Source organism: Rutidosis leptorrhynchoides, chromosome 9 (assembly GCF_046630445.1).
Source record: "Rutidosis leptorrhynchoides isolate AG116_Rl617_1_P2 chromosome 9, CSIRO_AGI_Rlap_v1, whole genome shotgun sequence".
In the NCBI taxonomy this organism is placed as follows: domain Eukaryota; kingdom Viridiplantae; phylum Streptophyta; class Magnoliopsida; order Asterales; family Asteraceae; genus Rutidosis; species Rutidosis leptorrhynchoides.
Genome location: NC_092341.1, coordinates 345187335 through 345331513, shown reverse-complemented (window position 1 = coordinate 345331513; position 144179 = coordinate 345187335). Strand labels below are relative to the sequence as shown.

Here is a 144179-nt window from a genome sequence, read left to right as displayed (position 1 = left end):
GTTGAAATTGTCAAGATCAGGGAGGAGCTGGAACGGGCTAAGCAAACCTCTGTCGCAGCGGAGGTTGAAAAGAAGCAGGCCTTAAAGGAGGCCCAAAAGGCTATCAAAGAAATGGTCTTGCGCGCCGAAAAAGAACAAACTGCGCTAAAGGACCTGGAGGCGGCGCATAAAGAGCTGGCGGAGGAGAGAGAGCAGGTAATGAACTCCTCACCGCCGAGAATCAAGAGTTGTCCGCTGCCAACCGAAAGGTAGCGGACGACTTTCAAGAGCTTTGCAGCCTCATCCCCTCTATTTTTTATAAGGCTCTCAAAGTGCCAGAGGTGAAGGAGCCGTTCCAGAATTTGGTTGAAGCTACGAGGAAAGTGGAGCGCTTGGACGCGTACACCACGTTGGTGGAACATGTTGAAATAGCAGAACCAATTCCGGAGGCAATCCGAAACATGGCAGATGAGGACGCCTACGACCTCCATGATGCGGCGGTCAATGCTTGCGCGGCCATTAAGGTGCCATTTATTGAACAGATTGGGTCGACGCCGGACCTTACTTTGGCTAAAGTGAAGAAGATGATCCCGTAGTTGTAGGGATTTTTGTAATTCTGTATTCATTTTTTATCCTAATGATTGTAATTAAGTCAATGAAATATCATTTCCTTATGATTCTTGTTATTTTACTGTGTTCCAGCTATAGTAAAACATGTTTATATAAATATGTACGTACCGTCGTCACGGTAACGTACCGTTTGTCAAGTTTACACTTGATAATTGTCGACATTGCACTCATCTACTTAGTGCTAGGATTAATGCGACGAATACGAAATCCGGAGGCACCCCGTTCTGACGGCTAGGCGTACCTCCAATACGCCTGGCGTCGCCAATGCCGTCCAAAGATTAGATGATGTCTTTTTTCATTGCATAAGTAACTTGTGAATGGACTTACATTATTACATTCTTACGAAACACCGAAGTGTTGCCATAAAAGTTACGCAATACATTAACAATGAAAATTGAAAGATGCATTTAACTGAAACAACTAAAAAACAAAGAAGTCTAATGCGCTACGCGCTTACATTTGTGGTGATCAATCACAAACTTAGGTAAAATGAAAAAGAACAAATTTCAACAATGGAACATGTCGAAATAATTTAAACATAAAACTTCTTTAAGTTTGTCGCGTGCCAAGTACGCGGTACAAATTTGCCATCATGCGTCTTGAGGTTATACGCCCCGTTGCCAATTACTTCTGCAATCACGTACGGGCCCTCCCAGTTGGGTCCCAATTTGCCAATGTCCTCGACCCGGCTGGCATTGTTGTTACGCCACACAAAGTCACCGGGGCGGAAAGTACGTTCCTTCACACGCTGATTGTAGTACTTGGCAATCTTTTGCTTATTAGCCGCTTCCCTGATGGCGGCAGCATCGCGCATTTCTTCCAACAAATCCAAATTTTCTTTCAAGCTAATGACGTTGGACTCATCGTTGAATTGCATTACACGCTGGGTTGGAACAGTAATTTCGGCGGGAATCACCGCCTCGGTACCATAGACAAGGCTAAATGGCGTTTCTCTGTTGCTCCCTTTTGGCGTGGTGCGGAACGCCCATAAGACTTGTGGAAGCTCATCTGCCCAACCTTTTCTGTCCGTGTCCAACCTTGCCCTTATCCCGGCAACGATATCCTTGTTTGTGACTTCCACTTGCCCATTTGCCTGGGGATGAGCAACGGAACTGAAAGTCTGTTTGACATTTAACCCGTCACACCATGAACAAAACGGATCGTGAGCAAACTGTTTGCCGTTATCGCTGACAATTTCATGTGGTATTCCGAAACGGCACACGATTTCCTCCCAAACAAAGTTCACCATCTGTTTGCCCATTATGCTCTTCAAGGGTTTGGCTTCAACCCACTTGGTGAAAAAATCGATTGCAACAACCAAGTGTTTTTCGTCCGGGAAAGGGCCTACCAAATCGATTCCCCATTTGTAAAAGGGCCAAACAGACGTCACGAGAATCAGCTCATGCGCTGGCATGCGAATTATCGGGGCGTGACGTTGATATGAAGCACAAGCCTTAATGATTTCTTTCGTGTTACGGTACATAGACGACCAAAAATACCCTAGTCGCATTATCTTTCCCACAACGGTCCTAAATCCTGCATGCATGCCACAAGTCCCTTCATGCACCTCCCTTATAATTGTTTCCGCCTCGCTTGGACCGACACACCTTAAAAGTGGTGCCGTGAAGGATTTCTTGAATAGAACTCCGTCCCTCAACAAATACATAGGTGCTTTCATACGAATCTTACGTGCCATTGACCCGTCGACTGGCAACGTCCCGGTCTTTAGATATGTAACAATGGGACTCATCCATGTCTCGACCTCCTCTACAGGGGCCGCATCCTGTGATTATTTTGCAAGGAAGTTAGTACATAAGTGTACGTTGTATTTTAAACAGATTATGCGTATAGCGTATTTTTTATCGAAGCGAGTTGATACCTGTACCACATCAGTGGATTTTTGACTAAGGACCTCCATCCAAACGTCCTTGGCGAAGTGGCTGAATACGCTTGACGCGAGCTTGCTGAGTACGTCGGCCTTTTTGTTCAAGGATCACGGCACCTGCGTTATTGAAAAATGCTCGAATTTGTTGGCCAGTTCTTCGGCCAATGCCAAATAGTTTTGCATAGCCGGATCTCTAGCTTCAAACGTCCTATTCATTTGGTTTGCTACGAGTTGAGAATCAACCGACACCTTTAGATTTTTAATTCCCATTTTTTCAGCCATTCTTAAACCAGACAGCAATGCCTCATATTCCGCTTCATTATTGGAGGCGGGGAACTCAAAACGCAACGCGTAAGTGTGTTCATCGCCGTCAGGACCAATTAGGATTAGACATGCACCTGCACCGTCAGAACTTGACGCACCGTCAGTGAATAGTTCTCACGTGATGGTGTTTGGTACTTCTTCGACAACCGGCTCTGGTGTCGCGTCGCCTATAAATTCAACCATAAAATCTGCCATGATCTGGCCTTTGACAGCGATCCGGGGGGCGTAATGGATTTCATGTTCGCCCAATTCGATTGCCCACTTGGCTAGTCTGCCCAAAACCTCCGGTTTGCTCAGTACCTGCATGAAAAACTTATTAGAATAAATTTCTGAAATGTCCCGTTCATATTGATTATAAACATTCCATATTAATTGATTTCGTTGCGAGGTTTTTACCTCTATATGAGACGTTTTTCAAAGACTGCATTCATTTTTAAAACAACCATAACCTTTATTTTATCAATAAAGGTTTTAAAAAAACATTTCGTAGATTATCAAATAATGATAATCTAAAATATACTGTTTACACACGACCATTACATAATGGTTTACAATAGAAATATATTACATCGATATATGTTTCTTGAATGCAGTTTTTACACAATATCATACAAACATGGACTCAAAATCTTGTCCTTATTTTAGTATGCAACAGCGGAAGCTCTTAATATTCACCTGAGAATAAACATGCTTTAAACGTCAACAAAAATGTTGGTGAGTTATAGGTTTAACCTATATATATCAAATCGTAACAATAGACCACAAGATTTCATATTTCAATACACATCCCATACATAGAGATAAAAATCATTCATATGATGAACACCTGGTAACCGACATTAACAAGATGCATATATAAGAATATCCCCATCATTCCGGGACACCCTTCGGATATGATATAAATTTCGAAGTACTAAAGCATCCGGTACTTTGGATGGGGTTTGTTAGGCCCAATAGATCTATCTTTAGGATTCGCGTCAATTAGGGTGTCTGTTCCCTAATTCTTAGATTACCAGACTTAATAAAAAGGGACATATTCGATTTCGATAATTCAACCATAGAATGTAGTTTCACGTACTTGTGTCTATTTTGTAAATCATTTATAAAACCTGCATGTATTCTCATCTCAAAAATATTAGATTTTAAAAGTGGGACTATAATACTTTCACAGATTTTTACTTCGTCGAAAAGTAAGACTTGGCCACTGGTCGATTCACGAACCTATAACAAATATGTACATATATATCAAAGTATATTCAAAATATATTTGCAACACTTTTAATACATTTTGATGTTTTAAGTTTATTAAGTCAGTTGTCCTCGTTAGTAACCTACAACTAGTTGTCCAACGTTAGATGTACAGAAAAAAATTGATATATATTATCTTGAATCAATCCACGACCCAGTGTATACACGTCTCAGGCTAGATCACAACTCAAAGTATATATATTTTTGGTATCAACCTCAACCCTGTATAGCTAACTCCCACATTACTGGATATAGAGTGTCTATGGTTGTTCCAAATAATATATACACATGGGTCGATATGATATGTCAAAACATTTGCATACGTGTCTATGGTATCCCAAGATTACATAATATATTAGAATACATGTATAATACAATATAAGTTAGCTAGGATATGATTAATATAGATTTGTTACCAATTTTCACGTTGCTACAACAAGAAAAATTATCCAATCTTGTTTTACCCATAACTTCTTCATTTTAAATCCGTTTTGATTGAATCAAATTACTATGGTTTCATATTGAACTCTATTTTATGAATCTAAATAGAAAAAGTATAGGTTTATAGTCAGAAATATAAGTTACAAGTCGTTTTTGGAAAGGTAGTCATTTCAGTCGAAAGAACGACGTCTAGATGACCATTTTAGAAAACATACTTTCACTTTGAGTTTAACCATGATTTTTGGATATAGTTTCATGTTCATAAGAAAAATCATTTTCTCAGAAGAACAAATTTTAAATCAAAGTTTATCATAGTTTTTAATTAACTAACCCAAAACAGCCCGTGGTGTTACTACGACGGCGTATGTCCGGTTTTACAGTGTTTTTCGTATTTCCAGGTTTTAAATCATTAAGTTAGCATATCATATAGATATAGAACATGTGTTTATTTGATTTTAAAATTAATGTTAGAAGGATTAACTTTTGTTTGCGAACAAGTTTAAAATTAACTAAACTATGTTCTAGTGATTACAAGTTTAAACCTTCGAATAAGATAGCTTTATATGTATGAATCGAATGATGTATAAACATCATTACTACCTCAAGTTTTCTGGATAAAGCTACTGGAAATGATAAAAATGGATCTAGCTTCAAAGGATCCTTGGATGGCTTGAAAGTTCTTGAAGCAGAATCATGACACGAAAACAAGTTCAAGTAAGATTTCCACTCGAAACAAGATTGTTATAGTTATAGAAATTGAATCAAAGTTTGAATATGAGTATTACCTTGTATTAGAAAGATATATTACTGTAAATAATAAAGATTTCTTGAGGTTGGATGATCACTCTACAAGATTGGAAGTAAGCTAGCAAACTTGGAAGTATTCTTGATTTTATGAAACTAGAACTTGTAGAATTTATGAAGAACACTTAGAACTTGAGATAGAACTTGAGAGAGATTAATTAGATGAAGAAAATTGAATAATGAAAGTGTTTGTAGGTATTTTTGGTCGTTGGTATATGGATTAGATATAAAGGATGTGTAATTTTGTTTACATGTAAATAAGTCATGAATGATTACTCATATTTTTGTAATTTATGAGATATTTCATGCTAGTTGCCAAATGATGGTTCCCACATGTGTTAGGTGACTCACATGGGCTGCTAAGAGCTGATCATTGGAGTGTATAGACCAATAGTACATACATCTAAAAGCTGTGTATTGTACGAGTACGAATACGGGTGCATACGAGTAGAATTGTTGATGAAACTGAACGAGGATGTAATTGTAAGAATTTTTGTTAAGTATAAGCATTTTGATAAGTGTCTTGAAGTCTTTCAAAAGTGTATGAATACATATTAAAACACTACATGTATATACATTTTAACTGAGTCGTTAAGTCATCGTTAGTCGTTACATGTAAGTGTTGTTTTGAAACCTTTAGGTTAACGATCTTGTTAAATGTTGTTAACCCAATGTTTATAATATCAAATGAGATTTTAAATTATTATATTATCATGATATTATGATGTATGAATATCTCTTAATATGATATATATACATTAAATGTCGTTACAACGATAATCGTTACATATATGTCTCGTTTCAAATCATTAAGTTAGTAGTCTTGCTTTTACATATGTAGTTCATTGTTAATATACTTAATGATATGTTTACTTATCATAATATCATGTTAACTATATATATATATATATATCCATATATATGTCATCATATAGTTTTTACAAGTTTTAACGTTCGTGAATCACCGGTCAACTTGGGTGGTCAATTGTCTATATGAAACCTATTTCAATTAATCAAGTCTTAACAAGTTTGATTGCTTAACATGTTGGAAACACTTAATCATGTAAATAACAATTTCATTTAATATATATATATAAACATGGAAAAGTTCGGGTCACTACAATTTCCTCCGATTTGCTCCGGTTTCGACCGCCGTACCGTAGCTGTTTAATAGGTGAATTTGTTAGCACCAACATTGGGTGCGCTTGAATGTATCGTCTCAATCGTCTTGCAGTGTGTACTAAAGCGAAAATAAGCTTCTCAATTGGTTTGTAGTTAACTTCGCCATGTTGTAGCACTTTGCTCACAAAATAAACTGGCATCTGCGTGCCACCACGTTCCGCGACGAGCACCGAGCTAACAGCCTCAGTTCCCGCTGCCAAGTAAATTGTAAGAGTTTCGCCTGAAAACTCTTAACATGTTTGCGTTACAAGATATAAAAATTCGTAAAAAATTATCACGGAACGGTTACTTTACCCGGTACCGGTGCCGTTAATGTCGGCAACGTCCTGATCAAGGTCTTCATTTCCTGGAAAGCGCGATCCGCTTCAGGGTTCCAATCAAAGTTCCGTCCTATGTTTTCCTTCAACACTTTGAAAAATGGAAGTGACCGCTCCGCTGCTTTCGACAGGAATCTGGACAACGCTGCCAGTTTTCCGTTCAAGCTTTGCACTTCCTTCCTTGTTCGCGGTGCTACCATTTCTTCAACAGCTTGAATTTTCTTAGGGTTTGCCCGTATGCCGCGCGTCATGATGACGTGTCCCAAAAACTTTCCCTCTTCGAATCCAAAACTACACTTGTCCGGATTCAGCTTCATGTTGATTTTTCGTAGCGAGTCGAACGTTTCTTGGATGTCTGTCAAAAGATCCGGCTCGGTGTGACTTTTGATTACTATGTCGTCGACATATGCCTCCACATTTCGACCAATTTGTTCCCTAAACGCAGCGTCAATGATGCGCTGGTACGTGGCTCCGGCATTTTTCAAACCAAAGCGCATATTTTTGTAACAAAAAATGCCTTGATCTGTGTGGAACGCGGTTTTGTCTTCATCGCGTTCCGCCATCTGGATCTGGTGGTATCCTTTGTAAGCGTCGAGGAAACATTTGAAACGAAAACCCGCCAGCGACTCTACCTTCCAATCTATCTCTGGCAACGGATAATTATCCTTGGGACAAGCCTTATTGATGTCTTTAAAATCGACACACATTCGCCACAAGCCGTTCGCCTTCTTGACTAATACTGGATTAGCGACCCATGTCTGATACTTAACCTCACGTAGTATTTCTGCCTGTACTAACTTTTATACCTCGTTTTTTAAGAAGGCGCTACGTTCCGGAGCCATACTCCGTTTCTTTTACCTCACAGGAGTTATACTTGGGTTAGCGTTTAAGCGATGTTCTGCTACGGTGCGGGGTACTCCCGTCATATCAGACTCTTGCCACGCGAATACATCGGCGTTGTTTGCCAAAAGTTCACATAACGCGCTTTTCGTCGCATCGGATAGCGTTTGCCCAATCTGAACCGTCTTTTCGAGAAAGGAATTGTTAATGACGACACTCCCCTCATGCTCAACCGGTGCCGTCCGCTGTAGCGGTTGCTCGACCTGGCCTACAATCGGTATTCGATCAGAGTAAATGGTTGCAACGCCTAACGGGGTTGGGAATTTCATCATTCCGTGTACCGTAGAAACTATAGCGCCGAATTCACACAACGCTTCCCGTCCCATGATAATGTTATACTTCGATTGGCTTCTAACGACCACGAAATTCAGGGCTACTGTTCGCCGCTTCTCGTTTTCTTCTAGCGTAACATCAATATTTACCCGGCCCAAAGGCCAAGTGGTTTCTCCCGTGAAACCCGCGACGGGATGAAGCGGTGGTTTTAACTTATCCTGCACATCCCGTGGTAATTGTAAGAAGCAGTGTTCGTATAAGACGTCAACGGCGCTTCCTGTATCCACATAAATCCGGGAGACCTTGCACCGTCCCACCGTGGCGGTTATCGTCACGAGAAAATCGGTAGGACAGACTCTCCAAAAAGCAGGAAACGTGATAGGGGCACATTGATGTGCAGCGGGGTGTATATATAATAGTTATTAATTTTAGCAGGAAATACTATTAAATACGATACATTTTTACACAAGATATTTATTTATTTAGAGAACGGATATACCTAAACCTTGCTACAACACTTATAGGCAGTGTACCTAATCGTACAGTAGTGTAGTTTTTAGTAAGTCCGGTTCGTTCCACAGGGAATCTTTTTTAAACAAAGCTCAACGCTATATTAATTTACTTTTATAAAAATACAAACATATATATAAGTAATATTATTATTATAAAGAGGGGGTTTTTACCGTTTAATGACCGGTTTGTCGATTTTAAAACTTTAGTCGCAGTTAAAACCTAATGTAAAATATTAAATAAATAAAAGACTTAATTTAAAGCGTAAAATAAATAACGATAATGAAATTGCAATAAAAGTGCGATAAAATAAAATTGCGATAATTAAAAAGTACGATAATTAAAAGTGCGATTAAATAACAATAAATAAAAGTGCGATAATTAGAAGTGCAATTAAATATAAAATAAAGGAAATTAAATATGAAATAAAAGAATTATGCTTATTTAAACTTCCGTAATCATGATGTTTGACGTGTTGATTTTAGTTTTATGCCCATGGGTTAATTGTCCTTTGTCCTGGATTATTTAATATGTCCGTCTGGTTTTTGTCCATAACAGTCCATCAGTCATAAATATAAAGTGCGAGTGTCCTCGTCAAATTATCCTTATACCCGAAGTTAAATATTCCAACTAATTGGGGATTTAAACTGTAACAAGATTTTAATACTTTGTTTAATAATTACTCCAGGATGTCGACTGAGTGTAACCCAAGGTTTTAATATTTTATTATCAATTATACCAAGTGTCCTTTGTACATAATTTCACCCCTGTTTTAATTATTCTAGTGGCTATTAATCCATTCCCGTGTCCGGTTAAATGAACGATTATTCGTACATATAAATACCCCGCCCATCGTGTCCGATCGAGTGTATATGGTAATTTATAGGGACGCCCAATTGTAAATCTTTATATTAACATTAACAAATTATCATTTAGTTAAACAAATATAAAGCCCATTAATAGCCCATAGTCTAATTTCCACAAGTGTCGTTCTTTTGTCCAAACCCCAATTATGGTACAAAGCCCAATTACCCAATTTTAGTAATTAGCCCAACATCATGATTACTTCGTTTTAAATAAGCATAATAATAACTTAGCTACGAGACATTAATGTAAAAAGGTTGAACATAACTTACAATGATTAAAAATACGGACAGAATTTCGACTTACGCCCTTACAACATTCGCTAACATACCCTTATTATTAGAATTATAATTAAAATTAAAATATAAATTATAAATATATATATATATATTTTACGTATGAGAAGAAGAAGAAAAAGATGATGAAAATGATCAGATTTCGGTTTGCTTTATAGGGAGTTTCAAAACTGGGGGCTCCGCGACTCGCGGCCATTTTGGCCTTCAAACTCCGCGAGTCGCGGAGAATGAAATTACAGCTCACACCTTTGGAGTCTTTCTCTGCCGACGGTTTTTATTTATAAATATAATATATATATAATTAATATAATTAATTATATATTATATTATATTTATATACATAGTTAACTTGTAATTTTTAGTCCGTTGCGTCGAGCGTTGAGAGTTGACTCTGGTCCCGGTTCCGGATTTTCGAACGTCCTTGCGTACAATTTTATATTTTGTACTTTGCGTTTTGAATCTTGTACTCTTGTAATTTCGAGACGTTTCTTATCAATAATTGGAACCTCTTTGATTGTCTTTTGTTCTTTTAAGCTTTTTGGTCGTTTGCGTCTTCAATTCGTCGAATCTGTCTTTTGTCTTCACCTTTTATTATTTAAACGAATATCACTTGTAAATAGAACAATTGCAACTAAAAGTATTTTCAGTTATTTGTTACAGAAATATGTGACATATGTTTAAAATAACTTGGTAAATTTTCCCACACTTGGCTTTTATTTTCCTTTTTATTGTCCTCTATTCCATTTTAAATGAATTCTAACATTTTAGTTTGTTTCTCAATTTATGTCCTTTCCGAGGTAACAATAATTTCGGTGTTAAAACCTAGTTTTATCGTTCATAAATATGTATAAACATGATTTTGAGTTCATTTAATTGAAAATTTTGAAAAATTTTACTAGAATTGGGTAGTTAGTATATAAGACTAGGGCTGTTCTTTTTTATCAGAGAGCACTAGATTCTAATACAACTACTGCTTTACTAGTATTTTTAATGGTAACCAAGTGTTTAAGATAAAAATTTTAAAATCCGAAAGAATTTAACCCCTTCCCACACTTAAGATCTTGCAATGCCCTCATTTGCAAGAAATCAGTAACAATTTAAATTATTGAGGGTGATTTGTGTGAAAATGATTAAATTTTTACCAAAGTTTCCAAATATATTGGCGTTTGTTTGCTAAATGATAAATGGTGCACATCATTTGTTCATTCCGTCTTGTTGTTATTTCACATATATTTTGCATCTTGTCGTCAAAATTAGTTGCTTTTGCTGAACTTAATGCCAGTCTTTGAAAATGCGTTGTTTTACCCTGTTGTGTACATAAGATAAACTGCAAACATATATACATATTTTTGAAGTTTGGTATATTACCCCACATTCAAAAATTATTAAAATCTAAGAATAAAAGTTAGATAATTATAAAAATGATTACAATATTAACAAAAGTATTAAACGTATCAATAATTACAAATTACAAAAAAAAAAAATAAGTATACTAGGGATGATACTGGTACCAATAGGGGTTCCAGGCATAACCATAGGTGCTATAGAATGCTTCGGCAGGGTCATACGTAGGATACGGTGGCTGCATCTCTATAGACCAGGGAGGGAAGATGGGTTTCGGTGTAGGAATATAGTTTCTACCTATATGTTGGCAATGAGCTATGATTTGGTTCTGATGAACTTGCCAATCTTCAAATGCTCTCTGTCAAGCATTTTCGTATTCCTGAGAAGCTATAAACCTTTGCATTTCTTGCATCTCATTCCCCCCTCCTACATTACCTTGCTGTTGGTTTCTCTCCACCTGTGGATGTCTACCATGGTATTGTACTGCGGCGTTATTTCGCCTCTTCAAAACTTTTGCACCATGGTATACATTTAAACCTATAGTATCGCGGGGTTCCGGTTCTTCTACTAATAATCCCCCCCGACTTATATCCACACCGAGATATTCACCAATCAAAGTAATAAAAATACCACCTCCTATTATGCTATGCGGTCTCATCCCCCGAACCATAGCTGATAAATAATAACCCACACAATATGGTATACTTACAGTGCTTTGTGGGTCTCGAATACACATATGGTAAAACAAATCTTGTTCATTTACTTTTTCCTTGTTTTTACCCCTTTGTGTAATCGAATTAGCTAAAAACCTATGTATCACTCTTAATTCGGCTCTATCTATATCCAAATAAGAGTAATTTCCCCCTTTGAAACGGTGATGGCTTGTCATTTGACTCCACACACCGTGTGTATCAAAATTTTCATCTATCTTTCTACCGTTTATTATCAACCCTCTACAATCAGCGGATGCTAACTCCTCAGGCGTATATATACGTAAAGCCTGAGCCATGTCCAGTAAAGACATGTGGCGCATCGAACCGCCTAACAAAAATCTAATAAAAGAACGATCGGTTAAACTAGCTACCCGATCATTCAACTCTATACTACACAATAATTCTTCACACCATACTTTATATACAGGTCTACGCATGGTGAATAAACGTACCCAGTCATTAAAAGAAGAATTACCATACCTCTGTACAAGTAATTCCCTAATTGGTCCGGCCAATTCTACAGCTTCTAAGGGTCCCCATTTTATGACCCTCGGTACCTCAACAACCTTAGAATGAAGCGTATGCAAACCCCTTTGATATTTTGGATAATCTATCCAAAGTCTGTCAAATTTCAGGTTCGGGTGCAACTCTTCCAAGTGCATATCGGAAAAGGTCATGACTGGATGAGGTATATCCTGCTTGTAGTAGTTATCCACCTCCTGTTGTTCCAAATTCTCAGCAGGAGCATTGCGGTCTTGGGATGAAGATTCACCCCTTTCAGTCTGCAAAACACATCAAACACAAATTTTGTGCATCCAAATATGCATTAGTGTCAGCAAAATCATCAATCAAAATAATTACAATGACATTATCAATTTATATCAAACTTAAGCTCATTTTCATATTTTTCATCAAATCTACACTTTTTCAAATAAGCATATACGAAAATGTTCGCCAAGTTCATAAGCATTCAACTCAAATAACATGTCAAAATAATCATTACTAGCAATTAAACAAGTCTCAAATGGCATTATCTTTCAAAAATCAAGTTCATGAATTTTAGACTTGAAAAAGTCCACTTTAATTCTCAAAATCATGTTTAGGCTCAAAGTTTGGATCATTTAACTACCTAAACATGTTACACTACTTAATTTAGCAACAATTCATGACAAAAATCGGCCATAACCTGTTTATATCAAAAAGCCCCAAATTTGCTCAAGAACACAAACCCTAGATTACTCAAAATTTGAAGTTTAAGGCTTCTAATCATGTTAAACAGCATCAATCTAGGTTATACAAGTATAATTCATAAACAATTTAAGCATAATTACACTTAAAAGCATCAAAATCAAATTGGGGAAAAAAATTGCTCAAGAACACCAAATTTCGGATTAAATGGTGTTTAGGTGTAGAAATTTACCGTTTTTCTTGAGTAATTCCTAGATAGCATCCTTCTCAACATGATTTTAGTAAAAAATTTGGTGATTAACGGTTAAAAATTGTGATTTTGGGGTGTATTTCGCAGGGTTTTTCGGCAGTTTTTCGCTGTGTTTTTGAGTTGTGGAGTGCACTGATCTGTTTTTTTACGTTTTATTTTTTTCTGGGTTTTGGTCCCTCCGCGACTCGCGGGGATTAAACCTCCAAACTCCGCGAGTCGCGGAGTTTGATATATTTTTTTTTTTATGTTTTTTTTTTTATAATCATTAACTTATAAAACAATTAAGTACTTAATTTTAAAATTTTGTTTCCTTTGTTATTTAGGACGAGGTCGTTTCGGATCGATGTCCTAGTCCGTCCCTCGACAAAACATTAAAATTTGTCTTTTTGTAGCGATTGTTTTAAAAGCTAAGATTTTTGGGGTTTTTTTAATGTTTTTGGCATACTTTAATTCAATAAGATTAAAAACAATGATAATAAAAGTTCTCGTCCCTCCCTCGGGTAAAGCAATTTCGGTTCAAATACCTAGTCTTCAACTTACGACGAATTTTAAAAATCATATTCTTAACTTAATGAGATAAAGTAAATTTTTGTTTTTAAATTCACACAACTTAAATATAAAATTCAAAATTAATATTAAAAATTCACACCAAACTTAAAATTTGAAATGCATAAAATTAAAAATTCATATTTTAAAAATTAAAAGTTCACACCAATATTAATTTAAAAATTCATATTATAAATTCACACCAAACTTATATTAATTTTTTCAAATATTTACAATTTTAAAAATATTGATTTTACAAAGTTTACAATATTTATAAAGGGTTCAAATATTAATTTTAAAAACATGGTAAAAATAAAATTAAAAATCTTTTTGTCTTTTTATCCTACTTTAATCAATCAAATATTATCAAAAATATGCGCCCCTCTTTTCGGTAAAGTAATTTCGGTTCCAAGACCTAATTTAACTCATGACGAATTTTTGAAATATTTTGGGTTGATTGTTTAAAGATATTTATACCTTAAGAATAAACGTTAAATTTCGCAGTGATGTAATAAATTTTTTGAATGATATCAATAATTTCGGTCGCCAAACCTAGTTTTATTCAATACCAATTTAATACTTTTTAGCGAACAAATTAGCGTTTATTATCAAAAGGTTAAAAATAAAAAAAAATAAAAACTGTACAGACATACCTGTGGAATAGATTTCTTAGTTATATGATCTATCCCATTCATAAGATAGTCGGTTTAATTGGTTTTCCATAGCTACATAGGCGTAACCTCGAGCATTCAGTGTCTTTTCTTCTAAACATATGAACGGTCCGTCTCTGCATAAAGTAACAAATTCGGTATTTGAATAGGTTTGATTATTTGAACATTTACCTCCATGTGACCATTTTCCGCATTTGTGACATCTTTCTAGGTGTCGTGCTCTTCTTTTCGCTGCGGATTTTGATTTTCCTTTACCAAATTGTAATTTATTATCTTCGCATCTGGATTCTTTTCTAACTACATCCATTCTTTCTCTGATTACTGATACTAATTCACTCGGTAGTATGTCATTATTACGTTTAGTGATCAAAGCGTGTAGCATTAGACCATGGTTTAGTTCACAGGCAGTCTTCATTTTGTAAAAACCTAAAAAAAATAAAAATTCAGAATGGGGGGAGAAGACTAGTTCTTTAGGGTCTGCTAGGGAAAGACCATTCGGGTTCCATTTTCGAGAACTACACGAAAACAGACAATCTAACTCTAACATAAATACATATTATCCTTTAAAGACTTGATTCTCCCCACACTTAGTTAGCTGTGGTGTCGAAATTGTGATTAACTTCGTTGTCGACTTCCATCGGACTATGTATGTAATGTTTAACTCTGTGACCATTAACTTTAAATTCAATCCCATTTGAATTTATCAATTCTATCGTTCCGTATGGGAAAACTCTTTTGACCATGAATGGTCCAGACCATCTTGATTTCAATTTTCCAGGAAATAGCTTGAATCGTGAATTGAAAAGAAGAACTCTGTCTCCTTCTTTAAATTCTTTTGAACTTCTGATTCTTTTATCATGCCATTTCTTCGTTCTTTCTTTATAGATTAACGAATTTTCGTATGCTTCATGTCTTAATTCTTCTAATTCGTTTAGTTGACTTAATCGTAGACGTCCAGCTTCATGTAAATCAAGATTACATGTCTTCAAAGCCCAAAATGCTTTGTGTTCAATTTCTACTGGAAGATGACATGCTTTTCCATAAACAAGTCTAAAAGGTGTGGTTCTAATTGGAGTTTTGTAGGCTGTTCTAAAAGCCCAGAGTGCATCCTCCAATTTAATGGACCATTCCTTCGGATTTGATCCTACGGTTTTCTCTAGAATACGTTTTAAGGCTCGGTTGGTATTTTCAACTTGTCCATTTGTTTGTGGATGATATGCGGTGGAGATTTTATGAGTTACTCCATATCTTTTAAGAACTTTCTCAAGTTGATTATTACAGAAATGAGTACCCCGATCACTTATTAAAGCTTTCGGTGTTCCAAACCTTGCAAAAAGACGTTTTAAAAAGTTGACCACAACTCGTGCATCGTTAGTTGGGAGAGCTTGTGCTTCCGCCCATTTAGATACATAATCAATGGCTACGAGTATATATAGATTATTATGAGATTTTGGAAATGGACCCATAAAGTCAATACCCCAAATGTCAAATACTTCACAGACTTGGATGACATTTTGTGGCATTTCATCACGTTGACTTATTTTTCCGGCCCTTTGACATGCAACACAGGATTTGCAAAGAAGGTGTGCGTCTTTGTAAATTGTTGGCCAATAGAATCCAGCTTCATAAACTTTTCTTGCTGTTAGTTGAGGCCCATAATGCCCTCCTGTTGGTCCTGTGTGACAATGGTTTAATATTTTACTAGCTTCATCTCCAAATACACATCGGCGTATTATTCCATCGGGACAACTTTTAAACAGATGTGGATCTTCCCAAAAATAGTGTTTTATATCACTGAAGAATTTCTTTCGTCTTTGGTACGATAATCCTTTTTCAAGGAATCCACATACTAAATAATTTGCATAGTCTGCAAACCATGGGATTTCTTTATAATCTATCTTCAATAGATATTCATCAGGAAAGTTGTCTTGTATGGCTGATTCATTTAGAACTTCTAATTCGGGATTTTCAAGACGAGAAAGATGATCAGCGGCGAGATTTTCTGCTCCTCTTTTATCTCGGATTTCAATATCAAACTCTTGTAAGAGTAAGATCCAACGGATTAATCTTGGTTTAGCATCTTGTTTTGAAAATAGGTATCTAAGAGCAGAATGGTCGGTATAGACCACCGTTTTTGCTAGAACGAGATATGATCGAAATTTGTCAAAAGCAAAGACAATAGCAAGGAGTTCTTTTTCAGTAGTTGTATAGTTCGTTTGTGCTCCTTGTAATGTCTTACTAGCATAATATATAGGTTGAAATCGTTTTTCAATCCTTTGTCCTAAAACGGCTCCCATTGCAAAATCACTTGCATCGCACATTAGTTCAAATGGTAGATTCCAATTTGGTGTTATCATGATCGGCGCATTAGTGAGTTTCTCTTTAAGAATATTAAAAGATTTGATACACTCATCTGAAAAGATGAATGGAGCATCCTTTTCTAGGAGTTTATTCATAGGAGTGGCAATTTTAGAAAAATCTTTTATGAAACGTCGGTAAAAACCGGCATGCCCTAGAAAACTCCTAATTCCTCTAACATTGGTGGGATGTGGAAGTTTAGCAATTACATCTACTTTAGCTCTATCCACTTCAATTCCTTCTTTTGAAATTTTATGTCCAAGAACGATGCCTTCTTTAACCATGAAATGGCATTTCTCCCAATTAAGTACTAGATTTGATTTTTCGCATCTAATTAGCATTCGTTCCAGATTAACTAGACATGATTTAAATGTATCACCGAAGACTGAAAAGTCATCCATGAATACTTCCATGCATTCTTCTATCATGTCGTGAAAAATTGCCATCATACACCTTTGAAAGGTTGCAGGGGCGTTACAAAGTCCAAATGGCATGCGTTTGTAAGCAAAAGTACCATAAGGGCACGTGAATGTAGTTTTCTCTTGATCTTCGGGTGCTATTGGAATTTGAAAATATCCGGAAAATCCATCTAGAAAACAATAGTAACTATTTCCAGCTAATCTTTCCAACATTTGATCTATGAAAGGTAAGGGAAAGTGATCTTTTCTGGTGGCGTCATTTAATTTTCTATAATCAATACACACACGCCATCCTATTACAGTCCTAGTAGGAATAAGCTCATCTTTCTCATTTGTAATGACAGTCATGCCACCCTTCTTAGGCACGCATTGAACTGGGCTTACCCATGGACTATCAGAGATTGGATAAATTAGACCTGCATCTAGCAGTTTAATAATCTCTTTCTTAACAACATCTTACATATTTGGATTTAGTCTTCGTTGGCGTTGCACATACGTTTTATGACCTTCTTCCATAAGGATTTTATGTGTGCAATACGAAGGACTTATTCCTTTAATATCATGAATCTTCCATGCAATGGCTGGTTTATGAGCTTTCAACACAGAAATGAGTTGTGATTTCTCATTTTCAGTAAGAGAAGACGATATTATTACAGGTAATTCAGATTCACCATGTAAATAAGCGTATTCCAAATGGTTTGGAAGTAGCTTTAACTCTAATTTCGGAGGTTCTTCTATCGATGATTTGTATCGATATCTGTCTTCTTCTTTTAGCATTTGAATTTCTTCTATTGTTGGTTCATATCCATTAGCTATAAGTGTAGCTAACATTTCAGCTTCATCAATTGGTTCATTACCTTCTCCTAAAGAACATTCTCCTGTTCCTTGTAATTCTGGAAATTCTTCTAATAATTCTGCATGTGCATCTATAGTTTGAATATAATAACATGTATCATCTGCAGATTGTGGTTGTTGCATTGCTCTATCAACTAAAAAGGTAACACTCTCATCCTCTATTCTTAGGGTCAATTTCTTACCGAACACGTCTATCATTGCTTTAGCCGTGTTTAAGAATGGTCTTCCTAATATGAGAGGAACTTGAGAATCTTCTTCCATGTACAGAACAACAAAATCTACTGAAAATACTAAAGTACCAACTTTAACTAGCATGTTCTCCATTATCCCTCTAGGATATTTTATTGATCTATCGGCTAGTTGTATGCTTATTCTGGTTGGTTTCAATTCTCCAAGGTCTAGTTTAGCGTATAGTGAATACGGCATTAGATTTATACTAGCACCTAAGTCTGCCAATGCTTCTATTGAACTAAGACTACCCAGAAAACATGGAATTGTGAAACTTCCTGGATCAGATAGTTTTTCTGGTATCTTATTCAACAGCACTGCTGAACAATTAGCATTCATAGTAACAGCCGAGAGTTCTTCCATTTTCTTTCTATTTGAGATTAGATCTTTCAAGAATTTAGCATATCTAGGCATTCCTGAAATCACATCAATGAAAGGAAGATTTACATTTATCTGTTTAAACATATCCAAGAATTTGGATTGCTCGGCTTCAAGTTTCTCTTTCTTCATTTTACTCGGGTAAGGAAGTGGTGGTTGGTATGGTTTAACATAAGGTTTATCCTTAACTGTGTTATCTTCATTAACCTTTTCAACTACCGGTTCTTTTTCCTTATCTTGATCAGGTTGTGGTTCTTGTAGAGTAGGAATGGCTTCATCAGAAGTTACAGGTATTTCGGGTGGTTTAAGTGTTGTACCACTTCTTGTGGTAATGGCTTTAGCTGTTTCATTCCGGGGGTTAGCATTTGTATCACTAGGTAGACTTCCCGGTTTTCTTTCACCTATTAACCTTGCTAGGTTACTCACTTCTTGTTCCAGATTTTGAATAGAAGCTTGTTGATTTCTAAATGCTTGAGCATTTTGTTCATTGGTTTGTTTTTGAGATGTGAAAAACTGCGTTTGAGTTTCAACTAGCTTCGTCATCATATCTTCTAAATTCGGCTTTTTATCATCGGTTTGTTGTGGTGGTTTGTTTTGAAAATTAGGTCTTTGCTGGTTGTAAGTATTATTGGATACTTGTTGATTGCTAGGACCTTGTTGGTTGTTGTATGGAATATTTCGGTTATAATTCTGGTTTTGATTGTAAATCGGTCTTGGCAGTTGATAATTATTCTGATAATTATTTCCAGGCCTTTGGTTTATGTATGAAATATTCTCTCTTTGTTCCATTGTTAATTCAATACTGAGACAATCTTTTGTCAAATGTGGTCCTCCACACTGCTCACAACTAATTCGTATTGAGTGAATATCTTTAGTCATCTTTTCCATTCGTCTCTCCACAGCATCTATCTTTGCGGAAATGGAATCTAAGTCATGGCTAGAATCGGCTCTAGCTGCTTTAGACGATCTAATGATATCTTTTTCTTGGTGCCACTCATGTGAGTGGGAAGCAGTGTTATCAATAATTTTGTAAGCATCAGTTTCGGTTTTCTTCATAATAGAACCACCAGCTGCTATATCTATGTCTTTTCTTGTAGTGATGTCGCATCCTTGGTAGAATATTTGTAATATTTGACAGGTGTCTAAACCATGTTGCGGACATCCTCTTAACAACTTTCCATATCTTGTCCATGCCTCATATAGAGTTTCATTTGGCTTCTGTGTAAACGTAACAATTTCTGCTTGAAGTCTTACGGCTTTAGATGCAGGAAAGAATTGTTTAAGAAATTTGTCAACTAAAACGTCCCATGTATCGATCGCCCCTTCAGGTAACGATTCCAACCAATCTTTGGCTTCTCCCTTTAAAGTCCAGGGAAATAACATGAGATATATCTGTTCATCCTCCACTTCTCGGATTTTAAATAGTGTGCAGATCATATTAAAGGTACGTAGATGTTCATTAGGATCTTCCTTCAGCACACCACTAAATTGGCATTGATTAGTCACCATGTGTAGAATTTGTCCTTTGATTTCATAATCTGGTGCATTAATGTCTGGATGAGTAATTGCGTGACCTTGGCCAGTGCGTTTAGCTCTCATTCGGTCTTCCATACTTAAAGGTTCCAGATTCTCCATAATTGAATTTATTGAATCGGAATCACTAGATGATTCTGATTTAATGGTTCGTTCCTCAACAATCTCTGTTTGAATGATTGGTGGCTCCGGAGGAAAGTTTAATGGTTCAGGATCTACGAACCGTTCCTGAATATTCTCCGGATTCTCAATTGTGAGGTCGGGTTCAAAAAATGGATTATCGGAAATTTGAACTAAAGTACTTGGTCTACTGGATGACGATTCTAAAGAAAAATCAACGGCGGTTATATTTGCTAAATGTCTTGATCTAGTTACAGGTGGTGAACGTACAAAAGGTGATGAACGTCTTGCTCGGTGCATTCACTGAATATCCTATTAGTTTTAAAAAGGAAAGAAAAATTATAATAAGTTATCCAACCAATAGACTTTTCTGATTTTGCCCACATTTTGAATAGCCAAAAGATGCAGCAGAGGGGCAGGATTCGTTTGGTCTCAATATAATTGAGGACTGTTTGGCTCCAATAACCCGGTCCACGTACAAATCCAACTATTACTACGAACCAGAAAATTTTGATGTCTATTAATTTAACCACTCAAAATAAATTTTCGTAATTTTAAGAAATTTAGATAAGAAGTAGAATAAAAATCTATGTCCTAAAAACTAGAATAGCGAGAAATAAGAAAGAAAAAGAGTTCGTCGGAAAAAGGTCGAAAAAGAAAAATGGTTGAAAAAATAAAAGGTGACGGAAAAATAAAAGAAACTTATAAAACTTAAAAATACTTGACTAACCTAACCTTATTACTACAACTAACTTAAAATTATAATCGCAAATTGAAATTACTAATTGGAATGATAATTGATACATAGTAAAAGGTGTCTAAAAATATTAAAGCTTACAGGAAAAACTATATCCCAAATGGAAATAACTTAAAAAGAAACTAAAACTTAAAAAGGCGTCGCAAAATTCTAAAGCACCTAAATCTTAGTCTAAAGAAAAAGCACTTAAGGAATTCTACAGCAAAGCCTAAAAATCTAGGAGTAAAAATGACTATGGCAAAAACTAAGTTTAAAATTAAATATGAGCGAAAAATACAAATATTACGCTACAACGATTAAAAAGGGACAAAATATAAAAATATACAAAAAGTTGTAAAAATTACAATTTTTATAAAAATATTATTTTTATATTATTTATTTAATAAAACTACTAATTTTACAATTTAATTAAACTAATTTAACTAAAATATAAATTAAATAAAACTTAAATTAAAAATAAACTTAATTATAATAATAATAATAATTAGGGTTAATAATAATAATAATTAATAATAATCCATAATAAATGCAGGATTAGGGCTTCCTGTTCGTGTGTCAGGTCCCCTCCGCGAGTTGCGGTATTTAATGCATCAAACCCCGCGAGTCGCGGGGTTCAGAAATTCAGATCTGAAACAGTTTAAAATTTACGCATTTTTTTTTATTTATTTATTTATTTTATTTTCTATTTTTAAATATGTGTATTAATAAAACTTTTATATTTAAAACTTAAATAAAAATAGAATCACTTTATAATTTTATAAATAAAAATCTTAAAACTAGATTTATATATATATATTTTTTTTATATTTATATGTTTTTAAATAAAAACAAAATACTTAAATAAAACTTATTTTTTTATAAAAACAAAGAAACTATATAAAACTTAAATATTTATCAAACTCCTAAAAATATTTATATTTTTGTTTTTCTTTTTATATTTTCGAATATTTAAAACGTTTTTTTTTTATATTAGCGTTGCGCTTCCGGCTTTTAAGAGAGTTCCCCGGCAGCGGCGCCAAAAATACTTGATGTGCAGCGGGGTGTATATATAATAGTTATTAATTTTAGCAGGAAATACTATTAAATACGATACATTTTTACACAAGATATTTATTTATTTAGAGAACGGATATACCTAAACCTTGCTACAACACTTATAGGCAGTGTACCTAATCGTACAGTAGTGTAGTTTTTAGTAAGTCCGGTTCGTTCCACAGGGAATCTTTTTTAAACAAAGCTCAACGCTATATTAATTTACTTTTATAAAAATACAAACATATATATAAGTAATATTATTATTATAAAGGGGGGGTTTTTACCGTTTAATGACCGGTTTGTCGATTTTAAAACTTTAGTCGCAGTTAAAACCTAATGTAAAATATTAAATAAATAAAAGACTTAATTTAAAGCGTAAAATAAATAACGATAATGAAATTGCAATAAAAGTGCGATAAAATAAAATTGCGATAATTAAAAAGTACGATAATTAAAAGTGCGATTAAATAACAATAAATAAAAGTGCGATAATTAGAAGTGCAATTAAATATAAAATAAAGGAAATTAAATATGAAATAAAAGAATTATGCTTATTTAAACTTCCGTAATCATGATGTTTGACGTGTTGATTTTAGTTTTATGCCCATGGGTTAATTGTCCTTTGTCCTGGATTATTTAATATGTCCGTCTAGTTTTTGTCCATAACAGTCCATCAGTCATAAATATAAAGTGCGAGTGTCCTCGTCAAATTATCCTTATACCCGAAGTTAAATATTCCAACTAATTGGGGATTTAAACTGTAACAAGATTTTAATACTTTGTTTAATAATTACACCAGGATGTCGACTGAGTGTAACCCAAGGTTTTAATATTTTGTTATCAATTATACCAAGTGTCCTTTATACATAATTTCACCCCTGTTTTAATTATTCTAGTGGCTATTAATCCATTCCCGTGTCCGGTTAAATGAACGATTATTCGTACATATAAATACCCCGCCCATCGTGTCCGATCGAGTGTATATGGTAATTTATAGGGACGCCCAATTATAAATCTTTATATTAACATTAACAAATTATCATTTAGTTAAACAAATATAAAGCCCATTAATAGCCCATAGTCTAATTTCCACAAGTGTCGTTCTTTTGTCCAAACCCCAATTATGGTACAAAGCCCAATTACCCAATTTTAGTAATTAGCCCAACATCATGATTACTTCGTTTTAAATAAGCATAATAATAACTTAGCTACGAGACATTAATGTAAAAAGGTTGAACATAACTTACAATGATTAAAAATAGCGTAGCGTTACACGGACAGAATTTCGACTTACACCCTTACAACATTCGCTAACATACCCTTATTATTAGAATTATAATTAAAATTAAAATATAAATTATAAATATATATATATATTTTACGTATGAGAAGAAGAAGAAAAAGATGATGAAAATGATCAGATTTTGGTTTGCTTTATAGGGAGTTTCAAAACTGGGGGCTCCGCGACTCGCGACCATTTTGGCCTTCAAACTCCGCGAGTCGCGGAGAATGAAATTACAGCTCACACCTTTGGAGTCTTTCTCTGCCGACGGTTTTTATTTATAAATATAATATATATATAATTAATATAATTAATTATATATTATATTATATTATATTTATATACATAGTTAACTTGTAATTTTTAGTCCGTTGCGTCGAGCGTTGAGAGTTGACTCTAGTCCCGGTTCTGGATTTTCGAACGTCCTTGCGTACAATTTTATATTTTGTACTTTGCGTTTTGAATCTTGTACTCTTGTAATTTCGAGACGTTTCTTATCAATAATTAGAACCTCTTTGATTGTCTTTTGTTCTTTTGAGCTTTTTGGTCGTTTGCGTCTTCAATTCGTCGAATCTGTCTTTTGTCTTCACCTTTTATTATTTAAACGAATATCACTTGTAAATAAAACAATTGCAACTAAAAGCTTGTCTTTCTTGAGGAATAATGCTATGAAATATATGTTCGTTTTTAGCATTATCACACATTCCCATTCCTCCAAAACTTCTGCCTTTTGGACGTGACCTGCGTGCCACATTTGTATCATGTGGATGTGTTTTTCAGGAGCTTTTTCTTTTCCTCTTTGCCAAGAAAATTTCTTTGCCCCGGGGGTTTTAACACGTGACGGCTTCAGATGGTCAAATTCCCCAAGCTTCAATCGCTCGACTATCACCTTTTTAAGTTCCCTACAGTCATCCACATCATGCCCCTTATCTTCATGAAAGATACACCACTTACTTTCATCCACAGCGAAGCGTGGCTGCATTGGTTTCGGCGGCGGAAAATCTTTGCTTAGTTCCTCCGTTGTCAGAATTTCCTTAGGCGTTTTCGACAACAATTTTATCAAACTCTCCTCTTCTGCCGACAACCTTTTTAGGGCGTACTGTTCGTAAGGACGATAGCTGTTACGGTGGTCAGACTTGTGGCTGGAACGCCCGTAGCCCCTGTTATTGCCGCTTCCACTTCCTTTGTACTTGTTACCAGCGTTGCCTTTGCTGTTTCCCTTATCATCTTTATCGTGCCGGTCCGTTGTGTTGTGGTCCCCAACGGCAGCATCTGCAAACTCCTCGGAACGTACATAATCCTTTACCATTTTCACGGCCTCAACGAACGTCTTCGGCAGCTTACGCCGCATCGACTTTACTAACGACAAATAACGGGTTTGACAGATTCCCATGATGTACGCGGAGATCTGCTGCGATTCAGGCAGATCGGGGATCTTTTGGCACTCCACCGTGAAGCGAGAAGTGAAATTCATCAGGGATTCACGCGTCCTCATCTTGATGCTGTGCGCATCCAGGTGAGTGAGTTCGGTGCGTTTAAAGTTCTGAAAACATTGCACGAACTTAGTTCTGAGGTCGGTGTAGCTGGATATGCTCAAGGCAGGCAACTTGGCGAACCATTCTCTTGCGACGGCTTGTAGCTGTCCCGAGAACATGTGGCACGCTGTCGGACTATCCCAATGCTGCGTCTTGACGGCTTGTTCGAATTGCTGCAGAAAGTCTTACGGATCCGTGGTGCCGTCATACATCCCTAGCGTGAGAGGGGTAGTAAGGACGGCGGGCAACGGATGGGTGGCTATCTCTCGAGTAAACTTCTCCGACGTCGCGAAAACTTCAAACGTTCGCTTAACATTGTCTCCCATCATAGCGTACCAATTGTTCAACATGTTATCCGCCACGCCAGGCTGCTCGACCTGAGCGCTCATGGATTCCGGTGCGGCTAGAATTAAGTTCTCGATTAAGTCCTTTCGTGCCTCCTCTCTAGTTTTGCCAGAATTCTTACCAGTCTCTGACGCTGAACGTGTAGAGCTTCGTAGATGAACTTTGGACATACCATTTGGTTTTTCGCCGCCATTAGAAATGAGCGACGGTAAAACAAATCCTCCTTTTTGCCAAAAAACGTATCGCTTCTTCGCCACCGATGGGTTTAAGCTGGCTTAAGCTGGCTTCCGGGGTTCCTGTCCCCTCGACATCAAGCTTATTGGTCTCATCATCATCGTCGAATTGCAACCTAGTACGCTTGATAGAGTCGTCTGGTGTCTCGTAACCACTATCATCAGTGGGCTTCAAAGGATCGTACGGTTCTTTGCCAGTGTTGGCGGTTGTTGACGGATTGAAATCGCCTGTCATCTTATGTAAAAGTATTGATCAAACGGTCCCACGGATGGCGCCAAATGATCAAGCCAAAATTGACCTGAGTGCAAAAGATTGTTGTGACTAACCTTCGGAAGGGGTTCCTCCGGTTAACGCGATGGGTTTGAAGGGTGTTGTGGTGGTTGACTTTTGCCGAGCCTCCAAGGTGAACTAATCAAAGTGATCAGTAATGGTAAGTGAATGCTGATTGTTTTTAATGTGTTGTAAATGATTGATTATGGCTAGTATTTATAGGAGAAAGATGGCGGTTATTCTAGGTAACTACCATCAGTCCACTAACCCACGATTACCACTCCTGGAATCCCCTAATCATGCCCACTAACTGCTTCACGTTCTACTGGTTTGTCGGACGGACAAGCGACTGAGCAGACTAAGTCAACATTCAACGGTACGCTACGGGTGGCGTAGCGTGAGAACAATCATGACCTGAAGACAGCGTTGACTTAGGTGTAATGCAACCAGGAATTGAAGCTAAACGTCCAGCTAAGAAGAATGCCATGCGTCTCACGTGACGGTGATGGCGGGACGTACGTCATTAACTGCCTAAATGAATAAGCTCATAATCAACGTTACACAGCTAATGTCACTACTTTTAATATGATTCGTCTTATTATCAATAGTATTTACCATCCGATCCATCGGCACTCATGGAAGCTGAACCGGAACCCGAATCTCTTCCATTGCCACCATTCCAGTTCTGATGAACCGGACCAGAGTTGTAGACACTCGACCGGAGCTCATCAACGGTTTCCATTTTATAAAACCGGTGTTGGTGGTCAATAAAACTGGTCAACTCACGGGTCCCAACAGCAGGACGATCGGGTACGGAGCCGGGCGGGTTGCACCGGAGACTTGAATTTGAGTTGTTTTGGAACAGGAGCGAATGTTGCTGTGATAGGGCTAAATTAGTTTCTTCGGATATCATTATTTTGTAAAATGATAGAAACCTTAACCCTAATTTTTGAATTTAAATTCAGCAATTGACGGGATCACAGAATGGTCAAATTGAACACGGAAATGTGAAATTGAGATGAGTGGGGAGTTAGTTTTTCACGGTGCTTGGCGTTTTTTACTCGTATTTTTTTTTTTAGTTTTTTTTTTATGATTAAGACATGTTTTTTTTTTGGTAGAGTAATTGTAGTGTTGGTTTTTTGTGTTAGTTATGAGTATTTTGATAATGTATTAAAATATAATTAGATTAAGTATTAAAAGAGGATAAAAATAATATTTTTAAATTAATAAAAAAAATAAAAAGCGGCTATTTCTTTTGGTGTTGGGATCAAACGCACAACAAAGAAATGCCTCAAAGAGACACATTGTTACACTATTTTGTGGCGTTTCTTTCCCTCCACATCATCAATGGGTGGTGAGTTTTGCAACCTTGAGTCCTTGACCCATGTATTACTATATATGTGTAATTATATGGTAAGTTATTCTCTGTATTTATATATCTATATTCATCCATGTTATAATTATAATAATTAATAATTAATAATTAATAATAAATAGTAATAGTACTTTTTATAACAATAATCTTTAAAACATCCTTAAAAACTAACACTTGTTGTAAATTTAGTAGTTAAATATGGATGGTAATTAGTCAAATATGGATAGTAAAATTTGTACTATATATATGTGCATAATGTAAGTTACAAAAACACACATATACATTAAATACATCACACCTCTTCAACCTCTTTCTCTCCTATATCTTCTACAACACATCTCTCTTTTATTGGTTCTTTCAATTTGAATATATTGAACCAGGCCACTAAAGGTAGTTATAAGCCTACTGAAATATAACACGTTATCAGCACGAAGTGCTCCGTATAATCAAGGTTTATCTAAGCAAGCACACGTCACTAATCAGGGTAAGAAATTATCTAACTTTTATTAACTTCACTAACATTTATATTTATGTTATTTAAGTTATATATGGTCGGTTATACCGCCTGAATTATATTTCTGTAATCTAACTTTTATTAACTTCACTAACATTTATATTTATGTTATTTAAGTTATATATGGTCGGTTATACCGCCTGAATTATATTTCTGTAATCTAACTTTTATTAACTTCACTAACATTTATATTTATGTTATTTAAGTTATATATGGTCGGTTATACCGCCTGAATTATATTTTCTGTAATCTAACTCTTATTAACTTCACTAACATTTATATTTATGTTAATAAGACCTCATGATTGTACGCAACACGTCATTTGACAACACGGTACTTTATGTACGCAACACGTCATTTGACAACACGGTACCATAGATCGAGATTAATTCCGATCAATACGAATACGATGGGGTCTTTATATGTTATCTAACATTTATGATTACTTATGCAATTAATCATTATTTATTTCGTGCATACTAATGTTTATTCTTAAAAGTAAATCTTAAAAGTTAAAATAAGAAAAAATAGTTTGTATTTTTATTAAAAGTAAATCTTAAAAGTTAAAATAAGAAAAAATAGTTTATATTTTTATTAAAAGTAAATCTTAAAAGTTAAAATAAGAAAAAGTAGTTTGTATTTTTATTAAAAGTAAATCTTAAAAGTTAAAATAAGAAAAAGTAGTTTGTATTTTTATTAAAAGTAAATCTTAAAAGTTAAAATAAGAAAAGTAGTTTGTATTTTTATTAAAAGTAAATCTTAAAAGTTAAAATAAGAAAAAGTAGTTTGTATTTTTATTAAAAGTAAATCTTAAAAGTTAAAATAAGAAAAAAAAATCTTGTCCTTTATATTACTCATACGCGTTTTGATATAGTGACTTTATTCGTTAACGTCAACTAACGACGTTACAACGGTCATATATACATAACGGTTGTTAACGTCAACTGACGACGTTACAACAACTATATTTTTCAAATATAAAATAAACATCTCCGTTTTCACATTTTCACAAATCAATCTTCATTTTTCAGATTACTACTCTCAAAAAGTTTTTGTAAAAATGATTCACACAAGGATGATTTTTCCTATTGTATTGGTCATATTAACTATCATCATTGTTGCTAATATACCACCGGGTGAACCTATATTCTATCCTGCCTTTGTGGTTTTATTATTTGTAATCATACCATTATTCTGTTGTTTGCTACTTATGAATTTAAAATGATTCTAATTTCATTTTATTATTTGTCTATGAATAGAAGTTGATTATGATTATGATTTATGTTATTCATCTTTTTGATAATAGAAAATGTCGAATTTGAAAAGGCTTAAATTTGCTCATTTAGAACAAGTGGGAACAACTACTTAACATGGGTTATGAATGTAGAAAAACATCTCGAATCAAACAGTATTTTAGAAACCCTGAATGAAAATAACAATTATTCCGAACAAGAGAAAGCAATAGTAAGTATTTTTCTTAGCAAACATATTGACGAGTCCTTAGAATCTACATATTATATGATCGAAAATTCAAGTGTATTATGGAAAATACTCAAAGATAGATACGATATTAATTATCAAAAAAAAAAATAATAATAATAACGGTGATCCATGAAAGAATAAAATTAAAGATATTAGTAGACGCTCTTATAAGAATTCCGGAGATTCTTATTAATGATCTGGTAACGTGGATCATCAGTCTAGTATTTCTTGAATACATGAACATCTTGTTTAGCTCTACAAATAAGTCCCAAAAGAAAAGAAAACGAGAGTGAATCTGTTGACAAATCTTGATTAAATTAACCCTGCGCTACCTTGAGACTTGAATGGTTTGAATTTTCTAAGATGCCTAGTTTTTTTTATGTATCACTCATAAATAAATGGTTTTAGACCATAACGCATATGTTTTATTAAGTGTTATCTTTTATGTACTTCAGATTATAACTTGTTTGCAGGTAATATAATTTGATTATCTTGCTGAAATATAACTCATTATTTGCTTATCTTATTTGAAGTTTTAGTATGAATCCTGCTGAAATACAACATCAATTAAATGGTAAAGACCTATGTATTGCAGATAGTAGTAACATACACACTATGATCAAATCTAAGAAATATTTCATTGATTTAAATCAAATGAAGGAATTATAAATACTATATCAGCTCTTGCAAACTTGATATAAGGAACGAAAAAGGCAAAATTTCATATTACCAAATGGTACGAATTTTTTGGTAAACAATGTCTTGTTTTCTCCCAAATCAAAGAGAAATTTGTTAAGTTTCTCTGATATATATCATAATGGATATGATTATCAGTCAATGATAATCGAAAATGAGAAATATCTATGTAGCACCGAAAAGCGCATATGATAAAAAGCGCATATGATGAAAAGCGCAGCGCATAGGATTAAAAGCGCATATGATAAAAAGCGCATATGATGAAAAGCGCAGCGCATATGATTAAAAGCGCATATGATAAAAAACGCATATGATGAAAAGCACAGCGCATATAATTAAAAGTGCATATAATGAAAAGTGCATATGACGAAAAGCGCAGCACATATGATTAAAAGCGCATATGGTGAAAATGATATATGATGAAAAGCACATATGGTGATTAATGAAAATCACATATGGTGATTAATGAAAAGCACATATAGTGATTAATGAAAAGCACATATAGTGATTAACGAAAAACACATATGGTGATTAATGAAAAGCACATATGGCGATTAATGAAAAGCACATTGAGAAATAATCACCAATGTTTCTTGAAAGAATTCAAGGGTATATATATGGACCAATTCATCCATCATGTGGACCATTTTTCTAATAGACGCATCTAACGCATGGTCTCATGTTTGTGTGTTATCAAGCCGTAATATGGCATTTGCAAAGTTTCTTGCACAAATTATTAAATTAAGAACACATTATTCTGATTACACCATTAAAAGGATGAGACTTGATAATGCTGGTGAGTTAACATCTCAAGCTTTTAATGATTATTATATGTCTACAAGGATTGTTGTTGAACATCCAGTTGCTCATGTGCATACACAAAATTGGTTTAGCTGAATCAATAGATAAACGCTTACAGCTAATAACTAGACAATTAGAAATGAGTACAAAACTCTCAATATTTATATGGAGACATGTAAATTTACATGATGTGACATTAATTCGCATTAAATCAAGTGCAAGTTATAAATATTCTCCATTACCAACTTAATTTTGGTGGAGACCGAATATTTTCCATCTTAGAACATTTGGTTGTGCAGTGTATTTTTAATTGAACAATCACAACAAATGGTTCCTCAAAGAAGGATTGAAATATATGTTAGATATGAAACATCTTCAATCATAAGATATATTGAACCCATGACGGGTGATGTTTTTACAGCAAGTTTTGTCGAATGTCACTTTAATGAAACATTGTTCCCTATATTAGGGGGAGAAATGAAATATAAATAAAATGATGTTTCATGGTGTGAACATCAATTAAGGAATATTGATCATCGCACAAAAGAATGCGAAAAGAAAGTTCAAATATAATGCATATGCAAGAACTTGCAAATTAATTACTTTATGCATTTAAAGATACAAAAAATAAGTGACTAAATCATATATACCAGCAGTAAATGCTTCAGCTAGAATTGAAATTACAAAAGCTGGCAATAATGTCACTTATGAGTCTTTGCTACGGCAGAAACGTGGGAGACCAATTGGTTCCAAAGATAAAAATGCTCGAAAAAGAAAATCAGCTGATAATGAGGTAAAAGAAAGTGTTCAAGAAGAACCACAAATCAATACTCCTTCTGTAGAGGATATTGATAAATGTAAATACATAAATTGCAATAAATTATGCAATATTATGAAACTGAAATGAAATGAAAAATCTTGATGAGATATTTTCATATAATGTTACAATGACATCATGAATAAAGATGATGATCTGGAACCAAAATCTGTCATTGAATATCAAAATAGACGTGATTGAACTCAACGGAAAGGAGCAATACGAGCTGAATTAGAATCGCTCAATAAAAGAAAAGTTTTTGGATCAATCGTTATCACTTTTAAAGATGTGAAACAATGGGATACAAATGAATTTTTATCCGAAAAGAAATGTGCAAATGAAGTTACAAGGCAAAAATTGACTTGTAACTCAAGATTTCCCACAAAGACCAGAAATGAATTAGGAGAAAAACTTATCCTCCTATAATGAATACAATTACTTATTAGATACTTAATCAACCTGGTAGTTATTTAAATGCATCTCATGGATGTTGTTACTACTTATCTGTATGGATCACTTAATAATGATATATATATGAATATACCTGAAGGGTTAAGGTATCATAAGTATCTAATGCAAAACCCAATGGAATATATTCCATTAAATCACAAAGATTTCTAAATGGGTTTATACAATCGGGACGTATGTGGTATAATCGATTAAATTACTACTTGATAAGAAAAGGGTATGCATATAAACTTATTTGCACGTGTGTTTTATAAAAACAATGTTCGGATATGTGATCATAGCTGTTTATATCAATTATCTTAAATAATGAAATCTATGAAGCCATTCAACTTCTAAAGAAAGATTTTAAAATAATAAAAAAAATCAAGTATTATGTTGATTTACATATTGAGCATATAACTAATGACTTACTTATACATCAAACAACTTATACCGAAAAGATTTTAAAATATTTTAATATGGACAAGACAAAAACCATTAAGTACTCATATGGTTGTTAGATCTTAATATTGATACTAATCCATTTCATCCTCTAGAAGATCATGAAGATCTTCTTGGTTCAGAAGTTCCATATTTTAGTGCAATTGGGGCTCTTATGTATCTTACAAATTATACAAGATCTGACATTTCTTTTGCAGTTAATTTGTTGACAAGGTTCAGCTCAGCCCCTACCAAAAGACATTGGAATGGGATCAAACAAATAGTTTGATACCTTCGGGGAACTACTGATTTATAATTATTTTATTCTAACAACTCGAAACAAGATTTGTTTGGTTATACAGATGCAGATTATTTATCTGATCTACATAAAGCTAAATCTCAAACTGGATATGTATTCCTAAATGGAGGCACCGCAATATCATGACGTTCTCAAAACAAACACTTGTTGCAACATCATCAAATCATGCCGAAGTGATTGCGTTACATGAAGCTACTCGGGAATGATTTTAGTTAAGATCAATGATACAAATCATTATTGATTCTTGTGGACCAGAACGCTATAAAAGCCCAACAACTATCTATGAAGATAATACAGCTTACATAGTACAAATGAAAGAAGAGTATCAAAAATGACAGAACAAAACATAAATGCTGACGAGGCGCTAAAGCTATAAACGGTCTTAACGGTCATAAGTTTGATGGAAAATAATGGTATATTGGTAAGGCTCAGAAAAAGACTGAAAGGGAATAGGAATTGAAACAACAGTTTGAGCAAACCATGAAGGAGACTTTAGACAAATCACATGGGTCAAACTTGTACATAAAAGATTTAGATGATACAGTTTCAGATGAAAACCTCAGATTCTTCTCATATACTCAAGATCTCGTAAAAGACAACCAGATTAAAATGAGATACGTTCAATCAACAACTCTGCTGATCTTTATACCAAAGCACTGTCAATCGCTGTTTTCAAAACATACGTTCACAATATTGGCATGAGGCAAGTTCAAAAGATGTGACAACTCAGCGTTGTCTACTTGAGGGGGAGTCAACTCTATGCTGCACTTTTTTTCCCTTAGCTAAAGTTTTATCCCACTGGGTTTTCTTTAGCAAGGTTTTTAACGAGGCAGTATTAATTGCTCTTTAAAAAAATTACCATCCAAGGGGGAGTGTTGTAAATTTAGTAGTTAAATATGGATGGTAATTAGTCAAATATGGATAGTAAAATTTGTACTATATATATGTGCATAATGTAAGTTACAAAAACACACATATACATTAAATACATCACACCTCTTCAACCTCTTTCTCTCCTATATCTTCTACAACACATCTCTCTTTTATTGGTTCTTTCAATTTGAATATATTGAACCAGGTCACTAAAGGTAGTTATAAGCCTACTGAAATATAACAACACTTAAATATTAATCTTATAGTAGCGGTTATTGAATTAATCGATGAAAAACCATATAACCTTGAAACACCGATGTATACTAATTAAACAAGTCAAGAAGGGAATCACTTCACGACAAGTCCCCAATTGTAACTGAAATCTTCACCAAGTTGACATCCCAACAACACTAAAGATCCAAACGCAAATAAATAAAACATTAGAAACTAAAACGACTGCACCACCGCAAGTCGTAACCAAAGTTAGGACACGAAATCACCCAACCTAAATTTGATCAACACCAATCTATCAAACACATTCCAGTCAACAGTGGAAGGCATGATGACATTGAGAACCTAGGAAAAAAAATTGTAACCACCACAAAAAGTCAGACATATTCGAAGATCCTTGAAATCATAAATCAAGTGCGGAATCTACACAATCAAGCAAGAATGTAGAGTCAGAGAGGTAAGGCAGCAGCAGAATGTGTGAACCACGGGGAATGGATCAATGTCGAGAAAGAGCTATGAAGAAGATGAAGAACAAAAGGAGCATAGACATCTGATATGATATACATGTAGTCGGCCGATCACCACATACCACATACTGCATGACACCACGACTATGAAGAAAAACGACAGACACTAACTAGTTGAAATCAAGCAACCCAACTTGCCGGTTGAAAGCCCAAAGCCTCGAGAATCTAAAACCAAGCCACCAAAACACCCTAGGCATACGACCTCAACCACAACAATTTCACCACCACGAAACGAAGTAGGGGAAGCAAGTGCAAGGAAAGTTGTGATGCTTAGAAGATCACGGCGTCTGTCACTCTTGCAATAATAACGTAAAATGAGGATCACATAAAAAGTTCTGATAAAAGGAACAACGACATCCAAACGAACAAAACACCGAGGAAACTCATAATACAAGGGTGCAACCACTGTATTCGTCGCTTGAGATTCGAAGTTTGTAGACTGAATAAATAAACATAAACAATAATCATAAAATTAAAAGTTAAAACTAAACAATGAAAGTTGTATAAAGAAGCATTATAAATATAAAAAGTTAAATACAGTAAATTTGAAATAGCTTGAGAGTTGCATTTAACAAACTTATTGTAAGATTAAAAATCCCTTTAATTTATCTACTATTATTTATTATTTATATTATATATTTTAATTTTATATATTATAATTTTGAATTTATTTATTTATATTTTTAAATTTTTATAATTTTATAATAATTAAATGAAAACTCTTTTTATAATTTTCATCTTACAATCCTAAAAAACGTGGGGTTCTAAACCTTCTGAAACACACTCGACGGAATGCGTGAACGTGATAAAAACACACACTGAGAACGGCAATGGCGTCTCTCTTCGAACCGCCATTATCAACCTCATCCTTCTTCACCAACAATTCGTCATCATCATCAACATCATCTTCACATTTCAACCAACATCGTGCTAATTTCGTTCCGACACCAAAACCTGCACACTCACTCCGTCTACACCACACACACAACACCTCTACTGTGTGTTTTGCAGCAATTAATCCACCACCGCCTCCGCCGGATCAGCCTTCGCCGGACGTAAACGTGTCACTTGAAGTCGCTAGCACCACCAGAGACCGACAGAAAATTGTTAGAGTCGCGTGGGAGAAGCTCGTCCGGTGGTCACGGTCCTGGCGGTCAAAAGTCAAAACGGACGTTCTAGAACGTACAAATAAAGTAATTTATCTCCTTATACAGTTTTTATAATTAGATAATATGTGTATGTGCTATTATTACGATTTGGCAATTTGTGAGGTTAGTTGATCAATTTATCGACAATATTAATAATAATATTATTATTATTATTATTAATTGATTGATAACCTAAAGTTGAAAGTATGAATTGATAACCTAATTATGGAACCAAATGGAACATGATACAGTTTATATAAATGTAAGTATAGTGTAATAAAGTTCCTGCTGAGTTAAGAGATTTGTATGTACAGAGTATACTCTTATGGCATTCCTCATGAGTCCTGACAGTCATTTGTAGTGCCTCAAGCTGTTCTAGCTTTAAGTTTCTTAATTGCATTCATGTGCAAGCTTTGGGTAATATTGAGATGAAGCTTGAGTTCAGCTTTTACTCATCTAGACTAGATGATATAAATATAGATTGTACTGCTGTTAGGTTGTTTTTTCGGTGAGTTGACATACCTTTGGATAGGACTCTTAGGATATAAGTACAGGCAACACTGGGAACTTATTGCTGCAAGGAGATTATCTATACTTGAATTTGAATAAGTAAGATCTTAGAAACTGAATAAATAATGTAGAATCACTACATCTACTTATTGCTCAATATAGACAGGTGTTAGCTGCACTTATTCTTTTGATGCTATTGTGGTTTTTGTATTTCCCTTAGTGGAGTTGAGTTGAATTTTCTGTAAGTGTTTGCTGCTAAGTAATGTGTCTAAAGTATTCAAAATTCTAAATGCTGTTTTTCGAATTGTAGTTGCATGAAAAGTAACTGTTAGATAAGTCCTCTGCAAGGATCAATTAAAAGATAAAATAGTAATATTTTAATCCCTCAAAATCATTAGATATATAATTACCTAATTAAGTCCGCATAAACCTCACGTATGCTCTCAGATATCCATACCCAGATCATTTTACGATCGTAGATAATCATGATCACTCATTTCAAAATAGAATAGTGTATCAAATTCTTCCTGCAACTGGTGTGAACTTCCTATGATATAATGTATTCTAAAGGAGTTGATGTGAGCAAGTTTTTATTGATTTAACCTGAAACATGAGCACGTTTACAGTTTTCGCGAGTTCCTAAATACTTGAATCATATCATGCTTGCTATAATATGATGGTAAATAACTAAATATACTACTATTACCTTTTAAATAGTGCTCTGTTAATACATGATTCACTTGTTATCTTCAATTTTATAATATTACATTTACTTTTAGTACATCCCAAGTAAATTATTGTGACGATAAGTTGACTAGTTTTTTAACATTCATATGCCATGTACTATCTGAATGAATTTTAGGTGGTGGTTCTAGGAGGTGGATCTTTTGGAACAGCTATGGCTTCCCATGTTGCAAGTAGAAAGGCACAAATGGAAGTAAATATGCTTGTACGAGATCATCAAATTTGTCAATCTATTAACGAGAAGCATTGTAATAGGTGAGATTTTTATTGGTTTCATGCTGATCTCAAGAACTCTTAATAGTTGCTTTTAACTAGCTATATCTCATACCATGTTTGACGGATTTTAGTTCAACTATACTAATGTAGTTTAAACCTTTAATTTCTATTGTTGGCAGTAAATATTTTCCCGATCATAAGCTACCTGAAAATGTCATTGCAACTACAGATGCAAAAACCGCTTTGACCGGTGCTGACTTTTGCCTTCATGCTGTTCCAGTACAGGTTTCTAATTCATCATAATCATCTTTCAGTTTAGATAAATAGACTTTTTATAAGAATTCTAAAGTTAAGTTACAAAAATATTCACCTCTCATGTTGGAAAAATGTCTATTGTATTAGTGCAACTGTATTGATCTACTTTATCTTGCAGTTCAGTTCTTCCTTTTTGGATGGTGTGGCCAAGTATGTAGAACCTGGGCTTCCTTTCATATCCCTTAGCAAAGGATTAGAACTAAACACGTTGAGGATGATGTCTCAGATAATTCCACAAACACTAAAAAACTCCAGACAGCCATTTGTTGCACTTTCCGGGCCTTCATTTGCTCTCGAGTTGATGAACAACTTGCCTACAGGTTAGATGCGAGGGTGTGCAACGAAAATTATAAACAATAACTGTTGCACGGGCCACTTTTTTTACCCATTTCAGAAGACTATTCTAATATCATATCAGTGGGATTAATAATAATGTGAAAATGGTAAGATGTGTGGCATTAATAAGGAAACTCACGAGTTCCTCAATGCTGGTATCATATCATTTTTGATTTCTTGCTATGGTATCAATGGTATTAATGATATGAAAATGGTAGACGCCCAAAAGAAATAAGGCCCTAAGGTCTTGCTTGTGTTTTAATAGCAATGGTGGTTGCGTCAAAGGACAAGAAGTTAGCAAACGCAGTCCAGCAACTCCTAGCTTCTAGAAACTTGAGAATCAGCACAACAAGGTAAATTATATTATACTCCATATTATTTGAACTTATAATGTTTATTGATGATTTTAATCTTTTTTTTCAGATCTTCTTTGAATATCTATTGAAATTTAAAAATTAACTTTATTGAAGAAGCTGTTTTTTAATTTTGCAAATCTCGGTTTTTAACTCCTGATGGAACAGTGATGTTACAGGGGTGGAGATTGCTGGTGCTTTAAAGAATGTACTTGCGATAGCAGCAGGGATTGTGGAGGGTTTGGATCTTGGTAATAATTCCATGGCAGCCCTTGTTGCTCAGGGATGTTCTGAAATACGATGGTTATCAACAAAGGTGAGTATGATCCTTCAATCTTTATACACGCATTTGTGTCTATGAAAACATATATTGCTACTTTGATGATGACTAATACTTGTGTCAAAATGGGCTAGTCGAACGGGTTGGGTGATTAGTAGTCAGTGTTGCAGAACTTGAATTACTCTGCGAGTACACGGTCAAAACCCGGTCAAACTCAGGATTTCTTGGAAAATCGGTAAAAAATCTGCCAAAACTCGAGATTGCTTGAAAAATTGGTCAAAACTTGGTCAAAGTCAAACTTAGTCAACATCCCGAGTGAGTACTCCCTAAAAAGTCCCGACCGAGTACTCTTGAGTAGTTTTTTTTGCAACTTTGTTAGTAGTTTATAGTCAGTCATGTGTGGTTATCCTGTTTTCCATCTTATCTATTTCTTTGTCAAATTTATTCGCATCAGGTAAATATGAGACAATCAATCGTGGTTCTTTTTATGTGGTGTTTGGAAAATATTGAATAGTAAGAATCATATTATTATTACATGTAATAAAACATGTTACAAAAGATAGTGTTTGGCTGTGTTTTCTCATGAGATTTAGAGATAAATGACCAACAATGACATGTTTGTAATCAAGGAGACTTGTAAATGGGTGTAAAAGTATATCAAATTAGGTTAAAAGTAAGCTGAGATTATCTAAATATTCAGATGATAAGAAACGTTATCTCTTTATCCAAACAATTAAATCTGATTATCTTTACATAGAGAGTTTAAATATGCAAATCTAAAGACCCACATAGATCTGTATTTAACCTCGAATTATGTTTTTTTTTTTTCCTTCTAGATTTATGTAATTATTACTATGGTGTCTAACTAGTATTCTACATTATGAATATAATGAAGATGGGGGCCAAGTCTACAACAATCTCCGGGTTATCAGGAACAGGGGACATAATGCTTACGTGCTTTGTTAGCCTCTCAAGAAATAGAACCGTTGGAGTTCGTTTAGGTTCTGGAGAAACACTTGACGATATACTCTGCTCCATGAACCAGGTTACTATCCAACTCATGCTTTGTAGAACCTCTTACTCTGGACCAGAGGTGGCCAGACGGGCGGGTTGGATAATGGGTCAAATAAGGTACTAGTGAAATAGCCCATTTTCTAGCATGGCTTGAAATGGGCTGGGTCAAGTTGGTTGATATGCAACACTTTTTTGTCCAATTGTGTTTTTTCCTTACAAGTGATTAATGAATTACTTATGATTGCAAACTAGTTTAATTTGCTAATTTAGACCATTTAGTAGGTTCAAACTGTTTCAAGTTGACTGTAGACGACTTTCAACATATTCCCCTTTTAGCTAAATAAAAGCTTTAGATGTCCCATTTAAGATGAAACAACCCATATTGAGGACCCATTCATCAGTAAATGGTGATTCACACTTGTGTTATTTATTATAGGTGGCTGAAGGTGTATCAACTGCCGGAGCTGTGATTGCATTGGCTCAAAAATACAATGTTAAAATGCCAGTTCTAACAGCTGTGGCACGAATAATAGACAATGAGCTGACCCCACAAAAGGCTGTGTACGAGTTAATGAATCTCCCACAGGTATCAAATTTACCTCTTCTAATGGGAGGATCCTTTCTTATTAATAGACGTGGCATTACGGGTGATTTGGGCTGGCAGGTTAGTTACGGGTTGGGTTGCCCCAAAACAATGTTTTTCCATAATATTCGGTTGTAAAATCATTATGTTAAAAACTCAGGTTGAAATTTAAATGATATAATTATGTTGTAATCTTATTTTATAATCTAAATATTTGTAAAAATGTAAGTTTGGGGAGGAAAAAAAGTGTTTGGGCCTCCCAACCAACCATATTGCTAGCACTAGCACTACTCAGAGGCATTGCTTTTTTTTTTTTTTCTTTTTTTTTTTTTTTCGTTTTTTCCTTTCTAAATCACGTGCTATTAATGTTTAGGTCGAAGAAGTGTAAATACACAAAACAAATACTTTTACTTTCACCCAAGCAGATCAAATGTCCTGTTTGCCATCTCTTTATTACTTGACCCACAAGTAACAACAAAGACGAGAAGACAATCACACAAAATTCCTTAGAGATTAGATACTGAAAAACTGCACAAAGTATGTGCCAAAAACTCATCTTTTGTTGACAGATTATACATGTACTGTTTTGGATGGTAACCATGGTACACAAGGGTTTGAAACATCTATTAATTCTCGATTTTAATCCAAACAAGTACAAAGCAGTAGAATTGAGACCTCAGAGTCTAAATATGTTAACTCATCATCATCATTATCATTATAATTATCATCATGAATATGACACATTAGTATGTCTATTTCATGTTTTAATTTAGTTCATTCCCAGAAAAAGTAAGAAAAAAGCAAATTATTCAATATAAATAATAATTAATAAAACTTTTGAAGGTTATTTGAATGGTTTGGATTATTTTGGTTGTTAGACATTTTTTAATTTACTTCATAGAATCAAGTATGGATTGTTCGGTTTGTAGAGGTTATTCGTCTGGTTTGGTTAGACATTTTTTAATTTACTTCATAGAATCAAGTATGGATTGTTCGATTTGTAAAGGTTATTCGTCTGGTTTGAATTATTTTTGTCATTAGACATTTTCTAGTTTGTGAAAATGTAGAGCAATTTGTATAAAAGTGTGATAAAATGTGAAAGAGTTTAGTTGTTATTTAAAATTTTTTGTTAAATGTCTATCCGTTCGAATAGAAATTTTAAAATGGAGTTGATCCGTACACCACCTCAAATTTGTCATACACCACTAAATAAATTATTTGGACATTTATACCCTACAACATTGAAATCCAACTTGGACCCAACGCCGTACTCTGACGTTGAGGCGACACCCCAGAGTGAGTTACCGGTCGAATGTTGCCGTTGTTGATCTGGACGTTGAAAAAATCATCGACTCCGCGTGCTCTAATAAATATTACTCCGTAGTAGAAATCATCACAACCACCCCCTTAAATCACAACCACCCCCTTAAAAATATTATTCATCTCCCGCCCTGATTTTCGCAACCACGACTTTTTTATTTTTTTAAACGGCACCGACCTTCTTTTCATTATATATCAGGAAAATATTATAATACCCCATCTTGCTGCCTTCGTCCCCAATCAAACAAACGAGCGTGACCTAATTTCAGGTATACTCCGAAACCCTCGCTGACAATCTATTGCTTTTATTAATTTTTGTATGCCGTAATAAACCTAGATAATCATGGTTTCTCAAACTGTAGAACAGAGTTTGAAAGAAATCGATTTTCGCTCCCTCGTATATAAAGTTCGTACTGAACTCAAATCCCATCTAGGGTTTAATGATGAACAGAATCTGGTTTTGGCCAAATTCATTATATCCATAGGTCGAAAGTGTGAAACTGTTGATGAATTTGATTCTAAATTGAAACAAAATGGTGCTGAGATGCCTGATTACGTTGTTCGCACTTTGTTAACCATTATCCACGCTATTCGGCCCCCTAAATCGAAATCCAAATCCATTAGATGTTCTAGTAAGGATAGTAGAGATCGTGTGAAGACATTGGAGAAAGAAATTGAATTGGAAGCCAAACAGAAGAAGATTATTAGAAACGACAACAAGTATGACGATGATAAAGGAACTCATGGTGGCAAGGGTAGAGATAGATATAGCGATAGAGGTCGAGATCGAGATGATAAATATGAAACAGGTGAGAGGAAGAGTTATAGACACAAATCCAATGAGCCTGAATTATATAAGGTGTATAAAGGAAGGGTTACTAAAGTAATGGACAAGGGCAGTTTTGTTCAGCTTATTGATATCAATGGAAATGAAGGTTTGGTCCACGTTTCACAAATGTCGACAAGGAAAATAGCAAATGCCAAAGATGTGGTTAAACGGAATCAAGAGGTTTTTGTGAAAGTGATTTCAATATCTGGTCAGAAGTTGTCTCTTTCTATGAAAGATGTTGACCAGAATACTGGGAGGGACTTGTTGCCATTGAAGAACGAAAGTGCTGATGATAATGTTGATGATGTCAGGATGATCACATCCAGGAGGACAGGACTATCGGGAATAAGTCTTACGGAAGAGGATGTTGGGGCGGGGGTTCGTTCAAGTAGACTGATGAAGAGGATGAGTTCACCGGAGAGATGGGAGGCGAAACAGTTACTTGCGTCAGGGGTTTTGAGTGTAAAAGAGTATTTAATGTTTGATGAAGAAACTAATGAAGGAATGATGTATCAAGAAGAAGAAGGTGGTGATGAGGACCTCGAGGTCGAGTTAAACGAAGACGAACCTGCGTTTCTTCAAGGACAGAGTCATTATTCGATGGATATGTCCCCGGTCAAGATATTTAAAAACCCTGAAGGTTCGTTGAGTCGTGCAGCGGCTTTACAGTCTGCACTTATCAAAGAACGAAGAGAAGTTAAGGACCAACAACAGAGAACGATGCTTGATTCGATCCCGAAAGATTTGAATCGACCCTGGGAAGACCCGATGCCTGAGTCGGGTGAGAGACATTTAGCGCAAGAGTTAAGGGGAGTTGGGTTGTCTGCATACGATATGCCCGAATGGAAAAAAGATTCTTATGGTAAAACAGTGAGTTTTGGTCAAAGGTCAAAGCTTTCTTTACAGGAACAGAGACAAAGCTTGCCTATATACAAATTGAAGAAGGAATTGGTTCAAGCTGTGAATGATAACCAGGTTTTGGTTGTTATTGGTGAGACAGGGTCCGGGAAGACAACTCAGGTCACACAGTACTTAGCTGAAGCTGGTTACACCACTCGGGGCAAGATTGGGTGCACACAACCTAGAAGGGTGGCTGCTACGTCTGTAGCTAAACGGGTTGCTGAAGAGTTTGGTTGTCGTCTGGGTGAGGAAGTTGGGTACTCGATTCGTTTCGAGGATTGTACGTGCCCGGAAACGGTTATCAAGTACATGACAGACGGTATGCTACTAAGGGAAATATTGGTTGATGAAAATCTTTCTCAGTATTCAGTGATTATGCTTGATGAAGCTCATGAGAGAACACTGCATACTGATGTACTTTTCGGGTTATTAAAAGGGTTAGTGAAAAAAAGACCCGACCTTTGGTTAATCGTCACTTCGGCTACATTAGATGCTGAAAAGTTTTCTGCTTATTTTTTTAATTGCAATATTTTTACAATACCTGGAAGAACATTTCCAGTTGAGATACTTTACACTAAACAGCCCGAAACCGATTATCTTGAAGCGGCTTTGTTAACTGTACTGCAGATACACGTGACAGAACCCGAGGGGGACATACTTTTGTTTTTGACTGGTAAAGAAGAAATCGATCATGCATGCGAGTGTTTATATGAAAGAATGAAAAAGTTAGATGAACGTCTTCCTGAATTGATTATATTACCGGCTTATAGTGCGCAACCTAGTGAAATGCAATCAAGGATATTCGAACCTGCTCCATTTGGGAAACGAAAGGTGGTTGTGGCTACTAATATTGCTGAAGCTTCTTTAACAATCGATGGGATTTTTTATGTGATTGATCCGGGTTTCGCTAAGCAAATTGTATATAACCCAAAACAAGGTCTAGATTCGCTTGTGATTACTCCAATATCGCAAGCATCAGCTAAGCAACGGGCTGGGCGTGCAGGACGAACAGGGCCGGGAAGGTGTTATAGACTGTACACTGAAAGTGCGTTTAATAATGAAATGTCGCCTACATCAATTCCAGAAATACAAAGGATAAATCTTGGATTAATAACATTGAATTTGAAAGCAATGGGGATAAATGATCTGCTGTCTTTTGATTTTATGGACCCGCCTTCTTCTCAAACCCTAATTTCTGCTCTGCAACAGCTGTACACACTGGGAGCTCTTGATGAAGAAGGTCTTTTAACAAAACTGGGTAGGAAAATGGCTGAATTTCCTCTTGACCCGCCATTGTCTAAGATGTTGCTTGCGAGTGTTGATTTGGGTTGTAGTGATGAGATATTGACCATAATTGCAATGATTACAACTGGGAATATCTTTTATAGACCTAGGGAAAAACAAGCACAAGCAGATCAAAGAAAAGCAAAGTTTTTTCAACCTGAAGGAGATCATTTAACTTTGCTTGCTGTTTACGAGGCTTGGAAAGCAAAGAACTTTTCAGGGCCATGGTGCAAAGAGAATTTCGTTCACTCAGGTTCGCTCAGGAAAGCACAAGATGTCAGAAAGCAACTTTTATCCATTATGAACAAGTATGTTCTCTTTCCTTTGTTTAGATTTTTTATTGTGTGTGTGTGTGTTTTTTTTTTTTTTTTTTTTTTTTAAATTTGATTTATGATGACGCAGGCTTGAGCTTTAATTAAAACTTTAGAAATCATCTTTTAAATAGATAAAAAAAAAAAATTATTGTAATACTATATAAATAATGTATACATTCCTCAGTAGTTACTTAAAACGTTAGTTATTTGTGAAGTTCAATTCAATAAAATATAAAATGTTGATTGCTTGCCCAATTCAACTTGTTACTTGGCACTAGCTGTTGTTATCTTATGTTATTATGTGAAATTTATTTATTAAATCTTATGTTACTATGTGAAATTTATCTGGTAATTTTGATCAAAAATGTTGTATGATGTGCTGAATCACTTATTGTTTTCTGATTAGGTACAAATTGGATGTTGCGATTGCCGGGAAGAACTTTAACAAGATACGGAAGGCAATTACAGCTGGGTTTTTCTCTCATGCTGCGCGCAAGGACCCACAAGAGGGATACCGTACGATAGTTGAGAACCAACCGGTTTACATACATCCAAGTAGTGCTCTGTTCCAGAGGCAACCGGATTGGGTTATCTACCACGAGCTAGTGATGACAACAAAAGAATACATGCGTGAGGTGACGGTTGTAGATCCAAAATGGCTTGTGGAATTGGCACCTAGGTTCTTTAAGGTGTCTGATCCAACAAATATGTCTAAGCGTAAAAGACAAGAGCGGATTGAGCCTCTATATGATAGGTATAACGAACCCAATTCGTGGCGATTGAGCAAGCGACGGGCATGATGATGATCAATTGGTCAAAACTCGGTCAAAGTCAAGATTGGTCAACATTCGAGTAGTCCCCGAGTAGCTTTTTTTGGCAACCTTGTTAGTAGTTTATAGTCAGTCATGTGTGGTTATCCTGTTTTGTTTTCCACCTTGTCTGTTTCTTTGTCAAATTTATTCGCATCGGGTAAATATGAGAACCAATCTTGGTTCTTTTTATGTGGTGTTTGGAAGAGTTTTTGAAAGTACAATAACAACAAAACCCAATAACACATGAGTGGTGTACGGGGAGGTGTTACAAAAGATGCATGTAATAAAACGTGTATGGGGAAGCGTTTTTGAAAGTATTGTGTGATATTGAATAGTAAGAATCATATTATTATTTTCTTGCATGTAATAAAACGTGTTACAAAAGATGGTGTTTGGCTGTGTTTTCTCATGAAATTTAGAGATAAACGACCAACAATGACATCTTTGTAATCATTGAGACTTGTAAATGGGTGTAAAAGTATATCAAATTAGGTTAAAAGTAAACTGAGATTATCTAAATATTCAGATGATCAGAAACGTTGTCTCTTTATCCAAACAATTAAATCTGATTATTATCTTTACATAGAGAGTTTCAATAGGCAAATCTAAACACCCACATAGATCTGTATTTAACCTCGAATTATGTTTTTGTTTCTTCTAGATTTCAGTAATTATTACTAGGAAAAATCTAATATAATGTGCCCTAAACATTATTACATATGAAATTTATATTTCGACAATAATACTTAATGTTTCGGCATGCTGTTTTTCATGATTTTTCATATTTGTCCCTAAACTTGAGTTATTAAAAGTGATAAGATAAATGGTAAATTGAAAAAAAAAAAAATGTAATAAATAAGTTTAGATGTAATAAATATGTAATAAATAATTTTATTGTATGCTCTTATTGGGAAAAGAACATTATTATATCTAAAATTACTTATTTCATATTTTTTTTCTTTCTAAATTTACCCTACATCTTATCACTTTTAATTAATAACTCAAATTTATAGGCTATGGAAAATCATGAAAATCAGCATGCCCAAATATTGAGAATTATTTTCGAAAAATAAACTTCATATGTAATAATGCTCTTATCATGTGTGCTTAGGGCACACATTAGATATTTCCTACATAAAATTGCTAGAAACAAGTTTTTGAATGCGTTATACTTAATTGCCACACTACTCCTAATGAGGATTGCTAGGAAAAAGTGAAAACAACTTAACTTCCAGCTAAAGAATTGCTCGTATTATTAATTGTTCATGAAATAATATTAAAGGAGAGTGTGCGTGCATCAACTCTAATTGTTAATTATATATGTGAATTCTAACATATTTTATCTCACTGTAAATCTGTATACCAACAGTTGTTAATATTGTATATATATATTCATCATGATGATCTTACATGCTGGTGATTTGGTGTGGACTCCATTAATTAATTGCCCTGAATAAACAATTAATTGCCCTGAATAAACTGAACTTTAATGCTGACTGTATGCTAGCTGATATTAACAAAACCATCTACGGACGTATTAGTTAAGTTCATGACTTGAAATTCTGAATAAAAAATAAATTAAAAAAAATAAAGAAACTATAATATGTTAGACTATATATATCAATAACTGTTTCCATCAACCAAGTTACATACATCGTAAATATTAAAACTTGTTAAGATTCAACTCTAGCTAATATATGCATGCATACATACATAGTCAACTGTACGTTCGATGAATTCATATCATGCATTAATTAATCTACCACCACCAATTTCTGGTACTCCTCGCCGGAAATGGCACTCTCCATTACGCGTTCAGGGTTCATACTTCCTCCGTCTTCCATGAACAACTTCATCAACTTGTTTGAAAATCCGTTAACAAGCACTACCCCATCCGTCTTCTTCCTCACAACCGGAGTACTCGCTCGAGAATAATCTCTCAAATTCCAAAAAACAATCTCCGGTATCGATCCTCCATACCCGTTCTCATTAAACTCTCTCTTAATCACTTCATAATCATCCTCCCATGGTTTCTTTAAAGCATGATCGAATTCCATATCGGTGAATACAAACACCCTCTTTACCATATCCTCATTGTGCAAATCCGCCTTAGTTGCCACATCAAGTATCAAATCAAACACCTTTCGAAAATTAATTTTCCCACCACCCCATCCCCAATCCATTCTTTTAATGAATCCGGTCTTCGATTTTAAATCATCTCCTTCCACCATATGCAACTTGGGGTTTTTACTAAACGTAATCACTATCCCTTTCCATGGCTCCTTGCTTAGTTCCGAAACTAGAAGTCCTAAAGCCATACATACATTCATTGGTTCCCCAAACATGGTGTCCGAAACATCACAAATTGCTAAGCAATTGTTTAACTTCCCTTTCTTTGCCATGTCATCCACCATTCTTTTCCAATGAAGCTCAGCTCGATCATCACCACCGTCCTCCAAACATGATATGATCTCGTGTGGAAGCAATGCTGCACCGTCTTCTTCCATAATTGGAAGAGGCACTCCACCACTGTCGTCTTCCAAAATTGGCGGAAGCAATCGCAATGGCCGTTTTGAACGCCGTCTTTTTCTTCTGACGCCTGCAGATCTTCTTCGAAAAATATCTGGAAGTTTATACAATATTTTTGGCAAGTGCTTAGCGTAGCCAAATTGATCAGGCATGGAAGCCACATTACATGCTAATGTTTTAGGATGATATAACTGAAGCCATAAAGCGGCTGAATATTTAGGCTTAACTCGCAGCCGCCCATGTCGTAGGTTGCATAATAATATTTTTAACGTTGTTAAAGGGTCATGTTCCCATGACTTTGACAGGAATTGAATCAGAGTTCTAACTTTTGTATCGGGGACGACGATGTGGAAGAAGTAATCGAGACAAGGGTTACCACTGGATACATATGTAGAGGATGACGACATGACGTTTAATTTGAATGAGCTTTAGGGAGTACGTACGTCGATCATGTGTATATATATATATTTGTAGATCGGGTTTATTACTTAATTACTTTGACATCAAGTTATACTTGGAGAACACGTAACTGAATATAATTAATTACGGAGTAATTATGAATATGATACGATACAAAGAGGAGTTGTGAGGGGTTATTCAAAATTGTAATTTTAAGTGCAGTTTAGTTGGAGTATTTATGAAATTGAAAAGTTTTATCAATATTAATTTTACGTTTATTTTTTAATTTTTTATGTGTTTACACGAAATGAATAATTTAAACACAAATTTAAATACTGATAAGCAAAAATTCAAAACTAAAATACAAAACTTAAAACTAAAGCACAAAATGTGTAACTAAAAACTAAAACGCAAATCTAACAGCAAAACGGAACTGTTTATCATAAAGAGATTCGTCGTTCCTGACCCTGCTTCACCTTAATTGTTATTTGAACAAGTAAAAGTTCTGTCTTGGTCCGAGTGGGGATAGCATTTCTCTCCTGCATGTCCATGGAGTTTTGAAACTCAAAACTGAAAACTAAAACATGAAATGCGATACTGAAAACTGAAATGCGAGTTTTAAAGATGAAACCCGAAGCTGAATGCTGAAACGTCAAAACTCAAAAATGAAACACTGGTATAAAAATCAAAAACTAAAATACGAAACTGAAATTTGAATGCAAAACTAAAAACTGAAACACACAACATAAAATGAAACATAGGATTTAGAAATCTTTCACCAACACAAAGGATTTTGAAATCCTTCATCTATGTAATTTTATGGGATTTGAAATGCAAATTTTTCCAACCAAATTCTTCAACCAAACATAGAAATTCATAGGATTTGAAATGCAAATTCCTTCCCTTTAAAGAAATATATTCATATGAGAACATTTTCACTTTAACTTTTGATGATATCAAATAAAAACGATAAAAAAAAAAACAAAAAGAAAAACCATGTTTATGGTGATCGAAGTCCAGATCGGTGGTCACGGTTGTTGTATCAGGTTGGTGGTCATGGTTGCGGTGTCAGGGTGGAGGTAAGACTATGCCCTTTGATCTGATCCGTGAGAGGGTGACGATTTAGTGATGAATGGAGGATGGAGGTGGTGACCAACGGTGGATAACTTTGGTTGTTGGAAGGTAGTCGGCTGCAGTAGTGAGAGTGTTTAGGTTTTGAGTTAGAAGTATAAGAGTTAGATGAGTAGACCTTAATACAATAATACGGAGTGTATTTTATAACGGGTATTATATTATATTATAGTCCGTAATAGTTTTAACTTTTAACAAGTCGATGAAGCTTGGGATGAGGTAGTATCACCAATAGTACCCTAACTATGTCTATTAGTATATATATATATATATACACAGGACCGTGTTCCGTGTAGACATCTCTGGCGCAATATGAAATTATAAGACCAAACACCATTATCGTTGTATTAACATATATACTCTTTGAATGGATACATTTTTCCTAATAGCCTATCTTTTTATTAAATTGCCTTTTTAACTTTTTTAAGTTACGGTACCTTTTTAAAACGTTTTATAAATTTCCTTTCTTAGATTAGCTTTTTCCCTGAAATCCAACCTTTTAATAATTATTTTTGAGTTAAAATTAAAATAGCTTTTTTACAACTATCATGAATTCGTGATGATTAATTTTCAGCCAAAACGCATATAACGTTTAGAAGAAAAAAAAATAACAACGATACATTCATTTTACTATTGTAAATTGTAATAGATGTTCCGTATGTTAAAGCGAATTATTGTGTCTAAAGTTATGTTATGCTCATTAAAGATATTACAATAAAAATAATAATAAATAAATAAATAAATAAAATCCATAAACAACAGAGGGGTCACACTCCATTGCGCGGCTGACCACGTACTTGTTAATTATATAATACACGTAACAAAGAGTAAAGACCAAAAGGCAAAGACCATGTAAATCATTTACGTATTTAAGGAAAGAATAGGATAATTTTGTACTGCATTACATATCAAGTATTTTTTGGGCCAAGTAAAATACAATTACAATTCATGCTAAAACAAGTTATCAATTAGAATTAAAAACGGAAAAGAAACGAAATCATCTACTATTTTTAACACAACCAATTGCAAAGAATTTGTAATAACACTAATATACATGTATCTTGTATATATCTGTTCTCTTTTCCCTAAACCCCAAATCCACGGAAAAAAAATTATACTCCAGATGATGATGTTCTGTTTATTCGTTGAGCACCCAGTTTTGGTGCAGCAGGTTTGAATCCTCGGCCACGTCCAGCAGCTAAAGGCTTGGCTCTGGTTGTTGGTGGTGGTGCTGCAATGGCGGCCCAAGGATCATCATTATCAATTGAGGCGGCACGCGGTTGCACATTCCGGGACTTTGAAGCTACTTTTGGAGGAGGGGCAGATATGGCACCCCACAAGTCTTCATCTTCATCACTGGTTACACGTGTTGTTTTTGGTCTCATATTTGAAACTGTAGCAGATACGGTAATGGTAATATCATATGATGAGAAACAATTATTGAGAAACTATAATTTTTCAAAAAAGAGGAGATTTTAAAATGACAAAATTACAAGGACAGTCCCTGTGGTTTGCACCAGATTACAGGTACATTCCTAAACTTTTTTTGACAATGTGAAGTCGCCGTTTCAAGTAGCCTTTTTCTAATTATTGTGGGAAAGAGCATTAAAATGATATAATAACCACTCGCTGGCAACATGTATAGAAAATTAATTACTCCGTAGATGCTAATGTAAAAAGATTCCTGGATTGTGTAGGCATAAGCACTTCCAATCTATAAATCTATAAATCAATTATATGCTATGGAGTTGGACAATATTTTAGATGTTTCTATAAATCATAAGGTTTCAATGTTTCTATAAATCATATATATGCTATGGAGTTGGACAATATTTTAGAAACCTATCATGTATGATTCTTTAAGAACCCAACATATATAAGAAAGTAAGCAAACTGCAGTAAAACAAAAAACAAAGGTTTTCAATGTGTCAATACAGGTCATTCTTTGTATGGTTCAAAAAAGATTGGGTCAAGCCAGTTTGGCCCCAAACATTTTGGTCCAAATTTTAAAAATCATTATATTGATATTGTGTCAACATAATTAAATACATATAATAATGATCTTTTTTCATTGTTTGAATACGATGATTTACGAGGTTTTATACATGAAAAAAAAAAAAATGCAAGGCTAACTTGAGACCCATTTGACTCATTTCTTTTTAGCTACTTTTCTAACTCATTAGAGATAAACATAACCCAAATTGACACCTTTATAAGAACACATATAGATGGTTGAAATTTCCACACTTACAATTTAAGTGAAATGGACCCATTTATATTAGATTAAAATATCGTGTGAAAGAATTCTTTCAAAGGTTTTTAGAGGTTTTTTGTCAAACTTTTTTTATTTATAGGTTTGTAAAAATTGAGTCTTTGCCAAAATCTTTATATGTTTAGTTGTGTAGGTGCTGAATAAAAAGAAACTCTTGAAAACCAATTTCGATTGAAGTGAGAACTGCGAACTGAGAAGGGGCTTTTCATAAACAAATGTAGTGAATAAATAATGTGTCAAACAAAAAAACTAGCATTGCAAGTTTTATACCATGGGAGATGCTTTTAAGAGAGAAACTGAAAGTTGAGTAGAAACAAAAATTAAAGCATGATCGAATTCCATATCGGTGAATACAAACACCCTCTTTACCATATCCTCATTGTGCAAATCCGCCTTAGTTGCCACATCAAGTATCAAATCAAACACCTTTCGAAAATTAATTTTCCCACCACCCCATCCCCAATCCATTCTTTTAATGAATCCGGTCTTCGATTTTAAATCATCTCCTTCCACCATATGCAACTTGGGGTTTTTACTAAACGTAATCACTATCCCTTTCCATGGCTCCTTGCTTAGTTCCGAAACTAGAAGTCCTAAAGCCATACATACATTCATTGGTTCCCCAAACATGGTGTCCGAAACATCACAAATTGCTAAGCAATTGTTTAACTTCCCTTTCTTTGCCATGTCATCCACCATTCTTTTCCAATGAAGCTCAGCTCGATCATCACCACCGTCCTCCAAACATGATATGATCTCGTGTGGAAGCAATGCTGCACCGTCTTCTTCCATAATTGGAAGAGGCACTCCACCACTGTCGTCTTCCAAAATTGGCGGAAGCAATCGCAATGGCCGTTTTGAACGCCGTCTTTTTCTTCTGACGCCTGCAGATCTTCTTCGAAAAATATCTGGAAGTTTATACAATATTTTTGGCAAGTGCTTAGCGTAGCCAAATTGATCAGGCATGGAAGCCACATTACATGCTAATGTTTTAGGATGATATAACTGAAGCCATAAAGCGGCTGAATATTTAGGCTTAACTCGCAGCCGCCCATGTCGTAGGTTGCATAATAATATTTTTAACGTTGTTAAATGGTCATGTTCCCATGACTTTGACAGGAATTGAATCAGAGTTCTAACTTTTGTATCGGGGACGACGATGTGGAAGAAGTAATCGAGACAAGGGTTACCACTGGATACATATGTAGAGGATGACGACATGACGTTTAATTTGAATGAGCTTTAGGGAGTACGTACGTCGATCATGTGTATATATATATATTTGTAGATCGGGTTTATTACTTAATTACTTTGACATCAAGTTATACTTGGAGAACACGTAACTGAATATAATTAATTACGGAGTAATTATGAATATGATACGATACAAAGAGGAGTTGTGAGGGGTTATTCAAAATTGTAATTTTAAGTGCAGTTTAGTTGGAGTATTTATGAAATTGAAAAGTTTTATCAATATTAATTTTACGTTTATTTTTTAATTTTTTATGTGTTTACACGAAATGAATAATTTAAACACAAATTTAAATACTGATAAGCAAAAATTCAAAACTAAAATACAAAACTTAAAACTAAAGCACAAAATGTGTAACTAAAAACTAAAACGCAAATCTAACAGCAAAACGGAACTGTTTATCATAAAGCGATTCGTCGTTCCTGACCCTGCTTCACCTTAATTGTTATTTGAACAAGTAAAAGTTCTGTCTTGGTCCGAGTGGGGATAGCATTTCTCTCCTGCATGTCCATGGAGTTTTGAAACTCAAAACTGAAAACTAAAACATGAAATGCGATACTGAAAACTGAAATGCGAGTTTTAAAGATGAAACCCGAAGCTGAATGCTGAAACGTCAAAACTCAAAAATGAAACACTGGTATAAAAATCAAAAACTAAAATACGAAACTGAAATTTGAATGCAAAACTAAAAACTGAAACACACAACATAAAATGAAACATAGGATTTAGAAATCTTTCACCAACACAAAGGATTTTGAAATCCTTCATCTATGTAATTTTATGGGATTTGAAATGCAAATTTTTCCAACCAAATTCTTCAACCAAACATAGAAATTCATAGGATTTGAAATGCAAATTCCTTCCCTTTAAAGAAATATATTCATATGAGAACATTTTCACTTTAACTTTTGATGATATCAAATAAAAACGATAAAAAAAAAAAAACAAAAAGAAAAACCATGTTTATGGTGATCGAAGTCCAGATCGGTGGTCACGGTTGTTGTATCAGGTTGGTGGTCATGGTTGCGGTGTCAGGGTGGAGGTAAGACTATGTGTAACGACCCGGATTTTTCCGATCGTTTTACACTTATAAGATTAATATTTACATAAATTAAAACTTACCAACATGATAAGCAATCTAAATTGTTGAGATTTATGATTTTGAAAAGAGTTTTACATAACGTTTAACCGTCTAGTTTGACCGATGATATCACGAACTATACAATATATGTTAATTATACGTTTGTGTATATATATGTATATATACATATTTAACATGATTTAAGGATGTTTAAATATCTCATTTTGTATTAATAACAATAAGTTATAAGTATATTTTGAAACTACTAACTTAAGCTTTCAAAACGATAACTATACGTAACGTTATTTGACATAAATACTTACGACCTATAATGTTTATACATATATCGTATATATAATGTATTTAATCACTTTTAAAGACTTAAATACATAAAACAATATAAGTATATTCACAAAAGATAGCTATATTTGAATCCTCATTCCATTTTTCACAAGATTTCTATACGTATATCTAGAGTATATGTACTCGTATCATACCTAGCTTCTATACGTATTTACTATTGGTATATACACATCAAATCACCACCAACCAGCCCTTGTTCATGCCTTATGTATAAGGTAACTACTTTTGTTATTTAGTATGACAATTTCACATGATTAAAAGATCTTTTCACAAAATTACAAATTTATACACCTTTTACACCACCATAAATACATGCATCCATTTTCAATTTTTGGAACATCATTTCTCTAGCTAAACACACACACTTACTAGCCTCATGTCTCTCTAAGAACTCCAGCAAAAATCCTCTCAAGAATCACCTTAAACACCACCATAAAAAGATCAACAAAAACACTACAAAAATACAACTTTCAATTCAAGTTTATGTCTTAAGTTGCTTCCAATCTTTCATCCACTTCCATCACCCTTTTGATTCTAGCTTCTTACTCCTCTTTTACAGCAACCTTGTCCAAGGAACTTGAGGTAGTATCTATGTTCATAACCTTATTCGATTCATATATATATAGCTATCTTATTTTGTGGTATAAAAGTTTAACAACAAGAACATAGTTTGAATGTTTTCAAACTTGTTTGCAAACTAAATAGATCCTTCTAACTTAACTTTTAAAATACTTCAAGACCTGTAATATAACTTAAATATATGCTAATTTAACAAGGTATAATTTGGTTTTTCAAAGAATATCTTAAAAACTGTTTTTACGACGTCGGAGTGCCACCGGGGACTGTTTTGGGTTGGATAATTAAAAACTATCTTAAACTTTGAGTTGGAGGTTTATGTTCTGGAAAAATGATTTTTACTATGAATATGATAACACATAAAAATTTCATGATTTAATTCAAAGTATAAGTATTTTTAGAAAAATAATCATTTAAGGTTGTTTAAATAAAGGAAAATGTTTAACTTCATAAGTTTCACTAAAGTTTCACCTATGCCGTGTGATTTTGAATACAAACCAAGGTATTTTCAGTTCATAGTCTTAAAGAGGGACTCGATCCAAGGAGATGGCAAGTTGAATCAACGAAAACGGATTTGTAACGAAGAAACTATGACCGAAACAAAATTGGTTATCCAAGACTTGTTTAACTTCGGGATTAATTGGGAAAAATTAAATAAAATCACATCTTTCTAAAATAACATGATATTTTATATATATGTACTCATAATTCAATTTTATATGGTTCAGGATCACCCGTAAACAATACGAGAAGATTAATCATAAGATCCCATGATTGTACGCAACACGTCATTTGACAACACCGGTACTTTATGTACGCAACACGTCATTTGACAACACCGGTACCATGGGTCAAGATTAATCTCGACCAATACATATACGATGGGGGTTTTATTTATTTCATTGGGGGTTTATTAAACAACTAAATATGAACCATTAAAATTGAATTACTAACATCGGACTGCTAACTACGGACTAAGGAATTATTAAAAGTATTAAAAGTATTATAAGTATATATATGTGACGATTGTTTAAAAAGAAAAGGTATTGATATATTATATATGGATAGGTTCGTGATATCAATCGGAGACCAAGTCGAAATTACATATCTTCAAGACAAAAGTGAGTATATAGTCCCACTTTTAAACTCTAAATATTTCGGGATGAGAATACATGTATTTTATGTTTTACGCTATGGACACAAGTAACTGAAAAATATATTCTACGTTGAGTTGTACCACTGGCATACTTCCCTGTAGCTTGGTAACTAATATTTACAGCGGTATTGTAAACGCGAATCCTGTTGATAGATCTATCGGGCCTGACAACCCCAACCGGATTGGACGACCAGTATTCAACGGTTGCACAGTACTTCGTTTCGTGACTACACCTTGGTACGGTGTAGTAAGATTTCATAATAAAGGGAATATGCGACGTGATTAAATGTTAAGTATGGTTACCAAGTGCTCAACCACTTAGAATATTTTTATTAAAATGTTTATATATGAAATCTTGTGTTCCATTGTTATAACGCTGCTAGCATCAAACCTATATATCTCACCAACTTTATGTTAACGTTTTAAAGCATGTTATTCTCAGGTATGAATTAAGTCTTCCGCTGTGCATTAGCTCATGTTAAGGATACTACTTGGGACCTTTTAAGCCATGATACAAAGACGTTGCATTCGAGTCATTGGAGTTCAATAGAGAATATAAATAAGTAAATGTTAGACGAAAATGTCAAATATTGATGTAATGATAGTTTGCCTTTTAAGAATAAATGCAACGTTTGTAAAATGTATCATATAGAGGTCAAGTACCTCGCAATGTTATCATATGTTATTGTATTCGTCCCTATGGATTGGGTCGGGTCGTCTCATGTGGTATCAGAGCATTGGTCTTAGCGAACCAGGCCTTGCATTAGTGTGTCTAACTGGTAGTTGTTAGGATGCATTAGTGAGTCTGGACTTTGACCGTGTCTACATGTCAAAAGTTTTGCTTATCATATCTAGTCGAAAATCATCTGCTTATCATCCTTAAGAATTGCCTGCTTAGTATTCTTAAGTCTAGACACGTCTTACTGCATTTGGTGCATCGATAGTGTATAGACAAAATTCATATCCTAGCGTATCTATTACTATAAACATTGCCCGACGAATTTCAAAGATTCTCTGTAATTCACGGGATTTCGGTATTATATATACATATGAAAATTATGTATTGAAGAGTACCAAACCCAACTCCTATAATCTATTCCAAACCAAAAAAATTCATTTCTCCAACTATACAAGATGAATTCTTCATCCAGTTCGAATTCCTCCGACTTCGATAGCTACGCCGACATGGATTTCCATTCGAGCTCCGAGAACAGCGTCACCGGAATGGATCAACCAATTTCCCATCATCTATTCTGGATGAACTGGGGATGGGTTCGTAATATACTAAATTTCTGGAGGCAAGAAGAAGGTGATCCATTTCATCCACCAAATTGCCCTCTTAACGATGAACCTGAAGCACTTACCGGCGAACCCATTCGAAACACCATTTTCTCGCTCATTTCTAGAGTATCTCGTCATGATTACATACTATCTCATATTTCAAATCTTGTTCATTCGCTCGTTCCAACCGTCAATCATCCCGGTATAATAGAAGAAGTCAACGAACTCCGTGCTCGGGTAGTGGTTTTGGAGAATATGGTGCGAAGGTTACAAACACCAACAGCAGCACCAGCAGCATAATCCGTACTACCATCGTCAACGCCGACAGTACCTTTATCACCCCAATCACAATCTCAACATCACAATCTGTATCTCGAATATCAACATCACACGACTCAATATCTGTACTTCGAGTATGATCTTCGTTCTATATATCGTTCTACATCGATTATCTTCGCTTTACGTATCGTATGACGATTATGTAATTTCTAAAGTCTTAGAGATTATGTAATCTAGAATTAACGATAAATCAAATGAGTTTAATATCTTATTGACTCATTAAATCTATGATTATCTCTGAAGAAAATATATATGCAAGTATATTTTCATAAAGATAGTAATTAAAAATTCCTTCGTACAAACTATTAATGATGAAAATATTTTAACGGGTGGGTAGTACCCAAGGAATATTTAGAATTCACATTAACAAGTTACACTGTACATTCTTCGAATCTGATTCAACGATCATTTATTATCCTACTTACAATTACCGATATACGTATCCGTTCACCCCAGATTAACCATTTCCATTTAAATTTCATATTTGGATTTTTACCTATCCGAATCCAACAAGTGGCATAATGAAGAAACATTGGCAAAATAAATTTTTTTAGAAACAGATGAATTAATTAATTGAAATTGTGATAGGATTACACGCTAACTGTTCCGGCTAACTGTTCCCAGCTAACTGATTAATATTTAATTTATCGCAATTTACATTCTTGCAATTTTAATTTCTGTACTTTACATACCGTCGGGACACATGTACAACAACACGTCGGATTAATTCTGAGACAACACGTTGTATAATGGGTCATGATATATATTTATTTATTTTACGCATTTTAAATAACGGGACACGTATACAAGGTTTCGACTTATCATATTGATCCATCTATATATATATTTCGGAACAACCATAGACACTCTATATGTGAAGGTGGGAGTTGGCTATACAGGGTCGGAGTTGATTCCAAAATATATATATACTTTGAGTTGTGATCGACACCGAGACCAGTACACGGGTCACGATACGTATTAAGTAATTCGAATATTATATATTTAGTTCATATATGAATTTATTGAACCATTGGACAATCGGACTATTGGACTGCTAACTTTGGACAATTAAAAATGAGTTAAAATGATGATTATTACATATGAAACTAAACAATCCTTCAAGTTTGCCACTTGATTCTATTTTAAACCTCATTTGTATCTTGACGATTACAATTCGCATTCACAACTTTTCATGATTCTTGAAAACATCTCGATCGAGAAGTTCAACCAGCCGCACCTCGTCTACGGAATAAAGATTTATGCATACAGTTATGCACCTAAAAATTTTTGAACTCGAAGTTATAGTTAAAACGTATCCACATCGAATTCCTTATCATCCATTAGCAAAAACAATCACGCGATTCCTTTTCAATTAACTAATTTTGTCACAGCTCCACTTCGATATCTCAGTAAGACTACTCTTATTACAATCTCGATATATATATATACGTTGTTCTTTCGCCATCGTTACCGGAGAACCTTTTATATTCCATCATATTACCATCAGCGTTTAATCATCTAAAAATACAATTCTCCTTAAACCATCTTGGTTTGATAACCAATGACCCAGATCCGATAACTTTGAAAATACTGACGAAGCAGCATGTTGTAGAAGGTCTTAATGACCAAATGTTGATGATAAAAGAAGGAAGTGTTAGGAACGCTCATTAGGAAATTGGTACTGAAAACCGGATTGAACAAACCATGAAGGAGACTCTGAACAAGTTACAAGGACTAAACTTGTACATAAAGAATTATGACGATTCTGTAGCAAACACCTTGCTTCTGAATCTAAACCCTTACGGGTCAATCTTCATCATCATCCTTCGACATTAGAAATTCCAAGATATTATCATATCTTTCATTATAAATATCCTCAATATTTCTGAAGATATTTTCACCACTATCCTTATCTGAAATCATTTATCTCTCTGTAATATCTGCGTTACAATATAAAGGAAACTGTGTTAGTTTCTAAATCCTTCAAGTTTAAAATAGGAATGTTCTGAAGTAGTGTTGGGAACTGATGCATGAACTAGTATAATATAATGAAACTTGATCAACTTCATTATATTACAGTAAGTCATGTTAAGTTTCTAATGGAATGTGATGATTCACAGTACCGTCATCATGTGCCATGTTACACGGCTCTTACATTCTATCAAGTCTTCAAACATATTAGAACGTATCACCTTGATAGTTCTATTTTTTTTTTTCGGAATATTCGAGTAATTTAACGAATCAAGATCGTGCCATTACAATTTCATTCTAAAACCAATAGCAAGGTTCATTCCAAATTTCCTACCTACGAATTTCGGACCATTGTTCGCTTGGCTCGAGGACGGGAAGAAGAAATGAAGGGACAAAACTTCAGAATAGAAATAGGAACATAAACCACAGCAAATAAGAGAGAGCATTAACTGTGGATGACAATGATTTTACGGGACGGGAGTAGGAACATCGAAATATAAGGGAAGGTATAAAACCTAACAACAACCCCGAAACTACAAACCGTGCATATCAATACGTATTGCAACGTAAAGGCACGGGAGAATTAAAAACATTATAATTCCAAGGAAAGGATAAAAGAGAATAGATTCTTCTGGTGATAGATGAAAAAGAAGAATGAAAGATATGAAAGTTAGAAATATAACAAGGGTTAGAATGGGATGGAGCATATTAGCGAATGTCTTAAAGTAGGAACTAAAGAGAAAGAATAGAAGATGTGGGAAGAAAGAAAGGGAAGGAGGTAAATTTATAGTGAAATATTCGACAAAGAAATCAAAACAGATTGCCGCGTTAAATCAAAGAAGATCCTGATCGCCGCAAAACTAAATCTTATTACATAAGATTTTCTTTAAAACCCTTAAATCCCGGAAATCGATCATAATCACGTCATCGGTTACAACAATTCTATATTTACTCATTTCACTCTTTTGTGATAGCTTCGCTCGTGCGTCTCACATAACCAAATCGTTTTATCTAAATCTTTCAATAATGATAAAATTTCATTATTACCTCATATTTGTCATGAAAACATTCCTATTGTTATTTATGACAACCTCTACCAAATTTCGGGACGAAATTTCTTTAACGGGTGGGTACTGTAACGACCCGGATTTTTCCGATCGTTTTACACTTATAAGATTAATATTTACATAAATTAAAACTTACCAACATGATAAGCAATCTAAATTGTTGAGATTTATGATTTTGAAAAGAGTTTTACATAACGTTTAACCGTCTAGTTTGACCGATGATATCACGAACTATACAATATATGTTAATTATACGTTTGTGTATATATATGTATATATACATATTTAACATGATTTAAGGATGTTTAAATATCTCATTTTGTATTAATAACAATAAGTTATAAGTATATTTTGAAACTACTAACTTAAGCTTTCAAAACGATAACTATACGTAACGTTATTTGACATAAATACTTACGACCTATAATGTTTATACATATATCGTATATATAATGTATTTAATCACTTTTAAAGACTTAAATACATAAAACAATATAAGTATATTCACAAAAGATAGCTATATTTGAATCCTCATTCCATTTTTCACAAGATTTCTATACGTATATCTAGAGTATATGTACTCGTATCATACCTAGCTTCTATACGTATTTACTATTGGTATATACACATCAAATCACCACCAACCAGCCCTTGTTCATGCCTTATGTATAAGGTAACTACTTTTGTTATTTAGTATGACAATTTCACATGATTAAAAGATCTTTTCACAAAATTACAAATTTATACACCTTTTACACCACCATAAATACATGCATCCATTTTCAATTTTTGGAACATCATTTCTCTAGCTAAACACACACACTTACTAGCCTCATGTCTCTCTAAGAACTCCAGCAAAAATCCTCTCAAGAATCACCTTAAACACCACCATAAAAAGATCAACAAAAACACTACAAAAATACAACTTTCAATTCAAGTTTATGTCTTAAGTTGCTTCCAATCTTTCATCCACTTCCATCACCCTTTTGATTCTAGCTTCTTACTCCTCTTTTACAGCAACCTTGTCCAAGGAACTTGAGGTAGTATCTATGTTCATAACCTTATTCGATTCATATATATATAGCTATCTTATTTTGTGGTATAAAAGTTTAACAACAAGAACATAGTTTGAATGTTTTCAAACTTGTTTGCAAACTAAATAGATCCTTCTAACTTAACTTTTAAAATACTTCAAGACCTGTAATATAACTTAAATATATGCTAATTTAACAAGGTATAATTTGGTTTTTCAAAGAATATCTTAAAAACTGTTTTTACGACGTCGGAGTGCCACCGGGGACTGTTTTGGGTTGGATAATTAAAAACTATCTTAAACTTTGAGTTGGAGGTTTATGTTCTGGAAAAATGATTTTTACTATGAATATGATAACACATAAAAATTTCATGATTTAATTCAAAGTATAAGTATTTTTAGAAAAATAATCATTTAAGGTTGTTTAAATAAAGGAAAATGTTTAACTTCATAAGTTTCACTAAAGTTTCACCTATGCCGTGTGATTTTGAATACAAACCAAGGTATTTTCAGTTCATAGTCTTAAAGAGGGACTCGATCCAAGGAGATGGCAAGTTGAATCAACGAAAACGGATTTGTAACGAAGAAACTATGACCGAAACAAAATTGGTTATCCAAGACTTGTTTAACTTCGGGATTAATTGGGAAAAATTAAATAAAATCACATCTTTCTAAAATAACATGATATTTTATATATATGTACTCATAATTCAATTTTATATGGTTCAGGATCACCCGTAAACAATACGAGAAGATTAATCATAAGATCCCATGATTGTACGCAACACGTCATTTGACAACACCGGTACTTTATGTACGCAACACGTCATTTGACAACACCGGTACCATGGGTCAAGATTAATCTCGACCAATACATATACGATGGGGGTTTTATTTATTTCATTGGGGGTTTATTAAACAACTAAATATGAACCATTAAAATTGAATTACTAACATCGGACTGCTAACTACGGACTAAGGAATTATTAAAAGTATTAAAAGTATTATAAGTATATATATGTGACGATTGTTTAAAAAGAAAAGGTATTGATATATTATATATGGATAGGTTCGTGATATCAATCGGAGACCAAGTCGAAATTACATATCTTCAAGACAAAAGTGAGTATATAGTCCCACTTTTAAACTCTAAATATTTCGGGATGAGAATACATGTATTTTATGTTTTACGCTATGGACACAAGTAACTGAAAAATATATTCTACGTTGAGTTGTACCACTGGCATACTTCCCTGTAGCTTGGTAACTAATATTTACAGCGGTATTGTAAACGCGAATCCTGTTGATAGATCTATCGGGCCTGACAACCCCAACCGGATTGGACGACCAGTATTCAACGGTTGCACAGTACTTCGTTTCGTGACTACACCTTGGTACGGTGTAGTAAGATTTCATAATAAAGGGAATATGCGACGTGATTAAATGTTAAGTATGGTTACCAAGTGCTCAACCACTTAGAATATTTTTATTAAAATGTTTATATATGAAATCTTGTGTTCCATTGTTATAACGCTGCTAGCATCAAACCTATATATCTCACCAACTTTATGTTGACGTTTTAAAGCATGTTATTCTCAGGTATGAATTAAGTCTTCCGCTGTGCATTAGCTCATGTTAAGGATACTACTTGGGACCTTTTAAGCCATGATACAAAGACGTTGCATTCGAGTCATTGGAGTTCAATAGAGAATATAAATAAGTAAATGTTAGACGAAAATGTCAAATATTGATGTAATGATAGTTTGCCTTTTAAGAATAAATGCAACGTTTGTAAAATGTATCATATAGAGGTCAAGTACCTCGCAATGTTATCATATGTTATTGTATTCGTCCCTATGGATTGGGTCGGGTCGTCTCACTATGCCCTTTGATCTGATCCGTGAGAGGGTGACGATTTAGTGATGAATGGAGGATGGAGGTGGTGACCAACGGTGGATAACTTTGGTTGTTGGAAGGTAGTCGGCTGCAGTAGTGAGAGTGTTTAGGTTTTGAGTTAGAAGTATAAGAGTTAGATGAGTAGACCTTAATACAATAATACGGAGTGTATTTTATAACGGGTATTATATTATATTATAGTCCGTAATAGTTTTAACTTTTAACAAGTCGATGAAGCTTGGGATGAGGTAGTATCACCAATAGTACCCTAACTATGTCTATTAGTATATATATATATATATACACAGGACCGTGTTCCGTGTAGACATCTCTGGCGCAATATGAAATTATAAGACCAAACACCATTATCGTTGTATTAACATATATACTCTTTGAATGGATACATTTTTCCTAATAGCCTATCTTTTTATTAAATTGCCTTTTTAACTTTTTTAAGTTACGGTACCTTTTTAAAACGTTTTATAAATTTCCTTTCTTAGATTAGCTTTTTCCCTGAAATCCAACCTTTTAATAATTATTTTTGAGTTAAAATTAAAATAGCTTTTTTACAACTATCATGAATTCGTGATGATTAATTTTCAGCCAAAACGCATATAACGTTTAGAAGAAAAAAAAATAACAACGATACATTCATTTTACTATTGTAAATTGTAATAGATGTTCCGTATGTTAAAGCGAATTATTGTGTCTAAAGTTATGTTATGCTCATTAAAGATATTACAATAAAAATAATAATAAATAAATAAATAAATAAAATCCATAAACAACAGAGGGGTCACACTCCATTGCGCGGCTGACCACGTACTTGTTAATTATATAATACACGTAACAAAGAGTAAAGACCAAAAGGCAAAGACCATGTAAATCATTTACGTATTTAAGGAAAGAATAGGATAATTTTGTACTGCATTACATATCAAGTATTTTTTGGGCCAAGTAAAATACAATTACAATTCATGCTAAAACAAGTTATCAATTAGAATTAAAAACGGAAAAGAAACGAAATCATCTACTATTTTTAACACAACCAATTGCAAAGAATTTGTAATAACACTAATATACATGTATCTTGTATATATCTGTTCTCTTTTCCCTAAACCCCAAATCCACGGAAAAAAAATTATACTCCAGATGATGATGTTCTGTTTATTCGTTGAGCACCCAGTTTTGGTGCAGCAGGTTTGAATCCTCGGCCACGTCCAGCAGCTAAAGGCTTGGCTCTGGTTGTTGGTGGTGGTGCTGCAATGGCGGCCCAAGGATCATCATTATCAATTGAGGCGGCACGCGGTTGCACATTCCGGGACTTTGAAGCTACTTTTGGAGGAGGGGCAGATATGGCACCCCACAAGTCTTCATCTTCATCACTGGTTACACGTGTTGTTTTTGGTCTCATATTTGAAACTGTAGCAGATACGGTAATGGTAATATCATATGATGAGAAACAATTATTGAGAAACTATAATTTTTCAAAAAAGAGGAGATTTTAAAATGACAAAATTACAAGGACAGTCCCTGTGGTTTGCACCAGATTACAGGTACATTCCTAAACTTTTTTTGACAATGTGAAGTCGCCGTTTCAAGTAGCCTTTTTCTAATTATTGTGGGAAAGAGCATTAAAATGATATAATAACCACTCGCTGGCAACATGTATAGAAAATTAATTACTCCGTAGATGCTAATGTAAAAAGATTCCTGGATTGTGTAGGCATAAGCACTTCCAATCTATAAATCTATAAATCAATTATATGCTATGGAGTTGGACAATATTTTAGATGTTTCTATAAATCATAAGGTTTCAATGTTTCTATAAATCATATATATGCTATGGAGTTGGACAATATTTTAGAAACCTATCATGTATGATTCTTTAAGAACCCAACATATATAAGAAAGTAAGCAAACTGCAGTAAAACAAAAAACAAAGGTTTTCAATGTGTCAATACAGGTCATTCTTTGTATGGTTCAAAAAAGATTGGGTCAAGCCAGTTTGGCCCCAAACATTTTGGTCCAAATTTTAAAAATCATTATATTGATATTGTGTCAACATAATTAAATACATATAATAATGATCTTTTTTCATTGTTTGAATACGATGATTTACGAGGTTTTATACATGAAAAAAAAAAAAATGCAAGGCTAACTTGAGACCCATTTGACTCATTTCTTTTTAGCTACTTTTCTAACTCATTAGAGATAAACATAACCCAAATTGACACCTTTATAAGAACACATATAGATGGTTGAAATTTCCACACTTACAATTTAAGTGAAATGGACCCATTTATATTAGATTAAAATATCGTGTGAAAGAATTCTTTCAAAGGTTTTTAGAGGTTTTTTGTCAAACTTTTTTTATTTATAGGTTTGTAAAAATTGAGTCTTTGCCAAAATCTTTATATGTTTAGTTGTGTAGGTGCTGAATAAAAAGAAACTCTTGAAAACCAATTTCGATTGAAGTGAGAACTGCGAACTGAGAAGGGGCTTTTCATAAACAAATGTAGTGAATAAATAATGTGTCAAACAAAAAAACTAGCATTGCAAGTTTTATACCATGGGAGATGCTTTTAAGAGAGAAACTGAAAGTTGAGTAGAAACAAAAATTAATACTCCATGCATATAGATAGAACAACAAATCAATTTAAAAAAAAAAAAAAAAAAAAAAAAAAAAAAAACTAATTTACCTCATAAATCGTTGCGCTTATCAATGATGCGGCAGAAAAAAAGTTTTTCTTCGAACCATATATGCTGACTATTCTTTCCCATTTTTTACCACCCTTAGCGTGGGCGTTATCAAACTGATAAAACATAGACATTGCTCACCATTAATTTTAATTATTATACTATAATAATAAATTTATTTATTATTATTAATCAAATTAGAAATCTGCAATTACAATGACACCTACAGCCATGCACCAGAATCTGCTTCGATTCCCACGATAGTCGTGTACTTGTTCCCAATAAGACGCGGAATCTATTAAAACGTATACATACACAGAAAAAATAAAAAATAAATCATGCTTTAGAGCAACGAAAACTAATGAGTTTTGTAGGTTATTAGGGTAAATTTACCACCTTGTTCGCGCTGATTTTCATTTGGAGCTCGTAAATCTTCGGTGGCATACAGGAAATACTGGGAAAGAAAATACCGGGAAAGTATATGTCTACATACAACGTTCAAAAACAAAAGTTAGTTACAACAAAACAATTAAAAAAAACAAACACATATTGGATATATGGTTTAACCTTTAGGACTTGATTGATGATGAGGTTTTCAGCCATATTGAATTGATCAACAGTGCCCACTAGGTCAATAAAGGAATGAGTATGACGATGTTCGGGTTCATTATCACGTATAATCCCGATTGTTGCTTTTGAGGCTGTGAATTTGATGTAAACCTTTGAAATTATCTCCAATGACTTTAAGAAGCTACTTTAAGAAGCTGTAAAAATATACAAATTATCAATAAGACAAGTGAATGGGGTACAAATTTTTGAAACATGTAAAAATGTGTACAATTTTATATATTTTAAAATTGAACAAAAAAAAAAAAATTAACTCAAACCTTTTTCCAGAGACGTGTTACAACATCAGACATCAAGGATTCCCCCACAATCTGTTGTATCTTCATTACCACCTCAGACTTGGGAATATCTTTTTCCTGAAAACGACTAGAGTGAATATACGAGTGTCTCATAGTGGGTATGTGTTAATTAAATACAACATACCTTGCTTGAACGAATTAACAAAGTGACACGTTGCATCTCAGGTGTATTTAAATGTGGGTTAAGAGCTTCAATCACATTTAATAAAGTGATGCCTGCAAAACATGATACATGGCTTGGAAATAGCACTAGAATAAAGATGAAAGGGAAAGGTACTATTAAACTAGTTGTCAATGGAATGGGAACAACATATCTAGAAATGCAAATTACCTTCACCCTCTAAAATGGAGATTAAATCTAAAGTCGGGTTTTCATCCTCTGTAATGTAATACTCCGTAAGAGATTCGAATTATAAACAAATAAGGATTAATAGTGAATTAATATTCATCATTTATGATATACAATACCTTTAACAGGAGGACATGCCTCTACATTTCGATCGACAACTGATTTTAAGTCCAGTGTTGTTTTATGCTTTTCCATGCTGAACAACATACAAAATACATTGCATTTAAATAGAAACTTGAAGACCAACAAAGCTAACATGGACCATAAAATTAAAAATAAAGAATCCAAAAACACATTGTTACCCTATGCAAAGTCCTTGTATTGAACACTCCATTAGAATGACAATAAATTAAGAAAACTACAGTCTAGTTTAAATGTTACACACATACTCATTAAATTTCATTAGCATTAACCTAAACAATATAAAACAAATCATATATATCTAATAATTGCATTCAATTCCAAAATTTAAACATTATTACATTGATATTGTGTCAACATAATTAAATACATTTAATAATGATCTTTTTTCATTGTTTACGATGATTTACGAGGTTTTATACATAAAAAAAAAAAAGCAAGGCTAACTTGAGACCCATTTGACTCATTTCTGTTTAGCTACTTTTCTAAATCATTAGATATAAACATAACCCAAATTGACACCTTTATAAGAATACATATAGATGGTTGAAATTTCCACACCTATAATTTAAGTGAAATGGACCCATTTATATTAGATTAAAATATCGTGTGAAAAAAATTCTTTCAAAGGTTTTTAGAGGTTTTTTTGTCAAACTTTTTTATGAATGGGTTTGTAAAAATCGAGTCTTTGGCCAAAATCTTTATATGTTTAGTTGTGTAGGTGCTGAATAAAAAGAAATTCTTAAAAACCACTTTCCATTGAAATGAGAACTGAGAAGGCTTTTCGTAAACAAATGTAGTGAATAATGTGTCAAGCAAAAAAAAAATAATAGTATTGCAAGTTTTATACCATGAGAGATGTTTTTAAGAGGGAAACTGAAAGTTAAGCAGAAACTTCTAATTAATACTCCATGCATATATATAGACCAACGAATCAATTTTTTTTTTGAAAACTAATTTACCTCATAAATCGTTGAGCTGATGAATGATGCGGCAGAAAAAATGTTTTTCTTCGAACCATATATGTTTGACTATTTCTCCCATTTTTTACCACCCTTAGCGGGGGCGTTATCAAACTGATAAAACATAGACGTTGCTCACCCTTAATTTTAATTATTATATTATTATTATTAAATCAAATTAGAAATCTGCAATTACAATGACACTTGCAGCCACGCACCAGAATCTGCTTCTATTCCCACGATAGTCGTGTAGTTGTTCCCAGTAAGACGCGAAATCTATTAAAACGTATACATAAAAAAAAACATGCTTTAGAGCAACGAAAACTAATGAGTTTTGCAAATTATTAGGGTAATTTTACAACCTTGTCCACGCGGATTTTCATTTGAAGCTCGTGAATCTTTCGTGGCATCAGTATAACAGGAAATACTGGGAAAGTATATGTCTGCATACAACGTTCAAAAACAAAAGTTAGTTACAACAAAACAATTAAAACAAAAAAACACATATTGGATATATGGTTTACCCTTTAGGACTTGATTGATGAAGTTTTTAGTCATATTGACTTGATCAGCAGTACACAGTACGTCAACTCTTAAACATCCCAACGAACATTTGTAATAAACAAGAATTAAACAAATAAAAAACTCAAATTATAGTGAGAAATTTCAAAATCAACAAAAAGAAAATAAATACTCAATATATGCATACTTTTAAGACGTTATATTAATACCTGTTTTAAAGTTCAAGAACACGTCATAATTGATTGCTATTGTGATTGAATGATGTTGAATCATATACCATTGGATATTTGCTTTATGGATCTTTATATATCTCATGTTTATAGGAGTAAGATTGCAGTAGTAGACAATGAAAGTTGAAACCAAAAATGAAAAATGTTGCACTAAAACTACCACCGACTAAAACAGTACTGTTATGTACCGGAAATAGCAAACAAACACCGATAACCACACTCAACCACTTTCCTATGTATAAACCACTACCAAAATCCAACACAAGTTAACAACCCTGGAGCCAAACCGTCAGCCACAACCACCACACCACGGCGGCGCTGTTACCTTCACGTCACCACCGTTAGCAACTACCGGATCTGGAAATAAACAGATATGAGAGCGGGGTTTTGTCAAATAAAAACGAAAAAAAAAAAAAAAAAGTTAAACCATTTTTATGGTGATCGAAGTCCAGATCGGTGGTCACAATTGTTGTATCAGGCTGGTGGTCACTGTTGCGGTGTCAGGGTGGAGGTAAGACTATGCCCTTTGATCTGATCCGTGAGAGGGTGACGATTTAGTGCTGAACGGAGGATGGAGGTGGTGAGTTAACGGCGAATAACTTTGGTTGTTGGAAGGTAGTCGGCGGAGTGAGCGACGGTAAAACAAATCCTCCTTTTTGCCAAAAAACGTATCGCTTCTTCGCCACCGATGGGTTTAAGCTGGCTTAAGCTGGCTTCCGGGGTTCCTGTCCCCTCGACATCAAGCTTATTGGTCTCATCATCATCGTCGAATTGCAACCTAGTACGCTTGATAGAGTCGTCTGGTGTCTCGTAACCACTATCATCAGTGGGCTTCAAAGGATCGTACGGTTCTTTGCCAGTGTTGGCGGTTGTTGACGGATTGAAATCGCCTGTCATCTTATGTAAAAGTATTGATCAAACGGTCCCACGGATGGCGCCAAATGATCAAGCCAAAATTGACCTGAGTGCAAAAGATTGTTGTGACTAACCTTCGGAAGGGGTTCCTCCGGTTAACGCGATGGGTTTGAAGGGTGTTGTGGTGGTTGACTTTTGCCGAGCCTCCAAGGTGAACTAATCAAAGTGATCAGTAATGGTAAGTGAATGCTGATTGTTTTTAATGTGTTGTAAATGATTGATTATGGCTAGTATTTATAGGAGAAAGATGGCGGTTATTCTAGGTAACTACCATCAGTCCACTAACCCACGATTACCACTCCTGGAATCCCCTAATCATGCCCACTAACTGCTTCACGTTCTACTGGTTTGTCGGACGGACAAGCGACTGAGCAGACTAAGTCAACATTCAACGGTACGCTACGGGTGGCGTAGCGTGAGAACAATCATGACCTGAAGACAGCGTTGACTTAGGTGTAATGCAACCAGGAATTGAAGCTAAACGTCCAGCTAAGAAGAATGCCATGCGTCTCACGTGACGGTGATGGCGGGACGTACGTCATTAACTGCCTAAATGAATAAGCTCATAATCAACGTTACACAGCTAATGTCACTACTTTTAATATGATTCGTCTTATTATCAATAGTATTTACCATCCGATCCATCGGCACTCATGGAAGCTGAACCGGAACCCGAATCTCTTCCATTGCCACCATTCCAGTTCTGATGAACCGGACCAGAGTTGTAGACACTCGACCGGAGCTCATCAACGGTTTCCATTTTATAAAACCGGTGTTGGTGGTCAATAAAACTGGTCAACTCACGGGTCCCAACAGCAGGACGATCGGGTACGGAGCCGGGCGGGTTGCACCGGAGACTTGAATTTGAGTTGTTTTGGAACAGGAGCGAATGTTGCTGTGATAGGGCTAAATTAGTTTCTTCGGATATCATTATTTTGTAAAATGATAGAAACCTTAACCCTAATTTTTGAATTTAAATTCAGCAATTGACGGGATCACAGAATGGTCAAATTGAACACGGAAATGTGAAATTGAGATGAGTGGGGAGTTAGTTTTTCACGGTGCTTGGCGTTTTTTACTCGTATTTTTTTTTTTTAGTTTTTTTTTTATGATTAAGACATGTTTTTTTTTTGGTAGAGTAATTGTAGTGTTGGTTTTTTGTGTTAGTTATGAGTATTTTGATAATGTATTAAAATATAATTAGATTAAGTATTAAAAGAGGATAAAAATAATATTTTTAAATTAATAAAAAAAATAAAAAGCGGCTATTTCTTTTGGTGTTGGGATCAAACGCACAACAAAGAAATGCCTCAAAGAGACACATTGTTACACTATTTTGTGGCGTTTCTTTCCCTCCACATCATCAATGGGTGGTGAGTTTTGCAACCTTGAGTCCTTGACCCATGTATTACTATATATGTGTAATTATATGGTAAGTTATTCTCTGTATTTATATATCTATATTCATCCATGTTATAATTATAATAATTAATAATTAATAATTAATAATAAATAGTAATAGTACTTTTTATAACAATAATCTTTAAAACATCCTTAAAAACTAACACTTGTTGTAAATTTAGTAGTTAAATATGGATGGTAATTAGTCAAATATGGATAGTAAAATTTGTACTATATATATGTGCATAATGTAAGTTACAAAAACACACATATACATTAAATACATCACACCTCTTCAACCTCTTTCTCTCCTATATCTTCTACAACACATCTCTCTTTTATTGGTTCTTTCAATTTGAATATATTGAACCAGGCCACTAAAGGTAGTTATAAGCCTACTGAAATATAACACGTTATCAGCACGAAGTGCTCCGTATAATCAAGGTTTATCTAAGCAAGCACACGTCACTAATCAGGGTAAGAAATTATCTAACTTTTATTAACTTCACTAACATTTATATTTATGTTATTTAAGTTATATATGGTCGGTTATACCGCCTGAATTATATTTCTGTAATCTAACTTTTATTAACTTCACTAACATTTATATTTATGTTATTTAAGTTATATATGGTCGGTTATACCGCCTGAATTATATTTCTGTAATCTAACTTTTATTAACTTCACTAACATTTATATTTATGTTATTTAAGTTATATATGGTCGGTTATACCGCTTGAATTATATTTTCTGTAATCTAACTCTTATTAACTTCACTAACATTTATATTTATGTTAATAAGACCTCATGATTGTACGCAACACGTCATTTGACAACACGGTACTTTATGTACGCAACACGTCATTTGACAACACGGTACCATAGGTCGAGATTAATTCCGATCAATACGAATACGATGGGGTCTTTATATGTTATCTAACATTTATGATTACTTATGCAATTAATCATTATTTATTTCGTGCATACTAATGTTTATTCTTAAAAGTAAATCTTAAAAGTTAAAATAAGAAAAAATAGTTTGTATTTTTATTAAAAGTAAATCTTAAAAGTTAAAATAAGAAAAAATAGTTTATATTTTTATTAAAAGTAAATCTTAAAAGTTAAAATAAGAAAAAGTAGTTTGTATTTTTATTAAAAGTAAATCTTAAAAGTTAAAATAAGAAAAAGTTGTTTGTATTTTTATTAAAAGTAAATCTTAAAAGTTAAAATAAGAAAAAGTAGTTTGTATTTTTATTAAAAGTAAATCTTAAAAGTTAAAATAAGAAAAAGTAGTTTGTATTTTTATTAAAAGTAAATCTTAAAAGTTAAAATAAGAAAAAAAAATCTTGTCCTTTATATTACTCATACGCGTTTTGATATAGTGACTTTATTCGTTAACGTCAACTAACGACGTTACAACGGTCATATATACATAACGGTTGTTAACGTCAACTGACGACGTTACAACAACTATATTTTTCAAATATAAAATAAACATCTCCGTTTTCACATTTTCACAAATCAATCTTCATTTTTCAGATTACTACTCTCAAAAAGTTTTTGTAAAAATGATTCACACAAGGATGATTTTTCCTATTGTATTGGTCATATTAACTATCATCATTGTTGCTAATATACCACCGGGTGAACCTATATTCTATCCTGCCTTTGTGGTTTTATTATTTGTAATCATACCATTATTCTGTTGTTTGCTACTTATGAATTTAAAATGATTCTAATTTCATTTTATTATTTGTCTATGAATAGAAGTTGATTATGATTATGATTTATGTTATTCATCTTTTTGATAATAGAAAATGTCGAATTTGAAAAGGCTTAAATTTGCTCATTTAGAACAAGTGGGAACAACTACTTAACATGGGTTATGAATGTAGAAAAACATCTCGAATCAAACAGTATTTTAGAAACCCTGAATGAAAATAACAATTATTCCGAACAAGAGAAAGCAATAGTAAGTATTTTTCTTAGCAAACATATTGACGAGTCCTTAGAATCTACATATTATATGATCGAAAATTCAAGTGTATTATGGAAAATACTCAAAGATAGATACGATATTAATTATCAAAAAAAAAAAATAATAATAATAACGGTGATCCATGAAAGAATAAAATTAAAGATATTAGTAGACGCTCTTATAAGAATTCCGGAGATTCTTATTAATGATCTGGTAACGTGGATCATCAGTCTAGTATTTCTTGAATACATGAACATCTTGTTTAGCTCTACAAATAAGTCCCAAAAGAAAAGAAAACGAGAGTGAATCTGTTGACAAATCTTGATTAAATTGTAACATCCCGCATTTTTCCGTTAAATTATTTTTTTTTTTTACGCCGTCTTTTTCTTTTTAGATAATATTCCTCGTATCTAGATTCGTAACCTCCGTTAGCTAACATTCTAAATATTCTCGTTATCGGATTTTAATACGCGTTTTAAAATATTCCGTTTAGGTATTTTCCGCACCCGACTACAAACTCGAGGGACTAAAATTGACACGGGGCAAACTAGTTGACTAGGTCACCTAGTCCACCCCAATCACCACCATTCAACCATCTCCCTCTCTCTCTCTTTCTCTCTAGCAAGAACACACACAAACACCCAATTCAGTCATTCATCATCTAAATTCGATCTAGGAGGCTTACAACAAAACAAATTACATATTTGGAATCCTCTCTTCATCCTCTACAATTTGATACTAACTTCATCTCGTTTGGGTAACATTTCTAAAACTCTAGATTTCTCTAAATTCGTGTTTTTGACTTGAAATGGTGTTAGTTAGTGTCTATGGCTCATTGTGATGTCGTGTATATAATTTGTATGCTCGATCTCGTTGTTTTAGTGTAACTAGCATGAACTTGAATTTTGGTGTGTTGTTCTTGAATTTTGGATGATCATATATTGTTAGATGTTAAAAGTTCATGTTCTAATTGTGTTCCTAGTATCATTAGCTTCATGTTGATGTATAGATTGATTTAAGAAACTTCATAAACGCGATTATTGATTTTGTGAACTTTTGGTTAGGGTTGACAACTCTTAGAACGAACTTTTGATGCGTTGAATGCTTGTTAATGTTATTGATAAGTGTTTAGTTGTGTTACATTTTTCATTACCTTCAAAACGGCATATCATATGTATAAATTGGATTCCCGAAACTTAAATTTCAATTGATAAACTTGAAACTTGAAAATAAACCTCTATTGATCACTTGACGGGATTTCGGTTATAGTATATGATGTTTTTGCTTGATGAAAAGTGCTTAGTTGCGTTCCTTGTCGAAAGAGCTTTCCGATGATATAAAATACATGTTCTAATTGTTTGCGGATCATAAAATGTGATTGTTTGTGTTTTGGTTCGTCCATTTGAGGAATACAGCAAACAGGGCCTGGGAAAAGATCAGGACGCCGTCCAGATACTTGGGACGCCGTCCCACCTTTTGAACCGGGACGCCGTCTAGCTTCTCGGGACGTCGTCCCAACCTTAAAACCGGGACGCCGTCTAGCCATTCGGGACGCCGTCCCATTTGGCTAAAACTGGCTGTTTGCTTTGGTCATTTGACGTGAAAATGTTTGCTATGCTACGGACCTCCGATTAACATGAAACTTGGCCAACATGCTCATATATGATTATATAACTTAGAAAAATTGTCGGTTATCCAACCCGACCCCGTTGACTTTTCTGTTGACTTTGACCCGACCAAATTGACTTTTAATCAAACTTAACCAAATAATTGTGCAATCGTTCTAACATGTTTTTATACTTGTACCTTGCATGAAACATGACAATTTGATTCACATGCTATTAGGATCGAGTCTTAACGAGCCATAGGACTAATTGAACATCTTTGACCTATCGTGTTTACCGTTATTGATACAACCTATTTGTTTAGGTCAAGACTAGCATTGTTCTTGCACACATTTACTTGTTGAAGTACTTTACTACTCGTGCATTCAAGGTGAGATCATAGTCCCACTTTTTCAATCACTTTTATTCTTTACATCGTGGGCTGAGAAACACATACATTTCACACTTATTTACTTTTCATGCTTTTACATTGTGAACAAATACGAATACAAGGATGCATACGAGTTTGAACAAAAGTCCTCAATCCAATTATCATTAGTTCCACTTGCAGGGTGTAAGTGTAAGCGTGTAATTATGTTGTGTGGCCATACGGGTTTAACAAACCCTCATTCAGACGGTTCGCTACCGTTAGTGAATGAAATATAATTTCAACAATGTATAGTGTAAGTTCTAACACTAAATTCAAAATTCAGAGGGAAGATTCGGTTAAGCCTTGATAATTGGGTGCTCGTGATACAAATACTATTTTGGAATGTGAACGATTCTGGTTGAGCAATTCTTAAAGAACCTTGTGGTTCAATACAATTTACTTACTAAACCTATGATTTCACCAACGTTTTCGTTGACAGATTTCTATGTTTTTCTCAGGTCTTGCACGATATGTGATACATGCTTCCGCTCATTATTTGATACTTGCATTGGATGTCGAGTATACATGCTTTTCATGGAGCGTCTTTTGACTTTACTTTAAACTGTGTCGCCTGGATTTCAATCGTACTTATAACGTTGTAACTTAACTTTTGGTTGAACAATTCTTGTAAACTTTGAAACAATCTTTATTTTGAAATGAAGGCGACATATTTTGGTCAAACGTTATCTTAAAGACTTATAATCAGGTAATGGGACCCACGTAGCCGACGCCGTCACTTGACGATTTGTCGGGGTCGCTACAAGTGGTATCAGAGCCTTGGTTGTAGGGATTTAGAGTTCATTTGTGTCCACCCCGAGTCATAGGGTACATAGGTGAATCTAGACTACAACCGGCATATAGACTGAAGTAGGAATTACTTGACTATTTGTGCATTTATACTCGAACTCTTCTATCATATCTAACTCGTATTCGATCTTGATCTTACGTTAATAAATTTTGTTGACGCGCCACCTTGACTTTATGAAGTAATGTTAAATGCACATGAGAATCAGGGTAATATAATTTCCGGGATTATATTACGGTGATTCACATGGACGTTCCGACATTATGACATAAAGAATTTAAGGCGAGTCAAGGATAATTTTCTCTTATTCTTTATTCCATATCGCGGTTAGTATTATTTAGAATACTAACCAACGATATTTTTGTGTCATGAAGGAACAATGGCTCGTCGACGCGCTTCTCCCGAAACTCCCGAACAAGCCCTCCAACGTATGATAGCCACCGCCATAGGTGCGGCTATGGCTAGTATCTCCTCCGACATCAATAACAACCACAACCACAACAACCATGGAACCGGTAATTCAAACGAGGGTTGCTCCTACAAGACTTTCATGGGGTGCAAACCTCACACCTTCGATGGGACCGGAGGACCGGTTGTGCTCACCCGATGGTTTGAGCAAACAGAAGCCGTTTTTAGCATAAGCGGTTGTCGGGACCAAGACAAAGTCAAATATTCCACCCACACTTTTGCCGGTATCGCCCTCACATGGTGGAATACGTATGTGCTGTCGGTGGGTATCGATGAAGCTCACACTCTCTCATGGGCCGACTTAAAGAAAAAGATGATCACCGAATACTTCCCGCGCGAAGAGACCCGTAAGCTCGAACACGAACTAAGAACTTTAAAAGCGGTCGGGAATGACCTAAAGGCATATAATCAACGATTTTCTGAGCTATCCTTGATGTGTCCAAACCTCGTGACCCCCGAACCTCTAAGGGTTGAACTTTACATGGATGGTCTTCCCAAGAGCATCAAACAAGGAGTAATGTCATCCAAACCCAGTAATCACCAAGAGGCCCTGAATATGGCCCGTCAATTGATCGAAACGGTAGACGAGATTGAAGTGCCGGCACCTAAAGCCGAGGATGAGTCGGGTGACAACAAAAGAAAATGGGAAGCCCCCCAAACAAGCAATTACAACAACTTCGCCAAGAAGCCTTTCATCCCCAACGGCAAGAAAGGTTATACCGGACACCTACCGTATTGTAACGAGTGCTACAAACATCATTTAGGTGAATGTGGCAAACCATTTTGCTTGAAGTGTCAAAGAAGTGGCCATGTAGCCCACGATTGTGGGAATACCGCTCCCGTCGCCCAAAAGGAGCACAATGCACCCAAGACGGGTGTTTGTTTTGAATGTGGCCAACCGGGTCATTTTAGGAGTGCGTGCCCAAATAAGAAAATCAACCCCAACGCACGCCGTTAAACTTTCAACATCAACGCCTAAGATGCCCGAGACGACGATGGACTAGTCACGGGTATGTTTCTTCTCGAAATTCTCACGTTTCATGTTTATTCGATTCGGTTACCGTTAGACGTTTTATAAACAAGTCTTTGACTCGTGCTCTTTACATTCCACTTTTTCCCCTAAATACTACTTAGACGATTTAAGTGACCAACGGAAAAATATTGTGTGCCTATAAATTTTATTGGAGGATATACATTAAGACTTTTGACTTGACACCTATAGAACTAGGGAGCTCGGAACATATTCGTAAAAAAAAAAAAAAAAAAAAAATTTGTTTCCCCATCGTCTTGTATAGATTATTGTGAACTGAGTAATTTTCGGTTGGAAACCGATACCCTCTCCCTCGCATCCATGACCTCATGATTTCTTGCATGAATCCCGTGTGTATTCCAAAACGACCTCCGTTCCGGTTATCATCAATTGGGGGTTAAGGGAGACAATGTCTCCTGAGTCTTTTCCGAACTCGCAACGTTAGTTGTAAATCTCTCTTAGTACCATTCGATTTATCCAAAGCTCGTCCGTATCCATAAACCTCCTAAACCACGTATGCAAACTTATCTAGACAAATCTGTTATCGTATTTATAGATGACATCTTAACTTATTCGAGTAAAGAAGGAAAACGAACAACATCACCATCTTACGCTCGAACTTTTGAGAAAAGAGCAACTCTATACCAAATTCTCCAAGTGAGAATTTCTGTTGAACGAAGTCCAATTTTCTAGACCATAATGTTAATGATCAAGGCATTTCAATCAATCTCAAAATCAAGCCACATGTAATCAGGAAACTCTCCCCACTCAGACTTGTATTCGTAAAATCTTAGACCTCGTCTGTTATTACCGAAAATTCATTTCTGACTTTTCTCGTGTTACACGACTTTAATCTCTCCGCGATCGAACCTTGAGCGTGATTCTTCACACCAACATTTCTAGTTAAATTCGTTATCTTGCACGGAGAAGTCGAATACTAAATTGTGGATCCGATCAATTTTCTCGTCATCACGTACCACACTACATACCCCTGATATTTCACCATTACCGTCTGATATTACTGGAATTTAAGATAACACACAATCCAACGATACTACACTCTTCTTTGACTTAACGCCCTTGTGTTTCTGATAATCGGCCAACTGTTATGCAACCCCGAACTATACAACTACGTGTACTATCACGTTTCTCTTTCAGACTTCAACTTTTGACAACTAGAGGCACGTTATGGCAACCTCGAGATGTAAGCTCATCCTATTCAAAGTCCTCATTTCACTCCTATCCTCATCGCTCGCATTTCCGTTTAAGGAAACTCCTTGTAACATTTCTCCATGGATAGATAAACTCCTCATATTACATTAGTATTCGCCACGAGGGTGAATAGTCCTAACGAACATTTTTTTTCGAACCCTAACTGACTTGTTCAAACATATCTTAAGAGATTCTATTCCAACACGGTGTATCTTCGTCATTTATCCTGTATCGAAATACTCGTTTCACTTCTAGCGTTACAAGAGACCTTGGGAACCCGCTTAGACACATGTACCGTGTATCTATCACAAACCGACGAACCGAGCAAACGAACGATTTACATCCTGGAAGGACATGTTTCAAACTCGCATTATCGCTTTTAGTTGATCCCTCATACTACGATAGTTACCGTTCTCGTACTAACGCCGCACTTCCGAAACCCTATATGACCGCAAATGTCATACCCCTATTCGTTGGACCAACGCATGTGGCAAACAAACACCGAAATCTAAACTACATCAGGAAACAACAATTGAGATCATTCAAGTCCGAGAAGGGCTCGAGACGACCCGTAGTCGCCAAAAGAGTCATACCAAACTTAGATGAAAACCTCACAAATCCCAGTGTGTAACCGCGTAATATTGAGAAACCGCACCTTGGAAAGTTGTAATCCATTTTGGGAAATCGAGGAGGGTTATATTCGCAATATTTAACCTTTTGAAACTTTGGGGCGTATTGGAACCGCTCCCTACCGTTTAGAACTGCCGACTCAATTAAGTTTCCGTTTATCCTACATTTCGTGTAACAAACTTAGAAACGTGTCATGCGGAACAGGAATGTGCAATCCTTTTAGATGCACCAACTATTGATGACAAACTCCTCTTCATGGGAAAACTGATTGAAATCATGGATCGTGAAATCGAACTTCAATACAACGTAACACCCCGACTGTCCGGATTCGTGGAATGTCCAAGATAGTACCTTCACTCATTCGTAGAGTTACTACTCTAAGTCTCGAGTAAGAGATATCGACTACTACTTCCAACTAAATTTCGGGACGAAATTTCTTTTGAGGTGTGGATAATGTAACATCCCGCATTTTTCCGTTAAATTATTTTTTTTTTACGCCGTCTTTTTCTTTTTAGATAATATTCCTCGTATCTAGATTCGTAACCTCCGTTAGCTAACATTCTAAATATTCTCGTTATCGGATTTTAATACGCGTTTTAAAATATTCCGTTTAGGTATTTTCCGCACCCGACTACAAACTCGAGGGACTAAAATTGACACGGGGCAAACTAGTTGACTAGGTCACCTAGTCCACCCCAATCACCACCATTCAACCATCTCCCTCTCTCTCTCTTTCTCTCTAGCAAGAACACACACAAACACCCAATTCAATCATTCATCATCTAAATTCGATCTAGGAGGCTTACAACAAAACAAATTACATATTTGGAATCCTCTCTTCATCCTCTACAATTTGATACTAACTTCATCTCGTTTGGGTAACATTTCTAAAACTCTAGATTTCTCTAAATTCGTGTTTTTGACTTGAAATGGTGTTAGTTAGTGTCTATGGCTCATTGTGATGTCGTGTATATAATTTGTATGCTCGATCTCGTTGTTTTAGTGTAACTAGCATGAACTTGAATTTTGGTGTGTTGTTCTTGAATTTTGGATGATCATATGTTGTTAGATGTTAAAAGTTCATGTTCTAATTGTGTTCCTAGTATCATTAGCTTCATGTTGATGTATAGATTGATTTAAGAAACTTCATAAACGCGATTATTGATTTTGTGAACTTTTGGTTAGGGTTGACAACTCTTAGAACGAAATTTTGATGCGTTGAATGCTTGTTAATGTTATTGATAAGTGTTTAGTTGTGTTACATTTTTCATTACCTTCAAAACGGCATATCATATGTATAAATTGGATTCCCGAAACTTAAATTTCAATTGATAAACTTGAAACTTGAAAATAAACCTCTATTGATCACTTGACGGGATTTCGGTTATAGTATATGATGTTTTTGCTTGATGAAAAGTGCTTAGTTGCGTTCCTTGTCGAAAGAGCTTTCCGATGATATAAAATACATGTTCTAATTGTTTGCGGATCATAAAATGTGATTGTTTGTGTTTTGGTTCGTCCATTTGAGGAATACAGCAAACAGGGCCTGGGAAAAGATCAGGACGCCGTCCAGATACTTGGGACGCCGTCCCACCTTTTGAACCGGGACGCCGTCTAGCTTCTCGGGACGCCGTCCCAACCTTAAAACCGGGACGCCGTCTAGCCATTCGGGACGCCGTCCCATTTGGCTAAAACTGGCTGTTTGCTTTGGTCATTTGACGTGAAAATGTTTGCTATGCTACAGACCTCCGATTAACATGAAACTTGACCAACATGCTCATATATGATTATATAACTTAGAAAAATTGTCGGATATCCAACCCGACCCCGTTGACTTTTCTGTTGACTTTGACCCGACCAAATTGACTTTTAATCAAACTTAACCAAATAATTGTGCAATCGTTCTAACATGTTTTTATACTTGTACCTTGCATGAAACATGACAATTTGATTCACATGCTATTAGGATCGAGTCTTAACGAGCCATAGGACTAATTGAACATCTTTGACCTATCGTGTTTACCGTTATTGATACAACCTATTTGTTTAGGTCAAGACTAGCATTGTTCTTGCACACATTTACTTGTTGAAGTACTTTACTACTCGTGCATTCAAGGTGAGATCATAGTCCCACTTTTTCAATCACTTTTATTCTTTACATCGTGGGCTGAGAAACACATACATTTCACACTTATTTACTTTTCATGCTTTTACATTGTGAACAAATACGAATACAAGGATGCATACGAGTTTGAACAAAAGTCCTCAATCCAATTATCATTAGTTCCACTTGCAGGGTGTAAGTGTAAGCGTGTAATTATGTTGTGTGGCCATACGGGTTTAACAAACCCTCATTCAGACGGTTCGCTACCGTTAGTGAATGAAATATAATTTCAACAATGTATAGTGTAAGTTCTAACACTAAATTCAAAATTCAGAGGGAAGATTCGGTTAAGCCTTGATAATTGGGTGCTCGTGATACAAATACTATTTTGGAATGTGAACGATTCTGGTTGAGCAATTCTTAAAGAACCTTGTGGTTCAATACAATTTACTTACTAAACCTATGATTTCACCAACGTTTTCGTTGACAGATTTCTATGTTTTTCTCAGGTCTTGCACGATATGTGATACATGCTTCCGCTCATTATTTGATACTTGCATTGGATGTCGAGTATACATGCTTTTCATGGAGCGTCTTTTGACTTTACTTTAAACTGTGTCGCCTGGATTTCAATCGTACTTATAACGTTGTAACTTAACTTTTGGTTGAACAATTCTTGTAAACTTTGAAACAATCTTTATTTTGAAATGAAGGCGACATATTTTGGTCAAACGTTATCTTAAAGACTTATAATCAGGTAATGGGACCCACGTAGCCGACGCCGTCACTTGACGATTTGTCGGGGTCGCTACATAAATTAACCCTGCGCTACCTTGAGACTTGAATGGTTTGAATTTTCTAAGATGCCTAGTTTTTTTTATGTATCACTCATAAATAAATGGTTTTAGACCATAACGCATATGTTTTATTAAGTGTTATCTTTTATGTACTTCAGATTATAACTTGTTTGCAGGTAATATAATTTGATTATCTTGCTGAAATATAACTCATTATTTGCTTATCTTATTTGAAGTTTTAGTATGAATCCTGCTGAAATACAACATCAATTAAATGGTAAAGACCTATGTATTGCAGATAGTAGTAACATACACACTATGATCAAATCTAAGAAATATTTCATTGATTTAAATCAAATGAAGGAATTATAAATACTATATCAGCTCTTGCAAACTTGATATAAGGAACGAAAAAGGCAAAATTTCATATTACCAAATGGTACGAATTTTTTGGTAAACAATGTCTTGTTTTCTCCCAAATCAAAGAGAAATTTGTTAAGTTTCTCTGATATATATCATAATGGATATGATTATCAGTCAATGATAATCGAAAATGAGAAATATCTATGTAGCACCGAAAAGCGCATATGATAAAAAGCGCATATGATGAAAAGCGCAGCGCATAGGATTAAAAGCGCATATGATAAAAAGCGCATATGATGAAAAGCGCAGCGCATATGATTAAAAGCGCATATGATAAAAAACGCATATGATGAAAAGCGCAGCGCATATAATTAAAAGTGCATATAATGAAAAGTGCATATGACGAAAAGCGCAGCACATATGATTAAAAGCGCATATGGTGAAAATGATATATGATGAAAAGCACATATGGTGATTAATGAAAATCACATATGGTGATTAATGAAAAGCACATATAGTGATTAATGAAAAGCACATATAGTGATTAACGAAAAACACATATGGTGATTAATGAAAAGCACATATGGCGATTAATGAAAAGCACATTGAGAAATAATCACCAATGTTTCTTGAAAGAATTCAAGGGTATATATATGGACCAATTCATCCATCATGTGGACCATTTTTCTAATAGACGCATCTAACGCATGGTCTCATGTTTGTGTGTTATCAAGCCGTAATATGGCATTTGCAAAGTTTCTTGCACAAATTATTAAATTAAGAACACATTATTCTGATTACACCATTAAAAGGATGAGACTTGATAATGCTGGTGAGTTAACATCTCAAGCTTTTAATGATTATTATATGTCTACAAGGATTGTTGTTGAACATCCAGTTGCTCATGTGCATACACAAAATTGGTTTAGCTGAATCAATAGATAAACGCTTACAGCTAATAACTAGACAATTAGAAATGAGTACAAAACTCTCAATATTTATATGGAGACATGTAAATTTACATGATGTGACATTAATTCGCATTAAATCAAGTGCAAGTTATAAATATTCTCCATTACCAACTTAATTTTGGTGGAGACCGAATATTTTCCATCTTAGAACATTTGGTTGTGCAGTGTATTTTTAATTGAACAATCACAACAAATGGTTCCTCAAAGAAGGATTGAAATATATGTTAGATATGAAACATCTTCAATCATAAGATATATTGAACCCATGACGGGTGATGTTTTTACAGCAAGTTTTGTCGAATGTCACTTTAATGAAACATTGTTCCCTATATTAGGGGGAGAAATGAAATATAAATAAAATGATGTTTCATGGTGTGAACATCAATTAAGGAATATTGATCATCGCACAAAAGAATGCGAAAAGAAAGTTCAAATATAATGCATATGCAAGAACTTGCAAATTAATTACTTTATGCATTTAAAGATACAAAAAATAAGTGACTAAATCATATATACCAGCAGTAAATGCTTCAGCTAGAATTGAAATTACAAAAGCTGGCAATAATGTCACTTATGAGTCTTTGCTACGGCAGAAACGTGGGAGACCAATTGGTTCCAAAGATAAAAATGCTCGAAAAAGAAAATCAGCTGATAATGAGGTAAAAGAAAGTGTTCAAGAAGAACCACAAATCAATACTCCTTCTGTAGAGGATATTGATAAATGTAAATACATAAATTGCAATAAATTATGCAATATTATGAAACTGAAATGAAATGAAAAATCTTGATGAGATATTTTCATATAATGTTACAATGACATCATGAATAAAGATGATGATCTGGAACCAAAATCTGTCATTGAATATCAAAATAGACGTGATTGAACTCAACGGAAAGGAGCAATACGAGCTGAATTAGAATCGCTCAATAAAAGAAAAGTTTTTGGATCAATCGTTATCACTTTTAAAGATGTGAAACAATGGGATACAAATGAATTTTTATCCGAAAAGAAATGTGCAAATGAAGTTACAAGGCAAAAATTGACTTGTAACTCAAGATTTCCCACAAAGACCAGAAATGAATTAGGAGAAAAACTTATCCTCCTATAATGAATACAATTACTTATTAGATACTTAATCAACCTGGTAGTTATTTAAATGCATCTCATGGATGTTGTTACTACTTATCTGTATGGATCACTTAATAATGATATATATATGAATATACCTGAAGGGTTAAGGTATCATAAGTATCTAATGCAAAACCCAATGGAATATATTCCATTAAATCACAAAGATTTCTAAATGGGTTTATACAATCGGGACGTATGTGGTATAATCGATTAAATTACTACTTGATAAGAAAAGGGTATGCATATAAACTTATTTGCACGTGTGTTTTATAAAAACAATGTTCGGATATGTGATCATAGCTGTTTATATCAATTATCTTAAATAATGAAATCTATGAAGCCATTCAACTTCTAAAGAAAGATTTTAAAATAATAAAAAAAATCAAGTATTATGTTGATTTACATATTGAGCATATAACTAATGACTTACTTATACATCAAACAACTTATACCGAAAAGATTTTAAAATATTTTAATATGGACAAGACAAAAACCATTAAGTACTCATATGGTTGTTAGATCTTAATATTGATACTAATCCATTTCATCCTCTAGAAGATCATGAAGATCTTCTTGGTTCAGAAGTTCCATATTTTAGTGCAATTGGGGCTCTTATGTATCTTACAAATTATACAAGATCTGACATTTCTTTTGCAGTTAATTTGTTGACAAGGTTCAGCTCAGCCCCTACCAAAAGACATTGGAATGGGATCAAACAAATAGTTTGATACCTTCGGGGAACTACTGATTTATAATTATTTTATTCTAACAACTCGAAACAAGATTTGTTTGGTTATACAGATGCAGATTATTTATCTGATCTACATAAAGCTAAATCTCAAACTGGATATGTATTCCTAAATGGAGGCACCGCAATATCATGACGTTCTCAAAACAAACACTTGTTGCAACATCATCAAATCATGCCGAAGTGATTGCGTTACATGAAGCTACTCGGGAATGATTTTAGTTAAGATCAATGATACAAATCATTATTGATTCTTGTGGACCAGAACGCTATAAAATCCCAACAACTATCTATGAAGATAATACAGCTTACATAGTACAAATGAAAGAAGAGTATCAAAAATGACAGAACAAAACATAAATGCTGACGAGGCGCTAAAGCTATAAACGGTCTTAACGGTCATAAGTTTGATGGAAAATAATGGTATATTGGTAAGGCTCAGAAAAAGACTGAAAGGGAATAGGAATTGAAACAACAGTTTGAGCAAACCATGAAGGAGACTTTAGACAAATCACATGGGTCAAACTTGTACATAAAAGATTTAGATGATACAGTTTCAGATGAAAACCTCAGATTCTTCTCATATACTCAAGATCTCGTAAAAGACAACCAGATTAAAATGAGATACGTTCAATCAACAACTCTGCTGATCTTTATACCAAAGCACTGTCAATCGCTGTTTTCAAAACATACGTTCACAATATTGGCATGAGGCAAGTTCAAAAGATGTGACAACTCAGCGTTGTCTACTTGAGGGGGAGTCAACTCTATGCTGCACTTTTTTTCCCTTAGCTAAAGTTTTATCCCACTGGGTTTTCTTTAGCAAGGTTTTTAACGAGGCAGTATTAATTGCTCTTTAAAAAAATTACCATCCAAGGGGGAGTGTTGTAAATTTAGTAATTAAATATGGATGGTAATTAGTCAAATATGGATAGTAAAATTTGTACTATATATATGTGCATAATGTAAGTTACAAAAACACACATATACATTAAATACATCACACCTCTTCAACCTCTTTCTCTCCTATATCTTCTACAACACATCTCTCTTTTATTGGTTCTTTCAATTTGAATATATTGAACCAGGTCACTAAAGGTAGTTATAAGCCTACTGAAATATAACAACACTTAAATATTAATCTTATAGTAGCGGTTATTGAATTAATCGATGAAAAACCATATAACCTTGAAACACCGGTGTATACTAATTAAACAAGTCAAGAAGGGAATCACTTCACGACAAGTCCCCAATTGTAACTGAAATCTTCACCAAGTTGACATCCCAACAACACTAAAGATCCAAACGCAAATAAATAAAACATTAGAAACTAAAACGACTGCACCACCGCAAGTCGTAACCAAAGTTAGGACACGAAATCACCCAACCTAAATTTGATCAACACCAATCTATCAAACACATTCCAGTCAACAGTGGAAGGCATGATGACATTGAGAACCTAGGAAAAAAAATTGTAACCACCACAAAAAGTCAGACATATTCGAAGATCCTTGAAATCACAAATCAAGTGCGGAATCTACACAATCAAGCAAGAATGTAGAGTCAGAGAGGTAAGGCAGCAGCAGAATGTGTGAACCACGGGGAATGGATCAATGTCGAGAAAGAGCTATGAAGAAGATGAAGAACAAAAGGAGCATAGACATCTGATATGATATACATGTAGTCGGCCGATCACCACATACCACATACTGCATGACACCACGACTATGAAGAAAAACGACAGACACTAACTAGTTGAAATCAAGCAACCCAACTTGCCGGTTGAAAGCCCAAAGCCTCGAGAATCTAAAACCAAGCCACCAAAACACCCTAGGCATACGACCTCAACCACAACAATTTCACCACCACGAAACGAAGTAGGGGAAGCAAGTGCAAGGAAAGTTGTGATGCTTAGAAGATCACGGCGTCTGTCACTCTTGCAATAATAACGTAAAATGAGGATCACATAAAAAGTTCTGATAAAAGGAACAACGACATCCAAACGAACAAAACACCGAGGAAACTCATAATACAAGGGTGCAACCACTGTATTCGTCGCTTGAGATTCGAAGTTTGTAGACTGAATAAATAAACATAAACAATAATCATAAAATTAAAAGTTAAAACTAAACAATGAAAGTTGTATAAAGAAGCATTATAAATATAAAAAGTTAAATACAGTAAATTTGAAATAGCTTGAGAGTTGCATTTAACAAACTTATTGTAAGATTAAAAATCCCTTTAATTTATCTACTATTATTTATTATTTATATTATATAGTTTAATTTTATATATTATAATTTTGAATTTATTTATTTATATTTTTAAATTTTTATAATTTTATAATAATTAAATGAAAACTCTTTTTATAATTTTCATCTTACAATCCTAAAAAACGTGGGGTTCTAAACCTTCTGAAACACACTCGACGGAATGCGTGAACGTGATAAAAACACACACTGAGAACGGCAATGGCGTCTCTCTTCGAACCGCCATTATCAACCTCATCCTTCTTCACCAACAATTCGTCATCATCATCAACATCATCTTCACATTTCAACCAACATCGTGCTAATTTCGTTCCGACACCAAAACCTGCACACTCACTCCGTCTACACCACACACACAACACCTCTACTGTGTGTTTTGCAGCAATTAATCCACCACCGCCTCCGCCGGATCAGCCTTCGCCGGACGTAAACGTGTCACTTGAAGTCGCTAGCACCACCAGAGACCGACAGAAAATTGTTAGAGTCGCGTGGGAGAAGCTCGTCCGGTGGTCACGGTCCTGGCGGTCAAAAGTCAAAACGGACGTTCTAGAACGTACAAATAAAGTAATTTATCTCCTTATACAGTTTTTATAATTAGATAATATGTGTATGTGCTATTATTACGATTTGGCAATTTGTGAGGTTAGTTGATCAATTTATCGACAATATTAATAATAATATTATTATTATTATTATTAATTGATTGATAACCTAAAGTTGAAAGTATGAATTGATAACCTAATTATGGAACCAAATGGAACATGATACAGTTTATATAAATGTAAGTATAGTGTAATAAAGTTCCTGCTGAGTTAAGAGATTTGTATGTACAGAGTATACTCTTATGGCATTCCTCATGAGTCCTGACAGTCATTTGTAGTGCCTCAAGCTGTTCTAGCTTTAAGTTTCTTAATTGCATTCATGTGCAAGCTTTGGGTAATATTGAGATGAAGCTTGAGTTCAGCTTTTACTCATCTAGACTAGATGATATAAATATAGATTGTACTGCTGTTAGGTTGTTTTTTCGGTGAGTTGACATACCTTTGGATAGGACTCTTAGGATATAAGTACAGGCAACACTGGGAACTTATTGCTGCAAGGAGATTATCTATACTTGAATTTGAATAAGTAAGATCTTAGAAACTGAATAAATAATGTAGAATCACTACATCTACTTATTGCTCAATATAGACAGGTGTTAGCTGCACTTATTCTTTTGATGCTATTGTGGTTTTTGTATTTCCCTTAGTGGAGTTGAGTTGAATTTTCTGTAAGTGTTTGCTGCTAAGTAATGTGTCTAAAGTATTCAAAATTCTAAATGCTGTTTTTCGAATTGTAGTTGCATGAAAAGTAACTGTTAGATAAGTCCTCTGCAAGGATCAATTAAAAGATAAAATAGTAATATTTTAATCCCTCAAAATCATTAGATATATAATTACCTAATTAAGTCCGCATAAACCTCACGTATGCTCTCAGATATCCATACCCAGATCATTTTACGATCGTAGATAATCATGATCACTCATTTCAAAATAGAATAGTGTATCAAATTCTTCCTGCAACTGGTGTGAACTTCCTATGATATAATGTATTCTAAAGGAGTTGATGTGAGCAAGTTTTTATTGATTTAACCTGAAACATGAGCACGTTTACAGTTTTCGCGAGTTCCTAAATACTTGAATCATATCATGCTTGCTATAATATGATGGTAAATAACTAAATATACTACTATTACCTTTTAAATAGTGCTCTGTTAATACATGATTCACTTGTTATCTTCAATTTTATAATATTACATTTACTTTTAGTACATCCCAAGTAAATTATTGTGACGATAAGTTGACTAGTTTTTTAACATTCATATGCCATGTACTATCTGAATGAATTTTAGGTGGTGGTTCTAGGAGGTGGATCTTTTGGAACAGCTATGGCTTCCCATGTTGCAAGTAGAAAGGCACAAATGGAAGTAAATATGCTTGTACGAGATCATCAAATTTGTCAATCTATTAACGAGAAGCATTGTAATAGGTGAGATTTTTATTGGTTTCATGCTGATCTCAAGAACTCTTAATAGTTGCTTTTAACTAGCTATATCTCATACCATGTTTGACGGATTTTAGTTCAACTATACTAATGTAGTTTAAACCTTTAATTTCTATTGTTGGCAGTAAATATTTTCCCGATCATAAGCTACCTGAAAATGTCATTGCAACTACAGATGCAAAAACCGCTTTGACCGGTGCTGACTTTTGCCTTCATGCTGTTCCAGTACAGGTTTCTAATTCATCATAATCATCTTTCAGTTTAGATAAATAGACTTTTTATAAGAATTCTAAAGTTAAGTTACAAAAATATTCACCTCTCATGTTGGAAAAATGTCTATTGTATTAGTGCAACTGTATTGATCTACTTTATCTTGCAGTTCAGTTCTTCCTTTTTGGATGGTGTGGCCAAGTATGTAGAACCTGGGCTTCCTTTCATATCCCTTAGCAAAGGATTAGAACTAAACACGTTGAGGATGATGTCTCAGATAATTCCACAAACACTAAAAAACTCCAGACAGCCATTTGTTGCACTTTCCGGGCCTTCATTTGCTCTCGAGTTGATGAACAACTTGCCTACAGGTTAGATGCGAGGGTGTGCAACGAAAATTATAAACAATAACTGTTGCACGGGCCACTTTTTTTACCCATTTCAGAAGACTATTCTAATATCATATCAGTGGGATTAATAATAATGTGAAAATGGTAAGATGTGTGGCATTAATAAGGAAACTCACGAGTTCCTCAATGCTGGTATCATATCATTTTTGATTTCTTGCTATGGTATCAATGGTATTAATGATATGAAAATGGTAGACGCCCAAAAGAAATAAGGCCCTAAGGTCTTGCTTGTGTTTTAATAGCAATGGTGGTTGCGTCAAAGGACAAGAAGTTAGCAAACGCAGTCCAGCAACTCCTAGCTTCTAGAAACTTGAGAATCAGCACAACAAGGTAAATTATATTATACTCCATATTATTTGAACTTATAATGTTTATTGATGATTTTAATCTTTTTTTTCAGATCTTCTTTGAATATCTATTGAAATTTAAAAATTAACTTTATTGAAGAAGCTGTTTTTTAATTTTGCAAATCTCGGTTTTTAACTCCTGATGGAACAGTGATGTTACAGGGGTGGAGATTGCTGGTGCTTTAAAGAATGTACTTGCGATAGCAGCAGGGATTGTGGAGGGTTTGGATCTTGGTAATAATTCCATGGCAGCCCTTGTTGCTCAGGGATGTTCTGAAATACGATGGTTATCAACAAAGGTGAGTATGATCCTTCAATCTTTATACACGCATTTGTGTCTATGAAAACATATATTGCTACTTTGATGATGACTAATACTTGTGTCAAAATGGGCTAGTCGAACGGGTTGGGTGATTAGTAGTCAGTGTTGCAGAACTTGAATTACTCTGCGAGTACACGGTCAAAACCCGGTCAAACTCAGGATTTCTTGGAAAATCGGTAAAAAATCTGCCAAAACTCGAGATTGCTTGAAAAATTGGTCAAAACTTGGTCAAAGTCAAACTTAGTCAACATCCCGAGTGAGTACTCCCTAAAAAGTCCCGACCGAGTACTCTTGAGTAGTTTTTTTTGCAACTTTGTTAGTAGTTTATAGTCAGTCATGTGTGGTTATCCTGTTTTCCATCTTATCTATTTCTTTGTCAAATTTATTCGCATCAGGTAAATATGAGACAATCAATCGTGGTTCTTTTTATGTGGTGTTTGGAAAATATTGAATAGTAAGAATCATATTATTATTACATGTAATAAAACATGTTACAAAAGATAGTGTTTGGCTGTGTTTTCTCATGAGATTTAGAGATAAATGACCAACAATGACATGTTTGTAATCAAGGAGACTTGTAAATGGGTGTAAAAGTATATCAAATTAGGTTAAAAGTAAGCTGAGATTATCTAAATATTCAGATGATAAGAAACGTTATCTCTTTATCCAAACAATTAAATCTGATTATCTTTACATAGAGAGTTTAAATATGCAAATCTAAAGACCCACATAGATCTGTATTTAACCTCGAATTATGTTTTTTTTTTTCCTTCTAGATTTATGTAATTATTACTATGGTGTCTAACTAGTATTCTACATTATGAATATAATGAAGATGGGGGCCAAGTCTACAACAATCTCCGGGTTATCAGGAACAGGGGACATAATGCTTACGTGCTTTGTTAGCCTCTCAAGAAATAGAACCGTTGGAGTTCGTTTAGGTTCTGGAGAAACACTTGACGATATACTCTGCTCCATGAACCAGGTTACTATCCAACTCATGCTTTGTAGAACCTCTTACTCTGGACCAGAGGTGGCCAGACGGGCGGGTTGGATAATGGGTCAAATAAGGTACTAGTGAAATAGCCCATTTTCTAGCATGGCTTGAAATGGGCTGGGTCAAGTTGGTTGATATGCAACACTTTTTTGTCCAATTGTGTTTTTTCCTTACAAGTGATTAATGAATTACTTATGATTGCAAACTAGTTTAATTTGCTAATTTAGACCATTTAGTAGGTTCAAACTGTTTCAAGTTGACTGTAGACGACTTTCAACATATTCCCCTTTTAGCTAAATAAAAGCTTTAGATGTCCCATTTAAGATGAAACAACCCATATTGAGGACCCATTCATCAGTAAATGGTGATTCACACTTGTGTTATTTATTATAGGTGGCTGAAGGTGTATCAACTGCCGGAGCTGTGATTGCATTGGCTCAAAAATACAATGTTAAAATGCCAGTTCTAACAGCTGTGGCACGAATAATAGACAATGAGCTGACCCCACAAAAGGCTGTGTACGAGTTAATGAATCTCCCACAGGTATCAAATTTACCTCTTCTAATGGGAGGATCCTTTCTTATTAATAGACGTGGCATTACGGGTGATTTGGGCTGGCAGGTTAGTTACGGGTTGGGTTGCCCCAAAACAATGTTTTTCCATAATATTCGGTTGTAAAATCATTATGTTAAAAACTCAGGTTGAAATTTAAATGATATAATTATGTTGTAATCTTATTTTATAATCTAAATATTTGTAAAAATGTAAGTTTGGGGAGGAAAAAAAGTGTTTGGGCCTCCCAACCAACCATATTGCTAGCACTAGCACTACTCAGAGGCATTGCTTTTCTTTTTTTTTCTTTTTTTTTTTTTTTCGTTTTTTCCTTTCTAAATCACGTGCTATTAATGTTTAGGTCGAAGAAGTGTAAATACACAAAACAAATACTTTTACTTTCACCCAAGCAGATCAAATGTCCTGTTTGCCATCTCTTTATTACTTGACCCACAAGTAACAACAAAGACGAGAAGACAATCACACAAAATTCCTTAGAGATTAGATACTGAAAAACTGCACAAAGTATGTGCCAAAAACTCATCTTTTGTTGACAGATTATACATGTACTGTTTTGGATGGTAACCATGGTACACAAGGGTTCGAAACATCTATTAATTCTCGATTTTAATCCAAACAAGTACAAAGCAGTAGAATTGAGACCTCAGAGTCTAAATATGTTAACTCATCATCATCATTATCATTATAATTATCATCATGAATATGACACATTAGTATGTCTATTTCATGTTTTAATTTAGTTCATTCCCAGAAAAAGTAAGAAAAAAGCAAATTATTCAATATAAATAATAATTAATAAAACTTTTGAAGGTTATTTGAATGGTTTGGATTATTTTGGTTGTTAGACATTTTTTAATTTACTTCATAGAATCAAGTATGGATTGTTCGGTTTGTAGAGGTTATTCGTCTGGTTTGGTTAGACATTTTTTAATTTACTTCATAGAATCAAGTATGGATTGTTCGATTTGTAAAGGTTATTCGTCTGGTTTGAATTATTTTTGTCATTAGACATTTTCTAGTTTGTGAAAATGTAGAGCAATTTGTATAAAAGTGTGATAAAATGTGAAAGAGTTTAGTTGTTATTTAAAATTTTTTGTTAAATGTCTATCCGTTCGAATAGAAATTTTAAAATGGAGTTGATCCGTACACCACCTCAAATTTGTCATACACCACTAAATAAATTATTTGGACATTTATACCCTACAACATTGAAATCCAACTTGGACCCAACGCCGTACTCTGACGTTGAGGCGACACCCCAGAGTGAGTTACCGGTCGAATGTTGCCGTTGTTGATCTGGACGTTGAAAAAATCATCGACTCCGCGTGCTCTAATAAATATTACTCCGTAGTAGAAATCATCACAACCACCCCCTTAAATCACAACCACCCCCTTAAAAATATTATTCATCTCCCGCCCTGATTTTCGCAACCACGACTTTTTTATTTTTTTAAACGGCACCGACCTTCTTTTCATTATATATCAGGAAAATATTATAATACCCCATCTTGCTGCCTTCGTCCCCAATCAAACAAACGAGCGTGACCTAATTTCAGGTATACTCCGAAACCCTCGCTGACAATCTATTGCTTTTATTAATTTTTGTATGCCGTAATAAACCTAGATAATCATGGTTTCTCAAACTGTAGAACAGAGTTTGAAAGAAATCGATTTTCGCTCCCTCGTATATAAAGTTCGTACTGAACTCAAATCCCATCTAGGGTTTAATGATGAACAGAATCTGGTTTTGGCCAAATTCATTATATCCATAGGTCGAAAGTGTGAAACTGTTGATGAATTTGATTCTAAATTGAAACAAAATGGTGCTGAGATGCCTGATTACGTTGTTCGCACTTTGTTAACCATTATCCACGCTATTCGGCCCCCTAAATCGAAATCCAAATCCATTAGATGTTCTAGTAAGGATAGTAGAGATCGTGTGAAGACATTGGAGAAAGAAATTGAATTGGAAGCCAAACAGAAGAAGATTATTAGAAACGACAACAAGTATGACGATGATAAAGGAACTCATGGTGGCAAGGGTAGAGATAGATATAGCGATAGAGGTCGAGATCGAGATGATAAATATGAAACAGGTGAGAGGAAGAGTTATAGACACAAATCCAATGAGCCTGAATTATATAAGGTGTATAAAGGAAGGGTTACTAAAGTAATGGACAAGGGCAGTTTTGTTCAGCTTATTGATATCAATGGAAATGAAGGTTTGGTCCACGTTTCACAAATGTCGACAAGGAAAATAGCAAATGCCAAAGATGTGGTTAAACGGAATCAAGAGGTTTTTGTGAAAGTGATTTCAATATCTGGTCAGAAGTTGTCTCTTTCTATGAAAGATGTTGACCAGAATACTGGGAGGGACTTGTTGCCATTGAAGAACGAAAGTGCTGATGATAATGTTGATGATGTCAGGATGATCACATCCAGGAGGACAGGACTATCGGGAATAAGTCTTACGGAAGAGGATGTTGGGGCGGGGGTTCGTTCAAGTAGACTGATGAAGAGGATGAGTTCACCGGAGAGATGGGAGGCGAAACAGTTACTTGCGTCAGGGGTTTTGAGTGTAAAAGAGTATTTAATGTTTGATGAAGAAACTAATGAAGGAATGATGTATCAAGAAGAAGAAGGTGGTGATGAGGACCTCGAGGTCGAGTTAAACGAAGACGAACCTGCGTTTCTTCAAGGACAGAGTCATTATTCGATGGATATGTCCCCGGTCAAGATATTTAAAAACCCTGAAGGTTCGTTGAGTCGTGCAGCGGCTTTACAGTCTGCACTTATCAAAGAACGAAGAGAAGTTAAGGACCAACAACAGAGAACGATGCTTGATTCGATCCCGAAAGATTTGAATCGACCCTGGGAAGACCCGATGCCTGAGTCGGGTGAGAGACATTTAGCGCAAGAGTTAAGGGGAGTTGGGTTGTCTGCATACGATATGCCCGAATGGAAAAAAGATTCTTATGGTAAAACAGTGAGTTTTGGTCAAAGGTCAAAGCTTTCTTTACAGGAACAGAGACAAAGCTTGCCTATATACAAATTGAAGAAGGAATTGGTTCAAGCTGTGAATGATAACCAGGTTTTGGTTGTTATTGGTGAGACAGGGTCCGGGAAGACAACTCAGGTCACACAGTACTTAGCTGAAGCTGGTTACACCACTCGGGGCAAGATTGGGTGCACACAACCTAGAAGGGTGGCTGCTACGTCTGTAGCTAAACGGGTTGCTGAAGAGTTTGGTTGTCGTCTGGGTGAGGAAGTTGGGTACTCGATTCGTTTCGAGGATTGTACGTGCCCGGAAACGGTTATCAAGTACATGACAGACGGTATGCTACTAAGGGAAATATTGGTTGATGAAAATCTTTCTCAGTATTCAGTGATTATGCTTGATGAAGCTCATGAGAGAACACTGCATACTGATGTACTTTTCGGGTTATTAAAAGGGTTAGTGAAAAAAAGACCCGACCTTTGGTTAATCGTCACTTCGGCTACATTAGATGCTGAAAAGTTTTCTGCTTATTTTTTTAATTGCAATATTTTTACAATACCTGGAAGAACATTTCCAGTTGAGATACTTTACACTAAACAGCCCGAAACCGATTATCTTGAAGCGGCTTTGTTAACTGTACTGCAGATACACGTGACAGAACCCGAGGGGGACATACTTTTGTTTTTGACTGGTAAAGAAGAAATCGATCATGCATGCGAGTGTTTATATGAAAGAATGAAAAAGTTAGATGAACGTCTTCCTGAATTGATTATATTACCGGCTTATAGTGCGCAACCTAGTGAAATGCAATCAAGGATATTCGAACCTGCTCCATTTGGGAAACGAAAGGTGGTTGTGGCTACTAATATTGCTGAAGCTTCTTTAACAATCGATGGGATTTTTTATGTGATTGATCCGGGTTTCGCTAAGCAAATTGTATATAACCCAAAACAAGGTCTAGATTCGCTTGTGATTACTCCAATATCGCAAGCATCAGCTAAGCAACGGGCTGGGCGTGCAGGACGAACAGGGCCGGGAAGGTGTTATAGACTGTACACTGAAAGTGCGTTTAATAATGAAATGTCGCCTACATCAATTCCAGAAATACAAAGGATAAATCTTGGATTAATAACATTGAATTTGAAAGCAATGGGGATAAATGATCTGCTGTCTTTTGATTTTATGGACCCGCCTTCTTCTCAAACCCTAATTTCTGCTCTGCAACAGCTGTACACACTGGGAGCTCTTGATGAAGAAGGTCTTTTAACAAAACTGGGTAGGAAAATGGCTGAATTTCCTCTTGACCCGCCATTGTCTAAGATGTTGCTTGCGAGTGTTGATTTGGGTTGTAGTGATGAGATATTGACCATAATTGCAATGATTACAACTGGGAATATCTTTTATAGACCTAGGGAAAAACAAGCACAAGCAGATCAAAGAAAAGCAAAGTTTTTTCAACCTGAAGGAGATCATTTAACTTTGCTTGCTGTTTACGAGGCTTGGAAAGCAAAGAACTTTTCAGGGCCATGGTGCAAAGAGAATTTCGTTCACTCAGGTTCGCTCAGGAAAGCACAAGATGTCAGAAAGCAACTTTTATCCATTATGAACAAGTATGTTCTCTTTCCTTTGTTTAGATTTTTTATTGTGTGTGTGTGTGTTTTTTTTTTTTTTTTTTTTTTTTTAAATTTGATTTATGATGACGCAGGCTTGAGCTTTAATTAAAACTTTAGAAATCATCTTTTAAATAGATAAAAAAAAAAAATTATTGTAATACTATATAAATAATGTATACATTCCTCAGTAGTTACTTAAAACGTTAGTTATTTGTGAAGTTCAATTCAATAAAATATAAAATGTTGATTGCTTGCCCAATTCAACTTGTTACTTGGCACTAGCTGTTGTTATCTTATGTTATTATGTGAAATTTATTTATTAAATCTTATGTTACTATGTGAAATTTATCTGGTAATTTTGATCAAAAATGTTGTATGATGTGCTGAATCACTTATTGTTTTCTGATTAGGTACAAATTGGATGTTGCGATTGCCGGGAAGAACTTTAACAAGATACGGAAGGCAATTACAGCTGGGTTTTTCTCTCATGCTGCGCGCAAGGACCCACAAGAGGGATACCGTACGATAGTTGAGAACCAACCGGTTTACATACATCCAAGTAGTGCTCTGTTCCAGAGGCAACCGGATTGGGTTATCTACCACGAGCTAGTGATGACAACAAAAGAATACATGCGTGAGGTGACGGTTGTAGATCCAAAATGGCTTGTGGAATTGGCACCTAGGTTCTTTAAGGTGTCTGATCCAACAAATATGTCTAAGCGTAAAAGACAAGAGCGGATTGAGCCTCTATATGATAGGTATAACGAACCCAATTCGTGGCGATTGAGCAAGCGACGGGCATGATGATGATCAATTGGTCAAAACTCGGTCAAAGTCAAGATTGGTCAACATTCGAGTAGTCCCCGAGTAGCTTTTTTTGGCAACCTTGTTAGTAGTTTATAGTCAGTCATGTGTGGTTATCCTGTTTTGTTTTCCACCTTGTCTGTTTCTTTGTCAAATTTATTCGCATCGGGTAAATATGAGAACCAATCTTGGTTCTTTTTATGTGGTGTTTGGAAGAGTTTTTGAAAGTACAATAACAACAAAACCCAATAACACATGAGTGGTGTACGGGGAGGTGTTACAAAAGATGCATGTAATAAAACGTGTATGGGGAAGCGTTTTTGAAAGTATTGTGTGATATTGAATAGTAAGAATCATATTATTATTTTCTTGCATGTAATAAAACGTGTTACAAAAGATGGTGTTTGGCTGTGTTTTCTCATGAAATTTAGAGATAAACGACCAACAATGACATCTTTGTAATCATTGAGACTTGTAAATGGGTGTAAAAGTATATCAAATTAGGTTAAAAGTAAACTGAGATTATCTAAATATTCAGATGATCAGAAACGTTGTCTCTTTATCCAAACAATTAAATCTGATTATTATCTTTACATAGAGAGTTTCAATAGGCAAATCTAAACACCCACATAGATCTGTATTTAACCTCGAATTATGTTTTTGTTTCTTCTAGATTTCAGTAATTATTACTAGGAAAAATCTAATATAATGTGCCCTAAACATTATTACATATGAAATTTATATTTCGACAATAATACTTAATGTTTCGGCATGCTGTTTTTCATGATTTTTCATATTTGTCCCTAAACTTGAGTTATTAAAAGTGATAAGATAAATGGTAAATTGAAAAAAAAAAAAATGTAATAAATAAGTTTAGATGTAATAAATATGTAATAAATAATTTTATTGTATGCTCTTATTGGGAAAAGAACATTATTATATCTAAAATTACTTATTTCATATTTTTTTTCTTTCTAAATTTACCCTACATCTTATCACTTTTAATTAATAACTCAAATTTATAGGCAAATATGGAAAATCATGAAAATCAGCATGCCCAAATATTGAGAATTATTTTCGAAAAATAAACTTCATATGTAATAATGCTCTTATCATGTGTGCTTAGGGCACACATTAGATATTTCCTACATAAAATTGCTAGAAACAAGTTTTTGAATGCGTTATACTTAATTGCCACACTACTCCTAATGAGGATTGCTAGGAAAAAGTGAAAACAACTTAACTTCCAGCTAAAGAATTGCTCGTATTATTAATTGTTCATGAAATAATATTAAAGGAGAGTGTGCGTGCATCAACTCTAATTGTTAATTATATATGTGAATTCTAACATATTTTATCTCACTGTAAATCTGTATACCAACAGTTGTTAATATTGTATATATATATTCATCATGATGATCTTACATGCTGGTGATTTGGTGTGGACTCCATTAATTAATTGCCCTGAATAAACAATTAATTGCCCTGAATAAACTGAACTTTAATGCTGACTGTATGCTAGCTGATATTAACAAAACCATCTACGGACGTATTAGTTAAGTTCATGACTTGAAATTCTGAATAAAAAATAAATTAAAAAAAATAAAGAAACTATAATATGTTAGACTATATATATCAATAACTGTTTCCATCAACCAAGTTACATACATCGTAAATATTAAAACTTGTTAAGATTCAACTCTAGCTAATATATGCATGCATACATACATAGTCAACTGTACGTTCGATGAATTCATATCATGCATTAATTAATCTACCACCACCAATTTCTGGTACTCCTCGCCGGAAATGGCACTCTCCATTACGCGTTCAGGGTTCATACTTCCTCCGTCTTCCATGAACAACTTCATCAACTTGTTTGAAAATCCGTTAACAAGCACTACCCCATCCGTCTTCTTCCTCACAACCGGAGTACTCGCTCGAGAATAATCTCTCAAATTCCAAAAAACAATCTCCGGTATCGATCCTCCATACCCGTTCTCATTAAACTCTCTCTTAATCACTTCATAATCATCCTCCCATGGTTTCTTTAAAGCATGATCGAATTCCATATCGGTGAATACAAACACCCTCTTTACCATATCCTCATTGTGCAAATCCGCCTTAGTTGCCACATCAAGTATCAAATCAAACACCTTTCGAAAATTAATTTTCCCACCACCCCATCCCCAATCCATTCTTTTAATGAATCCGGTCTTCGATTTTAAATCATCTCCTTCCACCATATGCAACTTGGGGTTTTTACTAAACGTAATCACTATCCCTTTCCATGGCTCCTTGCTTAGTTCCGAAACTAGAAGTCCTAAAGCCATACATACATTCATTGGTTCCCCAAACATGGTGTCCGAAACATCACAAATTGCTAAGCAATTGTTTAACTTCCCTTTCTTTGCCATGTCATCCACCATTCTTTTCCAATGAAGCTCAGCTCGATCATCACCACCGTCCTCCAAACATGATATGATCTCGTGTGGAAGCAATGCTGCACCGTCTTCTTCCATAATTGGAAGAGGCACTCCACCACTGTCGTCTTCCAAAATTGGCGGAAGCAATCGCAATGGCCGTTTTGAACGCCGTCTTTTTCTTCTGACGCCTGCAGATCTTCTTCGAAAAATATCTGGAAGTTTATACAATATTTTTGGCAAGTGCTTAGCTGTAACAACCCAAACCGTAACCGACCAAACACGACGAAATTTCAAACAAAAAAAAAATTTTCTGGTGCAGGCCATCTGCGCGGCGCGCCAGGTGGCCGCGCGGCGCGCCAAACCACCTGGACAGCCCGCTGTCCCCGGAAGTCAATTTAATGAAAATGTTTGACTAGTTCCCGACACATTTAGCTAAAACGCTTTTAACCATGACTTCATATATGAAAAACTAGCACGTTTAATTAATAAAATCAAATTTACGAAGCGGGTCCCACATCGACCCAAATTACCCCTTGAGTACCAAAATGCGATATTTGACCATAAGACTTTTAATACAAAACGAAGCCGAGCATGGCGATTGGGGATATGCTACCCAATCCTAAACAATCCAAAAGCAAGTCTCTAAAGCAAACTATGCAAGTCTTCTAGTCCTCGCGCTTACCCGAGCCACCAATCCGCATGCAATCTATAAAAAGAGTCAACAACGAGAGGGTAAGCTAATGCTTAGTGAGTAGAATAAATATATACATGCATATACAACTTACCTACTCGCATCCACGACATCACATAAATACACATAAATCACTTACCTCATCGTACCAAACGCTAGTATCATCAAATCGTATAACTAGCAACCTCATAAGCAATCAATAGCTAGTAACGTCAAACCGTACAACTAGCAACATCATTAGCATAAATAAATATATATAATAAATCAAATTAAATGCTAGCATCAACAATTACAATTCATGGTTAACCAATCTCTTCGCTAGGGGAACGACTTCGCGAATCAAGTCATCGATGTTCATAACATTCGTTAGCTTCCAAAAACGGCTATGGCATGCTAACCCCCCGAGGTGTTCCAAAAACGGCTATGGCATCACCCCTCAAGTGTTCCAAAAACGGCTATGGCATCACTTGCTCAATGTGAGTAGAACACGGCTATTACTCACGCTTTCGTACACCAACACGGCTATGTGTACGGGTAACTCAAATAACAACGTGGGAGTAAAACACGGCTATTACTTGCCACTAAATACACAAACACGGCTATTACTTGCCACTAAATGCACAAACACGGCTATGTGCCTTAGTACAAAACATGGACTAATACGGCTAAGTCCCACAACCTTGGTCACAAAACGGCTATGTGACACCATCAACACGGTACATAAATCATATACATACATATATACATATTCCACTCACAATAATCATTATGGACAAGAACGGCTATGTCCCACCACTACGGTCACAAAAACGGCTATGTGACATCATTACTACGGGCAACTATCAATGTGGACAAAATGTCTATATCTCACAACTATGGTCACCAAACGGCTATATCCCACAACTATGGTCACTAAACGGCTATGTGACACCATTTCCACGGGCACATAAATCATATACATACATATATAGATATTCCACTCACCTTGAAGTCTTGAAGAATGCTTCCAAGTAATCCGCAACTCGCCAATGGAAAGTACCTATTCCATTACCACAATTACAATAATACACTTAGAGTGGATTTACAAATCAACCCAATTCGTCACTAAGTGCAATTTCGACCCAAATGCACTTCCAAGCACAAACCGTGCCCAAACTAACCAATAGTCACTAACACAAGTGAGAATGGTCCTAATATGCCAATTAAACCCGAACTCAAGTGTTAAACACGTGTCATACCCATTTTGACCCTTAAACCCTAATTTTGACCCATAAAGGTCAAAATCTCATTCTTTGCAAGTTTTGACACCAAAACACATTTAACTCGGTTTTATACTTCAACTTAATCCATTTTAAGTTTATAAACTTCATTAAATCGCCAATTGGGTCATAATCACCACGAAACCCTAATTTGACCCAAAGTCAAAGTTAGTCAATCAAATAACCCTAAATAGGTTTCAACACTTCCATAATCACTAACTTAAGTGATTAAACTAAATTTCAAGTTCTAAACATGGCCAAATAGTTCACCAACCCGAAATCCACCAACAATTAACAACAAACACGATTACTAGCATCACTAAACCCATTTCATCACCTAAAAGGGTATTACAACAAATTAACTCAAAACCCTAACTTGAATATCAAATTAAACAAATGAAATTCAGAGTTTGAGCTTACCAATACTATCACCGTGTAGCCGAGAACGAAAGGAACAACTTTAAAACCCGAGACTTTGAACGATTCGAGCTTCTTCTTCACTAAAACCTCCAATCTCTCTCTAAATATTTGGAAGGGATGAATGGACATGAAAAATGATCCAAAACTGATCCAAAGTAGCTAATATGGCACACAAATCCGGCCCCATGTGATTTTACCCTTTTACCCCTCATTTAATTTAAATAAAAACAAGGGAGTTCTGTCAGCAGCAATCGGCGCGGCGCGCCCCTACCCCGCGCGGCGCGCGGCCTCTCTGAAACAGATTCTTTTTCATTTTAAACTTTATATAAATAATCCGCGAAACCCAATCTCGAATGTCTTAATGCACAAACAAGCAAGATAAATATTCGGGTCTTACAACTCTCCCCCACTTAAAATCGATCACGTCCTCGTGATCCTCGTCACTTAACCAAACGGACCACACTCCACGGTCCTCAACATAAGTCCCAATCCGACTTTCCTAAGCAATTCTTCCCGACGAATCGCCTTCCACAACTAAATCGTCATCCACGATTTTTCTCAAATCCACAATCCGAGCACTAAAACCATACTCATTCCCTCGCATCGGGAAACTCATCCCATCTCTAACCGAGATATCACTCCTCTAGCGTACCATTACCAAGTACCGTGCTAAAGCAACCAAGTCTCAACCTAAGGTCAACAACCCGAAACGATGAAGAACGAACCAAACGAATCCTTACGGATAACACCAATCACTAAACATCCCTTGTAGCGCATAATACAACCAATACGCAACTACCGTATCATCATAAGCGAACGAATAGAACCGCTAGCGTCCAATCGACTATAACAACTTAAAACCCTAGGCGTACAAAATCGACCATTGTCACGCCCGTAACGACATGTGAGCGAAATACGGCTATCGCATCAGTAATCACACAATACGGTCCTCACGATCCCACCATAGGAGTATAAAACAACTGATAGATCACTCAACACCAGATGAAGTCAGCGGACCCGAAAGTCATGCTTCACCGATATAACAATACCTCATGATGAAGTCAGCGGACCCCGAAAGTCATGCTTCACCACTATAACAATACCTCACACAACGAGTAGTGCAACATCGCGCTCCGCTACACTATAGTGAACCCTAACGGATACCGCTAACCGTCTACACTATCGAGCAAGAACCACCTATATCAAACATAGGCACAAAACAATATTTCTCTAGAAGAGAATCCGATACGCACATCCCTTAACCGAGGGATTTCACCTTGCTCGCCAAAACACGTCCATTATCTCTCGACGAGATTCACCAAACTTACCACCTCGGTGGTAATTTACAAATCCAATATCATAAGTACCAATGAGCCAAAAATTGTACTCTACCACCAATTGACCAAAACTAGGTCTCGACCAAATTTCCGGATCTAACAAAAGCATCATCCGAAATCTCACACTAAAACCTCCTCGTGCGGGAGTGCCACTCCCTCACTTAGAACTACGTTCCATATCCACAACTCGTACAACCGTACAATGCTACCAAAGGTAGACTTTACAAACAATTGGGTTCACACGACCCGTCACCACACCTTGCTCTAACCTTGAGCACACGAAGGATTTCAATCAATCCTTAAACACTTCGAACGAAAAGTGTACCACGATTACACAAACCATACCCTCGCAATTATCCAATTGCTTTAGTTTGTCAAGTTTCACCTAGTCACTCATGTACCTACGGGTTTCTCCCGGTACCCTAAGTACAATGTAACCACAACACAATCGGAGTCGACACCACGCTAGTAGGTATAAAAGAGGCACCTAATGTCGCGTCATAAAGACTCCATTACCAACACACATCGAGATTTTAAACACTCGGCCTCAAAGGTTCCAATCACCCGACGAACCTCATGGTTCATCACTTCAACATAAAAGCGAACACGCGCTTAACAATCGGACACCAAAACCATTTCCGTGGCTTGGTAGAAACATTTCCCAAACAATAAGGAATGCTTGGTTGCACCAAGTCTTACGCCCTTCACCAATCAATTAAAACGTCACCATAGGGTACTTCCATTAGGAACGTCACCCATAACAACAACATGCACAACACAATGCATCTAACAAATCCGAACCTAAACGCCACATAAATAAATATTCAAAAGACATATTTATTAAAACGAAACGTACCTCAACGTCTCCTTGCGGCATTCGCCGCCGCCAACTCGGGACAATCCGGCTTGCGATGTCCCTCTTTATGACAATAGTAGCACATTCCGTCATCACTTCTCGGCATTGTGCATTCCCACAACTTGTGACCCCTAACGCCACAATTTAAACACCTAGGCGCACGAGAATCCACCGCGCCCTTTACCACATTACTCGTACTCGCACTCGGACCCTTAGTCCTCTTACTCGGAGCACCATAAGTAATAACCCTTCTCTCACTTGAAGGTTCGGCCTTTTTCGATCGCGTATAAGACTCGAAACCTCTAGCCACCGCAAATAACTCCGCAAACGACTTCGCGTAACCCCGGCTAATTTTGCTTTTCAAGTCATCGCTCAAAGTTCGATAGAAATCCTCCATCAACAAACGATCGTTCCCCAAATATTCCGGGCAAAAACGAGCCTTCGACATAAAGGTCGCCTTAAGAGTACTCAATTCCATAGATCCTTGTCGCAAATTTCGCAACTCATTACGCAATTCCCACAAATCGGCCGAAGTCCGGAACTCCTCGAAGAATTCCTCCTTAAAGTCGTCCCACGATAAAGCCATAAACGTCTCGCCACCGACAAGATCAATCTTACCATCCAACCAATCCCTTGCCCTACCCCGCAACAAACTCGTAGCGAGTCTCGTCTTTCTCTCGGGAGGGCAATCAATAGTACGGAAACACCCTTCGACGTCCGAAATCCAAGTTGTGCTTACCAAAGGATCCGGCTTTCCGTCATACATCGGGGGTTTAGTCCTCATGAAGCTCTTAAGATAACGCTTCATTTTGCCACTACTTTGAAGTTTGGAATACTTCCTATCCATTTCTTCTCGAAACGCTCTCATTTGCTCCGCAACGGCGGCCGCAACTCTAGCGTTAAACTCCACGTTATTCGCCTCGATCTCGTTTCGCGTCGTCAATCTCAAAATGCAAAACGATTAGATCACGAACGTATAAAATCGCACGCACAACTCCGTCCCATCTTGCTAAACACTCGTCGTACATCACTCGTTAGACACGATTTGCACCCGTAATAAGGTCTGCAAGTTCTTATTACGCACACACGCCGCATCGACTTGTTAGTACAACGACCGCCTCGCTCGATGATATAAACAAACACAACCAAAATTCTACGCGGTACAAACACACGCGAGAATTACTATCACAACACAAGAGCATATTAATAATATCCGCATTACTAATATAAACGTTAGTCAACCTATAAACAAGGCACTAACTAAACCCATTCCGACCCGTAATCCTACAAGTCCCGCAACAAATTAAGCACACACAAAAGTCTAAGTCTAGGCACCTATCTCAAGTCACCTAAATCCCTTAGACCATGCTCTGATACCACTTGTAACAACCCAAACCGTAACCGACCAAACACGACGAAATTTCAAACAAAAAAAAAATTTTCTGGTGCAGGCCATCTGCGCGGCGCGCCAGGTGGCCGCGCGGCGCGCCAAACCACCTGGACAGCCCGCTGTCCCCGGAAGTCAATTTAATGAAAATGTTTGACTAGTTCCCGACACATTTAGCTAAAACGCTTTTAACCATGACTTCATATATGAAAAACTAGCACGTTTAATTAATAAAATCAAATTTACGAAGCGGGTCCCACATCGACCCAAATTACCCCTTGAGTACCAAAATGCGATATTTGACCATAAGACTTTTAATACAAAACGAAGCCGAGCATGGCGATTGGGGATATGCTACCCAATCCTAAACAATCCAAAAGCAAGTCTCTAAAGCAAACTATGCAAGTCTTCTAGTCCTCGCGCTTACCCGAGCCACCAATCCGCATGCAATCTATAAAAAGAGTCAACAACGAGAGGGTAAGCTAATGCTTAGTGAGTAGAATAAATATATACATGCATATACAACTTACCTACTCGCATCCACGACATCACATAAATACACATAAATCACTTACCTCATCGTACCAAACGCTAGTATCATCAAATCGTATAACTAGCAACCTCATAAGCAATCAATAGCTAGTAACGTCAAACCGTACAACTAGCAACATCATTAGCATAAATAAATATATATAATAAATCAAATTAAATGCTAGCATCAACAATTACAATTCATGGTTAACCAATCTCTTCGCTAGGGGAACGACTTCGCGAATCAAGTCATCGATGTTCATAACATTCGTTAGCTTCCAAAAACGGCTATGGCATGCTAACCCCCCGAGGTGTTCCAAAAACGGCTATGGCATCACCCCTCAAGTGTTCCAAAAACGGCTATGGCATCACTTGCTCAATGTGAGTAGAACACGGCTATTACTCACGCTTTCGTACACCAACACGGCTATGTGTACGGGTAACTCAAATAACAACGTGGGAGTAAAACACGGCTATTACTTGCCACTAAATACACAAACACGGCTATTACTTGCCACTAAATGCACAAACACGGCTATGTGCCTTAGTACAAAACATGGACTAATACGGCTAAGTCCCACAACCTTGGTCACAAAACGGCTATGTGACACCATCAACACGGTACATAAATCATATACATACATATATACATATTCCACTCACAATAATCATTATGGACAAGAACGGCTATGTCCCACCACTACGGTCACAAAAACGGCTATGTGACATCATTACTACGGGCAACTATCAATGTGGACAAAATGTCTATATCTCACAACTATGGTCACCAAACGGCTATATCCCACAACTATGGTCACTAAACGGCTATGTGACACCATTTCCACGGGCACATAAATCATATACATACATATATAGATATTCCACTCACCTTGAAGTCTTGAAGAATGCTTCCAAGTAATCCGCAACTCGCCAATGGAAAGTACCTATTCCATTACCACAATTACAATAATACACTTAGAGTGGATTTACAAATCAACCCAATTCGTCACTAAGTGCAATTTCGACCCAAATGCACTTCCAAGCACAAACCGTGCCCAAACTAACCAATAGTCACTAACACAAGTGAGAATGGTCCTAATATGCCAATTAAACCCGAACTCAAGTGTTAAACACGTGTCATACCCATTTTGACCCTTAAACCCTAATTTTGACCCATAAAGGTCAAAATCTCATTCTTTGCAAGTTTTGACACCAAAACACATTTAACTCGGTTTTATACTTCAACTTAATCCATTTTAAGTTTATAAACTTCATTAAATCGCCAATTGGGTCATAATCACCACGAAACCCTAATTTGACCCAAAGTCAAAGTTAGTCAATCAAATAACCCTAAATAGGTTTCAACACTTCCATAATCACTAACTTAAGTGATTAAACTAAATTTCAAGTTCTAAACATGGCCAAATAGTTCACCAACCCGAAATCCACCAACAATTAACAACAAACACGATTACTAGCATCACTAAACCCATTTCATCACCTAAAAGGGTATTACAACAAATTAACTCAAAACCCTAACTTGAATATCAAATTAAACAAATGAAATTCGGAGTTTGAGCTTACCAATACTATCACCGTGTAGCCGAGAACGAAAGGAACAACTTTAAAACCCGAGACTTTGAACGATTCGAGCTTCTTCTTCACTAAAACCTCCAATCTCTCTCTAAATATTTGGAAGGGATGAATGGACATGAAAAATGATCCAAAACTGATCCAAAGTAGCTAATATGGCACACAAATCCGGCCCCATGTGATTTTACCCTTTTACCCCTCATTTAATTTAAATAAAAACAAGGGAGTTCTGTCAGCAGCAATCGGCGCGGCGCGCCCCTACCCCGCGCGGCGCGCGGCCTCTCTGAAACAGATTCTTTTTCATTTTAAGCTTTATATAAATAATCCGCGAAACCCAATCTCGAATGTCTTAATGCACAAACAAGCAAGATAAATATTCGGGTCTTACATTAGCGTAGCCAAATTGATCAGGCATGGAAGCCACATTACATGCTAATGTTTTAGGATGATATAACTGAAGCCATAAAGCGGCTGAATATTTAGGCTTAACTCGCAGCCGCCCATGTCGTAGGTTGCATAATAATATTTTTAACGTTGTTAAAGGGTCATGTTCCCATGACTTTGACAGGAATTGAATCAGAGTTCTAACTTTTGTATCGGGGACGACGATGTGGAAGAAGTAATCGAGACAAGGGTTACCACTGGATACATATGTAGAGGATGACGACATGACGTTTAATTTGAATGAGCTTTAGGGAGTACGTACGTCGATCATGTGTATATATATATATTTGTAGATCGGGTTTATTACTTAATTACTTTGACATCAAGTTATACTTGGAGAACACGTAACTGAATATAATTAATTACGGAGTAATTATGAATATGATACGATACAAAGAGGAGTTGTGAGGGGTTATTCAAAATTGTAATTTTAAGTGCAGTTTAGTTGGAGTATTTATGAAATTGAAAAGTTTTATCAATATTAATTTTACGTTTATTTTTTAATTTTTTATGTGTTTACACGAAATGAATAATTTAAACACAAATTTAAATACTGATAAGCAAAAATTCAAAACTAAAATACAAAACTTAAAACTAAAGCACAAAATGTGTAACTAAAAACTAAAACGCAAATCTAACAGCAAAACGGAACTGTTTATCATAAAGAGATTCGTCGTTCCTGACCCTGCTTCACCTTAATTGTTATTTGAACAAGTAAAAGTTCTGTCTTGGTCCGAGTGGGGATAGCATTTCTCTCCTGCATGTCCATGGAGTTTTGAAACTCAAAACTGAAAACTAAAACATGAAATGCGATACTGAAAACTGAAATGCGAGTTTTAAAGATGAAACCCGAAGCTGAATGCTGAAACGTCAAAACTCAAAAATGAAACACTGGTATAAAAATCAAAAACTAAAATACGAAACTGAAATTTGAATGCAAAACTAAAAACTGAAACACACAACATAAAATGAAACATAGGATTTAGAAATCTTTCACCAACACAAAGGATTTTGAAATCCTTCATCTATGTAATTTTATGGGATTTGAAATGCAAATTTTTCCAACCAAATTCTTCAACCAAACATAGAAATTCATAGGATTTGAAATGCAAATTCCTTCCCTTTAAAGAAATATATTCATATGAGAACATTTTCACTTTAACTTTTGATGATATCAAATAAAAACGATAAAAAAAAAAAAACAAAAAGAAAAACCATGTTTATGGTGATCGAAGTCCAGATCGGTGGTCACGGTTGTTGTATCAGGTTGGTGGTCATGGTTGCGGTGTCAGGGTGGAGGTAAGACTATGCCCTTTGATCTGATCCGTGAGAGGGTGACGATTTAGTGATGAATGGAGGATGGAGGTGGTGACCAACGGTGGATAACTTTGGTTGTTGGAAGGTAGTCGGCTGCAGTAGTGAGAGTGTTTAGGTTTTGAGTTAGAAGTATAAGAGTTAGATGAGTAGACCTTAATACAATAATACGGAGTGTATTTTATAACGGGTATTATATTATATTATAGTCCGTAATAGTTTTAACTTTTAACAAGTCGATGAAGCTTGGGATGAGGTAGTATCACCAATAGTACCCTAACTATGTCTATTAGTATATATATATATATATACACAGGACCGTGTTCCGTGTAGACATCTCTGGCGCAATATGAAATTATAAGACCAAACACCATTATCGTTGTATTAACATATATACTCTTTGAATGGATACATTTTTCCTAATAGCCTATCTTTTTATTAAATTGCCTTTTTAACTTTTTTAAGTTACGGTACCTTTTTAAAACGTTTTATAAATTTCCTTTCTTAGATTAGCTTTTTCCCTGAAATCCAACCTTTTAATAATTATTTTTGAGTTAAAATTAAAATAGCTTTTTTACAACTATCATGAATTCGTGATGATTAATTTTCAGCCAAAACGCATATAACGTTTAGAAGAAAAAAAAATAACAACGATACATTCATTTTACTATTGTAAATTGTAATAGATGTTCCGTATGTTAAAGCGAATTATTGTGTCTAAAGTTATGTTATGCTCATTAAAGATATTACAATAAAAATAATAATAAATAAATAAATAAATAAAATCCATAAACAACAGAGGGGTCACACTCCATTGCGCGGCTGACCACGTACTTGTTAATTATATAATACACGTAACAAAGAGTAAAGACCAAAAGGCAAAGACCATGTAAATCATTTACGTATTTAAGGAAAGAATAGGATAATTTTGTACTGCATTACATATCAAGTATTTTTTGGGCCAAGTAAAATACAATTACAATTCATGCTAAAACAAGTTATCAATTAGAATTAAAAACGGAAAAGAAACGAAATCATCTACTATTTTTAACACAACCAATTGCAAAGAATTTGTAATAACACTAATATACATGTATCTTGTATATATCTGTTCTCTTTTCCCTAAACCCCAAATCCACGGAAAAAAAATTATACTCCAGATGATGATGTTCTGTTTATTCGTTGAGCACCCAGTTTTGGTGCAGCAGGTTTGAATCCTCGGCCACGTCCAGCAGCTAAAGGCTTGGCTCTGGTTGTTGGTGGTGGTGCTGCAATGGCGGCCCAAGGATCATCATTATCAATTGAGGCGGCACGCGGTTGCACATTCCGGGACTTTGAAGCTACTTTTGGAGGAGGGGCAGATATGGCACCCCACAAGTCTTCATCTTCATCACTGGTTACACGTGTTGTTTTTGGTCTCATATTTGAAACTGTAGCAGATACGGTAATGGTAATATCATATGATGAGAAACAATTATTGAGAAACTATAATTTTTCAAAAAAGAGGAGATTTTAAAATGACAAAATTACAAGGACAGTCCCTGTGGTTTGCACCAGATTACAGGTACATTCCTAAACTTTTTTTGACAATGTGAAGTCGCCGTTTCAAGTAGCCTTTTTCTAATTATTGTGGGAAAGAGCATTAAAATGATATAATAACCACTCGCTGGCAACATGTATAGAAAATTAATTACTCCGTAGATGCTAATGTAAAAAGATTCCTGGATTGTGTAGGCATAAGCACTTCCAATCTATAAATCTATAAATCAATTATATGCTATGGAGTTGGACAATATTTTAGATGTTTCTATAAATCATAAGGTTTCAATGTTTCTATAAATCATATATATGCTATGGAGTTGGACAATATTTTAGAAACCTATCATGTATGATTCTTTAAGAACCCAACATATATAAGAAAGTAAGCAAACTGCAGTAAAACAAAAAACAAAGGTTTTCAATGTGTCAATACAGGTCATTCTTTGTATGGTTCAAAAAAGATTGGGTCAAGCCAGTTTGGCCCCAAACATTTTGGTCCAAATTTTAAAAATCATTATATTGATATTGTGTCAACATAATTAAATACATATAATAATGATCTTTTTTCATTGTTTGAATACGATGATTTACGAGGTTTTATACATGAAAAAAAAAAAAATGCAAGGCTAACTTGAGACCCATTTGACTCATTTCTTTTTAGCTACTTTTCTAACTCATTAGAGATAAACATAACCCAAATTGACACCTTTATAAGAACACATATAGATGGTTGAAATTTCCACACTTACAATTTAAGTGAAATGGACCCATTTATATTAGATTAAAATATCGTGTGAAAGAATTCTTTCAAAGGTTTTTAGAGGTTTTTTGTCAAACTTTTTTTATTTATAGGTTTGTAAAAATTGAGTCTTTGCCAAAATCTTTATATGTTTAGTTGTGTAGGTGCTGAATAAAAAGAAACTCTTGAAAACCAATTTCGATTGAAGTGAGAACTGCGAACTGAGAAGGGGCTTTTCATAAACAAATGTAGTGAATAAATAATGTGTCAAACAAAAAAACTAGCATTGCAAGTTTTATACCATGGGAGATGCTTTTAAGAGAGAAACTGAAAGTTGAGTAGAAACAAAAATTAATACTCCATGCATATAGATAGAACAACAAATCAATTTTAAAAAAAAAAAAAAAAAAAAAAAAAAAAAAAAAACTAATTTACCTCATAAATCGTTGCGCTTATCAATGATGCGGCAGAAAAAAAGTTTTTCTTCGAACCATATATGCTGACTATTCTTTCCCATTTTTTACCACCCTTAGCGTGGGCGTTATCAAACTGATAAAACATAGACATTGCTCACCATTAATTTTAATTATTATACTATAATAATAAATTTATTTATTATTATTAATCAAATTAGAAATCTGCAATTACAATGACACCTACAGCCATGCACCAGAATCTGCTTCGATTCCCACGATAGTCGTGTACTTGTTCCCAATAAGACGCGGAATCTATTAAAACGTATACATACACAGAAAAAATAAAAAATAAATCATGCTTTAGAGCAACGAAAACTAATGAGTTTTGTAGGTTATTAGGGTAAATTTACCACCTTGTTCGCGCTGATTTTCATTTGGAGCTCGTAAATCTTCGGTGGCATACAGGAAATACTGGGAAAGAAAATACCGGGAAAGTATATGTCTACATACAACGTTCAAAAACAAAAGTTAGTTACAACAAAACAATTAAAAAAAACAAACACATATTGGATATATGGTTTAACCTTTAGGACTTGATTGATGATGAGGTTTTCAGCCATATTGAATTGATCAACAGTGCCCACTAGGTCAATAAAGGAATGAGTATGACGATGTTCGGGTTCATTATCACGTATAATCCCGATTGTTGCTTTTGAGGCTGTGAATTTGATGTAAACCTTTGAAATTATCTCCAATGACTTTAAGAAGCTACTTTAAGAAGCTGTAAAAATATACAAATTATCAATAAGACAAGTGAATGGGGTACAAATTTTTGAAACATGTAAAAATGTGTACAATTTTATATATTTTAAAATTGAACAAAAAAAAAAAATTAACTCAAACCTTTTTCCAGAGACGTGTTACAACATCAGACATCAAGGATTCCCCCACAATCTGTTGTATCTTCATTACCACCTCAGACTTGGGAATATCTTTTTCCTGAAAACGACTAGAGTGAATATACGAGTGTCTCATAGTGGGTATGTGTTAATTAAATACAACATACCTTGCTTGAACGAATTAACAAAGTGACACGTTGCATCTCAGGTGTATTTAAATGTGGGTTAAGAGCTTCAATCACATTTAATAAAGTGATGCCTGCAAAACATGATACATGGCTTGGAAATAGCACTAGAATAAAGATGAAAGGGAAAGGTACTATTAAACTAGTTGTCAATGGAATGGGAACAACATATCTAGAAATGCAAATTACCTTCACCCTCTAAAATGGAGATTAAATCTAAAGTCGGGTTTTCATCCTCTGTAATGTAATACTCCGTAAGAGATTCGAATTATAAACAAATAAGGATTAATAGTGAATTAATATTCATCATTTATGATATACAATACCTTTAACAGGAGGACATGCCTCTACATTTCGATCGACAACTGATTTTAAGTCCAGTGTTGTTTTATGCTTTTCCATGCTGAACAACATACAAAATACATTGCATTTAAATAGAAACTTGAAGACCAACAAAGCTAACATGGACCATAAAATTAAAAATAAAGAATCCAAAAACACATTGTTACCCTATGCAAAGTCCTTGTATTGAACACTCCATTAGAATGACAATAAATTAAGAAAACTACAGTCTAGTTTAAATGTTACACACATACTCATTAAATTTCATTAGCATTAACCTAAACAATATAAAACAAATCATATATATCTAATAATTGCATTCAATTCCAAAATTTAAACATTATTACATTGATATTGTGTCAACATAATTAAATACATTTAATAATGATCTTTTTTCATTGTTTACGATGATTTACGAGGTTTTATACATAAAAAAAAAAAGCAAGGCTAACTTGAGACCCATTTGACTCATTTCTGTTTAGCTACTTTTCTAAATCATTAGATATAAACATAACCCAAATTGACACCTTTATAAGAATACATATAGATGGTTGAAATTTCCACACCTATAATTTAAGTGAAATGGACCCATTTATATTAGATTAAAATATCGTGTGAAAAAAATTCTTTCAAAGGTTTTTAGAGGTTTTTTTGTCAAACTTTTTTATGAATGGGTTTGTAAAAATCGAGTCTTTGGCCAAAATCTTTATATGTTTAGTTGTGTAGGTGCTGAATAAAAAGAAATTCTTAAAAACCACTTTCCATTGAAATGAGAACTGAGAAGGCTTTTCGTAAACAAATGTAGTGAATAATGTGTCAAGCAAAAAAAAAATAATAGTATTGCAAGTTTTATACCATGAGAGATGTTTTTAAGAGGGAAACTGAAAGTTAAGCAGAAACTTCTAATTAATACTCCATGCATATATATAGACCAACGAATCAATTTTTTTTTGAAAACTAATTTACCTCATAAATCGTTGAGCTGATGAATGATGCGGCAGAAAAAATGTTTTTCTTCGAACCATATATGTTTGACTATTTCTCCCATTTTTTACCACCCTTAGCGGGGGCGTTATCAAACTGATAAAACATAGACGTTGCTCACCCTTAATTTTAATTATTATATTATTATTATTAAATCAAATTAGAAATCTGCAATTACAATGACACTTGCAGCCACGCACCAGAATCTGCTTCTATTCCCACGATAGTCGTGTAGTTGTTCCCAGTAAGACGCGAAATCTATTAAAACGTATACATAAAAAAAAACATGCTTTAGAGCAACGAAAACTAATGAGTTTTGCAAATTATTAGGGTAATTTTACAACCTTGTCCACGCGGATTTTCATTTGAAGCTCGTGAATCTTTCGTGGCATCAGTATAACAGGAAATACTGGGAAAGTATATGTCTGCATACAACGTTCAAAAACAAAAGTTAGTTACAACAAAACAATTAAAACAAAAAAACACATATTGGATATATGGTTTACCCTTTAGGACTTGATTGATGATGAAGTTTTTAGTCATATTGACTTGATCAGCAGTACACAGTACGTCAACTCTTAAACATCCCAACGAACATTTGTAATAAACAAGAATTAAACAAATAAAAAACTCAAATTATAGTGAGAAATTTCAAAATCAACAAAAAGAAAATAAATACTCAATATATGCATACTTTTAAGACGTTATATTAATACCTGTTTTAAAGTTCAAGAACACGTCATAATTGATTGCTATTGTGATTGAATGATGTTGAATCATATACCATTGGATATTTGCTTTATGGATCTTTATATATCTCATGTTTATAGGAGTAAGATTGCAGTAGTAGACAATGAAAGTTGAAACCAAAAATGAAAAATGTTGCACTAAAACTACCACCGACTAAAACAGTACTGTTATGTACCGGAAATAGCAAACAAACACCGATAACCACACTCAACCACTTTCCTATGTATAAACCACTACCAAAATCCAACACAAGTTAACAACCCTGGAGCCAAACCGTCAGCCACAACCACCACACCACGGCGGCGCTGTTACCTTCACGTCACCACCGTTAGCAACTACCGGATCTGGAAATAAACAGATATGAGAGCGGGGTTTTGTCAAATAAAAACGAAAAAAAAAAAAAAAAAGTTAAACCATTTTTATGGTGATCGAAGTCCAGATCGGTGGTCACAATTGTTGTATCAGGCTGGTGGTCACTGTTGCGGTGTCAGGGTGGAGGTAAGACTATGCCCTTTGATCTGATCCGTGAGAGGGTGACGATTTAGTGCTGAACGGAGGATGGAGGTGGTGAGTTAACGGCGAATAACTTTGGTTGTTGGAAGGTAGTCGGCGGAGTGAGGGTGTTTAGGTTTTGAGTTGGAAGTATAAGAGTTAGATGAGTACACCTTACTAAAGAGTGTATTTTATTTTATAACGGGTATATACCTTATATTATTAATAGTTTTAAATTTAATTTTGGTATCACACAGCACCGTGTGTCTCTGCCTCTAACGCAATATGAAATTATAAGCCCAAACACCACCAATACCATTATATATTAACATATACATATACATATACATATACATACTCTTTGAATGGATACATTTTTCCTAATGCTTATCTTTTTATTAAATTGCCTTTTTAAAACCTTTTTAAGTTACAGTACCTTTTTAAAACGTTTTATAAATTGCCTTTCTTAGTTTAGCTTTTTTCCTGAAATCCAACCTTTTTATAATTATTTTTGAGTTAAAATTAAAATAGTTTTTTTTACAACTATCGCGATGATTAATTTTGAGCTAAAACGCATATAACGTTTATAAAAAACAAAAACGTCGATACATTCATTTTACTATTGTAATAGATGTTTGGTATGTTAAAGCGAATTATTGTGTCTTAAGTTATGTTAAGCTATTAAAGATATTACAAAAATAATAATAATAATAATAATAAATAAAAATAAAGAAATCCGTAAACAATGTAGGGGTGACCGGCTAACCGCTACATTGCGCGGCTAACCATCCTGCTTGTCAATTATATAATACACGTAACAAAGAGTAAAGACCAAAAGGCAAAGACCATGTAAATCTCACATTTACGTATTTAAGGACAGAAAAGTAATTGGAAAGAATAAGATAACTTTGTACTGCATTACATATCAAGTATTTTTTGGGCCAATCACCATGGGATTAACCTCCCTAGCTAAATTCCCAATGAAGGCAGTAGATACCTTGTAAGTCTGTCGTTGACCACCACCGGAGCCATTGTTAGCCTGACGTTGACCACCGAAATCACCGGTCCCATTATTAGCCTGATGTTGAGTACCGGAACCACCATTGTTTTGTTTAACTTGATCGTCGTCTTTGACCGAAGAAGAATTAGGCACTGGACTTGGGCTATTTCTCACCACAGCTTCGGCATAGGTTTGCGAAACCACCAGAGTATTAGTGGGTTGAATGGGTTGTGAATTTGTGTGATTGGAAAAGGAAACGGAAGCTTGATTTACGGTGTTTTGTGAGTTTGATTTTGGGAGTGGGGGGAACGGTTGGGAGAGAATTGGGGGAGTCATTAGGTGTGTAATTGTAGGCAATGTTTGGGTAGTGGATCTGATGATATATGCTTAATTGGTGTTTGGATTTTATCGAATCAATCGATCACCTTCTTTTGCATTGTGCATGGTCTCATAAGGTTTGAGCGACTTTTTTTAAATGGTGGAATTTTAGTTGGGTTGTTCCCGCGTCCATTTTAGAATTTTCAATCGTTTGGAGTAACGGGATGGGAATCCAGGCGGACAAAATTTGAATAATAATTGGCTCGGCTACTTTGTAGACAATTTGGTTGGCTAGAATTGATGTGCTTTTTAACGGGTTGTATTCGTGTTGGGCCGTTATAGTATCGAGATTAAAGCTCAAGGTGTTTCAATGGCTTGTGAACGCGAAGTTGTGTGAGAGCTATCCTTTTTATGTATGGAAGGATCATCCACGAAGTCTTCTATAATTGCAATTTCATGTTATGCTTTGGTAGGTGATATTTATTTTTGTGGCAGATTCTCTTATAGTTGTATGCATATTAATGCATTTGTATAGATCAAGTGGGTAAAGTAGTAATGTAAGCCCACCTTGATCCCACTTTTGTAATCTGTTAGAATTTTCACTATTGTGTGAATATTCTTTATTTATACATTCCAAGTTTTTTGCCAAAAAAAAAAAAAAAAGGTAAAGTACAATTACAATTCATGCTGAAACAAGTTATCAATTAGAATTAAAACGGAAAAGAAACAAAATCATCTACTTTTTTTAACACAACCAATTGCAAAGAATTTGTAATAAAGAATTTGTAATAACACTAATATACATGTATCTTGTATATATCTGTTCTCTTTTCCCTAAATCCCAAATCCACGGAAAAAAAAATTATACTCCAGATGATGATGTTCTGTTTATTCGTTGAGCACCCAGTTTTGGTGCAGCAGGTTTGGATCCTCGGCCACGTCCAGCAGCTAAAGGCTTGGCTCTGGTTGTTGGTGGTGGTGCTGCAATGGCGGCCCAAGGATCATCATTATCAATTGAGGCGGCACTCGCTTGCACATTCCGGGACTTTGAAGCCACTTTTGGTGGAGGGGCAGATATGGCACCCCACAAGTCTTCATCTTCATCACTACTGGTTACACGTGTTGTTTTTGGTCTCATATTTGAAACTGTGGCAGAAATGGTAAAATATCATAACAAACAATTATTGAGAAACTACAATAATTTTCTAAACATATTTGGCCACAATAAATGCTTACGAGATATGGGAAACAGAGTTTAAAATTAACCTATACGAGTATATCCCCTAATATGACCCACTTCCCAAAACCGCCCGATCTACCATTTTAGCACTCCAAATTAACTAACACAGAGACAAATTTGTTGGGTGGTTAAACTTTTGTTTTCATTTCCAATTCAGAAACCTTAATTTTGCACACTGGATTCCATTTTGCAAATAAACCCACGAATACTATATCTGGTAAAAGAGTCAAGATGGGTCGGATTGAGTCAAGGACCAAATGGGTTTGGGTTGAAACGGGTCATGGGTCGAAATAGGTCAAAATTAAAATGGGTCAAACGGGTTGGGTCGAAAACGAGGTACGAAAAACTCGCAAGGAAAGTGCGCGACGAAAAGCGCGCCTAAAAAAGCGCACCTTGAAAACGCGGGTCGAAAACGCACCTAAAAAACACGGGTCGAAAACGTGGGTTGAAAACGCGTGTAGAAATCGAGCCTCGAAAACATGATTTAAAAACGTGCCTCAAAAAGCGCGCCACAGTTTAATGTTAGTAAGAACCAATCAGGTCAAGCTTAAGACCCATTAATCTTTTAAAAGAAGTTGGCATTGATGAGTTTTAAAATGGACCCCTTCTTTTTATCTATTATGTGCTTGGACCTATTTGGGTATTCAAGTAACCCCAATGGACCTCTTTTTGAGGCTTTGGGACTTGTTTGCCAGGTCTAACGAATACCAGTCTTTTCCAATGATACATACAGTTTGTGATGAAATGAAAAGTGGATTATACCTTGTGGTTTTGTGTGTGCAACGGGCCGTTTTTGAGCAGCTTGGATGCTTGCAAGAGCAGGGGATGGATTAGTGTCTTCAAGAGGGAGAAAATCATCCCAACCATCTTTATCATTATCGTGGTCTCCAATAACACCATTATTATCAAGTTCACCCCAACCGTCATTAGATGTAGGTGACTCAGGTGCAGGTTGATCAACTATAACAGCAGTTGAAGATGCACGGACCATGGGTGTTTTTTGCACCTCTGGTCCCACTAACACAACACAAAAAAGATATTTATTAACGCGACATACAGTTACGTGTCTGATGTACAACTTCTTGTATTCACCGATTAAGTAAATAGCATCAAGAATAAAGTAATCAATAGCTGCCAGACTTTAAAATTAGTATTAGTTTATTAGCAATAACATATATGTCAAACCTAATGCGTAACGACCACCTCTCCAGGTTCCTACCACCCGATTGGACTATGGAAGGCGATCAATGAAAATAAGAATGAAAGCAATCATGTAGGATATTACCTGAGGCTGAGCTGGCAGTGGCAACGGCAGAAATATTAGGTGCACTTGAACTTGCAGCCAAATGTGGAGTAGTAGTAGTAGTAGTATGTTCAGAAGGTTTTCCTTTGATGGATAGAGAGCTCATGGCCCATCTGCATCATTATAGACAACACATTGCAATGAACAATACTTATCTTTCAAGTAATAAACAATAAATAAAAAAATTATTGTGGGAAAAGCATGAAAATGATATAAATGTCACATAATTACCCACTGGCAAAAAATTTAGAAAATTAATCAACAGCAAAAGGTAGAAAGATTCCTGGATTGTGTAGGCATAAGTACTTCCAAGCTAAACAGGTTTTATTGTATCTGTATAAAATTAATTATGTGCTATGGAGTTTAACAATATTTTAGATGCCTATCATATAATTCTGTAAGGACCCAAAATATATAAGAAAGTAAGCAAAAGCCCGTAAAACAATGAGATTTGATGTGAAAAAAAGATAGCAAGCGAGAATGAAGAAACTAACGAAAGGTTAAAAGAATGGTGATCACCGAGGAAAAGAAGTCCCAAGAGAAATATTAAAAATGGGTGAGGGAGATAATATGTCAATACATGATTCTTTCTATGGTTCAAAAATGATTGGGTCAAGCCAGTTTGGCCCCAAACACTTTTTTCCAAACTTCATATCATATATATCATTATATTGATGTAAAAATATTTATGATGTAAAAATAATGTATCTGATCAAATAAAATGAATGGTACAAGTTGATATCATATATAAAAGAAATCATAAAGGCATACCCTAGTATACTTGCATTGCCTGGAAGTGATGAAATTCCTAAGTTTGTACCCTCAGTGTCATCTCCAGCATTTGTCTACAAAAGAAGAAAATAAGAATAAGAATATGTGCCAAAGGACATGGATATGCTTGAACTCATCTTAAAGTATGATGAAGTTTTTGGAGTTGGAAAAAATGAAATCACTATATAGCTGAAAAGTTGAATTTGTATTTTATTCATTTTTTCCCTTTTGTAGTGTGGTCAGACATCATTTTGCAAATTAGTAGTTTTTCTTGTCAAATTTACATATGCCAAAATTGACCTTCCATTGAGTTAAAAAGATAAATAAATACTATTGAAAAACAAACCCACTTAACACATCAACAATGAACTTTCTTATCTTGTATGCAATACTGGTAAAACAACAAAAAACACACATACCTTTTCATGAAACTGCTTAATTATCTGCAAAAACTGCTCAACTGCTTGGAAGGCCTTTGACCGAACATCACTGAAACATGTGAAGTAATTGATCAGGTTTTTTTTTGCCATTAACAATAGAAGGGATAATCAAGAAGAATTAGTATACTAACCTGTCAGGATCTACAGTAAGCACAACAACATTTGGCAAAATACGAACAGCAATCTCTTGGGCTTCATAATAAGAACTAGTTGCACACAGAGCCATTATACCTACCACCAGCAAATTACAAACATATGCTAATGTATCAAACTTGAGATACATACAAGATGAGAAAGTTGTAAGAACGACAATTTTTAATGTTAGTTAACGGAAGGATATCTAAAAAAAAAAAAATTGTACTATTCTACCTGCTCCTCTTGCAGGAGGAAATGTATCCCTCAAAGCACGAACAGTGAAAGCATTAATTAATACTCTTCTGCGTGTCTGCAACAGCCCAATAAATGTATCAGTTTCACTTATTTATTCGTCCTTATCGTTGACAGGTATTGTTATCTGTCTTTGAAGAAGAAAACACTAATGATGTGAAGAATGTAAAAAAAAACTTTACGAACCCCTTCATTAAGGTGACTAGCCAAATTCCCAAGAAGTATTGTGGTATTTGTTCTGATTGCTGGTTCTTCATCCACCTGTGTTAACAATAAAAATTAGTTTCAAAATTAGAAGTGTGAAGAAAAAATCAGCATTCCAGAAAACTATATGTAGAATATACAGACCAAAGAGACAATATCAGTGTCAACTTTACCTGGAGCTTTGAAAGATATTTCAAGAGTGATCCTGATAGCGTGCGCTGAGATAACTGCAAAGTATTATACAACATGATGAAGGAAACATATGATGATATCAACTCCAACTTGAAGTTTCAAAATTACTTGATGAAGAATTGAAGATCATGGGGGTATACATGAGGCTAATAAGAACTGGATTTTTGCAACTAAAGAAGAAAATTTACAATTTTGTTCTTTAATTTGTGAAAAAAAGAACGATGTAACATGCACATCCTGATAATTTGAATGTCTTAATGGGTTCAGAAGATAAATAAATTCTGCTAATATCTGCATTAAAAAAATATTTCAGGTATAGTGATGATAGAAATATCTAAAAATGTAATAGTTACTGACATTTTGAGTTATCATACTCTATAAGAAGTCCATTTATATGGTAACCCATATCAAAGCTGCTTTGTATTTGATCATATATGATCATGGAGGGAATCACGCCATCGTAGTGATCATTAAAACATGAAACGATGTCAAAAGACACACATACAACAAGCAAAACAAATACTGAGAGGGTAGAAGATGAACATACCTTTGGAGCAAGAACAAGCATAGACTTGAGAGTTAACTCACGCAGGAAGGCAGATGTGTCCGAAAATCCAGTTGCTATATGAGGGTAAACCTGCTCGCAAGCAGCAGCACACATTAGGAAAGATGTGGAAACAAACCAGCTGGTTTGCAAGTGAAGGTGCTAGTACTAAATCCTTACTTGCTCATCAACAACTTGAGCGGTAAATGACTCCCCATATTGATCAATATGCTGCAATAGCCCAACTCTAATAGCTCGATCATTAGAGGCAAAAAGTTTCACTAATGTTGGTAGGACCTACATTTAGAACATAAATGAGTTCAAAGAACATCTATTTTAAAAGAGTTAGTTCAAAGACAAACAAGACATGAAACAAATAAATATAGTCATATACCTTAACATTGAACTCTTCTGGTGAGAGCCAAGCCCCAATTTTCAAGAATGGAGTCAAGGCAGGTGCAGCAGCTGAACCAAATTCTAATGCGGAAGCAACTAAAGGAAGTAACTGTAAATTGAAATACAAAAAGATTTGAGTATAACATACCAATAAAACCTACTAAAAAAAGAAAGTATTACCTTCTTCAGTACAATTTCACGAGGTAACTGCTCTGCTAGAGTTGGAAGCTTGCGAAAAAATGTATCTTTCTCAACACTGTCCTTAAGGTTAAGTACTTCCATAAAATGAATAGTATCCACCAGCTTGTTCTGAAAATATTCTGCCATAACAAAAAAAAATTACTAAAGATCAAAAGGTCAAAACAATCATAAATAAAAAAATGCATGAAAAGCATAGCATCAAATTTCAGATGTCCTAAATAGATTCAAAACCTAAGGTGTGAATAGGAACACACCACAATTTTCAGCAAGCTTTGATGAATTCAACCTACGAGAAGGCGCAGAACTCAAGAGGCGTTGATAATCTGGAAGTAGAGACTACAACAAACAAGAGATGGACAAAAATGAATGTTCAAGTTCAACAACTATAAACTAGCCAAAGCATTAAAGATAAGTAGGCAAACACCCCAAGATCAAATAATTAACTTGGTGTGGGAATCGCAAAAAACAACAAATTAAGGTTTGAGGGGCATCAAGAAATTACCGCCTCACTAACCATAATGCCATGCTGACCTTTGGTAACGATGCTGTATTGCGCAGCTCCTCAGTCTTGCTTAACTTTGAGCCCGAAAACATCTCATAAATCAAACAGCCTGGTGACAAGAACCAATATTAGTCTATTAGGTTTGTCTTGAAAAGAATTTACAAATATCGTGAACATGTAAGCGTCCAAGAAACAGAAAACAGAAAGATAACACATAATCAGTGAAATGGCTGTTTGTTTTTAACCAGCAGCATTGACTTTTAAGCTTCCACCTTCATTAATCTTTCAAGCTACTCTAAACATACTATTGAATATGGATCAGGAGTATGGATTTCTGTCTGTAATAGTGTAATATAATCTAGTAAAAATTTTGATATGTTTATTTTAGGTCCTCAATTAAAATCTGCAGATTAATGTAGTATCAGACATAAACGGACACACACTGGAAACTTCCCAATCAACTAATCATATGGTCAATGAGACAGAATAGGATAACTTTGTTACCAGGTACAATAAATAATATGAGAAGCAAAAGCTAACCTAAACCCCAAGAATCAATGGCCCATGGTGGAGATTTTCTGATAGATGCCCAGTCTGATTTTGCTAACTCCACTGGTTTGTATTGTACACCAACAAGCCAATCATATTGCTGGACCAACAATAATATTAGAAGGTCAGAGCCATCTAATAAGCAAGTAGTAAATAACTTGAAAATTCAGTGAAGACGAACGACAAAGTCGATACAAACAGCAATGTCTCGTGTATAGTTTAAACAAATGTTGATATCACCAAGAGCAGACAATGGCTTCTCAATAGAGAAGAATATCACTTTGAGTGCATAAAATTACTGAAACGGGTTTAGGATCCATAGCAGAGGCGAAACCTCAACGTTCTTGTTTTTTCCTAATTTTTTCCATTTATCTAAAAGAACCATATCATCAATGTTTCATTTCCCTGTACTATGTTTGTTTTTGCCTCTTATCATACAGTTCTTACGATATAATTAGGCATGTCCTGAAGTGATAGGCATAAACCCTGATTTTGTAAACTTTCAAATACATTCAGCTTTCTGGGTATTCCTATATTAAAAAAAATCGTTTTGCTACCCAAGCTGGAAATGATATCTATACTCCAACTAGAGGGTAAAGAGATTTTTAGAGATAAAGATTAGAATTTACTTAATCTTTAAGTTTGATTTAGTAATGTTTCTCTATCTGAATAAGAATCAAATAAATTATATTGAACTTTTATTTTTCTCCCCGCAGTAACACATTTATATTACTAAACAATAACCCCTTCCACATGATCAGAAATTTATTGGACGCTGGAAATAAAAAAAATATAAATATTTTAATTATGTACCAGCATTGGTCCTGCAGATGATTCATTGTTTCCATCAAACTCAGAAAGAACATCAAAACCATGCAACTTCCAGTCCAAGGTTTGAGTAACAACCACACTTTCCAAACAAATGTTACCATGGACCTGTAAGAAACAAGAAAAACAACAGAGAGATATAACTTATCAAACATATTAACGAGCTTAAATACAGACCTATTAACAAGCTTATGTTTTCATGCATACTCATGTCATTGTATACAATGAATAAAAGGAATCTGACAAAAGTTTGTGTCTATTGTTTAACAGCTTGAGTCACTAGGTATGACACCACAAGCAACTAGATTAACTGACAGACATCTTAAAGTGTCAATTTCCTTCAGATAGCATCAGCCATACGAACAAAGGAATCGAACCAATAGCCAGATAACATAAACAAGAAGGATATCATGTCTAACCAGCAAAAACATATTTGATATAATAGTAATTGTAAATGTGAATGTAGATAGTAATTGTAAATGTGAATGCTACAGGTACATATCCTGGAATTTTACAAACCTTATCTAAACAGGGATATTAGCTCATATGCTACAAGCATGTAATATAGAAACGTCACGTGACGAGATACATAAATGACAGTTAAGATAACAGTAGTACTCACAAGTTTGCAATCGTTATTGAGGAAGCTCACAGCTTTTGCTATCCGGTGCAAGCCCCACGCGTAATATTCGTCTCTGATGTCAGAAAGCAAAGCAGTAACAATTAAAGACTACTATACTGCAGAATGACATAATGTACAATAATGGCATAGACCAGAATGAGCATGTTTCTTGTTGTCAGTTAGGGAACTTGGGCACATTTGTCTATAAATTGGTTGACTTACACAAAAGGTGATTTTTATCATTCAGAAAGTGAAATGCTGCATTAAATAGCTAGGCAAACATCATTAAATAGATAGAAAATGTATACCAATGTATCGTTATGGCAAAGAAATGAAGCTAAATTATCTATGGAGAGGGAAAATATCTATCAAAACAAAATCCATAATGGGGTAGATCATCATTAATCACTAGCTGACGTACATACCAATTACTTGGTTTATACGTTAGTATGGCATGTGCCTGATTAAAAGATTTGTTCCATGTTAATAACATCAATGAAAGTTATTAACACTCTACTAACTTTATCCCCACAAACATGCTTTTCATTTCATTTCATAACCTATGACATCACGCTCTATACTTTATAAAAACCTCAAAAAGGATTAATGAGTGCAGAAGTAGATGTCTTCATAGTATGCACTAACAACTAAAAATACAATTTTACTTGGTGATTACACTAAACGTGAGCCTTTAATCCAACTGTTTAGCCACTTAAGGCAACATAAGCACGCAAGAATTGAGTGGAAGAGAATTTTCCTCTTTAGATAATAACATGTACTATAGAATACCACATATTAATAAAGGCATTCGCAGCCAAGAGAACTTAGAATATAGAGTTTCAAAATGCAACAATAAAACAGGTCCAACAAAAAAATGCAGCATGCCCTTTATCTCAAACTAGTAGAGATTAGCTAAATGGAGACCTCTTAGGAGTCAATTGACCCAATGACTATTAAAAAAGGATAAAAGAAAAACATGATCCATTAGAAACGAGCCTATGTACCTTTGTGTACCTTGTAATCCTAATTCCTTGATCTTTTCCGCGAGTGGCATAACAGGTTCTGTGACAATATATATAGTGACCTTTGTTGATGTGCCGTCATTTATTTCAGCCTCAGTACTATGAAGAAACGATAATACATTCGGATGCCTGACCTGAAAAAAAACAAAAGGTAGATTTGTTTACCTAGCAACATATACATAATAACAAGAAGCTCATCGAATGCTTTCAAATTATAGTTTGTTCAGAGTCTTAACTAAGTATTTAGTTCATACAATTTTAATAATAAAATGAAATAAAATAATACACTCTTATAACGATGAAAAGATAAATTCCCTACTACCAACATCAAGGAGATTTCTATATATGGTAGTACATGTATGAATGATGATAAGAGAAGAACGAGTCCTGGTTCTCTAACTGACATTATACTCTTAAACCGGAATTTGTACTCAATATTGTCATACGTAAGAATAGCTCATAGTCAAGGTGTTCATGATGAAACTAACTTAGTATAGATTTATAGGTATACATAATACGTGTATTCATATGAAAAAGGATCGGATTGATCCATTTCCTATTTAGATGAGGAAACATAATTAAAATCAAATGAGTTGAGCTCTTGATGAGTAACTCACAGTTCGAAGCCGTTTGACACCATTGCGGCCAGCAGCTAAACGTCCATCACCAGCATTACTCCCCGTAAGTGAAAATACAGACACAGGGGATCCATCCACCTGAAGAGACAAACAGAGTTACAAATATCTCTTCCATCAACGGAAAGAATGCATATAGTTATATTTAAGAGCATCTCCCCACATATAAGGTACTTAAATGTAAATAAGACACTAATTTATATGAATTGAAGGAACATCAATGGCAACGAATTACTAATACTATCTAAAGGAATATGTCACATCGAGACCAATCCAACCAATGCAGATTCAGTATGCTACTTCTGTGACCAAACTTATACTCGACTATATTGAGCTAATTCGCTAAACCTAGCAAGCTCTACTAACTAATGCTTAACTGTATCGATCTAAAATCTTACACTAACATCAACATATTTGCTACAGGTATATAACTGAACTAAATGGAGCACATAATCACCTGAAGCAATATAATTCAGGAACCCTAGCTAATTGAAATCCCTCAATTCTACTAGATCAACATCTGCTAAACCTAACTACTAACAAAATCGCACCTCTATGGAAAATTTAGTTTCATATGGTTCATCACACAATTCAATAGGATGAAAACACCTAGGTGCTAAGCAAAACAATTATATCTGTTCAAACATCTATATATTTGAGTGCGTGATACGTAATTCACGTGTTACCTTAGAAGTGCCGCGCGAGTGAGTCCAGGATCCCCAAGCGGAAGAATAAGGTTCGCCGATGTTATACGGCAGATCTTTGACGCCGGCGACAGATCCGGCAACGACATCTTTTAGAAATTTGAACATTCCGTCTATTGATTTCTACTTTCTCTATCTAGAATATAGCGATCGGGAGATCTACTATGGACGGGATGGAGATGAAAATGGAAACTGATTTGGGCTGATGAAGGATTTGAGCTGTAATGAAGAGATATTTAATTATTTAATTAATTAATATTAAAAATATTATTGAAGACAAAGTTACGCCAACAGTCCCTGTGGTTTGTATAGAAAACTCTAACAGTCCCTGTACTAGTTATCTCACCCTTGCAGTCCCTGTGGTTTACAGTTTGTGTGTTAGCAGTCCTTGGCACAAACGTTTGTTAAGATTTAACGTTAGTTCACATCTGTAGTGACCCGAACTTTTCCGAACCTTTCTATGATTATATGTTTAATGAAAACTATATTTACATGATTAAATGTTTCCAACATGTTAAGCAATCAAACTTGTTAAGACTTGGTTAATTGAAACGGAAATTTTGTAAACGTCTGATTACCCAGTTTGACCAATGATTCACGAACGCTATAAGTTGTATATGACATGATGATACATAAATAAATAAATATATATGTTTAACATGATATAATGATCATCAAGTATCTCATTAAAAATAGTAACAATAAGTTATATACTTAAAAAGGAGACTATTGACGTATGAAACTCGAAACGATACATATAACGATTATCGTTATAACCACGTCTTACTAAATATATATGAAGCATATTAATACATTATTATATTATATATAACATGATAATATTATAATTAAATATATCATTAAGTGTATTAACAATGAACTACATAAGTAAAAACAATACTACTAACTTAAGGATTTCGAAACGAGACATATATGTAACGATTATCGTTGTAACGACATTTAAATGTATATATCATATTAAGATATATTAATATATCATAATATCGTGATAATATAATAATTTAAAATCTCATTTGATATTATAAACTTTGGGTTAACAACATTTAACAAGATCGTTAACCTAAAGGTCTCAAAACAACACTTACATGTAACGACTAACGATGACTTAACGACTCAGTTAAAATGTATATACATGTAGTGTTTTAATATGTATTCATACACTTTTGAAAGATTTCAAGACACTTATCAAAATACTTCTACTTAACAAAAATGCTTACAATTACATCCTCGTTCAGTTTCATCAACAATTCTACTCGTATGCACCCGTATTCGTACTCGTACAATACACAGCTTTTAGATGTATGTACTATTGGTATATACACTCCAATGATCAGCTCTTAGCAGCCCATGTGAGTCACCTAACACATGTGAGAACCATCATTTGGCAACTAGCATAAAATATCTCATAAAATTACAAAAATGTGAGTAATCATTCATGATTTATTTACATGAAAATAAAATTACATATCCTTTATATCTAATCCATACACCAACGACCAAAAACACCTACAAACACTTTCATTCTTCAATTTTCTTCATCTAATTGATCTCTCTCAAGTTCTAACTTCAAGTTCTAAGTGTTCTTCGTAAATTCTACAAGTTCTAGTTACATAAAATCAAGAATACTTTCAAGTTTGCTAGCTCACTTCCAATCTTGTAAGGTGATCATCCAACCTCAAAAAATATTTGTTTCTTACAGTAGGTTATCATTCTAATACAAGGTAATAATCATATTCAAACTTTGGTTCAATTTCTATAACTATAACAATCTTATTTCAAGTGATGATCTTACTTGAACTTGTTTTCGTGTCATGATTCTGCTTCAAGAACTTCGAGCCATCCAAGGATCCGTTGAAGCTAGATCCATTTTTCTCTTTTCCAGTAGGTTTATCCAAGGAACTTAAGGTAGTAATGATGTTCATAACATCATTCGATTCATACATAAAAAGCTATCATATTCGAAGTGGTAAACTAGTAATCACTAGAACATAGTTTAGTTAATTCTAAACTTGTTCGCAAATAAAGTTAATCCTTCTAACTACACTTTTAAAATCAACTATACACATGAACTATATCTATATTATATTCTAACTTAATGATTTAAAACCCGGAAACACGATAAACACCATAAAACCGGATTTACGCCGTCGTAGTTACAACCGGGGGCTGTTTTGGTTTGGATAATTAAAAACTATGAAAAACTTTGATTTAAAAGCTATACTTCTGGGAAAATGATTTTTCTTATGAACATGAAACCATATCCAAAAATCATGGTTAAACTCAAAGTGAAAGTATGTTTTTCAAAACAGTTATCAAGATGTTGTTCTTTCGACGGAAATGACTACCTCTTTCAAAAACGAATTGTAACTTGTATTTCCGACTATAAACCTATACCTTTTCTGTTTAGTTTCATAAAGTCAAGTTCAATACGAAACCGTGGCCGCTTAAATCACTCAAAACGGATTAGAAACGAAGAAATGACGAGCAAAACAAAATTGGTAAAAACTACTCATTTTAGCTACGTGAAAATTGGTAACAAATCTATTCCAACCATAACTTAATCAACTTGTATTGTATATTATGTAATCTTGAGATACCATAGACACGTATACAATGTTTCGACCTATCATGTCGACACATCTATATATATTTCGGAACAACCATAGACACTCTATATGTGAATGTTGGAGTTAGCTATACAAGGTTGATGTTGATTCCAAAATATATATAGTTTGAATTGTGATCAATACTGAGATATGTATACACTGGGTCGTGGATTGATTCAAGATAATATATATCAATTTATTTCTGTACATCTAACTGTGGACAACTAGTTGTAGGTTACTAACGAGGACATCTGACTTAATAAACTTAAAACATCAAAATGTATTAAAAGTGTTGTAAATATATTTTGAACATACTTTGATATATATGTACATATTTGTTATAGGTTCGTGAATCGACCAGTGGCCAAGTCTTACTTCCCGACGAAGTAAAAAAATCTGTGAAAGTGAGTTATAGTCCCACTTTTAAAATCTAATATTTTTGGGATGAGAATACATGCAGGTTTTATAAATGATTTACAAAATAGACACAAGTACGTGAAACTACATTCTATGGCTGAATTATCGAAATCGAATATGCCCCTTTTTATTAAGTCTGATAATCTAAGAATTAGGGAACAGACACCATAATTGACGCGAATCCTAAAGATAGATCTATTGGGCCTAACAAACCCCATCCAAAGTACCGGATGCTTTATTACTTCGAAATTTATATCATATCCGAAGGGTGTCCCGGAATGATGGGGATATTCTTAAATATGCATCTTGTTAATGTCGGTTACCAGGTGTTCACCATATGAATGATTTTTATCTCTATGTATGGGATGTGTATTGAAATATGAAATCTTGTGGTCTATTATTATGATTTGATAATATATAGGTTAAACCTATAACTCACCAACATTTTTGTTGACGTTTTAAGCATGTTTATTCTCAGGTGATTATTAAGAGCTTCCGCTGTCGCATACTTAAATAAGGACGAGATTTGGAGTCCATGCTTGTATGATATTGTGTAAAAACTGCATTCAAGAAACTTATTTCGTTGTAACATATTTGTATTGTAAACCATTATGTAATGGTCGCGTGTAAACAGGATATTTTAGATTATCATTATTTGATAATCTACGTAAAGCTTTTTAAACCTTTATTGATGAAATAAAGGTTATGGTTTGTTTTAAAATGAATGCAGTCTTTGAAAAACGTCTCATATAGAGGTCAAAACCTCGCAACGAAATCAATTAATATGGAACGTTTTTAATCAATAAAAACGGGACATTTCAACATCGTGGTCACGTGAGGTTATCTCAGTCATTTTCTTTGCAATCCATCTATTACGTATAGTAGATTTTGTTCAATATTTCATCCAAATCAAACCAACTGACTCTTCACTTCCATTACGCAAACCCATCGTTGTTAACCCTAAACTTTGATTAAAGAATGCTTATGTGATGTTACAATGTTTAACAAGTTATATACCATTCTAATTATTGATTATGAGACATATCGAATCTATATGAAAGATATGAACAGTTAGTCATTGTTGATTATAATCAACAACGTATAATTTTATAAACTACGGGGACTGTTGGCACAAATTTATTTTTATTGAATAATTAACAGTTGCTTTATACTCCGTAAATATGTATTCAAATATATAAAAATATAAATAAAATGTGTAAACTTGTAAAATGTAAACCGTAAAGCTTTTAAGTATATCAGGAACAACGATACGCAGTCTCTTAAAATGTGAAATATAGAAACAGAAAATGTATACAATCATATCTCAACTCTAAGGCAAGACTGCTCTAAGGTAAAAAAAAAATAGTCATTTCTACGTTACTCGAAGGAAGAGCTAGGGTGAAGAAACTCCTCCAGCTCCACTTATGACATAAAAGTTGTTTTCAAAAAGACTTCCGGTCAATAAATATTAGTAAATGGAATTTGAGAAAGAAAAAAATGAGGAAGTAAGAGTAATACATACTTGAAGGAGTTCTCCAAAAGAAAAAAAAATGGGAAAAAACTAAACTAATTAACACACATGTGACGCACACAAACACACACACATATGTGTGTGACCCTTAAAGGTAAGATATACAATTAAGTACAAACTAAAAACCTATCAAATTAACTAAGATAAGTGTAAATGTATGCATTTAATTACAAGTTTATAGGCAACATAGAAAAATACATAAGTATAATATATGCACAAAAACATGTATACTTGTAGTATAACACTTAAGTGATGTTCCCGTGGGTCATGCATGAACAAACATAATTATTGAACCGTGAACAAACATAATTATTGAACCGTGTACGTAATATTAGGTCGAGTAAATATCAAATTTTAAAGTGCATAAGCTAAACTGCGCTATAAAGTGAGATCAATGACTGGAGACCCAACGAGACTAAGTTTGAATTGTGTATCAAAGGAAGTAATGCAAGGCTAGCAACTATACATATGAACCCGATCTAAAATATTAAATGCATGATTTTTCTTAGATAGAAGAAACGTGCCTTATGTAATATGAAAGGCGAAAATACCTACAAAATATTAAGCGATTCTAAATTAATCATGGCAAATTTAATAGCCAATATAAGAAATAATAAGTCTCAAATAAGCCTCAAGAGTGTTTTGGATGAAGTCGTGAGTATGACTTCAGTAATTAGACTATATTAGCTTTTTGTCTAAGTAAGAAATGGAGAAGTATAACAACGATTGTGAGTAAATCCGACCTGTAAAGCAGATTGGGCAAATTGATAAAACCAAGCTCGCAAAGGCTGTTTGAGTCCATATAGCGATTTACGAAGATGACAAACATTATGTGGGTTACGTGAATCATTAAAACTCGAATGTTGGTGCATATACAGCCTCTGTTAGATCACCATGTAAGAATGTGTTTTTGACATCTAGTTGATGAATCGTCTAGTGTCTGGAAACAGATAGGCTAAGGCTAACCGTTTTAAGCAACCATTTTAACCACCAGACTAAGGTGAGAAAATTAGTACATGAACTGTTGACAGATCTATGCAAGCCGCGAGGATTGTTGGCGCAATTTTGTCTTTATTGAATAATTAACAATTGCTTTATACTCCGCAAATATGTATTATATCTATAAAAAGATATAAATAAAATGTGTAAACTTGTAAAATGTAACCGTGAAGCTTTTAAGTATAACAAGAACAACAATACTCAATCTCGTAAAATGTGAAATATAGAAGGACAAAAAGTATACAATCATATTTCAAACTCTAAGGTAAAAAAAATAGTTATTTCTACGTTAGCAGCTTGAAGGGAAAACTAGGGCGGAGAAAATCATCCATCACTTCACTTCTGACATAAGAGTCGCTTTAGAAAAATTCGGTCAATAAATATAAGTAAATGCAATTTGAGGAAAAAATAAGAATTGAAAATAATACATACTTGAAAGAGTTTAAGAATAAAAAATTAAACTAATTAACACACGTGTGTGATGCACACACACGCAAATATGTGGGTGTGTGACGCCTAAAGATAAGATATGCAGTTTAGTATAAAGTAAAGCCTATCAAATTAACTATAATATGTGTAACTATACACATTTAATCACAAGTCTATTGGCAACATAGAAAAATACATAATTATAACATATGCACTAAAACATGTATGCATGTAGTATAACAATTAAGACACTCAAGTGATGTTCTTGCGGGTCATGCATGAACAAACATAATTAATAAACCGCATACGTAATGTCAGGTCGAGTAAATGTCAAATTCCAAAGTGCATAGGCTAAACTGCAATATAAAGTGAGATTCGTGACCGAAGACCCATCAATACATAAGTTTGGATTGTGTAACAAAGGGAGTAATGCAAGGCTAGCAACTAGACATATGAACCCGGTCTAAAATATTTAATGCATGTGTTTGTTTAGATGCAAACATGCCTTATGTAGTAAGAATGATGAAATACAAATTAATTAATTAATTTAGCAATTGTAGATTAATCATGGCAAATTTATTGCCAATATATGAAATAATATGACTCGAGAGTGTTTTGGATGAAGTCGTGAGTATAATCATCGACACAAAGTAGTAACTAGGCTACACTAGCTCTCCGCCTATTCAAAAAATGGAGAAGTATAACATCGACTATGAGTAAATCCGACCTATAAAGCTTATTGGGCAAGTTGATACAAACCAAGCTCGTAGAGCCATATGAGTCCATATAGCGATCTACAAAGATGACAAACATAATATGGGTTACGTGAATCATGATATCCCGGATGTTGCTGCTTCTATACAGGCTCTGTTAGAACACAATGCAAAAATGTCTTTTTGACATCTAGTTGTTGAATCGTCTAGTGTATGGAAATAGATAGGCTAAGGCTAAGTCTAATAGCAACCGTTTTAATCACCGGACTAAAGGTCTCACCACAATCGATACTAGATCGTTTACTTTTGACATTAACTACCCAACGAGCTTTGTAGTATCATTGAAGTGTGACTTACATTTGAATAACCACATGGATCTCAATATTAACACATGAAGGTCTCATAACCAGATCTCAAATACCATTGCTAGTTAAAGCAATTTTTTTTTATCAAACACTACTTGTTACAAATTAGGGTTTGCATGGTTTTGAATGTGAGATTTAGGAATATATTGGGCGAGAGTTGACGTTTGGGTTTAAGCGAGAGGTTGGTTTATAGATTCCGGTTTTTGGCACGAGTGAGCACGAGGTGTTGATTGTGGGTTGACGGAGTGTAGGTGGCTAGGCTAGTCGAGGAGGAGATAACCGAGATCGCGTCAGTAGTAGATGAATTATGTTTATAAAGAATTTTAAAATTTGTCTGTTTCCGATTTTTGTCGAAACTGAATGAAAAACCGAACTTGAATCCGGTTCGATTTTGACATTTAAATTTGGTGATTTTGCGGAGTTGAGTAAAGGCGGTTCTTTGGGTTTGGTGAAGGCCCGAAGGAAAAAATGACCGACGAGGAATTCACGACTTTTGATGTTATGATGACGTGTATGACCGAAAACGAACTAGTTACGATTAATCTAATTAATTCTAATGAGATCCAGCATGGGCCAGTTAAAAATAAGAATCAACAAAAGCGAAAAATAAATTGGTTCAGGGCAAGGAGATGGAAAAATTTGACGTGTTCATCAAGGATACTTGAGTTCGTTTATATCAGTTTCATGTTTCGTAGCATTCTTTTGGTTTCATGGCTCGTTTGTTTCAGTTAGTATTTTGTTTCGGTTTAGGCTAGATGGAGCTCAGTGTATTAGTTCGTATGCTAGCCACTTTTTAAGTTCGAGCCTCGTCGGGATTCTCAATTGTATCCCTTGTTTAAATTCGTTTTCTTATCAAAAATGTTTTCTGTTTCTATTGAAGTTTTGGTTTTTTATTCAGGAAAAAAAAAAAAAAAAACCCGTAAACTGAAGTGGTGAAGACCATTAAATGCCATGATAGTTACATAGAGGTCCCCTGAATACACCACATGCTTCAAATCAATCCTTTCCGCTGTTTTCCCCCAAAAACTCCTCTATCCTCTTTGCCGTTAAGGATGTTATCGTCGTCATCAAGCCCTAACCGTAACCCTAATTACGCCACTATGAACCTAAAACCTAATTCATCCTCATCTTCAACCAGAAACCCTAATTTACTTCCTATATTTACCAATTCACAAGTTCCTCACATCAATTGTAAAAGTTCACCTCAAACTATGACGTTTGCCAACGTTCTTTCATCTTCTTCGTATTCCGTAATGGATAGTTCACCTGGAAATGCAGATTCACATGATGCTGATGAGCTCCAACTTGTGGTGGTATCGTTTTATAAGTTTGCTGATTTTCCTGATCATGCCGATTTTCGTAAACCGTTAAAACAACTATGTGAAAAGCTAGTAAGTGCGCAATTGATATTCTTTTTAGTATAGTCTAATTTTAACCTAAGATGTGTTATAATAAGTAACGATGGTTTATAGTATGGTCAAAATGGGGGGTAAAATGCATTTAGTGTTTGGTTTCAAGTTTTTTATTTTCAGACTTCCAGTACATTTCAGGTGGTATCATTCTTGCACCAGAGGGAATTAATGGTAGCATATGTGGAATCCGGAAATCAGTTGATGAGGTTCTTAAATTCATACAGTCCGATAATCGGTTAAATGGTCTTCGACAAATAGAGTCACCCGTAAGCCCTGAAGAAGAAGCTATTCACCATGGACATACGAGCAGTTCTCCACTTGCAGCAGGGGAAGACGCCCCGTTTAGGTGGGACCATGTGAGAGTGAAGCTTAAAAAGGAGGTAATTAAATGGATCCGATCACCTAGTTAGTTTTGTTTTAAAGTTCATAACCTGCAAAATTAGATTGTTTGCTAATGAATTTTGTTACCGTTTCTATGTTACTACGTATAATCTAATCATATCTTTGGTACAGATAGTTTCCCTTGGGATGCCGTCTGTATCACCAAATGAAAGAGTTGGGAAGTATGTCAGCCCAAAAGAGTGGAACTCATTAATCAGTGATCCAGATACAGTAAGTCTCTTCAAACTGATCATGAGATTGTTTATTTTGCCATTGCAGCGCTTATTTTGCTGGACTACCATTTTACTCTGTTATGTCTATGTGTCTATTTGTTTATTATGATTGGTTTCTGCAAGTGTCGTTACTTCATATACACGGAATTATAATTTTGGTTTACTATATTTTGCAAGTATATCCTTTGCTAGTATTTATGTAGTTTATCTGATTATGAAGTACTATATTAGTTTTTATAGTTGAGATACATTCACAAGATTAGCACTGGAGATTCATTTACCATTAAGTCATGCAGAATGTATATAACCTCTTATGAAATTAACAGTTTCAAGAAATTGCCCTTTACCACAGCATGCAAAGGAGAAATCAAGATAAAATGTATAAGCTTTGTGTGCATGTGTAAAGCCAAAATGTATAAAATGATGTATATAATGATTTGAATGATCTGTCAGGTTGTCATTGATGTGCGCAATGACTATGAAACCAGAATAGGCAAGTTTAAAGGGGCAGTTGATCCACGCACTACAGCTTTCAGAGAGTTCCCGTTATGGGTGGATGATGAATTCCAACTTTCTTCATCAGATGCCCAAATGGAATGCAAAGGTTCATCTGATAAATCTGAAAAACAAAATGTGGAGGGACTGAAATCTCCACCTCGTGTTGCGATGTATTGTACTGGTGGTATTCGGTGCGAAAAGGCTTCAAGTTTTCTCCTTGGCAAAGGGTTTAAAGAGGTAAATGTAGTTGTGATAAATTATGTCAAATCAAACGTGTAAAATTAAGATATTTCTCTTTAAAGGGAACTGGACAAATGAGATGAGCAGGACCCATTTAGACCATTACAAGAATTTGCCCATTTTGTCACTTAACCCAGCCAGCCTGACCCACCCATTATGCCACGTTACTTATCAGGCAGAGTTTATGTGACATGGCATGCATGATGCATGATCTTTGATAACTTTGGTCTTTTATGATGTTAGGTTTACCATTTACAAGGTGGGATACTTAAATACTTAGAGGAAGTCCCCAAAACCGAGTCTTTATGGGAAGGTGAGTGTTTTGTGTTTGACAAACGAGTGTCGGTCAAACATGGTTTGGTGCCTGGAAATTTTAAGCTTTGTTATGGCTGCAAGAAACCTGTGAGCGATGCAGACATGGAGTCACCAGAGTGGGAATATGGGGTTACTTGTCCCTATTGTTACGCTTCAAAATCCGAGGAAGAGAAAGAGAGGGCTAGGGCTCGACAAAGGCAATTTGAAGAGTGGGGTGTGATAGGTGGGCCCGACAAAGGTCGCAGACCACCAAAAGCTACAAATACTAGAGAGAATGGTGATGCCCAAATGTCGCGGTCGATGTAACAACAATAACCATCCATTTCAGGCTACTACACATTTTATTTAAAAAATTGTAACCTTTTTTCACTAGTGATTTTTAGCGTGCGTTAACTTTGGCACGCCTTAATATTTTCTTGAAGCAATTTCATCTGTTATGCCTGTATTGCTGTAGGTGCAAGTGTGCAACTATAAATTTAAAATTTGTTACTAAAAAATACTTCAGGTAGCTGAAACTCTAAAGAAAAATGAAATACGTAGTATAAGGCCATAAGCTTAGAATCTTCTCAAGTAATTAATTTTATTACTTGATACGTCAAGTTATGATTTTTGTGAGGAAAAATTGTAAGAGCTATTATATTGCGTTCCTATTATTATTAGGGAGTATTATTGTTGTTTTTGTTGTTATGTTTTGTTTCAATTTAGGGAGTATTCTAGGATAGAGGAATGATTGTCTACGTCTTACCTCTCTCATACCCTACACATGTGGGATTGAGTTCTGTTGTTGTATTTGATGATTTCCAGCCGTATCTTCTAGATGTCGTCATCTAAATGTTTCCATTCTAGCCGTAAGCTAGATTTTTCTAGATATTCAAAGAAGCCGGTTGAAGAAGCAAAGTTGGAAACAATTACGGCTAGCCACTTGTTTGACAACTCATATAGAAGTATTCAAATTGGAAACGATTACGGCTATCTACCCTTTTCTGCGTTCACACCAATCTGCGTTCACACCTTCCACCTCCTCAAATTTTCCTTATAAATAGAGGTGTGAGCCTCATTTGTAAATCATTCAGAAAAGTGTAATCACACCTAGTTAGTGTGTGTGAGTTAAAGTGTAATCCTAACCAAGAGTGAATACATCCCTAGAGAGTGGTGAGAATTCCTAGTGTGTTAGTTTGAGAGTTTTTTGTTTTAGAGTTTTGTAATACTCTGTAATCTATTCTTGTGAGTAATAGAATTATTTTCCTCCAAATTTATCTCTACCAACGTCCAGGCGATCCTCTCATATTCACAACAGTATTATGTTACATAAAAAATTTAACATGTCAGTCAAATACGAGTTCTGTATAAACAAATACTAGGTATAACAGAATGTACATATAATCAAAACACTAATCAAATGTTTGTGTAAAATGACCATTTAAGAGGATGAAAGAACTTAATACACTTTAAATTTTAACTAGTGGAGGACCCGCGAATTCGCGGGGTTATTTGAATGTTTGTAAAGAAATTATTTTTTATGTTTATTTTATTTACTTTAAGTAGACATATTAGTTTTTGTGCATCCAATATATCTACTTACAATTTCAAAATAATCCATATATGTGTTTAAAAATGGTTATGTTTGGGTTGAGGCGGGTGTAACCGTTGGTGAGCTTTATTATTGTGTTGCTGAGAAGAGCAAGACTCATGGGGTACCGGCTGGGCTATGCACGAGCCTAGACATTGGTGGTCATATAACGGGTGGTGCATATGGTTCCATGATGAGGAGATTCGGGCTTGCAGCCGATAATGCACTTGATGCAAAGATTATTGATGCATATGGTAGAATATTGGATCTATAATGCACTTGATGCAAACATCCGAAACACTTTTACACTTTCCTACCTAGTAAGCATAAAATCTGTACAATCACCATAATTCATTCCTATACCAATAAAAGACCAAATCAATACAATGAACAATACCTTTTCTATATGACCTATTACTTATAACCCATCTAAGCTCGACCTGCAAATAATAACATTTTAAATACAAATCATAATTCATACCTTTGTACTTCAACATGATCCATTTCATTTGGCCACACTCTGTAGAATCGAGCTCTTGATCTTCATAATCTTCAAAACAGCATACCTCGGCATCTTTAAACTTTAAACCTTCGTTTGCCTTTTCCCTTGTATCAGCCATCATTTCCAATGTACAACACCATTTGGTATTCTTTGTTCTTTGGCATCTCTGAAGTTTCAGATCTTCTAAATGTTGTTTCTTCAACTTATTTTGACTTTGCTCCATCTTTTAACATACATACCAAGTAGTACATACCTGCACCATTTAACAAACAAAGACACCAAATGACTATATAATGACCTGTTTTTATTCATATCCCTTGTTAAACACAACCAAAAACCTAATACAGTTTGACCAATTTTAGTTACATCTGTACTAATCCTAGTATCTTTAGACCACAAATTCTAGCTAAAAGCCAAGTATTGAGTCGCTTCAATCATTTAAACCTTATGTAGGTTGATACATGACATTTTCCATACCAAAGTTTCATATACCAGCTGCATTTATGACCTGATCTGAATTGTTAATCTTTAGACCAGCCAGCCTTAACCTAATCACTTCTTGGATTACACCACAAACAACAGAATTAGTTCTATTTTTATCTCTAAAAATTTCGAAGTTTCTTTCCTGCCATATGAAGTATATAATCGCTGCAACCACAGTCTTCCATTGATACTCCAAATTAACTTGTTACATGGTATTTTAACAAAATGGTTAATAAGGTCATCCCAAGTCAATTGGCCTTCAATAATTATGTCTATAATATCATCAATGTTGGCTTTGCCTTTTAAAATTTTTCCACACAAGTTAAGCATATGAACAATCAATAAACAAATGTTTGTGGGAATCTTTTACAGAATTACATAGCGGGCATGTCTGGCCATTAATCATTCCCCATTTTTCCATTCTATCTTATGTGGTACGTCTAGATTTGACAGTCAACCATAAAGTAAAGCCATGTTTTGCAATGTTTTGTGAAAACCAAATCAACTTATGCCATATCACTTCATCCCTATCTTGCCTAATATCCTTCCAAGCATTATTGACACTAAATTTCACCCTTTTTCCATTGTTGTCACACCACATAACCAAATCAGTAGTATTATCTTTAATCACAGGATTAAAAGCAATTAATCTAGTATCAGTTGTTTCAATAATCTCGACAGGCCAACCCATATTCCATCTCTAAAAAAATTGTTAACCTTACTTATTCTTTTAATCCTAGTAGCATATATCTCTATATTGGTGAAGAGCTTACATAAAGGTCCTGCAGGATGCCAATTATCAAACCAAAATGATGTTTTTAAACCATCCCCAATCTCATGAATAAACTTATTTCTAAGTTTAGGTTTAAGACTTGGTATACATCTCCAACTATAAGAGTGATCAACTTACTTGGAAACCCACAAATAAATGCTAAAAGCAACTATTTCATACTCCCGTGCCTTCCTAGAAACTCGAGGTTAACTAATTATAACACTTTTCAAGACTAAAATGCGATACGGATTCGAAGGGGTCAAAGAAATGAACTTGACTAATTTTAACACATGTTAAGGATATCAGTGGTGGAAATCTCAAACCATTGACACAATCCGTATATAGAAATGCATCATTTTGACCCATTACCAAGCCCATCAAACCGCCCGTTTCACCACATATAGAGACAACAATATATCAGTTACAATGAAATATGGTTCTCATTAAAGACGTTTTGACAAACCATAAGAACAAAACTCACCTGACTGGTCTGTAGATACTGAATCCGTATGTGAAGATAATGTTAACAAAAAATCATATTTATCAAAAGTGTTCATTGGAACAGTACTAAACGGGTCAACTAAACGCTGACCTTCTTCCAAGCACGACAAATCATATATGTTTTTAATAATATTACTTGTTTTTTTTATTTTTTATTTTTTGTAAAGTTTAATTACTACTGTATGATAAACAACTTATATTATATATGTATAAATATGAGACCTAAAGTAGGAAAAAAAAGAACAGGTTTAACTTCATTACATAAGTATGTGCATAATTGTAGTTTATGTTCATTAAGTAGGTCCATACCATAATTAGGATGAGAAAAAACCAAATGTGACTTGAACACAAAAGAGTGTGACATAGTTATGCTTATAAATCTTAAAACTGAATGTTTAATATTTAGGGTTTGTCAATTAACCATCAAGGTGGGACATTAGAATAATAATCATGATTTGTATTTACTTTAGAAAGAGCCTATATAACATGTTTGTATAAACTAAGAATATACTTTGAAAGCAAGTTGATGTGTTTGACACAAGTGAGGTTAATGGTCTACCTGGATATTGATAATTATTTTAAAATAATAGATTATTACTACAAAAAGTATAAAATGCTGCAATCAACCTATAATTCTACATATATCTGTAGAAATAAGTGCTTCAGGTCAACACAACCCGACCCAATCCATTTTGAACCATAACTCAACCTGTGGGAACCGCCCATTTTTCCACCTTTAGAATTTATACATTTAGATTTATACCTTATCGTTCTCACATGTTTGAAGAAGTTTCTTATGATTTGTGATAACAGAATTCATATGACCACCAAGCGCTCTTGCTGCAAGAAACATATATGAAAATAAGTGGATTTCATTTTTTCCAATTTTCTCTTACACAACAACAATAGTACCTAATCCTAGGATACTAAATTTCTGCTAATATCATATAGTAATAACAAAACTATTCAAAGTATAAATGAACGAAAGGCATAATTTTGGCAGTTCATTTTATGATATATTTGATTATCTAATGTACAACAATTGTAGACAATTATATCACTTTAGATTACCTTGATGGTGGCATCAGTTCACTCAAAAATTTAACAAATATGGGTGTTCTTCATCAATCGATCAAAAGTAGTTAGATACATCGAGTATATTGTTTCTCCCCAACACGTCCTC

The 144179-nt window shown here is 34.8% G+C and overlaps 11 protein-coding genes across 17 annotated transcripts; 5 read left to right on the top strand and 6 right to left on the bottom strand.

Moving 5' to 3' along the window:
• Positions 1-35032: 35032 nt before the first annotated feature.
• Positions 35033-40160, top strand: LOC139866592 (glycerol-3-phosphate dehydrogenase [NAD(+)] 2, chloroplastic-like). The gene is made up of 9 exons (XM_071854873.1): positions 35033-35430; positions 36758-36894; positions 37035-37140; positions 37289-37490; positions 37772-37859; positions 38028-38175; positions 39035-39184; positions 39590-39739; positions 40110-40160. Exons 1-9 carry the CDS (start codon positions 35068-35070, stop codon positions 40122-40124), a joined length of 1359 nt encoding a protein of 452 aa, XP_071710974.1. The 5' UTR covers positions 35033-35067; the 3' UTR covers positions 40125-40160.
• A 1075-nt stretch (positions 40161-41235) lies between these two features.
• Positions 41236-45407, top strand: LOC139866582 (probable pre-mRNA-splicing factor ATP-dependent RNA helicase DEAH5). The gene is made up of 2 exons (XM_071854860.1): positions 41236-44377; positions 44790-45407. Exons 1-2 carry the CDS (start codon positions 41400-41402, stop codon positions 45181-45183), a joined length of 3372 nt encoding a protein of 1123 aa, XP_071710961.1. The 5' UTR covers positions 41236-41399; the 3' UTR covers positions 45184-45407.
• A 1542-nt stretch (positions 45408-46949) lies between these two features.
• Positions 46950-48131, bottom strand: LOC139869155 (uncharacterized). Its single transcript, XM_071857477.1, has one exon. The coding sequence runs from the start codon at positions 48129-48131 to the stop codon at positions 46950-46952; it is 1182 nt and encodes a 393-aa protein (XP_071713578.1).
• Positions 48132-50366: 2235 nt separating this feature from the next.
• Positions 50367-52747, bottom strand: LOC139869154 (uncharacterized). The gene is made up of 2 exons (XM_071857475.1): positions 51797-52747; positions 50367-50702 (listed from the first exon to the last, which is right to left on the bottom strand). Exons 1-2 carry the CDS (start codon positions 52745-52747, stop codon positions 50367-50369), a joined length of 1287 nt encoding a protein of 428 aa, XP_071713576.1.
• Positions 52748-64443: 11696 nt separating this feature from the next.
• Positions 64444-69991, bottom strand: LOC139866410 (uncharacterized). 2 transcript variants are annotated; one of them, XM_071854644.1, is made up of 14 exons: positions 69799-69991; positions 69351-69728; positions 69144-69211; positions 68982-69062; positions 68838-68895; positions 67636-67712; positions 67499-67546; positions 67292-67383; positions 67129-67224; positions 66809-67005; positions 66638-66726; positions 66457-66536; positions 66244-66357; positions 64444-64963 (listed from the first exon to the last, which is right to left on the bottom strand). In XM_071854644.1, the coding sequence occupies exons 3-10, from the start codon at positions 69175-69177 to the stop codon at positions 66985-66987; spliced, it is 507 nt and encodes a 168-aa protein (XP_071710745.1). In that variant the 5' UTR covers positions 69178-69211; positions 69351-69728; positions 69799-69991; the 3' UTR covers positions 64444-64963; positions 66244-66357; positions 66457-66536; positions 66638-66726; positions 66809-66984. The 2 variants fall into 2 exon arrangements, with proteins under 2 accessions (XP_071710745.1, XP_071710744.1); XM_071854643.1 differs by having other exon boundaries at positions 66469-66536.
• Positions 69992-88395: 18404 nt separating this feature from the next.
• Positions 88396-93522, top strand: LOC139866583 (glycerol-3-phosphate dehydrogenase [NAD(+)] 2, chloroplastic-like). The gene is made up of 9 exons (XM_071854861.1): positions 88396-88793; positions 90121-90257; positions 90398-90503; positions 90652-90853; positions 91135-91222; positions 91391-91538; positions 92397-92546; positions 92952-93101; positions 93472-93522. Exons 1-9 carry the CDS (start codon positions 88431-88433, stop codon positions 93484-93486), a joined length of 1359 nt encoding a protein of 452 aa, XP_071710962.1. The 5' UTR covers positions 88396-88430; the 3' UTR covers positions 93487-93522.
• A 1075-nt stretch (positions 93523-94597) lies between these two features.
• On the top strand, positions 94598-98756 carry LOC139865672 (probable pre-mRNA-splicing factor ATP-dependent RNA helicase DEAH5). Its single transcript, XM_071853752.1, has 2 exons — positions 94598-97739; positions 98153-98756. Exons 1-2 carry the CDS (start codon positions 94762-94764, stop codon positions 98544-98546), a joined length of 3372 nt encoding a protein of 1123 aa, XP_071709853.1. The 5' UTR covers positions 94598-94761; the 3' UTR covers positions 98547-98756.
• Positions 98757-100315: 1559 nt separating this feature from the next.
• LOC139869153 (uncharacterized) lies at positions 100316-101068 on the bottom strand. Its single transcript, XM_071857474.1, has one exon. It carries the CDS (start codon positions 101066-101068, stop codon positions 100316-100318), a length of 753 nt encoding a protein of 250 aa, XP_071713575.1.
• A 10646-nt stretch (positions 101069-111714) lies between these two features.
• Positions 111715-129217, bottom strand: LOC139867054 (uncharacterized). 3 transcript variants are annotated; one of them, XM_071855378.1, is made up of 23 exons: positions 128991-129217; positions 128287-128385; positions 127652-127803; positions 126648-126720; positions 126011-126133; positions 125189-125297; positions 124678-124757; positions 124401-124482; positions 124126-124265; positions 123944-124054; positions 123730-123846; positions 123553-123642; positions 122987-123040; positions 122796-122870; positions 122592-122667; positions 122354-122453; positions 122202-122271; positions 121783-121856; positions 120994-121124; positions 120471-120725; positions 119593-119614; positions 112095-112215; positions 111715-111940 (listed from the first exon to the last, which is right to left on the bottom strand). In XM_071855378.1, exons 1-23 carry the CDS (start codon positions 129114-129116, stop codon positions 111887-111889), a joined length of 2334 nt encoding a protein of 777 aa, XP_071711479.1. In that variant the 5' UTR covers positions 129117-129217; the 3' UTR covers positions 111715-111886. The 3 variants fall into 3 exon arrangements, with proteins under 3 accessions (XP_071711479.1, XP_071711478.1, XP_071711477.1); XM_071855377.1 differs by having other exon boundaries at positions 111715-112215; XM_071855376.1 differs by lacking the exons at positions 111715-111940; positions 112095-112215 and having other exon boundaries at positions 119116-119614.
• On the bottom strand, positions 112099-117306 carry LOC139867055 (uncharacterized). 4 transcript variants are annotated; one of them, XM_071855381.1, is made up of 15 exons: positions 117073-117306; positions 116625-117002; positions 116415-116485; positions 116253-116333; positions 116087-116166; positions 115891-116004; positions 114909-114985; positions 114772-114819; positions 114565-114656; positions 114402-114497; positions 114083-114279; positions 113912-114000; positions 113743-113810; positions 113518-113631; positions 112099-112234 (listed from the first exon to the last, which is right to left on the bottom strand). In XM_071855381.1, the coding sequence occupies exons 4-11, from the start codon at positions 116298-116300 to the stop codon at positions 114259-114261; spliced, it is 576 nt and encodes a 191-aa protein (XP_071711482.1). In that variant the 5' UTR covers positions 116301-116333; positions 116415-116485; positions 116625-117002; positions 117073-117306; the 3' UTR covers positions 112099-112234; positions 113518-113631; positions 113743-113810; positions 113912-114000; positions 114083-114258. The 4 variants fall into 4 exon arrangements, with proteins under 4 accessions (XP_071711482.1, XP_071711481.1, XP_071711480.1 ...); XM_071855380.1 differs by having other exon boundaries at positions 113731-113810; positions 116109-116166; positions 117073-117305; XM_071855379.1 differs by having other exon boundaries at positions 116109-116166; positions 117073-117305.
• A 7858-nt stretch (positions 129218-137075) lies between the features above and the next one.
• Positions 137076-139667, top strand: LOC139869152 (rhodanese-like domain-containing protein 7). The gene is made up of 5 exons (XM_071857473.1): positions 137076-137480; positions 137630-137881; positions 138015-138113; positions 138569-138850; positions 139097-139667. Exons 1-5 carry the CDS (start codon positions 137076-137078, stop codon positions 139472-139474), a joined length of 1416 nt encoding a protein of 471 aa, XP_071713574.1. The 3' UTR covers positions 139475-139667.
• The last annotated feature ends 4512 nt before the right edge of the window (positions 139668-144179 follow it).

Excerpts from the sequence above, each read along its gene's own strand:
- LOC139867054 (XM_071855377.1), bottom strand. The coding sequence starts at position 129,116 with ATGTTCAAATTTCTAAAAGATGTCGTTGCCGGATCTGTCGCCGGCGTC. Across the intron at positions 124,266-124,400 it reads AAAGCTTGCTGAAAATTGTG|AATATTTTCAGAACAAGCTG; the intron begins GTGTGTTCCTAT and ends TTGTTATGGCAG. Across the intron at positions 123,643-123,729 it reads CTCAAGTTGTTGATGAGCAA|GTTTACCCTCATATAGCAAC; the intron begins GTAAGGATTTAG and ends GCTTGCGAGCAG.
- LOC139865672 (XM_071853752.1), top strand. The coding sequence starts at position 94,762 with ATGGTTTCTCAAACTGTAGAACAGAGTTTGAAAGAAATCGATTTTCGC. Across the intron at positions 97,740-98,152 it reads CTTTTATCCATTATGAACAA|GTACAAATTGGATGTTGCGA; the intron begins GTATGTTCTCTT and ends TTTTCTGATTAG.
- LOC139866582 (XM_071854860.1), top strand. The coding sequence starts at position 41,400 with ATGGTTTCTCAAACTGTAGAACAGAGTTTGAAAGAAATCGATTTTCGC. Across the intron at positions 44,378-44,789 it reads CTTTTATCCATTATGAACAA|GTACAAATTGGATGTTGCGA; the intron begins GTATGTTCTCTT and ends TTTTCTGATTAG.
- LOC139866410 (XM_071854644.1), bottom strand. The coding sequence starts at position 69,177 with ATGACTAAAAACTTCATCAATCAAGTCCTAAAGG. Across the intron at positions 67,713-68,837 it reads GGGAATAGAAGCAGATTCTG|CATGGAAAAGCATAAAACAA; the intron begins GTGCGTGGCTGC and ends TATGTTGTTCAG. Across the intron at positions 67,547-67,635 it reads GGCATGTCCTCCTGTTAAAG|AGGATGAAAACCCGACTTTA; the intron begins GTATTGTATATC and ends ATTACATTACAG.
- LOC139866592 (XM_071854873.1), top strand. The coding sequence starts at position 35,068 with ATGGCGTCTCTCTTCGAACCGCCATTATCAACCTCATCCTTCTTCACC. Across the intron at positions 35,431-36,757 it reads TTCTAGAACGTACAAATAAA|GTGGTGGTTCTAGGAGGTGG; the intron begins GTAATTTATCTC and ends AATGAATTTTAG. Across the intron at positions 37,491-37,771 it reads GATGAACAACTTGCCTACAG|CAATGGTGGTTGCGTCAAAG; the intron begins GTTAGATGCGAG and ends GTGTTTTAATAG.
- LOC139869155 (XM_071857477.1), bottom strand. The coding sequence starts at position 48,131 with ATGTCGTCATCCTCTACATATGTATCCAGTGGTAACCCTTGTCTCGAT.
- LOC139866583 (XM_071854861.1), top strand. The coding sequence starts at position 88,431 with ATGGCGTCTCTCTTCGAACCGCCATTATCAACCTCATCCTTCTTCACC. Across the intron at positions 90,258-90,397 it reads AACGAGAAGCATTGTAATAG|TAAATATTTTCCCGATCATA; the intron begins GTGAGATTTTTA and ends TATTGTTGGCAG. Across the intron at positions 91,539-92,396 it reads TACGATGGTTATCAACAAAG|ATGGGGGCCAAGTCTACAAC; the intron begins GTGAGTATGATC and ends AATATAATGAAG.
- LOC139869154 (XM_071857475.1), bottom strand. The coding sequence starts at position 52,747 with ATGTCGTCATCCTCTACATATGTATCCAGTGGTAACCCTTGTCTCGAT. Across the intron at positions 50,703-51,796 it reads TCTTAAAAGCATCTCCCATG|TTTCTCAATAATTGTTTCTC; the intron begins GTATAAAACTTG and ends GAAAAATTATAG.
- LOC139867055 (XM_071855380.1), bottom strand. The coding sequence starts at position 116,451 with ATGACTAAAAACTTCATCATCAATCAAGTCCTAAAGG. Across the intron at positions 116,005-116,108 it reads GGGAATAGAAGCAGATTCTG|TTTGATAACGCCCCCGCTAA; the intron begins GTGCGTGGCTGC and ends ATGTTTTATCAG. Across the intron at positions 114,280-114,401 it reads TAACACGTCTCTGGAAAAAG|CTTCTTAAAGTAGCTTCTTA; the intron begins GTTTGAGTTAAT and ends ATATTTTTACAG.
- LOC139869152 (XM_071857473.1), top strand. The coding sequence starts at position 137,076 with ATGCTTCAAATCAATCCTTTCCGCTGTTTTCCCCCAAAAACTCCTCTA. Across the intron at positions 137,481-137,629 it reads AACAACTATGTGAAAAGCTA|TACATTTCAGGTGGTATCAT; the intron begins GTAAGTGCGCAA and ends TCAGACTTCCAG. Across the intron at positions 137,882-138,014 it reads GAGTGAAGCTTAAAAAGGAG|ATAGTTTCCCTTGGGATGCC; the intron begins GTAATTAAATGG and ends TCTTTGGTACAG.
- LOC139869153 (XM_071857474.1), bottom strand. The coding sequence starts at position 101,068 with ATGGAAGAAGACGGTGCAGCATTGCTTCCACACGAGATCATATCATGT.